At 58.6% G+C, this 137289-nt stretch overlaps 5 protein-coding genes across 9 annotated transcripts; 1 reads left to right on the forward strand and 4 right to left on the reverse strand.

Annotated features, from left to right (window-relative positions):
* Positions 1-1385: 1385 nt before the first annotated feature.
* Positions 1386-96336, reverse strand: DSCAML1 (DS cell adhesion molecule like 1). Its single transcript, XM_032201870.1, has 33 exons — positions 96282-96336; positions 88704-89021; positions 85823-85969; positions 29593-29739; positions 28180-28458; positions 27131-27406; positions 26413-26709; positions 24145-24417; positions 20626-20904; positions 20329-20448; positions 20016-20192; positions 15539-15738; positions 15037-15133; positions 14727-14855; positions 14139-14306; positions 13946-14016; positions 12552-12792; positions 11672-11818; positions 11447-11602; positions 10156-10295; positions 8578-8731; positions 8259-8376; positions 7989-8152; positions 7802-7900; positions 6176-6364; positions 5731-6018; positions 5492-5647; positions 5316-5346; positions 4998-5116; positions 4604-4756; positions 4244-4438; positions 3679-3990; positions 1386-2162 (listed from the first exon to the last, which is right to left on the reverse strand). The coding sequence occupies exons 1-33, from the start codon at positions 96322-96324 to the stop codon at positions 1705-1707; spliced, it is 6141 nt and encodes a 2046-aa protein (XP_032057761.1). The 5' UTR covers positions 96325-96336; the 3' UTR covers positions 1386-1704.
* Positions 96337-102763: 6427 nt separating this feature from the next.
* On the reverse strand, positions 102764-104688 carry FXYD2 (FXYD domain containing ion transport regulator 2). Its single transcript, XM_032201989.1, has 6 exons — positions 104588-104688; positions 103944-103982; positions 103788-103862; positions 103295-103331; positions 103137-103167; positions 102764-102968 (listed from the first exon to the last, which is right to left on the reverse strand). Exons 1-5 carry the CDS (start codon positions 104595-104597, stop codon positions 103143-103145), a joined length of 186 nt encoding a protein of 61 aa, XP_032057880.1. The 5' UTR covers positions 104598-104688; the 3' UTR covers positions 102764-102968; positions 103137-103142.
* Positions 104689-106008: 1320 nt separating this feature from the next.
* On the reverse strand, positions 106009-114267 carry FXYD6 (FXYD domain containing ion transport regulator 6). Of its 5 annotated transcripts, none has more exons than XM_032201985.1 (9): positions 114174-114267; positions 113085-113161; positions 108500-108562; positions 108261-108299; positions 108074-108148; positions 107933-107969; positions 107672-107721; positions 107507-107549; positions 106009-107086 (listed from the first exon to the last, which is right to left on the reverse strand). In XM_032201985.1, exons 3-8 carry the CDS (start codon positions 108555-108557, stop codon positions 107521-107523), a joined length of 288 nt encoding a protein of 95 aa, XP_032057876.1. In that variant the 5' UTR covers positions 108558-108562; positions 113085-113161; positions 114174-114267; the 3' UTR covers positions 106009-107086; positions 107507-107520. The 5 variants fall into 5 exon arrangements, with proteins under 5 accessions (XP_032057876.1, XP_032057874.1, XP_032057877.1 ...); XM_032201983.1 differs by lacking the exon at positions 114174-114267 and adding an exon at positions 113579-113748; XM_032201986.1 differs by lacking the exon at positions 114174-114267 and adding an exon at positions 113579-113747 and having other exon boundaries at positions 108500-108559.
* Positions 114268-120685: 6418 nt separating this feature from the next.
* TMPRSS13 (transmembrane serine protease 13) lies at positions 120686-123611 on the reverse strand. The gene is made up of 11 exons (XM_032201742.1): positions 123518-123611; positions 122862-122984; positions 122636-122765; positions 122447-122539; positions 122316-122359; positions 121915-122074; positions 121647-121819; positions 121312-121410; positions 121022-121164; positions 120785-120937; positions 120686-120700 (listed from the first exon to the last, which is right to left on the reverse strand). Exons 1-11 carry the CDS (start codon positions 123609-123611, stop codon positions 120686-120688), a joined length of 1227 nt encoding a protein of 408 aa, XP_032057633.1.
* An 8991-nt stretch (positions 123612-132602) lies between these two features.
* Positions 132603-136298, forward strand: IL10RA (interleukin 10 receptor subunit alpha). Its single transcript, XM_032201972.1, has 7 exons — positions 132603-132669; positions 133444-133564; positions 133673-133851; positions 134070-134236; positions 134619-134769; positions 134920-135044; positions 135161-136298. The coding sequence occupies exons 1-7, from the start codon at positions 132603-132605 to the stop codon at positions 136145-136147; spliced, it is 1797 nt and encodes a 598-aa protein (XP_032057863.1). The 3' UTR covers positions 136148-136298.
* The last annotated feature ends 991 nt before the right edge of the window (positions 136299-137289 follow it).

Below are 137289 nucleotides of genomic sequence, written 5' to 3' on the forward strand. Positions count from 1 at the left end.
CCTTGCATGCTAACTTGGAAAATTGCCTTTTTTTTTTTTTCTGTCTCCAAAAACCTGTTAAAATTGAATGAATAAGAATGTGCAGAAGTAAATCCTATTCACAACAGATCTTGGGATTAATATTAAAAAATAAAAGAGGTTCTGCAGAAGGCTCCTACCCCCATTTTGTGCAGGGAGTGTTACCGGAATAAGCACCAAAACTGCTGGGAATGGGCACAAGAACTGGTCCTAACAGCTCATTTTCTGGGCCCCCCATGAGGAAGCAGCTGCCCAGTTACTGCCAAGTTTCAGCTTCCCTGGGTTTAAGGAGTTGTTTGACTCTGACAACCAAGGGGCACGGCAGGGGCTGCTGAGCGGTGCAGCGACACCAGCAGGGGCTGGGACTGCCAGCTGGGAGCTGAGATGGAAGCTCATGGCACCAGCAAGGCCGGTCACACAGCACAGGTCTGCGCTCACTTAAAATCAAAGTCGAGTGGAGGTACAAAGTTAAATCTGTAGCACTTGAAAGAAGCGGTGTTTACCAGTTATAATCAAGTGGTTTTGTGCTTTTTTTTTTTTTTTTTAAAGGTAGGGTGAAAGAGAAAAAGGTGAGTTAAGGTGGAAGCAGGTTCCTCTGTTCGCTGTAAGGAAGAAATGAGAAATGGGACCAGAGCGGAACAAGCATGGAGAAGCGCACAGTTGGTTAAAGTACTGCCTGAGAAATCAGAGGCACCGAGGAAACAAAGGCAGGGAGCCGATTAGCCTTAGAATAGTAGAACCTCCCCAGGATGGCGAGGTTCTGGTTTGGGGAAGCCTGTTGATCAGCCTGCTGCTGTTTTTGCCCTCTCGGGCAGCAGGGCGGGCAGGGGGAGGCTGCCAGCCCGGCGGGCGGTGGTGCTGATGTGCTCCTTGCCTCGGCTCCGGCTGCTCTCATCCTTGCAGGTGCTGGGGCAGGGTGCTGTGCTGTGCTGTGCTTGGCCGCTCCGAGCTGGTGCAGCCGGGCTGTGGGGCACTGTGATCCACGTCCCCACGAGCTGTGGCCTCGAGGGAGCCGGGCAGGATCGTGCTGGGTTGTGCTGCCACGCGCCCCGACCTGGCGCAGCGCTGCGCTCTGCTGCACGTCGATGCTGCACGAGGGGCTCTTGGCTTTGCTTCTTGCCTCGCTGTGCTGCGATGGGCTCACCACGGTGTGCTGCATCCACGTGTGTGCTGTGGTGGGCTGCTCGCTGTCCCCTTCCCTCCCGCGCTGTCCTGTCCCTAGCCCTGTGCCACCAAGCGCTCCTCCGGCCACTTAAGAAACACCCAGATATAAACATAACCTTTATTGCACACAGCGCTGGTTTTTTTTTCATAGAAAAAGGTATTAACACATAAGCATTTGCAAATTGAAGCAACTCCTGCTGTTTTCAGAACAGTAAAATAGCATGCAATGTCTTTGAGACGTTCCTTTGTCAAAACCACCGACGAGATCAGGGAAAAAAAGTCGCTGAGTCTTTCCTTGTGCCCCTTTCAAAATGATGTGAAATATATATATATGTTTACATATATATTATATTTTTTTTCTTAATCTGTAACATCAAATTCTTTGTGCCCTGGTTTCTTTTTCTGTTTGGAGAAGAAGAAAATAGTTTCATTTATACAAAAGAGTTCCTTATGTACAAGTCCGTGACTTAAATAGAAATAGCGCCGGGGAGGAGCTGAGTCCGTGGCGGTGCCCGCGCGGCCCTACACCAGCGTGTAGGACTTGGAGTAGGCGCCAGCCCCCTGTTTCTGAGACCTGCCCACGCCCGACGTGCTCATTTCTAGCAGCGAGTCCCGCGAGCCCCCCACTTTGGAGTGCGTGGGTGCGCGCGGCTCGGCGGGGGCGGCGGCGGCGGCCGCGGGGGGCTCGGCGGCGGTGGCGGCGGTGGGCGCGGCGGCGGCGGTGGGCGCAGCGGTGGCCCCGGCCGAGGTGGGCATGGGGAGAGTCCTCTGAGGTAAGGTGGTGGCGGAGGTGGGGGGCGGCAGCCCCGGGGGCTTGGTGCCGGGCTCCAGCGTCAGGTGCCGGGCGGGCGGGTGGTAGCCCCGGGCCAGGTTGCGGATGGAGGCTTCGCGGGGAGGCACCACCGGGCACGGCTCGTGGGCGTCGGGCTTGCGGAAGAAGGCCTCCGACTTGACGTAGAGCGGGAGGTTGCAGTAGTCGCCTGCAAGAGGAAAGGGGGGTGAGGGCGAGGTCCTGAGCAGGGACACAACTAAGGCTGCTGAAGGGCTGGGACCGTGCCGTGGTGACAGCACGGTGCGCGCTGTGCTACGGCTGGGGCGCTGCGCCTGTCGGGTTTCACTACGGGCATGGTAGTGATAAAAAAGGGACTGAACAGTAATAATTATCACAGTGTAATAGTGCATTTTGCAATGCCATGTATTGGAAGGTCCCTTCCAGCCCCTAACGTTCTGCAATGTTTCTGTGGTGATACCGTATCAAATGTGCTCAGTGCTCCGTAATGCGTCCTGGCCGGTGCCTTGTGCCAGACAAGGACTCGTGCCACCACCTCTGTGCCACCACCTCGGACGCCTGGCAGGTGCTGAGCTCATCCAACAGAAAAATGCCAGATTTGGTGGTTTAAGCCATGGGACAAGCATCTGTGGCTCAGCCCCCTGTGTCACCGCCTGGCTGTGTTTCTTCAGTGTGTATGGTCAGCTGGGAAACATCTGGCTGCAGCTGTGCAGCATCTGGAAACATCTGGACACATCTGCTGGCGGCACAGCTGCCAGAAACATCTGGCTACCGCTCTACATGGATTTGCCCATGCAGCGGTTGTACGGCTTGCAAACATCTGGCCACATCTGGAACCAAAGCCCAGTGGTGGCAAACACCTGGTCACCTCTGTCCCACCCGGCCACGTTTCACCAGGGCTGTTAGAAGCTGGCAGAATCTGTCCCGATCTCATAGATTTGGAACGATCGTGACAGATTCTGCTAGATTTAACATAGGAGGAAATATTTGCCATCATGCATCAGATCTGGCGGATTCCACTACGCTCTGTTAATGTCTCAGATCATCTGCTGCAAGCTTTGAAAAATCCCCGTTAGAATCTCCTGGAATCGGGCAGAGGGAGCATGCAGCAGACTTAGTCAGAACCTATTACTCCGTTAGGTTGCAAGAGGTTCGGACACGGTCTGTCAGAATCTAATCTATTTGTTTCATAATCTGACAGAGCCACTTAAAAGCTCGTAGGATCTGTCAGGATCTATTAAAACCTATTAGACTGCAAGAGATTCTGACAGATTCTAAAGGATTTCTATAGATCCAAGGGTCCGACAGATTGTAATAAAACAGTTTTGCAGAGTTGATTAAAATACAGGAGGGTTTAAGAACTCCTGATATCCCATCGGGTCCTGTCTCAAGCTCCGAATGTTCTGCTGGGTTCTACCAGAATCTCTTACACCCTCCTGGCATGCACCAGAAGCTGACAGGGCGTATTAATGTCAATTACAGGCTGACACAACCCAACAGAGTCTGACGTGAGCGTGCTACAATATACGGAGAATTTGGATTTTTGTATAAATAAACACGCAGAAACCACGACAGTAAAACCTGGTTACTGCGCAGGGAGGGAAAAAAGGATCCAAAAAAAGGGTTCCTTCCCCATCTCCTCTCCCTGTCCCTTTGCAGGAACCACCTGGTGGTAGCTTTGTGCTTGTGCCCGATGTGCTACGTACTCTTGCTGGCGCGGTGTGGGATGGGCACGGCCACGCTCTTGCCCCGCTCGCTGTCCTGGGGCTTGGGCGGGGAGGCGGTGAAGCGGCAGATGCCGGGCTCCGAGGGGGTGCTCATGGAGGTCATGCTGTCGGCGTTGTCGGTGGTGCCCGTGGTCATCTGGTCGGAGGAGCTGTCGGAGATGAAGCACTCGGTGATCTCGAACTTGGCGTGCTGCAGCTGCTCCTCCAGCTTGGCGTGCTCGTAGGCGCGCGCCAGCTCCTCGTAGGTAGACGAGGCGCTCTCCGTCGACACCATGCTGTTCCGGCCCTTGTCTGCGGAGGGAGGACGCATCAGGCACCTGCCTGCTCCGGGGCTGATGCTGCCTGCCCTGCTCTGCTTTGGGGGACGCGTCCCAGCTGTGGCGCATGCAGCCAGCCCTCCCCAGCACCCCCTCGGGGCTCAGGAGCCACCGGCGAGGACAGAGAGATGGCAGCAGGGCCCTGCCTCCCCCGGGCTGGGCACAGCCCCACTGCAGGGCATATTAGTTCCCCTAATATTGCATCCTGACCCTGCAGCGCCTCGTACCCGTGTCCTGGGAGAGGCTGGCGCTGTAGCTGTCGCTCTCGGTGACGGTGATGCCGTGCTGCGAGCCCACCGTCCGCCAGTCCGAGGTGAGGGTGCGCGCCGGTGTGGACGCCTGGCACTTGGTGAGGGTCCACTGGCTGGAGTAGCGGTTGCGGGTGCTGTGCGCGGACTTGACGCTCTTCCTGGACACGGGGTCTAGAAAATGATGGTGGGGGCACGTTGGCTCGGTCAGAGCCACCTCGCTGCAGCGCTCCCTGCTCCCTCTGCATCGCCTGCGGCTGCTTTTGGCCACGGCAGCACCCGGGGGGTGCCCAGCTCTGTCTCCCCCAGTGCCCCCAGTGCCCCCAGCCCAGCACTTACTGGTGCCCGGGCGTATGTCCGACATGTCGATGAGTGGCCCCGTGTTCTGGATCAGGGCAGGGTGGTGCAGGGACACGCCTGTGCAGAAGCTCTGCGGGTTTACGGCTTGGCTGAACTCGGTGTCTGTCACCGGGATCGTGGCTTTGTCGTCTCCTGCGGGAAGCAGCAGCGGCTCAGAGCTCTTTCCGTAGCGAGGTGTTTGTCGTAGCTCCCTGCCAGCCCCTTCCCAGCTCACACAAGGCATTCCCCAGCTGCTGAGGGGCATCTTTTGGGCCCCAGAGCCTCCCCAGATCTGCCCCACGGGGCCGTGCCAAGGGGACAGTGCAGGGATGGGGCAGGCTGTGCCCACCCCCAGCTCTCGTCCCTCTGCAGCCAGGGAGGGCAGGGAGCTTACCCAGCTGCTTGATGCCCTCCTTGTCCTCGATGAGCAGCTGCACGCGGGGGATGTCGATGTGCAGGCGGGGGCCCTGCGGGGGGCCCTTCACCGGCGTGTCGAAGCTGCGGTTGTTCTTGCTGCGAGGTAAGAGGGGACGCAGACCCGGCGATTACTGGGGAGAGCCCCTGTGGCTCGAGCCTGGCACGGGCTCAGCGGCTCTTCCCCAGCCCCTGCACCCCTCCGGCCCCCCCCAGCGCCCTGCGAGCAGCCAGCTGGGCTCCCAGCGGGGCTTTACGCACAGCCCAGGGCTGCCAACAGGCTGTGAACGGGACCCACCTGATCAGCATTTCTGCCAGGCTCTTGGCATCTGTGGGGAAGGGAAAAAAAAAAAAAAGGGAGGGTTGGGAAAAAAGGGAGCTTTTTGAGACCTCAGCCGTAACACGTTGGTATAGATGTACACAGGTCTGGGGCCCCGTCCTGCGGGCAGTGCCCCCGGGCTCAGTGCCCCTCACCTCGTAGCCGCTTCAGCCGCTTCTCCTTCCTCTTCTTGCGGATGATGAAGAGCAGGGCCACCCCCAGCGTGGCCAGGATGACGGGGCAGGCGATGGTGAAGAGCTTCTTCACATCATCCCCCTCTCCTTGGGCCGACTTGATGGGCGGGATGGTGCCTGGAACGGAGGCGGGTGGGCAGCCAGCACTCCTGGCGTGTCCCCCCGGGGCAGCACGGCCCCCGGCCCGGCCCCCCACTCACTGCCATCGTAATCCAGCGTGGCGAACTGCGTGCTCTCGTTGCCGCAGCCGGCGCTGTTGCAGGCCTTCATGCGCAGCTCGTACCAGGTGGCCTCGCGCAGCTCGGTCAGGAAGAGCTCCCCGGAGCTGTTGGTGCGCAGGCTCTGCCAGCCCCAGTTGCCCTTGGGCCGGTACTCCAGGACGATGGCGGTGATGGGGCAGCCCCCGCTGCTCCAGCCCTGCAGGTTCAGCCTGGCGTGCGTGGAGTTGATGTGGGTGAAGAGGTGCTGGTCCTTGCTGAAGGAGGGCTCTGCGGGAGAGGAGCCGTCAGCGTGCCGACGAGGAGACGAGGGGGCGGCATCCCCCTTCTGCCAGCACCCCCGTCCCCTGCTTTTTACACCAGGACAAAAATATAAAGCCAAAAACTGCAGAGGAAGAAGCAGAGCAGAAGCAGAAGCAGAGCTCACCCCTGCCATGGGTCTTGGCCTCGATGATCTCGCTGATGCGGCCAGCCCCCACGCTGTTCTTGGCCGCCAGCTTCACCTTGTACCAGGTGCCGCACTTGAGGCTCTCCAGCTTGAAGGAGCGCTCCGAGGAGCTGATGAAGACGTCCTTCCACTCCTCGCTGTTGTCCACCGAGTACTGGAGCACGAAGCCTGGGGGGGAACAATGGGGATGGTGCCTGCAGCCACGGCTTGGGGACAGCACCGAGCTCCTGCAGTGCCTGCACCCTCCCGGAGAGCCCCGTCCCCATCCCTGTCCCCATCCCCGTCCCCAGGTTGGGGGCAGCTCCTCTGCCCGGTGCGAGGGGCTGCAGGGAGCAGCTCGTGCTCTGTGCCCGTACCCAGCACCGCCAGCACGGCACCAATTACTTGTTTGTGCACGGGCGCACGGGGAGTGCGAACCGTGATTGATTGGTGCGAGGCTATAAAGGGAAAGGCAGAATTAACTAGCTCCCTTGGGAAGCTGCTAGGAAGTTGCTTCTGTCATCGAACGCCGCCTCCCTCCACATGATTAAGAGTATTAGGAAGCACACCCTGGCCTAGATGAACAAACCTGTTACGCTGCCGGCAACAAGATGCCTGGTAGCGGCTCTCCGGGCTTTCCCAGGGAGAGGCAGACGTGTGTGCAGGGCAGCTGGGACACGGTGCCGCAGTGCCCAGCACGCCAGCACAGCACAGACGTGCTCACCCGGCGCTGGATGCGTGCCTGGCACCAGCATTGGGCATGGGGACACCCGCGGAGCCAGGACGCGGATGCCCTGCAGCAGGCACATACTGGGCCCAATCCTGTTGCTGTGGGAACCACGGCTTCGACTGCTCTGACCTTTTTGGCTATGCAAAAAATCCCCAAATTCCATGCTGCATCACCGAATTTGGCCATTTTTGCGTTTTTTTTTTTTTTTTTCTTTGCCAGTTCTCCAGCAAAAATAGCAGGCAGCAGCGGGCTTTGTGCCGCTGTGTGTGTGTCAGGAGCCAAACCCAGTGTTGAGCACTGCTCCGGGGCCTCTCTGCACCTGCCTGAGCTCAGGCACCCCCTGAGCACAGGACGGGTGTACCTGGGGCTGCCCCAAGGGCTCCGTGCCCCCACTCACATTTTCCCAGCCCCGCGGACGCCCACCCAGGCACCCCGCAGCACCCGGCACCCCCGGTGCCTGCCACCTGGTATTTATTTGTTTAGTAGATGCAGCATGTTTTTAATATTTCTAATCCAATTATAACCAAATTTATCAACAGAGTCCGTTGGAGTGAAAGGCTGCTGGCTGGGGAGATTTGCTTGTAATTACTTTCATGCTTTTAATTAATTGTAAGCGAGGTCTCCTTCCCCTCTCCCTGCTCCCCCCTCGGTGTGCAGCTGTTTCAAAGTATAATTCATTAGATGAATCAGAGCAGAAAGGAGGCTCTGCAAAGCAGGGATGGTCCTGGAGCCCTCCTGAAGCCCCCAGCCTCCCAGGGACGGCAGACACGGGGCACAAATCCTGCTCTGGAGGGTTCGGATCCACCCCAGCGCTGGGAGCCACGGAGCCACCGCTGGGGCTGGCCCTGGCCACCAGCACCTGAGTAATTAGTGATGTGCCCTTTGTTATTACCTACCTCGGATGGAGCTGCCCCCGTTGTCCCCAGGGATCCAGGCCAGCGTGATGGACGAGGCCGAGGTCTTGGACACGGTCAGGCGCGGCTGGTCCGGGGGCACTGGGGACAGCGCAAGCACCCGTGAGCACCTGCCCCAAATCTTCTCCCCCCACTGCAGCTGGCACCGTGCCCCGCCGGCACCCCTCACCTTGCACCAGCAGGTTGATGATGATGGTGTCGAAGCCCCAGGTGTTGGTGGCGGTGCAGGTGTAGTAGCCGGAGTCCTCGGCCTTCACCGAGCGCAGCACCAGCGTGCCGTTCGCCTGGATCAGCCGGTGGCCGTCCACCGTCACGGGGATGGCGGAGTCCTCGCTGCCGGGAGGGGACAGCGCGTGTCACCCCGGCACGGGACGGGCACGGGGCACCCGGCACCGCTCCCTGTCCCGCGCCGTGCCGGGGGCTGCCCGGCACTCGGTACCTGTCCTTGGTCCACTTGATGGCGGGGACGGGCTCCCCCACCGAATTGCAGGGCAGCCTCACGTCCTTCATCCAGGGGGTGGTGACCGTGCCTCCGAACGAGATGATTTTGGCCGGGGCTGGGGGGCAAGGAGGAGCTCAGCCTGGCGGACCCCGGGCTTGTACCGAGAGCTCAGCCCCAAAGCACTGCCGGGGCAGGGGACACCCGGGGACAAGCCTCTGCGTGGGGCCAGGACGCTCGTCCCCACAGCGAGCCGGTGACCCCAGCGTGTCCCCTTTGCCAGGCACAGCCTCTTGTAGGGTCCCCGTCCCCCCCGTACCTTTCCCGGCAGGCTCGATGGTGACCTTCTCGCTGATGTTGCCGCGGCCGGCGGAGGTGACGGCGGCCACCCAGAGCATGTACTGCTGCCCGCGGTTCAGGTGGGCGATGCGGTAGAAGAGCTGGTCGGGGCTGGTCTCGTACTCGCTGGGGGCCTGCGAGGGGGGCAGGAGGGGGCACAGCCGCTGTTAGAGCCTCGGCTGCATCGCCCTCAGCACAGCCAGCCCGGGGAAAACTGCCTGAGCAGCTCCCGGGCTGTCAGCAGGGAAAAGCTGTTTGTGGGCCGGCTGCCGGCACCCCCAGCATCCCCACGGCACTGGTACCAGCACAGCCCCACCGCCAGCAGGCTGAGCCCTCGCTCCCATCGCCTTGCAGAGGGCAAAGGGGGTCCCTGGCACCCCCCCTCCCACCCGGCTCTCCTGGAGGTGCTGGGCTTTGCTCCCCAGGAGCCGTTCGGCCCCGCTCGGCGTTCCTCAATGCCCGTGCGAGCCGGCTGGTGTCGTCATTTCTCCAGGGAGCCCAGGCCGGAGCGCGAGGAGCAGATGGCTGCGACGCCGTGGTTTGTTCCAGGGACATGAGGCTGCCCCGGGCTGCAGCGGGGCACGGGGCAGGCCCCGGCCGGGCAGACAAACCCCTCTGCAGGGGGGACAGCGGTGAGGTGGTCCCCAAAATCCCCCAGGGGGTTGTCTCAGCATCACCCGCAGCCAACACAGTGACTGTCCCGGCCCCGTGGGGGTTCTCCTCGCACAGGCTGGCTCCCAGCCCCATGACGAGGTGGTGCATAAACCCTGCCGGTTTGCATTGCATCGGGGCCACATCTCCCTGCCCAAACCACGCCACGGGGGGAAGAAGCACCCCGAGAGCCCCGTCCTGCTGTCCCGGGCCTGTTGGCATGAGGCAGGGGGACAGGGGCTGGACCCCAAAGGAGCTGCTGCTCGGGGTGTGTGGATGCGTTCCCTCTGTGTGCAAACACGGCCGCACGCAGGCAGCCGCGCACCCTTGTGGGGCCCGCGGATGTAAACGTACCCCACAAGCAGACACCTATATGAATATTGTATAGTATACATAATTTTTTTTAGCCAAATGACAGTTTTGACAAGATGCCAAGAAAACAATATCGGATCCCAGCGGTTTTACCAGTTGCTTTGATGAAAAGATTATGTTGCCCTGGAAACCAGAGGCTCAGATAGTGAAATGAGTTTGAGAAGGAGCTTTTGATAAGCACCAGTCTGCAGACCTCCCATCAACCTCTCCCTCGCGAAGGAGGGATGGGACCAGGTTTAATTTCTATTTTATTTTTGGTCAGCTGCTTGCACGTTTCCCCTTCTGGAGTGAGTGAGGAGTGGGAGAAATGCTGGCAGGAGGTGAGAGAGAGTTGATGGGACTAACAGAGCACCCGCGGGGGCCTTTCCCCAGACTCCCCTGAGCTGCCACAGGCTGGAGGCACAGCCCCACCTGCACCATCCCCCTTGCAGCAGCTGGGGCAGGTCCCTGCAATCCTATTCCTGCCTCCTGCCAGGAGCCCCACGTTTGCCCAGGACACCAGAGCACGACCCCATCCCCATCCCCGTGCCCTCACCGGCTGCCCCGAGCCGGGGCTGGAGCAGAAGATGGTGTACTTGCGGATGATGCCGTTGGGTTTGGCCGGGGGCAGCCAGGAGACCACCACGCTGCTGGCTGAGGATGGCACGGCCTTGATGCCAGCCGGGGGACCTGGAACTGAAGGAGCAAAGCTGGGGCCACAGGAGGGACCCGGGGGCCCCTTGCAACCCCCCTGCCTGCAGGACGACGCGGCCGGTCCTGGGTCAGGGCCACCTCTCCACGGGTGGCTCTGGCCCCCTGCCCACGTGAAGGCCGTTGGGTTAATTGCAGCCCGGGTTTAGAAGCAGTGATTGGCTTCTGGTGTCTGGCTCCTTAATCCGCTAAGTGCCCGGCCTCAGCCTTCCCCTGCCCAGCTGCGCTGCCCCAGCAGCTGCTGCTTCCCCGGGCGGCTCCTGGGCAGGGGCTGCTCTGCTATGGAGATAATGGCATTAAAGTAGGGCAGGCAGGGGTGTAAATATTTAAATATCTGCACTTAAGGAAAAGAAAAAAATAAAATAAAAAGGGAAACATCGTGCCGTGGCTGTACACCACGGTTTCCCTGCACACCCACAGCCGTTCCTGCGCCCCCCTCGCCAGCACCCACCCGCGGGCGCACCCAGCCCTCCGCAGGCTCACTGGCCCTTTGGCGCCTTGTGCCTGGATTACAGCGAGCCTATCGGCCTAATCAGCCCCACAGCATATGTCTGCCCACAGAACCTCTGGCAGATTGCAGCCTGCGGTGGTCAAAAGACAGAGCAAGGGCCCTGGCAGCGCGTCCGAGCCATAAACCCACTGCCCGCTGAGCGGGGCGTGCACGCACCAGCCCTGGAGGCAGCACCCACGGTGCTGGGGGCTGGGGCTGGGGGGGCTGCAAGGGGCAGCGGTGGGTGCAGGAGCTGCCGGGGGACACCTTGGGCTGGGGGCAGTGGCAGCAGCTCTGCCAAGCATGGGATGAGCCTTGGGGTCAGGCCTTTTGCACAGCCAGCAGGAGGAAAAGGATGGAGGAGCCTGGCTCCAGGGGCTGCAGAGCTCTTCTCTTTATTCCTAGCCAGTGGCTCCTACAGCTTGATATTCTCCCATCTAATTAACACATAAAGCTCTGGTTCATCAGGCAGGGAACAGAGGGGTGCACGTGCACACCCGCCTGCCCCGGGCACAGCAGCTGTGCCACCTCCCTGCGTGCCAGGGGTTTTTGGGGAGCCGTGCAGCCCCGGATCCCACTGCAGCTCCCCAGCTGTGATCCCATTCCCGGGATCCCAGGGGAAAGCCCCAGGGGCAGTGCCACTCACTGTCCTCCTTGGTCTGGATGTAGAGCACGCTGCTGCGGACGCCGTCGCCGGCCTGGGTGTACGCCAGCACCTGCACGCTGTAGTTGGTGAACTTCTCCATGCCCCGCAGCTCCACTCGCTCCCGCGTGGTCGTGATGTTCTGCATCTCGCCCCACTCTGCGGGGACAGCGCCCGTCAGCCCCGCACCGCCACCCCCCGCGTGCCCCATGCCCCGGGGGCACTCACCTCCGTCCATGTAGAGGGACCAGAAGATGACCCGGTAGCCCTTGAGCACGCCGTTGAGGGTGCTGCGCGGGGGCTCCGACCAGGAGATGACGGCCACGTCCGACGTGATGGAGATGGCCCGCACGTTCTCGGGGGGCTGGCTGGGGACTGAGGAGGGGGCGGTCAGCAGGAGGATGATGCCAGCACCTCTCCCTTGTGCTCACCTCCAGGAGCTTTGCCCCATGTCCGAGCCGCCCTGTATACACCCACCAGGCTCCCCAGCACCGTGGCTCTCCATGGGACCCCTGGCCCCAGCCCTATTGCCCTTCTCCCCAAGCCCCTAGCACGGATCCTGCCTCCAACAGGCACCTTGCTCCTTCCAGACCCGTGCAGCCACTGGGACCCCAGGGACTGGGGCTACTGGGACACGCTGCACTTCCCAGCGAGGGGCGAGCGGGAGAGCTGGCTGGATGCGAGGTAATTAGCTCCCATTGCCCCATAAGAGGTAACTCTAATTTTTATGAGCATTTAAATGATAATGCATCACCGTAACGATCCTCTTTGAAAATGATTATTGTTTCATATTACTTAGGTGTAAAAATATAAGCACCATGTAATTAGGGACCGAGTATAATAAACTAATACAGATAGTCCGTTTGAACAAAATGAAGGTAATATAATTACGGAAAAGACACTATTGCTAAAACAGGGGCCCTTGAATACCCCAGGAGGAGTGCTAATGTAGCCAGGAAATGAACATGGTTTGACAGGCTAACGAGAGCCTTAATTAAGTATGAAAAACTGCTGAGCAAACGCGCTGCAAAACTTTTTCCTCTTGTTTTGAAGACGCCTGAGGCTGCCCACGACCCCGCCGGGTGGAAACCATCCCCGGCAGCCTTACCATCCTCCAGCGTGGTGGCGTTGATCTCGCTGGACGACGGCCCCGTCCCCGCACGGTTGAAGGCCTGCACCACCACCCCGTACTGGGCGAACTTCTTCAGGTTGTCCAGCGTGTAGACCTCGCTGTCCCCCGTGGCCTTCATCTCCACGATGCTGTACTGCCCGTTGCTGCCCGGGCTGTTCTCCCGGTACCCGATCTGGTAGCCGCGGATCACCCCGTTCTGCAGCTCCTTTTTGGGGGCCTGACGGATTGGGGATACGAGACGGGGTGGTGTCACGGCCACGGCTCTGCAGGAGGGGAGGTGCAGGCGAGGCAAGTCCTGCTCCTGCTCATACAGAGGATGGAGGACGAGGTCTCCTTGTCATCGGCACAGCTCAGGGCACACAGAGGATGGCCTCGGAGAGCCCTGGGCTGCTCGGGCACGTAGGAACAGTCACAAAAGTGCCACCAGCTCCTTTAGGGCCACCTAAGGGTTCCCAGCAGGAGGTGATGGGCTGAGCGGGACCCAAGTTCCTCCCTCCCCATCCACCTAAGCTCCCCAGCAGGAGGGCACGGCCCCGAGCTGCCTTAGGAAAGCACGAGGCCAGGTTTAAATCAATCTTAACAATATTCCTCTGAAGCATTAAGAAATCAATAGGGTTGATTGCAAATTTATGTTACAAAGCCAGCGCCATCCATCTCTCTGAAATACTCCTAAAATGAACTGACTTATCTTTCAAGTGAATCTTATTTTTCATTAATCTGTTTTTCAGGACCCGAGAGGAGGGGGGAGAAGCTGGAACCCTAAATTTATTGACTTACCAGTTCATTCTGAAGTCCTAACTTTATAATCAATTTTATTTTTCATTATGCACCTTCTGAAAAATAAATCTGATTCTGAACTTTATTGATCTTTGCTTGAACAGTTTGCAACTAAACGTCTCAGTTTTTCCATATTTATCCTCTCTTTCCCCGTGGCCCCCCGTGGATATCCTATGAGATAATTAGCTTGTTATCAAACATGATTAATACGGACCCTGCATGATGCAGCCGAGCGCACGCCCAGCCTTCAAATTTTCATGATGTCTCAGAAATTGTCCCGGCCCATGTACCTCCAAGGAAATGTGCTGGTCCTGAGCAGCCTGCCCCATAGGGCTTGGGATGGGGTTTGCACCAGGAGCCCTGTTTGCTCCGTGTGCCCAGCACCAGGGCTGCATTTGGCACAGCACCGATTGCGCTGCCCCATGGGCACGTGGCTGCCATGGCTCCATCCCAGGATGAGGGAAGCAGCAAGGCAATGTGCCCAACATGGGGAAGGAGAGCTGTTTTTTCTCCCTCCGTGCCCTCGTGCGTCTTTGTGCTGTGTAAAACTGAGTGGCCAAGGGAAGCCCCAGCAGTGCCCCAGCCCCACACACCTTCCAGGTGACCTGGATGCTCTGGGACGTCATCGGCTGCAAGGTGACATCCATCGGAGGCCCGTCAGGAGCTAGGGACAAACAGACCCAACAGAGGGTGTTGAGAAGGGAAAGAAGCCCCTCGTCACAGAAACACTCATCTGAAAGAGAGCTCGGCTGCAGCCAGCTTTATGTCAAGGACACGCAGCCGCACCTGCTTCCTCCGTGCTGATGGTGAGCTCCTTGCTGGGCTCGCTGCGGCCGATCTTGTTGAAGGAGTACATGCGGATGCTGTACACCGAGGCGGGGTGGAGGTCCACGATGTTCGCCTGGTTGATGGTCGGGGAGATGTTGCGTGTAGACTGCTTAAAATCCCAGGGATCTAGAAAAACAGGAAAATAAGAAAGGGGATTCAGCACCTGAACGCCATCCCCTGGGCTGTGGCACCAGGAGGGACGTGTCCCATCCCGGCCATGCCGGGCAGGTGGTGCTGAAGTCCCCAGAGGCTTTCACAGTGGGGTCCCCCACTAGAGACACTGCGTCCCCCTCCTTGCTGTTGTGTGGCTCGCGGTTTGGCTCTTTGCAAACATTGTCTCTTTAAATATTCCCTTTCAAATGCTCCCATCTAACATAAATTACCATATTTCACGAATGCCGGTCTCTCCTTTCTTCATCAAAGGAGCCGGGGTGCAGAACATTCCCTTTACGGGGGTGATGGGGGGGCCAGCTCTGCACCTGCCAGCACAGCCCGGCCCCAGGGAGCAGCTGAGCCCTGGCCACGGGGGGGTCCACCAGCACCTACCGGACTTGTTCTTGTACTCGATGTCGAAGCCGGTGATGATGCTGTTCCCATCGAACCGCTGTGTCCATCGCAAGTTCATGCTCCGGGCTTTCACCTCGCGGATCTCCAGCTCCGGAGGGTCAGGGGGCTCTTGGGGAGACACGGGGGGGTCAGGAGCCAAAGCGCGGGGTGACAGGGAGAGAAAAACCCCAGGAACAGCGGGACCCCGTGAAGCTTTGCCACATCCCACACCCTGTGTGCGAGTTCCCATTCCATCAGCAGCCTGCAGCCCTCCTGGCTTTAGTGATGGGCAGTGCACAGGGGCGCGTACCTTGGACGGTGAGCTGGATCAGGCCTCTGTCTTCACCATACGAGTTGATCGCGTGACAGGAGAAGAAGACGGAGTCCCCGCGGTCAGCTGGTTTCAGCTAGGAATATTTTGGGGAGAAGAAAGGAGCCAGCTCAGCCTCAACTGCCCCGAGCCCCCATCTTCCTGCAGGGACCCCAGCCCGCTCCTGCCCCGGGGGAGCTGTGCCTGTGGGCGCAGGTTGCCCCAGAGCCCTACCCTCTGCTCAGGTGTGCACAGAGCTTTTATTCTTTGAGGTGTTCCTGGTGCTGCCCAACACCTTTAGAACCAGATCCCATTGCACAGGAAGGTGAAATTTAATGCAAGGCCAACGTAACCCACTGGATTTCATTTTCAGGGCCATCCCAGCACGAGAACAGAGGCTGGTTTTAGCTCTTCGCAGGCACCGCAAGCAGCTTTTCCGCCTTAACTGCCCCTGTGCCAGACGTGAAAGGATGCTCGGGACCCCCGCAGCCCAGCCCCTCACCTTGAGGGTGGAGATGACCTCGTCGCCGTTGTCCTTGGTGGTGATGGCGTAGCGCATGTTGCGGTCGGGGTCGATGACGGTGTCGCCCTTCTCCCAGCGGATGATGATGGGCCGCTCGCCCCGCGCCGTGCAGTTCAGCTCCTTGCTCTGCCCCTTGATGGCGATGGTGGTGTTGGGGTGGGACGTGATCATGGCAGGGACTGCGGGAGGGAGACGGGGGTCAGCACCCCCTCGGCTCACCCGGCGGGCATGGCCGCAGCCCCCGGACCCCCGCGGGGAGGCGGTGGGTGCGGGGCTCACCGAGAGGCCGTGCAGCCCGAAGTGGAATCGTTTCGCTGCATTATACGGCTCAGGATCATAAAATAATGAAGCAGATAAATTTTATAATGCATAGCATTACACTGGGGTAGACAATAAAACGTGAAAGACAAATAACCAAGCGCACACTATAATGAAGAGAAAGCCTCCAGTCTGAGACGTGCGGGTATGAATTATTGACTAAGGTTTTACACTCCCGAGGATGAGAGGAAGAATGTTTTCCATCACAGATTTGCATAATTCACTCGTATAAACCTGGGCAGAATATAGAGCGCGATTCCACATCAGCAAGGCAGCTTTTGCATTGCAGATGCTGGAGAAATTTCCCCCCCCACCCCCTCGAAGATTCACCCGAAGATGCAAAGCAGGGGAGGGGAGCCCCCAGCCGTGCCCGCCGCCCACCCGGGCGCAGCACCCTGCGGGGTGCCATCGCCACCAGGAGGACTGGGGCTTTGGGTGGGCGAGCGGGGCTGGATGCTGGCAGCGTGGGGCGGCACCACCACGGCTCCTCGGAGCAGGAAAACAGGCTGGGGGCGGGGGCAGCCTGGGTAAGCCGAAAAAAATGTAATGCATAAACAAACAGCGCTGCCGAGTCCCGCAGTAATATATGATAATGACAATCCGCAAAGGCAACACACACTGTTATAATGGGACACAAGAGGCTCTAATGAGCTACGACTTCTCGGCTTTCTGTGGCAATGTAATTCAATTAGCAGCTGAGGAAACCTTTTCTCCCGAGCTGCCGGCATTTTCAGGGTGCGGGGCGTGCGCCCACGTGGCTGGCACGAGGCACGAGCCCGGCCGCGGGGACTCCTCCGCCTCGTGACAGCTCTTCAGGAGCCCATGGAAATCCTGCCCGCGGCCAGCCCCGAGGACCCTGAGCTGGCACGGAGGGGCAGGAGCAGGGAGAAAATAGCAGAGCCCGAACTGCTCAGCATGCAGAGGAGCACGAAGGCCGGGACCCTTGGTCAGAGGATGGACCCGACTCTCCCCAGGGCTCTGCGGAGGAGCCAGCCCTTTCCCTGCACGTGGTGGCCCCGGGAGAGGAGCTCTGTTTCAGGCTCTGCTTCGCTGAAATGCACTTATTGATGTTTGATTAAAAGCATCTCCTTGGATGTAAACATATCAACTTCCCTCAATTGCCGGGGTCCCAGGAGAGCGGCACATAGCCCAGAGCGGAGGAAGCAGCAAAACAAACCCGAAGAAAACCCCAACCAGCCGTGCACACAGCATGGACCGGGGCTTGGAGGCAGCAGCCCCCTGCACACCATCCCCGGTGCTGCCCTGTGCCACCAGCACACCCCCACACCCCGTGCTGGTGCTGCCCCATGCCCACGGTGACCCACGGGGTGCTCTGAGCCCTGTGAGCATCCTGCTGGGACCAGCTGCAGGGAGGAGGAACAAGGGAGGAGGATGCTCACAGCTGTACCTCAAGCAGCCTCCTTCAGCCTCCTCACATGAGCAGGATCCTGCACACCAGAGCCCGGGTGCTGGGCGTGCGTGGGATCGGTGCTGAGCACCCCAAACCCAGCCTGTGCATCCTGCCCCAGCACAGAATGACTTCCCTCGAGTTCAGCTTCCCTCCTGCACAGTCTGACATCCCGTCCCCTGCTCCCAGCCTGCTCGGCTGCCCCGGCACTGCCCCGCTGCTCCCTCCGAGCCCATGGGCCATGTTAACACAGCCCCAACAACAGGCTGGTCCTGTCTGCTGGGCAGAGATAAGAGAGATGAGCCTGGCCACCGAGGGAATTGTCAGCACCCCACAAGCTCTGCTGTCCTTACCCGGGCTGGGGCAGGAGCAGCTTCCCAGCCCGGTGGTGACAACTCAATGAGAACGGTGACACCGGTGACAAGGGCTGCTCCTGCCTCCCTCACCCCCCTCTCTCTTGTTTAGAGCCAGCTCTGTGATGTTAATTTGATTGCACCCGTTTCAGCTTCCTTTCTACACTGATTAGCTGAGTTTCACCTGAAGCATGAGATTAATTCAAATTGCATGGAAGCAATCAGTTATGCTCCTGCAGGAGGACACCAAATGCCCTCGCACCTCGGTCCTGCCCGGTGCCTGGCGAGCCCCCCCAAGGCTGGAGGAGCCCCCCCAGCCTGCCCTGCCCTCAGGGACCCGACCCGCTCCATCCCTGGCTCTCTGCTCCCGACGCAGCCATGTGCTAAATGGCATTTATCACGCGCTGTGATCTCCTCACCTGCGCCCAGGCCAGCAAGCCGCCCCCCGGGTGGCTGCGCGCTCCCGTGCCCTGCTCCCAGCCTCCAGCTCCCCACAGCTCCTGCTCTGCAGCGCACCCGACCTGCTGCTAACAAGTTGCCTTCAACAGCACGGATGAACGCGCCAGCCCTGCACGGCAGCAAGGTGTTGCTGCTCCCAGACAAGCGCCCGTGCTCAGAGCAACTTCGTGGCACGGTCCCGGGGCCAGCGCACCCCCCGAGCGCTGTGCGCCCTGCACGGGATGGCACCCCAGGAAAAGGCTGGCCCAGCCGGGGCCCCGAGGGTTAAATCTGCACGCAGAGCCCTGCGGTTTCCTCCTCGGCACCTGACGAGCAGCAGCTAACTGCTCCTGGCACTGGTGGGGCTGTGCACGCTCCTCTGATTTATTGCCTGCCTGCCTTGGTTAGCCCCGCGGAGCCGGCACGGCAGCACCCGGGACGTGCCGTGCGGCCGGGGGCTGCACCTCCTGCCCCGCGTGGTGTGGGCTCCCCTCTCCCCGGCTGACCGCGGGTTTGGGCTCTGATTAACATTCATTTAACACTGTCTGCAGTGGCCTGGCTTTAGACGAAAGCCGGTGCTGATCTCGCTTTAATTGGCCTGACATTTCACTAAACAAACAAAAATCAAAAAAATGAAACAAAACAAAGAGCCCCATATAATGCTTAATTGGCTGTGGCGCTTCGTCTACCTATTCATTCAAACCTTTTCAAAGGCTGCTGAGGTCTCCGGGAAATGTAAAAGCACATGCATAATAAGGTTATGTGCTATTCAAGTCAGCAAGCAACCTGTCCTGGGATGCAATTATACCAGATAGCAGGGACAAGGCAACAGTTCAGGCTCCAAGACTTCTGCACACTCACTCGGGATTAATCGCCTTGACTTTGTACCTGCGCCTTATTGAAGTATGTTGTTTGAAGTCGCTCGTTTCAATTCATCAATCAGCGGGATAAATTAAACAGCTGACAGGGAGAGGAAAAGGCTCCCCTCAACCCTCCCCGCAAGAAACACAGGAAAGTAGACGCTGGCTGGGGAGGGGAGACGCCGGAGCGAGAGGGAGCGAGAGGATGCTGCAGCCGGGCGGTGGGCTTTGGGCTGGGGGGAGCTGCAGGGGGGAGGCTGCGGGGGGGAGGCTGTAGCCCTGGCCACTCGCAGGGTTTCTCTTCGCAGCCAGCGCCGGGTGCGAGACCTGGCCGTGATGCAGCATTGTGCACGTGCCCAGGGTTTTTGGGCATTCAAGGGAGCGCCTGCTGCCAGCTCCAGCTCCCTCCTGCCTCTTCGGCACCATCCCTCCCCTCTTTGTTAGGGAAACGACGATTTTAAGATGAATCTAACATGGGGAGCCAGCAAGAAAGCAAGAGCCTGATGCTCTCGAGGGGTGCGTGGAGCCAACAGAAGCCAAATCCAGGTGTAAGGACAGCCGGGAGGGGAGCTGAGCGCACCGCTCTGGCACCCTGAGGATGCTGCCGCAGGCACCAGCAGGACCAGGCTGTCCTCCCCTCCAGCCCCTCTTCCTGGAGGTTTGAACTCTTACGGCAGCGGCAATCAAAATAAATAAAGAGGAGCTGGCGATTATGTATTCTGCTGATAGCAACGGGAGAGGAATCCAATAATAAGCACGGTTCAAACACGGTGTCTAACAACACTTCCCAGCCCATCCCTGTCAAATTAGCGAAGCTATTTCCTTCCCTCCCGTATGATGTAGATTGATTGCCTGGTTTTATTTAGGACTAAGTGTTTGTAATCGCATAAGGGAAGCCAGTCCCTGCAGGAGGGCAATCGATGCCCCCCGTGCCCCGCATCGATCAGGGGCTGCGCGGTGCCGGGGCAGTGCCGGGCCGGTCCCTGTGTGTGCAGCGGGCTGTGCTCTGGGAGGGGGCACCCCCTGCAGCCCCCCCTGCAGCCGTGCCATGCCCCAGCCCCCCCAGCACAGCTACTTACTCTTCACGGTGAGAAACATGGACTTGCTGATGTCCGTGCCCACCCCGTTGCTGGCCTGGCACAGGTAGTAGCCGATGTCCTCCTCCAGCACGTGGCGGATGAGCAGGGAGCTGTTGGGGAGGATCTGGATGCGGCCCGTCAGCGGGATGGGGTGATACTGCTGCGGGTTCCCACTTCCTAGGAGGGGGCACAGACACGCAGCCATCAGAGCTCAGCCAAAAAAGGGGGGTTCGTGGGGCTCGATGCTGGGCTGGCCAGGCCGAAACGGAGAGATCAGAGATCCCCAAACGCTGCCGTGTTGCTTCTCACGTACCTTTTGCGTGCTTCCACATGACTTTCGGAGGCGGGTACCCATCGACGGAGCAGTTCAGCACCCCAGCTTTACCGTAAATGCCATCCTGGTTGTTGGGCTGGACCACAAATCGAGGAGGCACTGGGTAACGAGAGCGCAGAGATGGCTGTGAGAGCCCAAACCCCAGCAGCTTCTTGCAGGTCGCTCCCACCTGTATGCACGTGGCCGCCCTGGCTCCCCTGCCTGCTTTCACCCCTGCTACGTCCATCGGTGCCCCCCCACCCCAGCCCGACGTGGGGGCAGCCCCGGGGTGCTCACCCCGCACGATGAGCTGCCGCTCGCGGCTGACGGTGGCGGCGGCGTTGCTGGCGATGCAGGTGTAGTTGCCGTTGTGCTTGAGGGAGACGCTGGAGATCTGCAGGGAGCTCATGAACTCCTTGCTCTCGATGGTGACGCCCGAGCCGGACAGGATGACGTGCCCGTCCTTCCGCCAGGTGATGTGGATGGGCATGTCCCCCGAGGACACCACGCAGGGGATGTAGAGGAGCTGCCCGATGGAGGCTGGGGGGAACTCGAAGGGCTGGATCAGAGGAGGGACTGTGGAGGGGAGAGGCAGAGCACGCTGTACATCACAGCCCGTGCCTGAGGGGACAGGCTGGTGGCAGGGGGATGGAGGAAAAGCAGCTGGTCCTGGCTCCTGGCCCTCACAGCAGGTCAGTGCCCACTGGCCCCATCTCACCACAGGGCACAGCCTGGCGGAGGAGCGAGCCTGCTTGCCATCACCACAACATCTCACAAACCCATTGCTCTGTCACCCAAAGCATTTGCTGCCCAGAAACTGAGGCGGGCTTCTGTTCCAGTCAGCAACGCTTCCAGGAGGGGGTGGCAGCAGGATGTGACCCACCGGGGAGAGCCACCGCGCTCAGCCCAGCCACCCCGACCCCCTCTGCGCACACCAGCTGAAATTCCACCTCAGCATTTATCTGCTTGCAGAAAAGCAGTTATTAGATGGATGCTTTTCTTAAAGGCACTGGATTCAGAACCAGCCATTATCTTTCTGATAACTTAATTAGGCAACCGCAGCATCTCTGGCAATGTGGGAGGGGGAAGAAAGCATAGAGAGGGAGACAATTAGCTTAACAAGGCTCAGCACCTGGTAGACGAGATCCTCTTTCCGCAGCCTCCATAATTAAATTAGCAGGCTGCCAATTGTCCCCTCGGCAGAAATAAGATGCCCTCTTGTACAGACGCGGGAGCCCCAGCAGGGAAGGGCTCACCGCGCCGCCGCGCACGCCCCCGCACTCCTGCACGCCGTCCCCCATCTCCACCCACACCTCGACCAGTGCTCTCCAGTGCTCCCAGTGCTCAGAACAGGCTGCTGGGGGCTCCAGGGCCGAGTCAGAACGGGGCTGGCCTCGATGGGGTGGCCCGAAGCCTGGCCAGGAAGCCCTACAGAGCAGAAGGTGCTGGGGGCTGCTCGCTGCCCCCTCGGGGTGCTGCCCGTGGGCGCAGGGGTCCGGCCCGGCCGCCTGCCCCGCTGCCAGATGCAGTGACGTGGCTTGAGCTGCCGGAGCCATGGAGCCAGCAGTGCCCGTTTTCCATAATTAATGAATAATTAATTGGGAATGCGCTGCAGTCTATTGCAGAGTGGGGCCGGGCTTGTGCATCTCCAAACGCCCCACGGGCCACTTCCAGCACACGCAGCCTCTCGGTAGAAGAGCTCTCCTGGTTCCAGCTCCCCTTAACCAGGACTTAACACAAGTCTTCCCTTCCAAATTGATTCCCTGCTACATATTCTCCTTTTTTCAGCACTTCCCAGGCTCTCCTGCACCTCAGTGCACCCCAGCTGCGCCGCAGAGCCCCACATCCCTCACGCTGTGCCCGACTGCAGAGCGGCTGAGCTGGCATCCCCACTGCTGTCACCTGGGCAGGGCTGTGCGACAGCCCCAGGACAGCACCAAGGCCACACGTGATCAATTAAAACCTTCAAAGATGTCTGTGGGAATAACGAGCTGTCAGGGCACCTCGGCTGGGTGCTGGGATCATGCTCCCAGGGGACACATGGAAAAGGGACCCAGGAGCACCCCCAGGCAGCCTGGGAAGCCCTGGGGAGCAGGGATGCTCCGAGCTGGGACACGGGGACCTGGCAGCTGGGGAGGAGGCTCAGGGACTTCCCAACGGGGGCAGAAACAGAGATCAAACTGAACGGCGTGATCGGGCCAGGCAGTGACATGAGGGGGCCGTAAAGCTTTTACTACAGCTTGCTTGGGAAGACCTGCGGTGTAACTCACTTGTGGCACGCAGCGCGCTCGCCAGGCACTTGTGGCACTAAAAGCTTTACGGCGCCCGTACCAGCTCTGCGTACTTCTATTTCTTTATTCTGCTCCTTGGAGCAGCCTCCGAATGTAGTCGAGGGCATTCTCAGTTTTCCTCCCCGGGCTTTTATCCGGTGGCCATAAAAACACCCAGGCAGGCAGGGCCGGGTGTAAATCTCCAGCCTGCGTGCTGCAGCTGGGATGAAGATATCCGACACAGCCAGAGCCGTGAGCTTCCCAAATAGCACCGCATGGCACCGTGCTCGCCCTGCTCAGGCTGTCACCTGCCCCTCGCCCAGGCAGTAAATCCAGGCTCAGGGGGCTTGCACGGCGGCCGCTTCCCAAAATATATGGATAAACTTCAGCATCCAGCGTCCGCCTTCCAGCAACTGGCAAAAGAGCAGCACGTAATTCAACTTTGCTTGCACACATCCCTGTAGGTACTCCCTCCGCGAGGATTTTGGTTTAAGGTGAGGAGAACAAAGGCTGGCCGTGCCCTGCACTGGGGGTGTGAGGGGAGTGGGGTCCCCTCGGCGCTGCCCTAAGGTTAGCTGCAGCCCATGCTTCCGCCTGCAAAGCCTTGGAGAAGAGCATTAGCTAATCAAGGGGTAGCATCTCTAATCAGCTTGATGCTCTCTCTTGCTAACCTGATTCCTAATAAGAAAATGGTGGATGGAAGGGGAGGGAGGGGGATCAGCATAAAATCCAGTCCATAAATACCCGGCTCGGTGAGACGGAGGCAAAGACAATTGGCCAGCTCCGTCCCCAGCGTGGCTGTGTTTGTCTGAATGATTTACTGCAAACACTGAGCTGGCGACAGGCAGAGCCGACCTGACAACTCTGAGGACGGGAGATACGATAGCTCCGCGCGCTCATAACACAATCTCAGCAAGTCACTGGGAGGGAATGCATCCGACTCAATTCATTAGGACTGATAGCTCCCTCAATGGGGCTGAATAATTGATGGCCTGGAGAAGCTTTTAAGATGTTCTGTGCGCTTGGAAGACTGAGAGTATTATTTTTTTAAAGGCTAACACACAGAGAAAAACATCAGTGAAGGTGATCCGAGCAAAGGTTAGATGTTTTAATACGCTGTGTTTACACCGCAAATCCTTGCTCGCTGCGTGTAACAAGAAATGGATCTGGTGCGGCTCGGGGCAGCAGCAGGCACGCAGGTGGGTGCAAGGTGGCTGGGCTGAGCCAGCTCTGCCTCTCCTTGGTGCCTAGGGATCACGGCCAGTGTCTGGACGCAGAGCACCTTGCACGGTGCTGCCCTGCCTCTGCCCACAGGAACAGCCCCAACACTCCCCAAAGCACGATCGGAACGGCCCCAACGCAACCCGAAGGAGGTGCCCTAGGAGCACGCTTGTGCCTTGCCCCGTTCTGGGTGGGAAGGTGGTGGGAAAGGGGCTCACAGCTCCTGCCTACAACGTGCCAGAGCTGACCAAGCTTCTGCAGGAAGCACAGGGCTCCCTGGGCTGGGGAGGGAACTGCAGGACCCAGGCACTCCCCACCCGCTCACCTTTCACCGTGACGTGCACGCTCTGGCTGATGGAGAGCTGGGGCTGGATCAGCACGCTGCACAGATACTCCCCTTCGTCCATGCCTTTCTGGACGTCCATCAGCTTGAGGGTGCCGTTCTCAAAGACCACTTGGCGGTGGTTATCAGGCAGCAGCAAAGAGTCCTTGTACCACTTGATGGAGTAATAGGGGTACCCGATCACCCTGCAGTTGATGAAAGTGTCCCTACCCGCTACCGCCGTTATGTTCTTCATCGCTCGGATGCTCGGGGGACCTACATAGTGGGGAGGAAGGAAGAGGCAGGCTAGGTTAATTCCGAAGGGCGGCTTGTTTGCACACAGATCTGCTAGTGCAGAGCGAGCTGCGCAGGTGAGCAAGGTGACGGCAGAGCCAGGACCCAGCCTGCCCAGCAGCAGCCTCCAGCGACAGCCCCTCGCGCACACCTACAAAAGAAGAGCTGCAAAAGTGGGGGCTGCGACCCTTGGCTGCAGCCAAACTTCAGCAAACTCCCCCCGGTCTTGCAGGCACCATGCTTAGGCTTGAATTTACAGGGTTCATTGCTGGGGAAGCCCAGCCTGAGAGTGCTGCTGCCCCTCAGAGGGACGTCAAACGCTGCCTGGGAGCACACCCAGCCGGGGCTCCCAAGGGAGCTTCAGGAGACCTCTGGGGAGCACCCCCCGGCTGTCCGGCTGCTCTGCCCCTCTCAGGAGGAAGCTGTGTGTGCTTTGCCATCTCCTTGGCAGAGAGCTCCATCCAGGAGCCCAAATCCCATTTGGCAATGTGTTTGATCTCCACTAAAAGGCACTGTTCGGAGCTTCCCGTGGGCACCCCGAGCAGTGCCAAAAAGCCAGGCAAGGCAGCTCACGGCTCCTGGCTGGCTCTCATGCTGCCTGAAGGACTGGAAGTGTTGCAGGTGAGTATTGCAAGGAGAGGTTTCACGCTTCAACAATTACATTGTTCTCGTGGCCATTGTGTAAAGCAGCAAACTAATCTCAAGATTAACCCTATCTCGACTCCTCGCCCCAAGCGCGTGGCAGGATAACAGCTGAGCAGATGCTCAGGGTAAGATCCCCGTTGTGAAAGCACGCTCCCTCCTGAGATCCTACAGCGCCCAGGGTCCCGGGAATAAGGGGACTCGAGGGGGCCAAGAGCAGGGAAAGAGAAATTAGCAGCCTGCTCTCGGGCCTGTCACAGGGACCTGCTCAATTATTCCAGGGAAAAAAAAAAAAAAAAGAAAAAGCCTGAATCTTATCTAGTGACAGGCAGTCAGGAACTGGAAGAGGGGGAAGAAAAGAAGACAATGAAACGTCCTCATTCAGAACGCTGCTCCTGCTTCTCGTGCCTGGGAGATGAACTTGCTCCAAATTTAGCGGTAAGTGGCAGCAAAATTCAGACTCTCCTGGGATTCCAGCCAAAAAGCCACTAGATCCATTTCAAACCTGAGACACAGACAAACACAGCCCTTCAAGCTTCTTCCTCGGTAGATAATTTAATGTTACCTTGACTCTGGCTCCCACCTATAAGACTAGAAGCTTTAACTGGTGGTTATGAATGGGCAGAGGCTTACACCGTGCCCCATGCCTTGGAGAACGCCCTGGAACGCACAGAACAACACGCTCCAGCCATAACCACGCGGTGATTAACACGGCCATGGCTTTTAGCAGACAAAGAAAACACAGACATGACAAATCCGAGCTCATTTTCCACGATTTCCCGTGCTGCCTCATCGTTGCTTGCATTGAGGATCCCTGCGCCCACGGGCACCTTCCTGCCAGGGAGCGGGGCTGGGACTGGGGTGGTGTGGGGGGCTTGGGGGCAGTGTGGGGGGTCTGGGGATGGTTTGGGGGACACATTGCAGGCAGGTAAAAAGGAGCAGGTGGCTCTTGGCCAGTGCAGGTCACTTCTGCACCACCCCAACCTCCTCCCCAGGGTCCTTCACGGGAGGCACTTGCTGCACAGTCCCAAAGGCTGGAAGGGGAGACAGCAGACCCCAGCGGGGAGGCATTGCCACTCTGGAGGCCTTGTTCTGGCTCTCCAAGGTTCAGAGGATAGCCGTGCACTCCGTTCAGCTCCCTGCTCTGAGCCACAGGGCAGCTGGATGCCACGGGCAGGGCTGGGGGCGAGCGGGGCAGGAGAGGGCTGCAGAGACCTGCACAGCTGGGAAACAGGGGGGGACGGGGGACGGGGAGAGAAACGATCTGGCGGGGAACAGAACACAACCAAAAGCCCAGTCAAAGTCCTATTCTGATATTTAAAAGTAGACAGGCACCTCTTACGTTTATTCGCGCTTGGTATTCGGCGCTGCCCACCGAGTTCCGCGCGGTGCACCGGTACACGCCGCCGTCCTTGATCTGCGGGCTGGTGACGTTCATGTGGCTCACCGTGGTGCCGTCCGACATGGTGTACTGGTTGGTGCGGTGCCCGTTGTCCCGCGGGATGGGCTCGTCGTCCAGGGCCCAGGTGACGGTCGGGGGGGGCGCGCCCTTGGCGGCACACATCAGGGAGAACTGCTCCCCGGGGTTCACCACCTTCTCGCTGAAGGAGGAGACGATGCGGGGGGTCCCATCTGGGGGGACCCAGAGGGAGGGGGGTTAGGGCACGGCAGCCACCGGCAGCAGTCACCCACACCCCCCGCACCTGGTTGATAAGAGATTTTGGCTCGAGAGGATGCCAGGCTCAGCAGTGCCCATCCCTGGTCCAAATACGCAGAGCCCTGCAACCCCGCCTGCTCGTGGAAGGCAGCTCCTCAGCACAGGGCAGGGGATGGACAGGTCAGTGCACGACCCTGATTTTGGCCCTTGCCCCTGCATCCCCGAGCTGCTTGCAGACAGTTTGCACAGCCCAGGGGCTGGGTGCAGCCTGCCCCAGTGGTGCTTGCTTTCCTCCATCCATGCACAAAGCACCCTGGTGAGCACCGCGGATGCGGCAGCTTGGAGAGGGGCAGAGAAACACCCCAGCTGGCCCCCACCCCCAGGAAGCCAGCTCACCCTCCAGCGTGATGATGGAGAAGTCCTGTGCCGTCTGGGATTTGCGGGTGGCAAAGCACTGGTAGGCTCCGGAGTGGCTCTTCTGGGCGGCCGTGATGAGGAGGGTCTCGTTGCTGATGCCCCGGATGGAGATGTAGTCATCCACCACCACCAGCTCCGTGTTGCGGTACCAGCGGATGACGTACTCGGGGGACCCGCTGAGGGCACAAGAGAGGATGACGGTGCTGCCAATGCCCGTTTTGAGCTTCTTTGGTGTGAGGGTCACACGCAGAGGGTCTGTGCAAGAGAGGACGAGAGCAGGAGAGGCGTTGGCTGCGTGGTGGTGGCGGGCTGTGGGGGCAGGCAGCCGCAGGCCAGCACGCACCACGTGGCTCTCATCCTTCGTGTACTTTTCCACCTTTCCTTCCCTGGATGTGCCAGCCTGACTACATGCAAAATGTCACCGTAGAACAAGGCAGGTGGCCTCCTTGCCCTTCCTTGTGCTGCCAGCCCAGCCTTTAATGTTCGTCCTGGTGTAGGGGCAGGGTGGCTGGAAGCAGCTGTTGCAGTGGGAATGTGGCCGGTGCGATGGGGCAGTGCCGAGCCAGGGACGTGCCAGGGCGGCTCCAGGGCTGCTGGTGACAGCAGGAACCCCCAGGAGCAGAGCAGGCAGTAAATATTTGGCCTGCCCAGATGGTATTTACTGTTTGGCTGGAGCTTATTTTATGTAAATCAGCAAAACAAAGCGCAGAGGCACCTAACAGGATATCACCATCCAGCAATTTACATCCCCTGCTATCGCTCTGCCTTTTCCAGAGGTCCCTCTCTCGGCCCAGATTAAAGCGGTAAATCAGGGGCTGTCTGCACGTCCTCGGCTGCAGCATTATAAACTTCCCCCAAACGCTCCGAGCACCGCATCAGACACGCTGCGTAGCGCGACGGCGGGCTCCAACATGCGCCACGCCACGCTGAAACATAAAGCTTGTAATTTACACAGCTTTAGAAAGGCCTCGAGGCTGGAGATTTACACAGCTCGGCAGGACGCAGCTCTCCCCGCCGCCGGCACTCACCTATGACCGTGAGGGTCCCGGTGACCTCTGCAGACCCGAAGGTGTTGGTGACCTCGCAGATGTAGGTCCCGCTGTCCTCCACGCGCAGGTCGCTGATGCTCAGCCCCGTGATGCGCTTGGCCCAGCGGCCGTCGGCGGGCAGCGGGCGCCCGTCCTTGAGCCAGCGGATGGCGGGGTTGGGGTACCCCGAGGCGATGCAGGGCAGCTCCACCAGCCGGCCCGCCTTCACCTCCCGGGACTGGAAGCTGTCTAGCATCGTGGGGATGGACTCCGCCGGGTCTGGGGTGGGAGAGGGAATAAACTCACCCGGAGAAGGAGGGGAGATGGGCTCCTGCCCTGCAGCCAGCAGGCTGAGCTGGTTTTAACAGGGAGGAGCCAACGGCTGTCTGAGCTGCCTGGGGATGCCGGGGGAGCCTGTGCATGGTGACACGGGGACCGGCGGTGACACAGGGACCGCTGGGCCACCTCGGCGTCAGCTGGCACTGAGCGGCTCTGCCCCTCCCCAGGGAAACGCAGCCGAGGAGCTGGTGGGACGGATAAACACGGCACCGGAGGAATTACTCAAGGTGACACGTAATTGGTGCAAAATACACAAATTCGGTGGCACATTTCAAAATTTACAAGCAAAGGGGCCCATCAGGCAGCTGGGAAAGGAGAAAATTAATCACCAAGTCTCAGGCGTGAAATTAAATTCCAGGGGAAAGAAACCTCTTTCATTACTCCCAAGCAGAAGTAAAACGCCGTGACGTGTAAATAATGACAGCGACCAGGAGGGGACCGAGGCACCGCGAGTGTGCACGGGGAGGGGACGATGCAATCCACGGCCACACTAAGGAGTGGTTTGGATGGGAGTGGGACCGAGCAGGTCCAGCAAGCCCGGCTGTCCCCGACCCTCTGCGGGGTTAATTCGAGGAGCTAGAGCAGGAGAGGAGCCCTGGGAAAGCCATATGGCGGGGAGCAGGGAGCTGCAGCTGAGTGGCAGGAGAGGCGATGCGGCGGCGAGTCGGGCGAGTTCCCTCCCTCCCGAGCAGAGTAATTTGGGCAGTCAGCGGAGCCGGGAGCGCCCCGAGACAGGCGGCACTACGGACTGCGCTACGCTCTGCTGCAGTATCGCTTGCACGTTCGTCGCATCGCGTCAGGCTGCTCACATCACGGGCTGTCACATCGCATCGCCTCGCGCCCCGTCGCCTCTCGCTCAGCTCGGGGTGCCGCGCGGCACGGCGAGGGGCGGCACGGACCCCCTGCACAAACCCCCGGCACCCTCCTGCTGCCAGGATGGGAGGTGGGGGTGCTGCAACATCCCCTGCACCCCCAGGAGATGATGGGGAGATGGGGAGATGGGGAGCGGGGTGCAGATGAGGCTGGAAGCTGTCTCCAGGTGCCTCGGCAGCACTGCTGGCACTGCGTGCTCACCTGACACGGAGAGCCGGGCTCCGTTGCTCTGGCGCGTCTCCCCGCTGTACTTGTGCTTGGTGATACACCTGTAGGTGGACAAGGCATCTTCCTTCTGCACGTCCGATATGTACAAACCTCCGTAAGAAGTAATAAAAAACCTATTTTCTGCAGAGACAAAGAGGAAAGGGAGGGGAAGGGTGAGCAAGGTGGCCCTGGTGTCACACATCCCCTCCCAGGCACCCAGCACCTGAGGCAGGCAGAGCCCCCGTGCTCGGGGCCAGGAGCACAACACGGTCCTTCCCCACCGGGACCGTCTCTGCCATCACATTTGGGGGCCAGCTGGCAACTTCAGGCCAAAATGGGCGAGCAGCAGTGCCTGCAAGAGGAGCCCACGCGTGTGCAATATCAGCACGTGGGTGTGCAACAGCAGCCCGCGAGTGTGCAGTATCAGCCCGCCGGGCTGCAACAGCATCCCACGCATGTGCAACATCACCATGGGGGTGTGCACAACTGAGCACGTGTGTGCAATATCAGCACGGGGGTGTGACAGCAGCCTGCGCATCCCTGGGCACTGCCTGGGCGGCGGCACTCATCCTGCAGCACACGCAGCTGCCCAGGCACCAAGGCAGGGGCAGGGTGTCCTTGTCCCCACCCGAAGGCCACATCCGAGCCCCACCAGGGCCCCGCAGCAGCACGAGGAGGGCAGCGGGCACGGCCCTGGGCTGGCCGTGGGCTCGCAGCGATTCCGCGGCTGCGGATGGAGAGGGGAGCACACACCACGAAACCCATCTCCGTGTGCTGCATAGCAACGCTGCAATTAAAAGTGAATCCGTCCTGCTGAGTTAATAATTAGCTTAACTTACTTAGAAGTGTGTGAAAACAAATAAGGGCTTGAGTTGATATTTGAGCACCAGGGGGAGATTGCCGAGGCCACCAGGTAGTGCAGCACGGACCCCGCAGTGCTGGCCAGCAGCTTTCGGGCTGGTGTGCACAGGGGGAAAGGAGTTGTTCACTCTCCTATGAAGCCAGCCTCCCTGTCAGGCCTGACCTCTATAATTCATCATGAATATCAACAGTAATTAACATTAATAGAAAGGCCTGCACCGTGGCGCAATTGAGCAGCAAGGAGGGAAGCAGGGCAAGCGGAGGTACAGGGGAGAAGCTCTGGGTGTCCGCGCTCCCCTTCCCACCTGGAAGACACCTTTCATCCTGCTCTCCTACCAGCGCCAGCCGTGAGAGCGAGCCTTTGATCCCAGTTTCTGTGGGACCTCTGGGATCCTTTCAGCTGGCAGAAGCTCAGCTGGGATGGGGTGGTACATCTGTTCGGCTGCACCACGTTGCCAGCCAAGCCACCCCCTGCTGAAACACAGCGAGTGCAGATAAGCAGAATGTAATTAGCAGAGCCAAATGTTTGGAGTCGAAACCTCTAAACCTAGATTGTAAGTCAGCAATGGCTGCAAACGGCTCCTTCAAATCCTGCACCACGATGGGTGACAACAAACAGCTGCTTTTTCTTCCAGCACCTTTTTGAAGTACTTGGTTATTCTTGATTTAGGTGGTAGGCAGTGCCATGGTCAAGCCCCTAACAGCAGGAAAAATGAAAGCGGAATACGGGGATGAAAGGAAAACCCTCGTGGAGCCGCCTGGCAGGATGGCAGAAGCCTCTCCCTGCCCGCTGCAGCAGCACTTCAGGCTACAGATCAACACAAAACAGGGCTCTTCACCGCGGAACTGGAGCACATCCACCGCAAAAGCCAAGCTGATGGCAGCCCTGAGCCCTGCTGGCACTACCCCACTCCAGCTGCAGCTTAGCTAGATGTATGTATTTGACTCTAATTGTTTGATATGAGAGCATTAGGGACTCTAAACAGAGAAGAAATAGCAGCCTTAATAAGATACGAGCCTAGCCATAGCTAACAGAAGGCAGAGGCTGGAAAGCCCGTGCAGATTGCCCCTGGATGGAAAGGGAGCAGCCCCGCGATGCTCCCCACACCACCAGCAGCATCCTGCGAGCTTGGGACAAGGCTTGGAGGGGTCAGGGCTCTGCAGCCACCACCTGCAGACACAGATCTCCCTCCTCACAATGCCAGCAACGTGCACACTGCACCACGGTGCAACGGGACACAAGCACACGGTGGTGCCAGCCTCGTGCCCTGCGCCCTCGACCGGCGGCAGCAAGGTTTTAATGCGAACCTCGGTAGAAGGGGAGGGGGAGCAGTCCTGCAAGGACTGAACCCACATGCAAATCAGGCATTAATTTTTCATCTCCCATCAAACCAGTAAGCAAAGAGCATTGGCTGCACTGGAATTTGAGAAGGGGGGGGGGGGACCAGTTTCTATGGAAACAGCTGCTGCATTTTGCAAAGTGCTGCGCAGCCCCAGCTGGCCTCCCCCCAGCGCAGACACTTCTGTGCATGCCCAACTGCAGCCCCGCTCCCGGGCACGCTCGTGCTCCGGAAACAAAGGCGTGCAGGAGCGGCGTGCAACGAGGCCGAGGGGCAGCAGGGCCCTCAGGCAGCTTCCTAGGCAGAGATGTGCAAGAAGACGAACACGAGGACGAGAGAATTGCTGACCACGAATATAAAACCAGCCCTGTCTGATCCCACCTAGGGCACCACACCAGGATCCTGGCACTCGCTGGCTTCCACAGACCCTGTGCCCAAAGTCAGGCCTCTGAGCCAGAATGTGAGCATAGTCTTGGAGCCCAGAAGAGCCGCAGGAAGGCAGCTGGCACACCAGCCCCCACCCTGATACCTCTCTGCATGGGGCAAGGCACTGCCTGGGCTCCTCTCCTGCGCAGCCTCCGTGTGCTGAAAGCTTCCAGACGGGCAGAAAAGCTGCAGGTTTTAGTGCCGGCCTTGCTGCCACACAGTGACAGGAGGCATCTGCCCCTGTGCAAGCCATGCCATGGCATTCAGCGTAAGGTCTACACAACCTGACAGCACAGCTTCTATTTTCTTATTTTTTTTCTTTTTTTTTTTTTTTTTTTCCAACAAGGGACAAATAACTTGGCCGAGGAGCGCTGCACTGGTTCAAGGGAAAGACGCGGGGCAATAATTGATGTGAACGGCTCTGACGGAGACCTCACCGAAGTGACTTATGGCTCAGTTAGCTTGCGAGATTAACGTCGAAGGTCGCGGCATAAAATCAGATCTTTCTGCCTGCCAGGAGGAGGAGAAGCTTTACGGGATGCAGAGGATTAAGTACGTCCACAGCCAGGCTGGAGTGATGTGCCTCTAATAACTCTTGCAGGGAGACTTTGCTGCTGCCGAGGCAATGCCTCTCCAAGCCTCCCACTTCCCTCTCCCCCCAGTTTTGGGGTGCCAAAATTGGGGAGCTGGGACTCAGAGAGGAGCAGGGCAGCTGGGAGCCCCCAGGAGCCAAACCTTGCCCCCACAAAGGGAGAAACAAGGGGGAAAGCACAGAGAAGGCATGGAGAACATGAGGAGGGTCTCCTGCTGTAGGTGCTCACATGTACACACGTGCTCTCTGCTCGGGAAACCTCTTCCACATCCAGCTGCCTGTAGTGGCCATGAAACCTCAGTGTCAGTCCCAAGGGCCTTCCAATTTCAAGAGAAAAATTACAGTCGATGCAGGTTACCAGTTACTGCTCCATCCAATATAGATTTATAAAAACAATGGGGTCAGGGCTTCAGGAGAGAGCACATTTTATAGTTCATAAGACTAATGAGATAACTTCCCCTCAGTACTCTGGGGCCAATATTTCCTTACGCAGTCTATTTTAACTGCGGGAGAATCAATAGGTGCCAGCGTTTATGAATTAGCCATACTTGGAGCATATGCAACCCAAGGCATCCCGGACAAATTCAATAAATGTTTGGTGCTATTTCTGGCCACGTTTAAAGTGACAAATGCCTCCCTGGGGGACAGCCACGGAGAGGGAAGCCCCAAAGTACAAAGCCTGTGGTTTTCCCCGGCTGCTGTGGCCGCTCTCCCCGTGCGCCGTTTGCCCAGCACGGGACTCGAGTGGGGAGAAGCAGCCTGGGCTCACCAAACCCAGCCAGGAGGGACCCCCGGTCTTATGGCAAGGGGCTGCTCCAGCAGCCAAACTGATGGCTCTGGGAGGCAGCGGGGCCATGGCCACGCACCATGGGCCCCTTTCATCCCGGCTGCCTGAACCCAGGTTCGGCGCCACAGCAAATGCCTGGAGCAGAGAGCGCCTGGATTAGGCGCGAAGATTAAAGATGCATCCATCCATCCCAGAGATGTTAAATAGGAGCTGCGACTCAAGCCCAATGCAAATTTAATAAGAGCTGCACGATATCTGACAGATTTATTTACATGTTTCCCTGCACACGGGATCCCAGGGGACGTGTAAGGCAGTCACAGGCTCCCCAGCCCTTTCAAAGGAAACACATTTCTCCTACACAGCCATGCAAAGCTGAGCGGCGCAGAGCAGCCGAGCACCCAGCAGAACATTTCCACCTTGAAGTTCCGTGGGCATCTGTAAAATAACCGACTCCAGCTGAGTAAGTGGGTCATGCTTTGTACCAAAGGGCTCCCTGGCTTCTTTCTCCTCCTCCTCGATCCAGGAGGAACGGGGCTTCGCTGCAACAAGAAAACCCTGCCCTAGAAACACCGCCGTCTCGGGGAAGCTGCGGTACCTGCGCCTGCAGCACCTTGGCCATGCCATGTCCTGGGGCCGGCAGCAGGGTGGTGGCACTTTTTGGGAAAGGTTTCCTGATGGAAAAGTCCAGCCCTGTGGCAGGGGCCGTGTGCCCTGCCCATCCTGCTGGCTGGTGCCGGGTAGCAGCGTGGTGCTCAGCGCAGCACCGAGGTGCCAGCGGGCTGCGGGCACGCAGGAGCCGGAGCGCATCGTGGCACCAAGCACCAGCCTCCTTCACGAAGCTCCCAAAAATAAAAACCCAGCGGGCTGGATTGCATCACTGCCTCATCCAGATGCGGTGCGTGCGGTGGAGGCTTTGGCAGGACCCTCCCCCTGCAGACCTAAATATCACCCGTCCCTTCCCACGCCCGCTCCCAGGCTCCATCCCCCTGGTGCCAGAGCAGCGGCGGTGGCAGAAGCGCTGAATCACGGCAGTGGCTGTGGGGCACGGCAGGGAACTACACCCCAAAACCATCCCCCCCCCCTTTCACCGGGGCTGCTGAGCCGGAGAGGGGAGATCCACAAAGGAGGGATGAAAGTTGGGGAGTCATGACAGGCTTTCCGCCTACCCTCCTTAATCTCCTTTATAAGCACGGCTCTATCTCCTCCCGTTACAGGATTAACACCCATCTCTCATTCTCCTCTTGCAACAAGATTTTATTTCTAATTACGCTGTAATAAAACTGGGCGCGCTCCCAGGGTTTCTTCCAAATGACTTGTAGACACTCGGCGAGATTGGATCCTACTTGGGCCCATTGTCAGCGCGTCTGCCTGACATTCATTAGACATGCATGAGGGAGATGTTTTAAGAATGGAATTGCATTTAAATGGGTTTCCTGAGAGGAAGAGATGAAACAAAAAAAAAAAAAAAAAAAAAGCACGGAGGGAGAGAGAGAGAGAGAGAGAGAGAGAGAGAGAGGGAGAGAAGAAAAAAGCAGGAGCAGTTGAGAAGCGGATGTAATTGTCACCTCCCTGTCACGCAGCTGCCAGGCAGCCCCAGCGCCGCGTCCCTGTGCCCACGCACCCCAGGGCGCAGGCGGGGGTGAGCCCAGTGCCCGCGCACCCGGGGCCAAGATACGGGGCCGGGGCTGCCCTCTGGGGGCTAAATCCCCTGAGAAATCCCACCCCGTGCACTCCAGAGCTGAAGTTCAGCGGCAGATAATTTTCTGGTGCATTAACTCTTAATGCTTTACAGAATTACCTGCAGAAGCCCAGCCTGCAGGGGACAGGGGAATAAACCCAGAAGGGAACGCCGTGCTTTCCCCCAGCTTCATGCCAGGCTCTGACCTCCGGATTTATGGCCGGGGCAGAGCCGGGCGAGCGGCGGTGCGTGAACACCCTCTGCAAACACCAGCTGGAAAGAGGAGGCACGCACAGCCTCCAGCTGGCAGAAGACATTTATCACCTCCTGCACGGGTACCCCACAGTGCCTGCGCCCTCGTCCTGCAGCAGCGGCACCGTGGGCACCCTCTGCCGGCACCTCAGAGCACCCAGCCCCTCCACTCCCTGCCTACCAAGGTTCGGGGAAGAGTTTTGGGACACCCCAAACGTGGGGTGTGGGAGGCAGCCGGCAGCAGCTCCCCCAGCCTGGTGGCAGCAGGCACCACGGGAACTGCACGCCTGGAGCTGGCACCGCTGCCCCAGCCCACCGCGGCCAGCACTAATGACGGCCACCAGCTGCTCGGATGCAATCTGCACAAATTAATCACCTGCAGCATGGCGAATCATCTCAGGCGAGGCAGAGGAAGTTAATCTGTGCGTGGACACCCGGATCGGGGGGAGCAGAAGCCGGTGAATAAATTACTCAGGTCACGAGGAAGCTGCCAGGTGAGAATCACTTTGTTAGAGCTCCCCCACACAGTGACCCTGGTCTCCCTGCCACAAATCACCTATTATTTCCCGAAATCCTACAGGCCAAACAGCAATCAGCACCTACGTCACTTTATTAGTGCAGTGGGTTTGCTTCCTGTGCTCCTCTCTCTTTGGGCAACGACGGCACACGGAGAAGTTTCGGTTTTGTGCACGGGGAGCCTTTTAAAATGGCAAAGCTGCAAACACGACCCTGGAAGATGCTTAAGGAAATCGTCTGCAGAAACGTTAATTTCATTTAACACGAGGCAATGAAAAATGGTGCTGTCACTTTAATGTTTCATGCATATATTACTTCCAGTGCTCAGTTGCCTCAGACATTTTCCTGCTCCAGTTTATCTGCTGGCAGTGTGCGGCCGTCGTGGATCTAACGAGCTGCTATCTGGATGCAACTTCCCAGATACGGGCTTAGCAGTCAGCAAACTTGGGAAAACAGATGTTAAGAAAGATCTCTTTCTATTAACTCCCTTGGAAGCAGCGTATCCTGCAGGGCTGGTAGGAGTTATTAAATCAAGAGTAATTATTTACCAAAGGGCCAGTCTTGGAACTCGTTTTCGTAGGAGTCAATCCAGAATTATACTGCCTACAAAAGGGGATCCACGGGGGTGTAAAGGAGGGCAGAACTCGCCCCCACGGGTTTTAGGATGCTGATGAGTTTGTTGTGGAAGTGCGGCTGCTAAAATAGGAGCTGGATATGGGCAGTGAAACCAAGAGCATTTGAAGCTGGTCGTAGTGGTTGTGGAAGTTATTTCGGAAAGGAAACAGCCGCGCTAAACCGAAGGAACAGAGAGAAATCCCCGGGAGGGCACAGGGGGCTCAGGCACAGCAGCCGGCGCTGTCGAGGAACGAGGAGGAATCCAGCTCCCGAGGTGGTCCGGAGACGCCTAATGCCGGCAGAAAATTACCCAACGGGATGAAGAGCATTACAAAATGAATAGGAGGGGACTCGAGATTTCCATGGCTAATCCTGTTAACGAGACAATTTCTTATCAAACTCATTATGTGGCAGAAAGCGGAGGGGAAGGGCGGCCGGGGAGCAGGGGGCCGGGGAAGAAAAGCAGCGCTGAGCCAAAGGGCAACCCCTGGGGGGGCACCGGGGGCACAGGGAGGCGAGCGGCCCCCCCAGCCCCGCACGCCACGGCTCCGCGGCACCGGCGTCACTTCAGCAAAAATTGTATTTTCATTTCCAAGGACAGCTAAATATTACTAGAATGACATTTACCGCAAAATAGTGCCGTCTGCTTTCAGATATATTACGAGTCCTCTCCCAGCGCTCAGCTGCAGCGGGTAGAGATTATGGCAGGCATAAAAAAAAATAAAAATCCATAGAGATAACACTCATTGCAAAAAATGATTTTTCTAGTGTAATTTTTTTTAACCTCCTATTACGAGGAGCCTCGTTCTCCGGGAGGAAGAGAAATGAAAGGCTTCAGCCCACAACGTGCACCCGTGTCGGCACTGGCAGGGGGAGGCAGCGGGGGCTCCTGCGTGGCCGGGGGCTCCCCGGAGGGGCTGGGGAGCTCGGTCCCCCCTGCCCACTGCTCCGCCGACAGCTTCCTCCCCTTCAGCTGTGCGAGAGCAGAGCAGAGCAGCCTGCCATGGCAAACTGCCACCGCCGACCGGGCTCCCCTGTTCCCCAAACCTCGCAGCCCCCCCGGGCATGTTCCCCACCAGCCCCCCCGTTTTTGCCCCCGAGAGTCACCGGGGCTTTGCTGGAACTTTGTGCGCAGCGTCGATTTCTTCTTCTTCTTCTTCCTTTTTTTTTTTTTTTTTTTTAATTTGCTATTTAAAAAATCATGGAACTAGTCAAATTTCATGCTAATGAGAAGAGAATCTGGATCGAGGACTGTGCAAAAATTTGCATCTCAAAGAGGAAAACAGGAAGTCGCTAAGAAAGGAAAATCCACCGCCGAGGTATCGTTTATGGCCATAATTAGGCTAATGCTGCCTCTGCCTCTGTCAGCTCATTTTCATCAGCCCCAGGGTGACGGGGGACAACGGAGAGCCCTTTGCAGAGGGGACTTCAGCCCCTGCCCACCTGGAGCCCTCTCCATCACCACTGGCCCGGCACGTGCTGGGCTGCCTCCCTCTGTGTGCACCAGCGTGTTCCCAGGCTCTTAAATAAATAAAGGAGGAAAATATTGCAAAAACCGGTGCCAGGTCAGTGCTGACCCCATCAAATCACACAGAGGAGGTTGCTGAGGTGCCCTGGAGCTGCTCCGTGCAGGGCTGGGCACCCTCTGTGAAGGACACGTGTGACCCTGGGAGCTCCTGCACGGCCCCCAGTCCCCCCAGCACAAGGTGCCTTGGCACAAAGGGATAAAAACCACAGCCCTGGCCACCCCCGGGCAGAGCCCGTCTGCCACCAGCCCACCCCGCCTGCCATCAGCTGCCAACAGAAAGCTGCAGCACAGAGCCAGCGGTGATTTTCCCCCAATTTGTAGGTTTTTTTTTTTCATCAAATTTGCCCTGATTTTTTAATTGGGTTTTGTTGCTGTTGTAGACGTTGCTATACAAACAGTTTTGAATAGCTCTAACCAAGGTATTTGCGCACAAAAATCCATCATGATTGCAGAGAATGACAGAAATGTAAAACGCCTAATGAAAACAATGGGCAAAACAACAGGTACCTCGGTCCTTTCCAATCCATCGACAGCCTCGGGTTATTAAAAATAAAGGAGGGAAAAAATCCTAACATTTGCAATCAAATTGGGAGAAATCTTAAAAAGACAAATACCTGCATAGGAGGAAATTTGTTCCCCCCACTGAAGTCTGCAGGAGTTTCGCCATGATTATAATACGAGTCAGGCTGCTGGATAACACCGGAATTATTTTCCCCACTTACATTGTCAAATGATCATTTTGCCCTGCAGTGAAATCTCAATAATTATAACGCCGAACCATGAAAGAACAAAGAAATAAAAAAGCTGCATGTTTTTTTTTTCTTTTTTTTCTTTTTTTGTTTTCTGAGGATGGGGGGGTATAACTGCAATCACGGGGCCGAGTGCAATCTTCCTCTCATTATCTTACTTAGGGCCGTGCAGCAGCGGCGAGATGTCCGCTTCGGCTGAGCGAGGAGCAGCAGAGCCCGGAGCACCCCGAGAGCGAGGCCAGATGGAGGGGCTGTGCTGCAGGACGTGCCCACCGTGCTGGGATCCCTCCCCATAAATCCCGTGGGTTTAGGGCCGCTCGGGAGCAGCGGGGTCCCAGCACGGCTCAGCCCCGGCCCCTTCCCAGTGGGAGCCCCGCCGGGACATCCCGCAAACCCGCAGCACCCCGCGCACCCAGCTGCACTGCCAGCTCCTAGCGGAGGAAAACCAAGGGGAAATAAAAGAGAAAAAAGGGAACAGAAAAGGGGGGGCGGGGGGGATAAGGAACGGGAACAAGAAAAACAAGACGACAGAACGCTTGCTCCACAGCCCTCGGCTAAATTACAAACCGGTTTACTGAGGTGGAAAGCTGCAGTGAGCTGAGGAGGAATATGTGGAAACCATCTGCAGATTTAAAAATAATCTATTTTACGATCACCCTCGAACATATTCTATTGCAGAAACCAAATAGGATTTGTTGTTGTTGTTTTTGTGCAAACTGTTAGGGAAAAATTACTAGAAACATGCAGGGGGTTTTGCCTTCTTGAGTACTGAGAGTCTAAATATGCCCTTCCTTATGTTGAGAATAGTAACAGTCATCTTAAAATTAACTTGGTCTGCATCAGAGCTTAAAACAGTTGCAATTCAGAGCCTGCAAAAAGCAGGACAAACCTGCGCTGGGATATCTCACGCTTCGAGCTGACAGATGTCTTCCTACATACAGTAAATATAGGTCGGCTTTTCCTACCCGGAGAACTGTGTATCTTAATTAACCAGGCCACTAGCAGCATATGTAATGATTTTTTGCAGCTTGCTAAGTAAACCTTGCCTTGGTGAGAGGCAGGAAACACAAAACGCGCGTGTGAACGGAGCCGTCTCCCCCTGACCTCACCTCCAGCCCCAGCCCCAGCGGCTCCAGCGAGCCTGGCGGTGCAGCTCCAGCTGTTATTGCACGCTACAAAATCTGCCTAACAAGACAAAACGGGCGCAGAGGCACGCGTCCTGCTCCGAGCGGAGCGCAGCCCATGGTCTCGCCAGCCGTCAGCCCCGACCCCGAGTTGCCAGCCACCCCCAGAGCTCGGCTTTCCGAACGGCAGCCAGAGGGGGTCATTAAGCTTTGCAGACTACAACCTCACTCCGCGTTGTAAACCACTTCTGGATTAAATTATCTCCAGGCTCGGAGAGCCAGAAACAAATGAGCTAATGAAATTCATGCTGCATTATGATGAGGGCTTGCCAAAGCAGCTGCAGGCGGGCGCTGAAGTCAGGGCGGTGGGCGCAAGGACGGCGAGCGGTGCACCCCCAACCAGTGCAAGCCCTGCTGTCTGCAGGCACTGGGCGTCCCACGAGGGCACCAGCGAAGGCAGATGCCTTGCCACGGCCTCCTCCAGCAGGTCTCTGTGGATGCAGACCAGGCCATCCACCTCGGTCCTGTGCCACCTCCAAGCACCATCGGGGCCGTGCGGTGATGGCACCGTCCCCCCGCCTCGGAGGCGCCTGCATTTGGGTCGTGACAAAGGTCACCGCTGAAACCTCACGTGTGCTCGTCCCGATTCAAAGCACGCCAGCATCCCTTGGGATGAAAGGTGCCACAAAGCATGAGGGTGAGGAGCAGACGAGCGTGCCAGGGAAGGTGAATGCAGCGCTCGGTTGCCTCTCGCTAGCACAAGTCTGTCGTCATCTCGGGCATCTGCAGCAGCATCCTCCCACTCTGTTTACGTGCATAAGCAGGGCTCTCATTCGGAGATGCTCGCCATGCTTCTCACAGGGACAGACAGAACCTGAGAGGGGGAGCAGGGGAGGAAGTTTTGCAGCAAAACTCAGCCCTCCCCTTCAGGAGCAGCCAGGAGGAGAGCCATGTGCATGAGATGCAGCAAGAGGGAGGAAAATGGGACCGACCTATGGAGCCCAAGGGGAGCAGCTGCTTGGCAAAGCCCAAAATGTTTATGCTGGGGATGCTCTGACTTCACAGAAAATGGAGTGAGAAGTTTCCTAGGACTTGCACAGGGAAGCGTGGAGGCCAGGGAGCTCTCACTACAAAATGGAAATGTGCAAGAGCCCTGCAAATTGCTGCATTGTACCGGGCTGAAATGAAGCCTGCTAAAGCCAAGACCACCTTTTGATCTGACGAGGAATGCCAAAAGCCTCTAACGTGCGGGATTAAAGTCGAATGACCCTGTGCTGCTGCTGTGCCACTGTCCCGTGTGTCCAGGCACAGACACAGGCCAGCGTGGCGCATCCCCCTCCATCCCTCCCTACTGCTCAACAGGGGGAAAAAACAAGCAAAGTCAACTCGAACAAAGCGCAGAACTTCCTCCCTGCTCATTAGCACTGGAAAAGCAGCAGAAAAAAAATCCCCAGGACATAACATCCTCTTTGCCTGTGAAGTCTGAATGGCTCGGAGAGCAGTTACATTTATTCTTTGCATTCCCCCTTGCACAAAGAGTCGGTGCGCATATTTTTTATTAAGAAAGCACGGATGCAAGCCCATACCAATGAGCATGCTCCCAAAACACAGCCTGAGTGCTGGATCTGCAAAATCCAGTGCTTGGGCAGGCAGATGTCTGCAGATCATTGCCCTCCCCCAGGCACCAGCACGGGCAGACCCCATCTTCCCATGCCACAGGCGGCACACAGTCACCCTGCCCGGCTTGTGTCATGCTCCAGATCCTTTTTGCTCTGTCCCCACCTCTGGAAGCGGTGTGTCCGAGGCAGCTCCCCCCGTCCTGCCTTTCCCACCTGCCTGAGGCCATGGGTGCTCGTGGCAGGGCGAGGAGAGGCATCGGCTGTGTGTGCCTCCCCTCTGCTCCCCGAGCATCGTGTCTCGCTGCTGGTAATGAGCCTGCGGATCGAAGTGCCTGGCACGGGTGAATTGAGCCATCTCTTTTGAAGGGGAAGAGAAGGGAGAAATGTCTTCACGGCCACAAAACCGCCTGTGGTTTGCCACGAGCCCTCCTCTGTTCACCCACGTTTTAGGGTTGGAAAGGTTCAGAGAGCGGCCAGGGAGCTGTGAGCGTTCAGCAGGGGAAGCAACACGCTGGCTGCACCCGTGCTGCTCCCTGCCGCAGAGGTAAGGCACAAATTAAATAAAGAAGCAGCGGTTCCCTACGCGGGGACTCCAGCGAGAGCAGTGTGGCTGGGAGGAGGAGCCCTGCTCCTGCACGGCGCACGATCAGCCACATCTTATCAATAATTATTAAGACAAGGCAAATGTGTGTTGACCTAGTTACAAGTCCGAGAGCAAAAGCAGCGGCGGGGGCCCTCTTAAATCCCCTGCAGCTCGCCCAGCTGGCCGGCCCGCCCAGCCAAACAACGCCCGGGTGCATCTGGCAGAGCTCGTGCAGGGCTTTGGCACCTGGACCATAAATTACAGCCACGCTGAGAGCACCAGCCTGACCCAAGGTGCTCACTCCGTGGCACTGAGCAGGAGCAGAGGGGCTGGGCACACAAGCCAGGGCGGCACGAGTAAGTCCCACCCGAGCCGTAATCCCGCTGAAGAGATCTCTTTCCCGGTGAACAAGGCTGAGAGCGCAGTACCAAGGCCAGCTGATTACTGTCATTGTCAGCATATTTAGCGCTTGTCACAAGGCAGCAGCTTCCACGGAGAAGCACACTCAGCGCTGCCCTGCCTCCTTCAGCAGGGAGACAAGCACCGCGGCGCTCGAGGGCCGCTTACCCCTCTCGGCACGTGGGGACCCTCTTCTCCGAGCACCGCCAGCATCGCCCGCTGGGGACGGCTCCTGCCCAGGCCCCAGGAGGAGGGGGACTGAGAAATGGGGAGCAGCAGGGTGCCAGGGCTCACTGTGCGCCTGGATTTTGCCTCCCCAGGACTCAGCCTGTGTTGGTAAGTGGCCAAATGCCTGCCTGGTCTCAGCCCAGGGCTGCTGCACCAAGCACCTGGAGATCCAACCCTCGGAAATCCTCGCTGGCAAATTTTGCCAGGTAGCAGACTTGCAGCAAGCAGTGATGGGGGCAGGACAGCTGCAGGTGAGGTAACAGTTTGTGCTTCCAGGATGTTGGGGAAACACCGCAGACAGCTCCAAGCGGGATCACAGGAATGACTCAGGGCTGGAGGCGTTACTCAGATCCCGGGGGATGCAGCACGGTCGCCTGAGTCCATCTGCGAAGGGTGACTTGGTCACCGCACGGGCCCGGGACACCAAGAGATGTCCAGCACCTTCCCTCCAGCCTCACGGCTGCACCCTGGGCCTGAAGCTGAAGTTAGGCAAATCCAACCTTGAAATAAGATGCAATTTCCTAGCAACAAGTAATGAAATGCTGGGGCAGCTTACCGGGAGGGCTAGCGGACTCTGCACGGAGTCTTTAAATGAGCTGGGGTTTTTAGATGCTCTGCTTCCATCTGCCTTCTGAGCACCCCAGGCAGGAGGGCAGGGCGGCCAGCACCTCCACGAGATGTAGGAATCCGGCTGTGGGACTCTGCTCCCTCACTCAGGATGCCACCAGCCCTTTGGGGCAGATCAGAAGGGTGCCGGGGTGATGCTCACCCCCCAGCCGTGCCAGCTCAGAGCATCCCTCGGGGTGAGGGATGGGAGGACAGCGCAGCTGCTGTCACCGCTGGCCCAGGGGGACACCTCCTCGGCCGCTGGCCTCCTGCCCGAGGCTCCCTCCTGCTCTGCATGGTTCAGCGCTGCCTCTACAGCATTTCCCGTGCCAGAAGAGCCCGAGGCCTCAGCACTGACCTCAGCAGCTGTGGCTGCCCTTGCCTGTGCCGGCTGCCACGGGAAAGGGGGCACCAAAGCCAGGGAGCCACCGCAGCCGCAATGACCCAGGAGCACAGAGATGCCAAGGGACCTCGTGTCCTGCTCCACAGGCCACAGACAGCGGGACACACAGCCCTAAAGGCCTCGGTGAGAGGCCACCCCCAAAAAAGACCCCTGCTGCCCACCTCGCTTCCCCCAGCCCCTGCCCAGGTCCTGCTGCCCCTGCGGCGCTGCAGCCAGACGCAGCATCCAAAAAGCCTGTCAGAAGTGTTGGCATACAAATTATTCATCCCTTTCAGCTGCTATTCAAGCCTAGCTGGCCACCGTCCCCAGCAGCTGCTGCCTCGTATACGTGCCTCCAAAGCCCTTCTGCGGGGATGGGCAAAGGGCAGCGCTTCCATTTGGGGAGCACAGGGGAGGAAGTGCAGCGGCGCTGTAAAGCCGTGCACAGAGGCTCCTAATCCAAAAGCAGCAAGGGTTTTGATGTGAGCAGGGTTTGCACAGCCAGCAGAGCAGAGAGCTGTGCCTGTACCGGGCAGGGCGAGCAGGGTTTTGCTGCACAAAGCTGCGCTCGCTGCTCCGAGCTCTCCCAGAAGGGCGCGGGTTGGCGATGCTCCTCCCCGCCACGCTGTAACGGCTGCACGAGCGGAGCCAATACCCAGCCGATTCACAAACATTTTATTCATAAAAACACTGCAAAGTTCATGCGCATTCACTAATTACTCAACCTGCTGCTCCGCCAGGTGAATAATGAGGGGAAAAATAATCAGCGACGTGCTCAGAACCAAACCAAGAGATGCGCCGGCTGCGTTACTGCAGCGCTCTGCTTTGCACACAGCCTCTCGGAGCAGACGTGTCCCCGACAGCCGTGCTGCTGGTGTGTCCAAAAGCACCATGCACCACAGAGCAGCCCGTATTCAGCTGGTGCCCAGTGCTGAAGCCCCAACCTGCAGCCCGTGGGGCGAGAGCTGTTAGCAGCGGGGTGCTGCCCACAGCACGGTGTGGTGGCCCCTGTTGGACATGGGTGGCTGGCACAGGATGGGTCACAGCAGAGGAAGGTGCCCTGCTGCCTGCTCAAGCCTGCACCCTGAGCATCCCTGTCCCAGCCTCATGGCACAGGCACAGGGCAGCTCCACAGAAAGCAGCGAGGAGCCCTCGCCTCCTCAGTGAGCCCAGCCAGTCCTTGCTCTCCACAGCACTGCTGATTACCACGGCGTTTCCAGAGGGTGAGAATAATTAAAGCACCTAGCCTCTCCCCTTGGCGGGCTGTGTGGGGAAAGGGAACCAGGAGGGTGATGTCCCGACTTCCCCAACCTCTTCGCACCCCTGAGGAACCAGCCCCAAACCCCATCGGGTGTCACCTCCTCGGCCCCTGGTGGTCCCCACGTGTGTCCCGGCACCCAGGAGGGGTCTGCGCCTCCAGCAGAGCTGGAACCAAGCAGCGGTGCCTCCGTGGAGGGGAACGGGAGCACTCGTCTGGAGCGCCACCTCCCCTGCACGCAGCATAATCACATATAGGTGAGGTGAGGAAGGAAACAAAAGCCAGCAATAAATCACTACCCTGCTGCTACCCGAGGAGATATAATTAAGTTTATGCCTAGAGTGGCTTTGCTGACGGCAGTCCTGGAATGAGATAAACATAACGCATGAGGTTAGGCTGTAATAATACAAGTGCAGATTGGCAGGTGATACGTTTGCTTAGCCGTGGCCCTCAATTAGTTAGCTGCAATTTTCACACGTGAGCAACAGGGGAGAGAGCCAGCAGGTTTCCAGAGAGCCGCGCGCCCACGGAGGCAGAGCCGGGACACGTCCACGAGGGGCTCTGCCCGCTCCTGGCAGGGGTGGCCGGCCACCCACCGCCACCCACGGGCACCGGGCTGCCCCTGCTTCAGCCCGGGCTTAGCTGTAAGCACATGAGATGTCCACTGAGCCCCAGGGGGGTATTTGCAGGCTCAGCTCCTTGCTCTGCAGGCCTGGAGCGGGGATGCTGAGCATCCCTCGGTGCTTTGGGAGAAAATTTCCCAGTGCTTTCTAAATGTTCTTCTTCCTTCTCTTACAAGAAAAAAAAACAAACCACCAAGTATTACTTTTCAGTTAGTTATATAAAAGGGCTATTTTTTTTTCTTTTTCCTTTTTTTTTTTTTTTTTTTTTTAGCATGCAATAATTGAAGATGATCCCAAAACAAGAATGAATTTTCAAAGTGGCCAAGCCTCAAAATATTTTTTAGTTCTCCTAATTTTTTATCTGAGACAGCCTCCTTCCACCTTCCCTGTGCTGCTTGGAAGTTTGCAGGCTGCGCTTTGACGAAGGCACTTCTGCAGAGTTACACAACTCGGTGGGGGCAAGAATTCCACCAAAAAACCATCCCTGGCCCTGCCTGCACCCAGATTCCATTTCTGGCCATTGGAGATGTGTGGCCACGCCAGGAGGTGCTGGGCACAGCCCAGACCCAGTGGGACTAGAAGGGGACGGTGCCCAGGGACGGATCCTGATGCACGAGGGCTGTGCCATGGTCCATGTCCAGCCCCAGCCCTGCTCCTGCCCCTCTGGATGCGTGCGGCCCCGCTGGGATGCGAGCGCCCAGCTGCCATCTGGGCAGATAACCGGATTTTTTACATGCGTGCACGAGAGAGGGGGTGGGGGAAAGGCTGGGGAGAAAGCAGGCTGCAAAATGAATTCAGCATCAATTATTCTAAAATATGCGTGTTAATATGGGAAGGGCTCCACGGCTGCATCCATCTCCACTTCTGTTAATTTCGAGCATCAAAATGTGACCTGGGAGGATGACAGCATCTCACGTCTCAGTTACACAAACACGAGCCTGGGAAAGGGGGTATATTAAAAAGGGAGACAATGCTGCATATTAAAATGCCACAGATGGAGCTTTCCGCAGCCCTTGCAGTCTGCCTCAGAGATTATTGCTGGGCCATATTGTATTAAAAATGGGGGGTGGGTGTGTTATTTATTTAATTTTTAAACAAATTCCATCTCCTACTCACGCCGGATGGATAAAGTGAGCTCTTGAGCTCCAGCCAGCTTTTCCAGCAAACCCACATGAAAAATGCATTTTCATTAATACAAACTGTTTGCAGTAGGTAAATTAATTCTGGAAATGGTTTTCATACATGGCAAATTATACGTTCAGTGGAAACACTAGACGACACTCTACAGTCATAATAAAAGCCCTGCGTCTCCTTTAATGAATCAGGATTGCCAGGTAAAAGGAGCCCGCTCCAACAATTAAACAAACAAACAAGTAAATAGCAGGGCAGAAACCCGCCTGTGCCAGCAGTGCCGGGGCTGCCGGGCTCCTGCAGGCACCACGAGCACCAGCCCCGTGGGCACAGGCAGGGAAAGGCGCTGGGGAAGCCGGGATGGAGCTGGGCTGGGTTTGGCATGGCCAGAGGAGCAGGATGCGACCCCGAGGTCTCGGGGAGCAGGAGGGGAAGGAGGAGCCGTGCCCTGTCCCGGTGCCAGCACCACGCAATGGGAAGGGACGTTCGGGACAGGGTGAGGAGCACGGCACAGCCTGCAGGGACAGGACCGAGCCTGGACCTGGGGCTTTCTGCCCCAAGTTCCCGTTTTGTTCCCCGATCTGCTCATGTCTCCTTTAACAGCCCCGCTTCCGAGTGCCTGCTAACGGCAAGGGAAGCGATATATAATTGATGAAATCACGATGTGCTCCAGCCCCAGCCCCTGCTCCAAGACATCTGTTCCGCACGTAGCCTCGCTCAGGTGCTGTCACAGTGCATTTACCGCAGCCGGGCAGCGACCGGCCACGTCTGCTGGCGCCCGCATGCCCACGATGCTGCACCTCTCGGAAGGCATCGCCGGGATCTGTGCACCTCTCTGCCTCCCCTGCCTGGAATTTCACACTTATTTCCTTAAGGCACCCCCAGCTGCCCATCCCGTGGTGCCAAAGCCTGCACTCAGTGATAAATTTTGGGGTGAAGGCACCGCTCAGCTCCCCTTGCTGCTCCCTTCCAGCACCCCACCAAGTGTCCACCTTCTCCCAGGCACTGCAGACACCAGGGCCAAGCCTTGGAGGAACTGGGAGAGCGGAGCAAGCATCGATCCCCTCGCTTGCCACGGGGAACTTTGGGAGCCACTGAAGGAGGGGGCAGCGTTTCCTAACAGCCTGCCGCATCAGCAAACAAAGCCTGGTAAAGGATCTTTTAGTCACCTCTTAATTACATATTCCGGGTACATTACGGAAGGAGAAATGCATCTCAGGTCACCGCCTGTCACCATGACAAAGGCCTGTGATGAGTTCTGTATTCAAAATATTTGCACTAATTATCAGCACAGCTCCCCTTTGAAAGCGCTGGGAGGGAGGTGGCGTCTCACCCTGGGGAATCAGCTCGGAGGCTGCACGGGTTTTGCTGCACCACAGATAAATATACTCGTGCGCCTGTGTATTTTTACCAACGTGCCCGCGTATGTATCCATGGAGAAAAACCTATAAATGCCTAACACACGGCTTGTGGGGCTGGGGAGCGGGAGCGGCAGGAGGGGGGCTGCTTCCCACCAGCGGCAGGCAGCGGTGGCAGGGTGCTGGGTTTCCACAGAGGGCTGCAGATGCCCCAAACCCCGCAGTGGCTGCTGCAGCCAGGGGAAGCGAGCGCCTGGGCACGCAGCAGCCTGGGGCTGGACATGAAAATGCTGCATGCAAACTCAGACTGACCTTTAATTAGTGCGTAAGTAGGCAAAAGGAAAAAACAAAGCCAAAGCAACCCAAACCATCAAACCACTTCCCTGGGCACCCTTTTCTTAGGCCCAGCAGGAGTCCTGGTGTCCTCAGGCCAGTGATGCTCGGCCAGGACCCAGGGGTGCCACCGCTGCCCCAGCCCTGCCACTGACTCCGGTGGCACTGCCCCAGAACCCCAGAGCTCCCTGCAGGACCCACAAGCTCCACGTTCCTCCTGGTCACAGGCCACAATCGGAGGAGCAGAGCAAAGTGACACCTCGGGGACACCTTGGGGACACCGGTCCTCATCCAGGTTGCACCTTGGTGCCAGCCCCGGGGGACTCCGAATGCACCCAAGGCAAGCAGGGCGCACGCCGTGAGCTGCCCCTTTTCTCAGCGAGCATTTAATCTGACTGGACAGGAGCAAAACCATGTAGATATAAATGGGGCAAGGAGAAAATAGCATGCTTCAGGTTCCTCGGGAACGCATATGGGAACGGGAGACTTATTAATAAATTCTTCTTTGTTCTGCATTGTCTGTGATAAATAGCCACACTCAGCATCAATAACGGCAAACATCCTTGGGAAAGAGAGACACGCAGAAACCCATCACACCGCTGAAAGCAGAGAATGGATTCAATTTCAGGTTTGAAGGCAAATTTCACAGTCCTAAACAAAATTATCTGAGGGGGCTGCTGCGGCCACATGCGTAATAAATGTAAGGTTATGGCTGCTAAACCAGGAGAACGTCTCCCAAGAGTTGCAATACCTTAAGCCGAAGGACAAGGAAGAATAGCCCCATTCAGGATGATGCTCTTGGAAAAATAACATTTATGTTTCCAAATAAAAAATGTTTTTATTAAGGGAACACAACACTTCTGGAATTTTACGGCCCCAGAGATTACTCAAACTCCCACCCCTTCGCTGGCATCCAGAAGTAAATTTCCATGAGATTTAAACACTGCTGAGGCCTCAGTAATTTGGGGGTAGGAGGGAAGAGAGAGCAGCAGCAAGAGACGCTCCTAATGGTGCAGACATGAAAAATGCGTCTTTATTTTTTGATGATTGCATTAGATTTTTTATCGCCGCGATGAAAAACGAGCAGCTCCCTCCGCCTCGCTCACTGCCTGGGGACCGGAGCCCTCTCCGCGGGCAGCCCGCGGGGTCTTGGAGGAGCCCCCGCTGCGGGACAGCAGCGAGCTGGGTACGTGCCCGTGCTCAGGGCGTGCAGCAAAGGGTGCTTGCAGGTGGGCTGCTGGCAAGGCAATAAAATAATGGGGAGGAAGGGCCGGGGTGCCGGGATGGTTTTCTGCAGATACCACCCGGATAGGAGCAGAAGGGGAAAGCTTTCCTCCTGCCTCGTGGCTGTGGGGCACGCACACTGGGGGCTGGGGGCCACGTGGAACAAATCAGCTCCTCCCCACACCATTAAAAGCTCGGCGCTGCTGCTAACTCCCCGTGGGCGACTCGAGGTCTCAAGACCTCTGGTGCAGAGGCGGACGGGTCCTGCTGGAGTTTAACCTGCCTGAAAGGCACGAGTGTTACAGGAAGCAATCCACACGACAGCCTTGCATCAGGGCATCCCCTCTTTTCTTCCTTGTTAATCCTCTGCTCTGCAACCACTTTTTCTCATGCTTTACCTTGGAGCGCCGTAAGTTTGAAAGGATAAAGTGCATTAAGAGTTTTAACGCCGAGGAAGATATCAGCCTGACACTTTAATAACACTAATGCTCTGGAATTTGCAGAATTATCACTGTAATGCATATCTCAACAACAGTCCCTGCAGCGTGATTAGTACGAGCTTGAACACCTCCTGAACACCGTGGGCTCTGCTGGTGCTCAGGGTGAAGAGCTCAGCCCCTTACAAGGTGCCCCAGACAGGCACCGATTTTCCAGAGCCACGCGCAGAGCCCCCCCGGGGATGTCCCCTTCCCCATCTCTGCACACTGCCAGGCACTTCTGAGCTCCACTTCTCAGTTCTGCATCCTGCAGAATCCTTCCCAAGTCACTGCTGACACATCCCACAGCTCAATTTAATGTTCCTCAAGTGACTTGGTCCTTTGCTTGTGTCAAGCCTGAAATCCATCCCAGGTCAGGGCACGTCAGTCAGCAAAGACCAGATGCAAACGTCTCCTGGTGTCTCTGCCCCCAGACACCAGCGAAGCTCCATCACCAAAAGCCTGCTGAAGCCCCTGGTCCTGCTTCCTCAGAGGAATTGTTAAGGCTCTGCATTTTCTGCCCCCCCCTTTTCTTATGCCTGAGTGAAATAAAACCCTAAAGGCACTAAACGCATCAATCAAATTCAATGCAAAAATGTAGATTTGCTCAAAAATTATACACCCACAAATCTATAAAAATATAGCCAAAATCCAGCGAAAGCCAAGGCTTTTTGGAAAGTTAAGACAGTGATGGAAGGGAAGAAATTGCTTCTTTTCTGCCTGTGAAACACGCACAGGCTGCTTGGGAAGGCTGATGGCGATGGGCACCAGGGTGCTCCTCTGGCTTCCAGCCCCTGTGCACGTAACTCACACGCTGGGACCAGGCTTAACGAGCTGCAATTTGAAAGCCAAGTTAAGCCGAGGCTAAAAAGGAGCTTAAGCTTCACATGCAAAGTCAAATGCAAAAGTAAATAAGTGGCAGGAAGCCCGAGGAGCAAATGAGAGCGTTACATCTTGTGTCTAATGAGTGACACCAGGTAACGCTGGCAAATTGCTCACCTAGAGACAGCGGCACCGAATTGCTGATGGATGAACAAGCTCTTTTTTTTTCCCCCTTCATCAGCACACATCACAGGCAATGATAGAGCATGTTTCTCTGATGGTGCTGGAGATTGTCACAATCGTTTTCTAAATCCAGTTCAGCTAGTAATATTTTCATGGAAAAAAAAAAAAAAAAAAAAAAAAAAAAGCAAGAACAAGCAGCACTAAGTCAAATCCTCCACCGGTGTAAGCTGGAAAAGCTCCCCAGGGGCCAGCTAAAATCAGCTGTGTGCCTCTCACCCTGGGCTGCTCGGAAACACGATCCTACCGAAAATAATCAACGAGCGCGAGGCAGGGGGAACGCGTGCTTGATGCGGTGCCAGTGGGCGATATGAAAAGCACCGAAGTAGCTTAGGGAGAAAGACACCTTAATGCACCAGAACAAGCCCGTCGTGGCGGATCTTTAAGCCAGCGTTACATAAAAGACCTGCAACACTTCCCCAAAACCCGGGGCCGTGCGCACGAGGCCCCGGCGCTGCCAGCGGTGCCGTGCCCGGCTGCGGCGCGCCGTCACGTGGGGAAGCCTCACGGCTGGGCTGCGATGCGTAAAGGGATTTACAGATGTAAAGCCACATCTCGATAACGCTTGGAACAAATCCCTGACATTCTTCACACAGCTCTGCACTAACAGGTTAGGCTCTACCAGAGTGGAAACGCCGCGGCTCCCCGCTATCTCGGCGCTTCCACTCCCGTTAACCCTTTGGAGACTTCTCCGCTCCGAGGCGAGGTGCGGTGGGGTCTCAGCACCGGGACTCTCCCCGCCAACAATTAAGCTCGGGTCGGGACTAGCCATTTGCATGCAGTTCATTTGTGATGCAGAAAAGCTTGAACCTGTCATTACTGCTTGGCATCAGTACGGCGCTGTGAAAAGGCACCGCTCGGAACATGCGCACAGCGCTGCACCCTATTTTCTTTAATCTAGGCTAAAATGACAATGAGAGAAAGCAAGAGAGAAGACGAGGGGAAGGGGAAGAGCGTCTTTTCCACAAACAAGAGTTTGGGTCTCTAACAAGCCAGGCGCAAGTGTTCTGCTCAGCTCTCTGAAGGTTTGTACATGGACGACCAGGGCCCTTTGCTGGCGATCCCTCCCAGCACACAGACACCCCGGCATTTTGCTGATGATACCGCTGGATGTCTGCATTTTGGAAGCACAGGACTGCTGCCTGCACCCAGCCTCTCCAGCATCCAGCACCCGACACAAGGAGCAGAGCTCCAGGAATCCCAGCATGGACAGATGTGGGCTAGCTCGAACACCCAAAGATCAGCTGAAGCCCTGCAGCAGGAGGTTTAACAGCTCTGTCAAAATGCGTGCCGTTACCAACCCTCACTCTGCAGCATCTCCCTAGCATGGCAGCATCCAATTGCCTCATGCTAATAATTTGACCCCTGTGACTGCCTGGGGCAAGGCACGAAGAGGTCTCCCCTGGGCCAGCTGGGAGCTGGAAGCCCCTGGGCCACATAGAGCGCGGTGCTGGCAGCACAGCCCTGGCTGTCACCGTGCCTGTGAGCAGTGGCCCCCAGCCCAGCCCAGCCCAGCCCAGCCCAGCCCAGGGATGCTCAGGTGATTTAGGAGCCCGGCTCCACCACGATTCGTAGCCGGCAGGGAACCAAACTCCCTTGTTACCTTTCAAATGAGTGGAGCTACACATGAATATTAAACACCACCTCGTTTCAGTCCCAGGAAAAAAAAAAAAAAAAGAAAAAGAAAAAAAAAACAGTCTTTGAGAATCCCTCATTAAGATGCGCTGGGCGAGTTGCACAGGGAGCCCAAGAGCCAATTAAGCGGGGCTGTAACAATCCTAAAATGAAGCTGCATGCGTAGATCAGATCCAAGATGCTTGCAGAGCTGGAACGGGCATGCTCCCCATAGTGCCTGAGCCGCTGCCCTGCTCCAGACCCTTGCCCTTTCCATCCTGGATGGGCTGCAGCAAGAAGCAGCCACCCAGGAGCTGCTCAGCCCCCCCGGCACAGGAGGGACCCCAAAACCAAACCCCAAACCCCTCCAGCCCCTCTCCTCCCCGCTCTGCCACCAGGGAGAGGCGCGAGGATCAGCTGCCTGCAGTGGGAGAGGGTGCAGAGCTTCGGCAAAGTTTATTTGCTGACTTTCAAATGCCATTATTTCCACGCTGGATCGCAGGTAATGCGATCAGACAAGCCCGACGTTTCTCATGACTTTGGGAGGACTCTATTTTCATTCTGCAGCTCAGCCTCGTCCCACTGGCCTCTGATCCGCCCCCTCCCCGCCGACGCAAGCTGCCCCCGCTTCCAAATCAATTTCTATATTTCAGATACAAAGGTTGTTTTCCTTGAAAAATGAAGCTGCCCTTCACAGACATAATAAATAGATCAATACCAGTTACATCAAGTTTCCCAGTCAGATCAGGGAGCTGGTTGTGCTCCCAGCACCGCCGTGCACCAGCGTGGCCGTGCCGGCACCCCGCATCCCGGAGGGTGCTGAGCTGGGAGCCCCGGTGCTGAGGGACCTCAGGGAGCTGCCATGCGCAGTACTCTCCCTCTGCCAGTGATGGGAAACGGGAGAGAAAATTGTGGATATAATTTCTAATGCCTCATTAATTTGACAAATGCCGCTGTGTGCGTGCTCTCCATCAGCCCGTCACTGTCCCAGAAGCCGCTCTATCATCGGTCACTTCAGGTGGAAAATCCACCTGCGGAGCCCTGCTGGGTAAATCCACGATGGATTCACTGCCACCTGCTCCCCAGGGTGCTGCTCCCACTGTGCCAGCCCTGCCCCGTGTGCTGGGGGGCAGCACGGAGCCCCCAGGGCCCCCTGGTGGGCCGGAGAGCTCTGGGTACAGCTTCCCGGGGTGGGATGTGGGTAGAGAAGGAGCAGGCAAACATCACAAATAGCTCTCAGAAAAAGCATTTGACCAAAGCTTTTGTGTAAAATCAATCCCACGGGAAATGCTTCTTCACCAAAATGGAGCTTTTGTGGAAATTTCTCATTTTGGTCACGAACTGAATTCAATTTTGTCTTCGCTTGAGAGAAAGTTTCCTTCTCCCCATCTCCTCCTTCCTACAAACCCCTCACTTTCCTGCTGGGAAAGCATTACCATGGAGAGGGGGAGCAGCACCCCGAGCGGGCAGACCCTGCCCAGCACACCCCTCTTCTGCCTCTCCTCTCGTTAGCTCTCGCCTGAGTGATGTTTTGGCAGGAGCAGGTGACAAGACCTGGACCACAGAGCTAATAACGTGCGGTGCTGCCTGGTTCCCAAAGGAACAATTTGAGAAAACCTCACAGCCCCCAGGACAGCAGCTCCTGATGGGAAGAGGGAACCCCGCCACCATGGGAGAAGTGAGACGGAGCCCTCCCACCTTCCCCCAGTGCTGCACCAAAAGCAAAAGGTTTTGTGCCCTCTAGCACCCAAGGTTTGGGTCATTAATAGGGCAAAAGCAGCAGGTCGGAGATGTGTGTGTGCAGGGCAGCATTAGGACAACCCTGCTCACTGTGCATTAAATAACTCTTGCAGGGCACAAGTGACACAGCAGCACAGAGCGACCAGGGGACAATAAATAAATCCCTGGTTATAAATCCTGGCACTGGGCTGGACGATGAGGCGGCCCTGGCTGGCTCAGACCGTGCACAGCCCAGGAGAGCAGCTCGTGCTCGGGTCCTGCCCTGCGCCCACAACCTCCCAGCCCTGACCATGGTCCCCAGAGATGTCTGATCACTTTGAGTGCTGCTTCAGGAGCTTCTCCGCGTACCTCTCGGGGCAGCTTTAGTGCCAACAAGGAGCGAGGATCCCCCCAGGGTCCACGGCAAAGCGCCTGGTGCTGCTCCCCAAGGCACAGAGCATCCCTCAGGCACAGCCTCTCTCCCGGACACACAGGGCTGAGGGACAAAACCCAGGGCAGGAACAGTCTCGTGGCTTTGGCCAACAAAACACTTACCCAAAGGATTTTCAGGAGAGGGGAATATTAAGAAGACTGGGATGAATAAAAGGTATCCCTGATTTACCTTGTTACACATCAGCTCTGCCTGCTTGAGCTGTTATTTCCTGCAAATATATTGCACTGTGGGATGCCTGCGATATTTTATAAAGTTAATAACTTTTTTTTAATTGGATGAGTTTATAGAATCGTGTGAGCAATTAACAATAATTACGTTTAAGACACTTAAATTCCAGGATGCACCACAAACACTGGAATATTAAGCTATAAAAACCCTCGATTGTACATTCAAATTACATTAAGGGTCTGTTGGAAGGAATATGCTCTCGGTTTCAAGAGCGCAGCTCTGTTCTGTTTATACAATGAGTTTCCATCAGGGATGTCAGCAGCAGCCCCCGGCCCCCGGAGCGGTTCAGTGCTGGGGCACCACACGGATGCTGAAGCTGCCCGGTGGCCACCAGGACCAGCGAGCCCAGGCACTGGGTGCTGGTGCTGCCTGCAGAACGACACCCAGAGCACCCCCAGGGTGCCCCCATGGCTCTGTTGAGTCACCCAGCGCATCGCCTGCCCTTATCCAAACTTCTGGCACTTCAGGCATCTTTCCCATGCTCCTTAACACAAATGACGGCCAAGAACCCCCACCCTGGTCATTTCGAGAGCTCCCGGTTTGAAGAATGGGGCTGGATCATCTCTTTTTCAGCTCTTTCATTCTGAAAGCACCAAGAGCTTGTTTGGACACCACAATGATGCCGGCAGGCTGCAGCCCCTGCAGCACCGAGGCTGCTCTCTGGGAGAGAACTGGGCCAGAGCTTATTTCATTTTAATCACCAGGTGCCAAACTGAATTATTGATGGAGGGTCTCAGTGACAGGTGAGGCATTTTATCAGTGCGTCTTTAATAATGCAGGAGTCATGATACTCCACGCTAAAATGTCAAGCAATTCTCAGGTTCCCCTCGCCGTGCTGAGGACCTGTCCCCATCCTGCCCCGTGCTGCCGCTGCCCAGCTGCTGCCTGCAGCCCCAGGGGAGCGCCCCCGGCACGCTCACGGTGCCCTCCCCACGGCACCTGCCCAGACCCCCTGTGCAGGAGGGGGCACAGCAAGAGGTACAGCAGCAGCAGCAGTGCTTGAGGAATCAGGGGAGGCCAGAGCTTGGTGGTAGGGGTGAGAACTGCCCCCGAATGCAGTGAGGAGTGAGCAGGGTTGGAGCCAGGCTGCAGCAGCACCCCCCCCGGAGCTGTGTGCCGCGCTCCATTCCCCGTGCAGCACGCTCAAACACACTGCTTACAGACCGGTTTAATACGTCCCAGCCACATAAAAGGACAATTTTAGAACCGTGAAGGCTTCAGGGCAGACGAACAATAGCAGCCTAATGTCTCCATTTTGAGCCGTGCACGCGCAGCTGGCGGGCCTCCGCCAGGGCCTCCGAGCAGCGCCGCCGCTTCTCCATCACGCCGCTGCCGATCTGCAGGGAGCAGCGGTGCCACCCGTGCCGTGAAGGCCACCTCCTGCCCCACGAGGAGCTCCACACCATGCCAGGAGGGTGCCAGGATCCCTGAGGGGTCCCCAGAGCTGCCAGGAGCAGCAGGGCCACCCCGTGCCCGGCTCACCGAGCGCACACGGTGGCCGCCAGCCCCTGGCTGGACCCGGCGCAGGGTGAGCTCCAGCCTTTGTATTCCGGCAGCGCAGCGTGACATTTATAGGGGGAAGTTTTATTCCTGCTGTAAATAACCTCTAATAGTGTAGGTCATTACACTAATTACAGAAGATAATTAATTTTCTAATTCTTGTTAGACCGCTGCATATTCCAAGAAGAGCGCAGTTCATTATTTTCCCATGCAATTATGACCTCCCTTCTCCTTCTCCCTGCCAGCCCCGCCTTCAGGATTTTAGCACTTTGTCAAGTTGTTTATCATGCAGCCATCGAGCTGTTGCGAAGCCGAGGCGGTGCACAGGCTCCTCTCTTCCTCCCACCCCATTTCAATGGGCAGGAAGAAGCGCCAGGGCAGCACCACGCTGCTCACCATGGGGCTTCCCCTGCGCACGGGGACCGGCCACCAGAGCCCCTTTTGCAGCGCAGGCGGTGCTCAGCCCCTGCTCCTGCTCTGCCAGCAGAGCACTGCGCTGCAGGAGCCTGCCCAGCTCCCTCCTGAGCTCACTCCCATGTCCCAGAGCCGTGTGGGGTTTCCTGGTGCTGAGGACGGCACTTTGCCATCACCGGTAACCAAGCTCTCCGCTCAACCGCTCCGAAAACGTCCCCTCCAAGAGCCCGACCTGCTGGTGGCTGTTAACACGCAGCAGATTGATGGTGGCTCTCGTACAAAGCCCAGCCCTCCAGCACCAACATCTGCAGGATTTTATCCCACCACGGGGCTGGGCAGCTCGAACCTCGCATGCAGATGTCAGGATAAAGACAACCTGGCACCAGCAGCTCGCACAACTTCTCTGTGCTCACCCTGTCCAGGACCATAAATCAGCACCATAAAGCACTGCACAGCACGAGATGAAGCACAACTCTCTCTCAGGGGGACCTGAGCACCCGGTCCCTTCGGGCTGGGGACTGCTGGGGGTCCCACACAGGAAGAAATCCCCCCCGTGCCGCAGGGAAAGCTGCCCAGGCTGGGAAGGCTGCGGCTGGGGGAGCGTGCGGGATGCTGGCTGCTCAGGGCTGCAGCCTGCCTTGGCTCTCCAGCCCCGCTGTAAATCTGGGTATCAGACAGGTTTTAGTGGTAATCAATTGTATTAACGAACACGTACCCGTTGACCAGATAAGTGGAATATTATGTTTTAAGGCCAGCTGCAATTAGCAGAGCAGATGGATGTGGGCTGAGGCAGCAGCGAGTGCCTCTTCGCACCCAGCTCCTAACGGAGCCAGCCCCAAAGCCACGCGTTTGGGGGACCCGGCTCACCCAAATCCCCGCTGGGAGGAGTGCTGAAAGCAAGGGGCAAAGGAAGTTTTTGTCCCATGTGCAGGTTGCCTGGGGACTGCTACGGGACGCGCACAGCCCAAGACTTGGGGCGAGCATGGGAAAGGCCCGGCTACGCCAGGTGATGGTGTGCACAGCCACCCTCCTATCGGAAAGAACGAGTTTGTAAAAGGCACGTAACCCCCCGACGCTTCAAGGCATCAGCTGAGCGCTAAGGAGGATTAGGAGGAAATATCTCCTGTGGAAAGCTTATTCCACATGAATTCCACTGAAGGGATCCTTTCATCTCCCCCCGGAGCATCTCTTCCCCCGGCCTGATGTGCCTTGGCACTCGCTGAGCTCCTGTAATATATTTGCAGGCGGCGATCCGCCCGCAGAGGTTGACAGCTGTCTCCGCTGCGATGCCGCCTCCGACTGACGGCGATGTGACAGGCGGCGTGTGACAGCCCCGCCGTGGGACCACGTCCCCGCGACACGCGGGGTGCCCGGCTCCGGGGTGGAAAGTGGGTACTGGGCTGGCAAAGGGCTAGCATGGGCAACCCAGAGGATTTGGGGTTTATCGCGCAGGCAGCACCCTGAGAAAGGGTTAAAGCGAGTGTCATCTCCCCTCTCCTTTCTGTCTGAAAGGAGAGGCTCCGAGTGCATTAAAAACTGGGTTAAAAATGGCTCTGCTCTACCTATCTTATCTTCTTTGTACTAAAAGCCCTCAAAGAGTGGCAGGTTTTCACGCAGAATTTTCCCGTCTAATCCCCTTTTGTTAGCTCTGATACCGGCATTGCAATACAAACCTCGTCCATGCGATTTAGGAGGGATTACACGCCCTCAATCCTACAGCATGCGGGAGAAAAAAAAAATGTTTCCTCAAATCAAATTTTACACAACTCCGTATTTGAAAATAATCAAAGCGCAAATCCCTGCTGCGGGGATTTCTTGGGGGGGAGGGGGGTGGCAGCAGGACCCGGAGCCCCCACCCTGGTGCCACCGCGTCCCCTGGCTCCCTGCCCGCCGTCCCCAGCTGGCCACACGCCCGCTGCTGTGTTCACACCGAGAGCGAAGGGAACCCCAAGCACGCCAAAAGCAACGCGTGCCACGGCCAAAGGCAGCGCTGCTACAGCCATGCAGCAGCCCCACGTTTTACGTGGCCAGGCTCGGGCTCGGCACACGCACAACTGGCTGAGCTTGGCTGACGAGATGCTGCTGGTGCCGCTCCTGCAGTGTGTGTGTCACAGACACAACCTCATTTTATTGATCCCTCATAGCTGCTGGGATGTCCATAGTGGAATTAATACGTCCGCAGCTCCACCGAAAAAATAAAAAAAATAAAAAAATAAAAATAAAAAAAGGTAAAGCCCATCTGACAGTTTCAATTAGGGAAGCGTGAAAAGCGATTTGCGTAAGAGACGCCAGCTCTGGCGGGGAGAGGAGGGCAGCCCGAAGGCAGCGCGCCTGTAAGCTCGCATCTGGGTAAGTGAAGTGATTTCCTACAGGAAGTGATGGAGGCCAGAGCACAGCTCCGGCCCCGCTGCCTGCAGCTGACGAAGCGCTCAGCCTGCCCGCTCCGTGCGCCAGCAGGAGGTGATGAGCCCCCGACCCTGCCCGGGCACCGGGGAGCAGCACGGTGAAGGGAGCGCAGCCAAAGCACCCCTAAAATATGAGAAGAGCACCTCAGAGCCAAGGGGCCAGGACTGGCTGCGACCACCACTAAGGGATCTGCCACCGAGGGAAGCACGAAGGAAGCAACATTTCCTGCAGAGCCCCCCAGGGTCCCAGGGGGACGCAGCTCATCCCTCCCCGGGACCTCGGATAGGGACGGCGAGGAGCTGGAGGCCTTGGGAGCGTGGCACCTGTCAAGCAAAATTATAACCCCATCCATCTGCTGCTGCCAGGCCCGGGGAGAGCTGTGAAATATTCATGCTTCCTGCTGCTCGCACAGGAAGGTCTCCTCTGGGTGCTTCCCGGCCTCCCCCACTGCCTGGAGGCAGGGAGCCCGCGGCTTGTGGGGCAGAACCAGAGGGCAGTGGCTGTCTGGGGGGCTCAGTGCCCTGGGCTGTGCTGGGCACACAAAAAAAATGTGCCCTGCAGAGCCCCTCGCCTTCCTTCGAGCTCTGGAGTGCTCTCCAGGGCCCTGTGCTTTCCTCCTCCTTCCTCTTCGTGAATCCCTCCAGGGCAACGCTGAGCAGAGCACCGCTACTGGGGATCTGCTGGGCTGGCCAACTGCATCCTTACGAGGACTTCTGAGCAGGGCTTTTAGGGACTGCGTGCCATCCAAACCCATCCAAACCCAGATCCTCTGTGCCTAGAGGTGCAGAGACTCTGCCATCTCATTTCTCTCTCCTTCCCCCAGATTTGGGGCAAGGCTCAACTCTGCCACGAAATTAAAAGTCGTGCGCCCAGATAAATCAATTAAGATCTTGTTTGCAACAACACCTACAGCTAAATCCCACCCAATCCGGGGTCTGGCCAGCTGTCCGAACATTTGGCTTCTTCTCAGCAGGACGCACAACAACACGAGTGCTTAAAAGCACTCATTGCCGAGGGAAGTAAAGCCCCTTCCTAATCCACTCCCCCCCGAGCGCGGGGCTGCTCAGCACCCAGTGGAGCCACCAGATCCCCTGGTGCTTGGCCCTGGTGGAGGCACGGAGCTGCTGGGAGCTGCTCTGCCGAACCCAGCTCTTCCAAAGCCCTGTGCCTTGCCCTCACAGCCATCTCCAGCCTGACTCCAGCATCTCTGCCAGGCCAGGAGCTGTTGGATGCATCCCCAAACACCAAACTGGCCAGCCCCAGGTATCAGCGGGCAGGGAAACGAGCCCAGCTCAGCACCTCACAGCCAAACCTGGAGCACGAGGCTCCCAGCATGGGCTGCCCTGTGTTACCTGAGACAGCGCCTCAGCGCTGAGAGACAATGAGAAATAAAGTCCAGGTGAGGCTTGCTGGCTCCCCTGTACATAAATAACAAATAAAATTTCTCCTGGTGTCCCCAGACCTGCAGAAACCCTCACGGTGTTGCCTCGCCGACCGCCCCCCCAGCTCCCCGCAGAAGCCGTTGCGCATTCCCAGCACGCACGCACAGCCCCCTGCGTGCCCACAGCTGGGTTTTCTGGCTCTAACAGCACAGCATTACCAGCCACAATTAAGCAATATTTTTTTCTTGGGGGTAATTACATTTAAGCACGTATATTCCAGTCACATTCTGAGGCCCCACACAACACTGCGCCAGCCGCGTTGGGCATCACCAAAACCTCGTGCACGGCCTCAGCCTGCCCCAAATTCCTCATGTGCCAAGAGGAGACAGGATCACAGAATTGTAGGGGTTGGAAGGGATCTCAAGAGATCCTTGGGTCCGATCCTCTGCCAAAATTCCCTAGAGAAATGGGGAGGTGCTGAGCACCCTGCTCTATGCACACCTTCCTGAGCCCTTCCGCGGGCCACTCTCTTGGGTTCTGTGCCCTATTAACGGCTCGGGATGGTTTCAAGCCATGAGACGAGGTGCAGAGAACGAAGTGGCACCAAGCACGGCCTCACGCCCGCGGCAGCCGGAGCAGCTGAGCCTCCTGCCCACTCCCGGCTCCGCGCGTGGGCACCGCGACAGCCGAGGTCTCGCACGCTGTGGAGGCAGCCGCTGAGCCTTGACTTAGAGGCAACCTGCGGGCTCGGAAGCTCGAGCTGTGTTGCTTCCCCTTCTGCCTGAAACCAAGTGCTGAGCCAAGGGCACACAGCCGCTGCTGCTCACACCTGGGCTGCCCCCAGCCCCCAGAAATCAAGTGCAAACTGGGCTGGGGGGGCTCTTTGTCTCCTTACATGACGCCAACGTTGCATGCAGCAGCCAGAAAAAGCGCTTGCAAAAACCAGAGCACCAAAATCACTTTGGGCAGAGCAGGAACCTGGGTCTCACTCCCTTTGCAACAGACCCGTGTCCTTGCAAGCCTTTCCCTGCCACCAGACAAGCCCCTCCTGCATCCCACCCCCCTGTGCACGCTTTCTCACCCCTCCAAAATCCTCCGAGGGGCACAGGCGTTGCTCCAAGCGAGCAGCATGCCCTGGTGCAGAAAGAAAGGGGCTCCGTGCCCCCAGCAGGACCCGTGCATCTGTGGGGAGGCACGGCTGCTGGCTGCGTGGCACTGCAAAGTACACCGATAAGAATTGATTTACTTCATTTCAACAGTTTAATCTTCTTCCCTCGCAGCAGAGCTGCCTTCCCTCAGGTCCCTGGCGTGAAGCTTTCTGTGTTGGACGCGAGGAAAAAAAAAGGGGGGAAAAAGGTAAAACACAGCAGAGAAAAAACCCATAACACAACAAAACAAAAAACCCCAACAACAAACTACATACCTTCTGGCAAAACCCAGAGCACCACTTACACAACATCTTTACTTGCTCTATTATTTATAGCACAACTGAAACATTTATTCCTACGCCGAGCTACCCGGAGCAGCCGAGTCTCGGTGAGCTGCAGCGAGCGCTGCGCGTCCTCGGCACTGACCCGGGGCTGCTGCTGGGCACCGGGTGGCACCCACCCAGCCTGTGGCACCCAAGGGTCTCCCCCAGGGCTGTATCCTGCTCCACGTGGGGCAGCTGAGAGACCCACGGCCTCTTTCTAATGAAGGGTCCAAGCTCTGGGGGCATCAGCTTAGACGCTGAGCAGCTCAGGACCCACGGGCCGAACTCCCCTGGCCAACCAGGGCTGCTTTTCAGCACAAACACAGCAAAATAATGGCATGAATGTAACAGTTGAAACCTTCTTGATAGAGCGAACTCCACAACGAATCAATAAGCAGAGCAGCGCAATTGCTATTAATGATGCTGCCAGGACACTTCCCCGCCCGGCGCTGCCTCTTTTGCAATCAAGGAGAAAATCGTCAGCTCCACGGAGCGACTCTGCTGGTGCTGGGCTGCAGCCACAGGGCAGGAGGAGCAGGTTGCTGAAGTTCACATCTAAATCCAGCTGATCCCAGACCCGCAGCACCCCGTGCACACGAGCAGCTTGCAGCAGGAAGGGATCTCATGGCAGGATGCAGGAATTACTGATGGGGTATGGGCAGGCTGCGCCCCGGCCACCTCAAAGCCACATAGAGCTAATCAATATCAGGTAATCAATAGCCCGATCAATCATCGCTGCTGGTAAATACATCTAAAGGAGGTGCAAATCCCATTACACGTATCTGTGGTGTAAATGCCGGCCCTGGGAACACGCAGCAGGATTAGGGCAGTGTGATCTCCTATTCCGAGCACACAGCGCCTGAGCCCGGTGCCAAGGCTCGCAGCTGGGCCTGCCCTGCCCGCGAGGGGGGAGAGGCAAAAATGAAATGAAATTAATATAGGCCGGGAGCCAGCTCGGAGAGGGCTCGGGGAGGATGCTTTGTGGTGGCAGCTCCCTCCCCAAAGGACACGGGGCTGTGTCTGCAGAGGGTCCCAAGCGGCAAGGGGACCCTGGTGTCCCCATCTGCGGTGCCAGCGCCAGCCCTGGCTGGCATCCCACGGCCACGGGCCGCACACGCTGGAGGTCTTCCCTCCCGTAGTGGGATCTGTGGCCTGGCAGTGTGATTCGATCGGGGAAACGAATGGAAACAGGCGCGGATGAGCCCCGTCAGCCCGCAGCGGTGCCTTATTGTTCAGCTCGCTGGCACCAGCTGCGCGGGGGGCGATCGGTGCCTAACGGGCACTCCAGTGCCCTGCCCCCCCCCCAGTGCCACCCCCAACATAGCCCCAGGGAAGGGGCTGCTCCCTTTGCGTGCCTTTGTGGGAACTGGGCTCAGGGGTGCCCAGGAACATCACACAACCAAGGGGGCAGAGTACACAGCGAGGGTTTCCTTAAGCCTTAAGGGAGGTCCCAGGGTTAAAACCAAATGCCACGACTTTGGAGAACAAGCCCTGCGCTGCCACCGCCTGCACCCTTGGGGCCTCCTGGTACTAACAGGGCACCTTTTCCCACATACATTATATGTGACACACTTATAGGGACCATAACCACTCATCCCCTTCGGGCCCTGTCCAGGTGGAGCCGTGCTGACCAGCAAAACCCAGGGAAAGCCTCAGAGCTGCAGTGCATGCACCAGGCTGAGTCGTTTCCTTTCATTCGTCCCCACAAACTGGGGCAGGCAGAGGGTGACAGACAAAGCCACAGCCAGCCCAGATGGCCAGGGAAGGGCACGCAGGACCCCAGTGCCAAAGCAGAGTTCGTGCCGGGGGACGGAGCTGTTTTCAGCAGCACAGCATGGCACTGTGCAGAGGTTTGGGCATGGAAGAAGACAGAAGAGGATGAAAATCCCAGAAAAAAAGCAGGTCATAAAAGCTGTGTGACCGTGGGAGGGACTCACCCTGCTGCTCCCAGGGAGGGGACCTCCCAGGCAATGCAGAGCCCTGGCCCAGGCAGGCAGGGAATGGGGAAGAAGCTGCTGGCGATGGGTAAATACCGGTATCAGCAGGGATTATCTCCTTTTGCCTGCAAATATTTGCTAACCAGAGCGGATACAGCAGATGCAAGCCCAACGTTCAGCCTCGCACACAGCCACACGCACCCTGGCAGCTCCACAGCCCGTGCCGTGGTGGAAGGCACCATGATCTGCTTCGGGCTCAGCCGCCCGGCCTCTGCACCCCCAAACAGGGCTCTGCATCCCCAAAGAGGGCTCTGAACCCAACCGGGGCTCAGTTGTGCTCCCCACCCTCTGCCCCGGTGCCCCAGCCCTCTCCCCACTCGTGAGGTGGAAGCACGGCACTGCACAGGGGGCGCGAGGCTTCGAGTGACTCGGAGAAGCCTCCAAGCAAAAAGTGCTGCCAAAGAACTGTGAAGCTTTAGGAATTACAGCACTAAGCCACCTGGGACGTGTGCATATTGACTTAGACCCAAGCCTTTAATAAGGCAGCTAACAGCATTGCTTTTACATTCATCCCCGCTACAAGCTGAACATGCCCAGGACAAGTTAATGTTCCAGCTACAGCATTCGCTGGGCTCAACGGGGGGATTACCCAGCCTTGTAACTGCAGCACGCTCTCGCCTCTTTCTCTCTTTCTTCCCCTTTTTTGTTCCTTGCTTGGTGTCGGGTCAAAGCAGCTCTTCCCTCTCCGTGTTTTGTTTTGTGCTTGGCTTGCAGATCACACGCGTGTCCCGGGGAGCCTCCTTCACTCCAGGCTGGAGCTGCAGCGAGGTGCAGGCGAGATGCCTCCTGCCCTCGCCCTCTGTAGCTGCTGGGGAAGGGCAGCCCGGGAGCAGGGCACTGGGGCACTGCTTTATTTCAAGTCCTTTTAGAAGCATGGAAATGTCTTCCCCACTGGCAGATGGCTCTGGAAAGCCCCAGGGACAAACCAAGTGGTGTAAAAGGCTCCCAAACACATCAGGAGGAGGAAGCGGAGAGGGGCTGAGCCTTGCCAGGGTTTTGCCAAGCTCGGTGTCCTGGGAGGAGCCCGGCTTCGTCCCCCAGCCAAGTTAAGGAGGGGCAAGAGGGACAAGAGCAGGCAGAGCTGATGCTCGGTGGGCACCGTGCAGCTCGGTGCAAGCGCCCGGCACAGGTTTGGGTCCCCTCTGCGGCACGCGGGGAGCTGAGCGCTGGCAGAAGCAGGGGGAGAGGCAGCAGCGAGCGCTCCCCTGACCCGTGAAGGAGGGGCCCGGGGCTGCCCCCGGCCGCACACATGCTGGCTGTCAGCTCCATGCAGCCCCCGTGCCTGACGCCAGCTTCTCCCCCGGCCCCACGGCTGCGCCGAGAGCCAGCGCCGGGAAGTCCCCTCCTGCTCCCCGCGTAGCGTTTTATCTTAATAACATTTTATCTTGGATGACAAGCCTGGGTAATGTGGTTTAAAAGCCACGGCTGCGCTGACACTGTAACGGGGGAGAGGAAAAAGAAAAAAAAAAAAAAAGCTCTTTTCTCCCGTCTGATACATTTGCTAAGGTCACAACTTTAAAACCTCTTGTTGGGTCTTGCTCGCCAGGCGGGGAGGCTGCTTTGTGGAGCTCGGAGGGAGCAGCAGGCAGCTCAGGCCCTGCTCCTCCCTCCCGTTCAGGGTCTGTGCAATAAAGGCTCCAGCTCTCTCTTCTCCTTCGCACTTCTTGCTAGGGGAAGGCTTTTTTTTTAATCCCTCTGCTCCATGTACCAAGTGCTGGAGCTTTGAAGGGGGAGCTGCGAGGCTCTCCTTCCTCCCAGGCTGGATCCCCGTCCCGATGGTGGGCACACACGTGGAGGGACCCTCACCACAGCCCCACGCCTTGCTCAGCCTGGGCTCCAGCAGTGCAGCAGCACCAGACCCTCAGCACCATGCTCTGGATCCATCCCTCCAGCACCCAGAGCCCAGTGACATCTCCAAGCCCCCTGCGAGGGGTGATGCAGGGCCGGGGTCCCCCCGCCTGCTGCTGAGCCCCGGCACGAATCCACCTTCCCCAGCACCAAAACTTCTCCGGATCTCACGGTGTGCTGTAAGCACCACGGCGATATTGCCCAATCCGTTCTCGTTAGGCAGACGGCTGTTCTGCTCTAATTGCCAGAGTCTCAGGGAAGACGAGGCAGCCTCCGCCTGCTCGGAGCAGAACCGATCTTAACACCTTCACCACAAAGGGTGCGTGGAAAATGGAGCAAAACCAGCTCTTAAAACAGAGAGACACCGGAGCAGAGAGGCGTGGGGACCTGGAGGCAGGAGGCTCTGGCCTAGGGGAGCGCAGGGAGGGTTAAGCTCTAATTTAAGGTCAGGCAAATCCTGCTGTGATTATTTGTCACCTCGGCCAGGCAGAGCAGGGGCTCGGCCCCCACAGCCCGGCAGGACCTGGCGAGCAGTGGGAAGAGCGGGCACCAAGGGAGGATTCAGCCCCACACCACAGGGATGAGGGCAAGAGCCACGGCTGGTGCCCCCGGAGGGACAGAGCCTCCCCCTGCCCCTGCCTGTCACTGTCACCCCTGCTTCGCTGTGACAGACGGACAGGCCCCAGCTCCCTGCACCATCAATTATTTACGTGCACTATTTCTGAATATTGATGTTAAAAGCAAGTTCCCGGCCTGCCCCTCACTGGCGTTTCAAATGAGGTTTTCACGCCACAAGGACTCCACTTCCCGTGGTGCCATTAGGGACCGCCGGTCACCGAGCCCCTGGCCAGGGCGTGCAAAAAGCAAGGCTTATTTCTGGCTCATGGCACCAGGCAGAGCCTCTCCCTCGCGCTGAGGAGCTCTGCTTTTCCCCCTCAGCCCATCCTGGTGCACAGCCACACCGACACCACCACCTCCTGCAGGTTTTGGGGCTCCCCCTTGCCCCCCGTCAGCACCGCGGGGAAGAGAGAGCTCGTCTCCATGAGCCAAAGGGAGCCTGTTCTCCCCCTCTCTTTCCTATAAGAAAATATTTGTAAATAAGCGTTTCCTGCCTCTGTTTATATGACTTTAAAAGACTTTAAATGGAAGCCTGCTCCCCACACTGTATCATTACCCTTCATTATTGCAATTTTCCAGAGTTTAGGTGGCTGGAGACAGAAAGCAGAGGATGATACGCCACTCCGAGAGCAGCGAAAACAAACAGAGGGAGAACAATCCTGAGCCCAACTCGGAGTCCTCTGACCAAAGCATTCCCACAACCAGGGCTGCTGGACCCACGGGCAGGGCACGAGCAGAGCTGACTGCTGCCCAGTTTCTGTGCCCAAAACCAGCCACCTGCCAGGGCTGTACCCACTTTTAGCATGCAGCAGGGATGCAGCACACCACGGGGACAGGCTCGTGTCCCCAGCGGGCTGCCCCATCAGCCTGGGACCCCTGCTCGTGCTGACCCCATGCTGGTGATGCTGGGCATGCAGCGAGCGCTCACTGCACAGCAGCCACGCAGCGATTCGGGGCTGTGCTCCTACACAAACAAGGTAGATGTCAGCACATTTTGAATGCACTCGCCACCTCCTCCTAGGCAAATTAAGCTGTTTGCAGCTCGGTCAAGCTTCGCGAGGAGCCCCCTGGAGCAGGCACAGAATCTCTGCAGGCTGGGGCTCGGCTGCGTGCAGTGGGGTCCCTGCCCCGCCAGGCAGCACCCCCTGAGCTCCTGCAGGAGCACCCAGCCCGGTGCTGCAGCTCAGTCCGTGGGGTGCAGCCCCACTGCAGTGCACAGCCCCGGCTCCCTTCGGGTGCACCAGGAACATGCCCAAGATCCCTGCCAGCACTGCTTTTTCCTTTAGGAGGCGAGGCTGACTCCAAAATGCACGTGGCTGCTGAGAGCAGAGTGCCCCAGCACGGCGCATGCAGCAGGTCAAAAGGCCCCAATTTGCTCCGCAGGGGACGGAGACACAGGTCAGCAGGAAGGGTAAATCAGGCAATAAGGAGCTCGGCAGCGACAGGACCAAAATGAGAACATTTTATCTAGTAACCACGAAAAAGCCTCTGGAGGAACCAGACAAGCTCTGTTGTGTGGAGAAGACAAATTATTGGGCTGGGATTCAGAGAAAGAGAGCAACTCAGACCCCAGACAGCGAGAAAGAAGAGCAAAGTGCTGCAGCCACGTACAACTTGAGGGAGCAGGGAGACAAGTCCAAAACGCCCGGGCTCGCTGCTGCACCTGGACCATGTCCCCAGGCTGGGGCACCCACAGCATCGTGGGCTGGGGACGGGAAGGTGCACCCACAGCACCGCATCCAAACCCAGCCCCGCAGCAGGCAGCCCTGAACAGCTGCCCTGCATTGAGCATCCATCACACACGGACAGTTAAGGTGGTGCTGACTCCGTTTTCATCATCATTGGATGCTGGAGCAAAGAACGCTTTTGCTGTGACCGCTGCAAACCCAACAAATTGTTAAAAAGATGGGTACTGTGCTGCCGAAGAAATCGGTGATGGAGTGATGAGCAGCTGACAAATGCCCAAGCAGGGACAGCTCTTGTTGCAACAGGGAAACGCTCCAAAAAGAAATCTCATTTATAGATCATTGCTTTGATGTCTCAGGCATCTTTTTGTTTTGCATTTCTGTTTTATATAGCCTTGTTTATTGCGCTGATATTTCATCCTGTGGATTCATCTTGGATCATCGTTAAGGTTCCTTCCCTGCTTGCAGATATGCCTCTGCTTATCATAAAAATCTATGTCGAAATTTCAGATTAATTAAAAGCTGTAAATTGTGTAGCCAGATGCTCTAACTCACACCTTCACCCTTCCAAAAAAAAAAAGGGGGGGGGAACAAAAGAAGGAAGATGAGGAGAACATGAAGGCCTCACATGTTTACAGAGTAGGGGGATGTTGCTGTCTTTGGAGAGCACCAGGAGCTGGTGTGTGCCATGATTTATGTCAAAATCCACCTAAAGCATTTTTCTGGCATCACCCTGAGCACTGGAAGGGGACGGACACAACTTGCCCCCAAGGGAACTTGCGAGCAGTGCCCAAGGACATCCAAGTAGCCGGGACCATTGACTGCTCACTGACAAAGCGCTGCCCAGCTCAGATCCCAAGTGATATAAAAGAGGCCGAGGGTCACACATCACACCCTGTGCTCCCCAAATCCCCCCGCAATGGGACGCGAGGTTTTCCCTTCCCTTCTCTCCACGTGGTCAGAGCCCGTTGTGGAGAGCTCTGGCTCCATCCCTCCGGTCCCTGCCTGCCCCCAGCTCCGCTCCCTCCAGCTCTCCCCCAGCCCCAGCACCCGCTGCCCCTCGTGCTTCCTCCCTGCCCTCTTCCCATCACCCAGGGCAGGTTAGCAGAAGAGAGGCAGCACCAGCACTGCTCAGTTCGTGAGCTCCTACCTGCCGCGCCGCTCTTAATGCATTTCTTGGCCAAGGGTTACGAGATTAAACAATCCATAGAAGGCGAGCTGACACAAGCTGACAGACCCGAATCTTCTGCACATGCATAAGTGCCAGTCCTCATCACAAGGATGCTTATTTGCCAGCCTCATACCTATCACTTTGGCTGGGAGTCAATCTAAATAAAGCAAATTCACTCGTTCTGATGGGGAGAGGGAGTCACTGGGCTGTCATAAGCTTGAACTCAGCCTGCATCATTTTAAAGCGGAAGGTGCTGCAGAAACACAAAGTCCTTCAGCCTCCCGGGAGCAGAAGGGAGGAACTTTTGCTTTATTTCAAAGAGACTTGTGTGGGTACCAGGACACAGCAGCCAGCCCCCCGCTGATGCTGCACAGAACCCAGCCCCTAAGGACAGAAAAGATCCCGGGAACTGCACCCAAATCCTGGCTCTGCCTCCAGCAGCAGGGCCCTGGGGTCCAGCCATCCCCTTCCCCTTCCTTGGGGCCACCAGAGGTGAGGAAGGAAGACCCCTGCACACTCATCCTCGTCTGATCCCCTCCAGATCACAGGATCTCGCAGCCCTGCCCTGCTCAGACACAGCCCAGCCTCCTCTCCTTCCTCCCGACAGTTGGCTGCGAGGATTAAGACTCATTTCAAATGAAGTTTTCATTATTTTCCGCTCTCCTTCTTTATTCCCAAACTCATTTGCATTACAAAAAAATTAAACAAAAGCTGCTTTTTGAATCTCCACTCATTACTCCCATTACATTTGTTAACATCATTATCTTCAGCTGAAGATGGCAACTATTATCAAATGTTGCAGAGCTTTTGTAGACCTCTTGCTATATTACTCCAGAAAATTGCTTTAATGCTTATGCTTTTAGTGGTTTTAAAAAACTAGCTATAGCATTAGAAGCCATAAAGAAGATAAAAAAAGTGCATCGTTTGATAATATGTGCATTTTTCCCCTTTACATTGAAATATAAATACACGGTGGTAATGCAGGACACAAAAGCTTTCCCTCTACTACAGAGATCTACCATGGATCCTTCCACTTGACCCTTGGGCTCACCCTCCCATCTCCTCTGCAGCTCCTCCCTTCTCCAAAACACTTTTCTCCGGGAAGAAGTATCGCAATAAAAGCTTGGATTAACAGAAACATCTCCCAAACATGCCACAGTTTGCTTTTTCCAGATTTCAGCAAAACAGATTCGGTTTGCAGGAGGAGATACACGGCTAACGGCTCGAGCCATCGCTGCTGAATCCTTATCTTTAGGAAGGGGAAAAAAAAAAAAAAAAAAAAAAGCCCCAATCAGGAGAACTACTCAGGGAATAGCACAGGCTGCGATTGCTGTGGCAGGGGGAGCGTGGCAATGGGGGGTGTTCAGAGCAACCCCCGAGCCGCAAGGTGCTCTGAGTGTCAGCAGCCCTGCGACAGGAGAGATCGGTGCTGGAGCAAGAGAGTTTTTTGCCTGATTTTAAGCACAGATTAAAGAACTGAAATTCTCATTCTAATTAAATGCAAGCCCCTGTAAGTCAGAGCTCCAGCTGTAACCTCTGGGACGTACCCAGCTCTCCGAACAAGAAATGATGGGTTTCAGTGGGCCCTGTTAAGTGCCAAGGCAAGCAGACAGAGCAAGGCAGTGTTCCCACAAATGAGCCCCTTGCAGAAGCCACAGGCACGCGAACAACCCCATGGTCCTGGCTTTTTGGGTGGAGACGTGTCTGAGGCTGGGGGCATCTCAACACACACATCACAACAGGCCACTCGAATGAAGGCATCCAGTGCCCCAGAAGGAGGGACAGAGCCAGAGAGCATCAGGGAAGAAGAAGGAGAGGGTCGGGAATCTCGAAGGGGGCCAGGAAGGATTTCTCTGCAGCTCCAGGCAGCCGGGGCTGGGTCCGGCCCCTCCGCCAGCAGCTGGAGCTGATTTATGGCGGCCGCGAGAGAGGTCAGAGCTCGAGAGGGTTTCATTGATCAATTAATTAAATTGAAACAAAGCAAACATAATGAACGTAAAAATTTACAGCCTCTGACTCGGGTAGAGATGCACCCTGAGCTGAGACAGCTCCAGCACTGCCCTCTCATCTCTGCCAGCAAGGCCAGGAGGGGCAGGGACCCCCGGCCGGGCAGGACACGGGGCCAGGGGCTGCAGCACCAGCCAGGGACCGGGACGAGATGCACGACCAGGACATGCAGCAGGAGCTAACACCAGAATAACGCAGCCCCAGCTGATCTCATGGCCTGCATCAGGGGAGCAGGACAGGCTTCTTTCTGCCAGACCACCCTATCTGCAGCACTAATGATAGCAGTAACAATAATAACCAATGTCCAAGCCTGAGATGACACAGAGGTGCCAAATCCTGCCAGGAACAAGCCAGGACACAGGCCCAAGCACAGGACGTGACACCGAAATGTCCTGCTTTAACCATGCATGAACACAAACCATGCAAGCCTATGATATAAGTTCATGCTTGGCCACACAGCCCAGGAGACCCACACGAACAGATTTAAATTATCGCTGGGTTTTCCATTGGGCCTTTGGTGTTGATTTATGCTTCCCAAACAAATAATTACGGTCTTATCTCCATCACACAGCAGCATTAGTCGCAATTCATCATTTTTAACTTCTTTGTTTCATGCATTGTCTACATACATACAAATAAAGAAAAAATCCAGCTGTCCCCTTTATGTGGGACGCTGGCAGGGCAAGGAGCTCTTGCCAGCACGGTGGAGGTGGGCGTTTGGTTGAACCTGGTCTCTGCTGCAACAAACGGAACCACAGCACAGCTCTTCCCATAGGGAAAGAGGAACGTGTGTGCCTGTGTGACGGCTTCTAGAAATGAGATTTGGACCTCTCAGGGATTTGGCTCCACGTTGCTCAGGGAACAGAAGTGGTGCTGGAGGTCTCAGAGGCTTAAACACGGCCACACCACCAGTCGGCACGGAGCAGGGCTGCAGGCAGCGCTTCCTCAGCTCGGTGTCCACAGCTCTGGGGCAAGCACTGTGCCTCCTTCCCTTCCCAGCCCGTAACCAGGCGATCCTGCACCGAGTTTCCAGCACACATTATGCAGCTGCAACCTTGAGCCGGTGCCCTCGGCATCAGGAGCGCCGGAGAAGCCCAGCAGCTGCTCCCACGCTCGCCGGATGGCAGGGAGGAATCCTGACACAGCCATCATAAAACCTCGCCTGCAATTGATCTTATCCAGCAAGGCAGGACGGGGGTAACTATAACTCACGTGTAATCACCAGATATGACACGACAGGTTATGCCAGAGCTCTGCCAAGAAAGATCACAGCGACGATTATGAAGTTAATTCCTGACACCACCACGCGTGCACCGTACGTCTACTGCATGCAATAGCCATAGCTCTTGTTTAAACAAGGGGCCGTGCCAGGATGTCTGATCGATTGTACAACAGCAGGGCTCGGGGAGTGCTGCTAAGCACGTGGAAATGGGCCAAGAGGCAGCACAACATCACCTGGGGGAGCTGGTGGGAGCCACGCACCTCCTGCTCCCCAGCGCAGCGGGTAGGGGTCAGGGACAGCTCCAGGGCCAGCTGTGGGGCCGCTGTGGCTGCTTTGGGGCATCCCAAAGGGTCCTGGGGCACCCACACCTCTGCACTTTCATTTCTCAGTGAATGCTCTGAGTTTCTGCCCCCGCCACGCCGGGGGGGAGAAGCTGGTGTGGTTATATCGGGAGGCAAATGGTGAGCTGCGTGGTGGTTTTGTTCAGCCCAAGAAAATCCTGATGGAGCTGTTTGTGGACGCTGGGCTTTGCGGAGGCTTTGTCCCGGGCTGCACAGAGCACGGAGAACAGCCCAGGAGCATTAACTCCTCTGTGAGCTCGGGAGGCATTTTAAGAGACAGCAGCATTAAACAACGCCATGATTGCAGGCACCCATCTAGCGCGTAATGCCATTAGGTTCCTCGCGTAATGCCACAAAGAGAACGCAAGAGATCCAGGGCAAACGGACATTAAATGACACACAACAAGCAATTTCCAGCGGTGTCACCAGCCTCCGCTGCCTGCAGCGCTCTGCTCCTCCGAGATGCAAATGAGAGCTGCTGTGCAAGGGGAAGCAGCTACGAGCAATCAGTCAGGGGCTGGAGCAGGCTCTGGCGATAACCGGCACAGAGCTTCTGGTTTCAGCCACCACCAAAATTCCCCAGCAACGGGGGCAAAAAGCCCTGTGCTTCCCCTTAGTGACACACCAAAGGTCTCAGTGTAGTTGTGCCAGGTCTGTTCGGTTGACTTCTCAGATTCCCCAGGGCCTGGCAGCTGGGTTGTTGTGGAAAGGGTTGAGGCTGGACCCTGAGTTAAGCAGCACGAGGGGGTTTGGCTGAGCTGAGCACCACGCACAGGGCACAGCACCCAGGCAGAGCGAGCGGGGAGCACAGAGGGAACCGGTGGCCCTGACTTGCAAGCAGCAGGAACAGCCTGACCACGCCAGGCTGCAGGCTCAGAGCTGCTCCCAGCACAAAGACCCAGAGCAGGCGATGGGGGCTCAGCAAACGAATATCAAACAGGGCAGAAAGAGAAGGTATTGCTCAGGAGGAAGCATAACAAGGCTGAAGCCCAGCGTGGCCCAGCCTTCAGATGAAATGGAGATGAGCTGGGAACCAATTGCTCCCTCTTGAGGGAATTCCTGGCTTGGGAGGAGCGTGGGGCAAAAACGCCCTCCCAGCACCTGCCCTTGAAGCCCCAACATGAAAAGGGCCACGGCCAGCCCCAGAGGCCAACAGGGGGCCAGGCAGGCACCTCAACAAGGACCAGGCACTGGGCAGGGGCTGAGCTCTCCCAGGAGCACAGCACCCAAGGTGGGGACGAGCCCCTCGCCCCGTACACCCAGCCCCGCGCCACGCAGCCCCTTCACAAGTCGCAGCCCTTGGTGCCACGTGGCGATGCAGGAATCTCAGTTCCCAGTTAAAAATAACACCCGTTTCCAGCCCTCAGAGGTGCAGAGAAATGTGACCTCTAAAAATCCAGAAACTGAAAGGCAAAGCAAATGAGTCCCAAATTTGTCTACGCTATAAACGTCAATTTCTCTTTGAAAGAAATGAATGTTTTTGATGAATGTTTTCTTGAATGCCTGCTTTTGGCAGTGCTGCCATCTGTGAAAAATCTATGCCACGCTTGCTATTAAGATTTCATTCCCGAGAAGAGTTGGGAGCTGTTTTAATAAACGGTTAAAAAACTGCCACGAGTCCAAGGGGCCAGCAGCTTGCTCACCGCCAGTGGCTCCTGCCACCCGGAGCACCTCTGACTGATGAGCTTAGGGCTGCCAGCCCCCAGCCGCCTCCCTCTGCAGCCCTCTAACAAGCAACGTTTTCAGAAGCACTTTAGCCGTGTTGGGCACTTAGGAACCTAATCCCTATCAACTCTGAATGAGATTTATATCCCTGAATGGCCAGCTCACTTGTGAGAGAGGTCCCTGGGTCGTGTAGAGCCTTTCAGAGATTTCACCCGACATCCCCAAGTCATTTATTAGCTTTTTTTTTTTTTTTTTTTTTTCCTCAACAAAAAGCACAAACTCGCCCCAACCAGCCAGCCGAGGGGGTGCAACAGCAGCACCAGGGCTACCAAAAGCCTTGCGGAGGGGCTGAGGCCACATCCAGGGGCTGGAGAGGTGCGGATCCCCCACTCCCGGGCTGGGAAGGAAGCAAATCCCAAATTTTAAGGCTGCCAAAGGCTCGGTGCACAGACCATGGTTTCCTGCACATCCATCACAGCCCAAACTGCAAGGTCGAGCGATCCGAGGAGCCCACCTTCAGCACCCAGCACCGCGGCTCACGAAATGGAGTCCCGAAATGGCTGGTGGCTTTGGAGATCTGGTGCATGACTAAATCGAGAGGAACAATAAGATCTTTTTCCAGATTCGGCAAACATCAGTATAATAAAAAAAATTAATTATATGCTTGAACACATGCACCAGAGCAATGCCCTGTATTTTCTCCTAATTGTTCTCCAAGCCTTGCAGAGCCACATTTAAATAAAAATGAAGCAGTTATTTAAACCACAATTAAAGATGGAGCAATTTATTTTTAAACTAGGAATATCGTCAGCGGAGCAGGAGCAGGCACAAGGGCCACGGCCAGGCCGGCAGGAGCAGACAGGCTGGGCTGGAGAAGCTCTCAGCACCCACACGTGTCCAAATGCAGGTGTAGGAAAGAGAACGGTGGTCGTGAGCCCATGGAAAGGGTTCACCCTGGTTTGGGCAGCTGGGACCAGCTCCTCCTTCCACCTGGAGCCCAGGTCTCCCGAAGCACCCCAGGGCCAGGCACAGGCACAGCACCAGGCTCCATCTCTGCTCCCTTCCTTTCCTCCCCACAGCCCCAGAGCCTCTCCCCATGACAGAAGCTGCCCCCAGCACCCCCAGGAGCAGCAGCCCTCCCTGCCCCGCACCAGGAGGGCGCATCCTTCCCAGGGGGATGCTGCGGCGCTGCTGGAAGGGGGCTGGGGCGGGAGGAAGGGAAGCAACCACAACAAAAACCCACCCTCTCTTTTCATAAGACAGCAGAATTTATCAGCCTGCAGCCCTTCACATCTGTCTCCTCATACAAAATGAAAGAGGCTTTGAAAAACAGAGGAGATGAAATAAAGCCGTCTGTGTGAGGAAGCTGGCATCTCTGCCACTGTCACTGTCACCATGGTAGGAATAATGACCGCGATTGTTTCTGCATCTGCGTACGCGCGCGGGTGCGCATGGAGGGGGGAGGAAAAAGCACACCCACAGCCCCAGCACCGCTGCTCCCCGGGGACACCGACCCTGCTCCCGTACCCACAAGTGGCCGTGGCCTCATCCCCACGTGCGTAAGGCTCCCCGTGGCCAGGCCAGCAGGGATGGAGCGAGGCAGGGCTGAGCTCGCTGCTGTCTTGGCTCCTCTCCATCCCCAGCCCAAGGGCAGGGGCTCAAGCTCCTGAAAATGTGGCTTGAAGAGAAGTTTTGACCCCCAGGGCTTGTACGTCTCTTGGTACTCTGCTGCAGCAATTACTGCCCGGCTGCCACGGTGGGCACAGCTCTCCCTGGGGACCGCGGGGTCACAGGGCTGAGCCAGCACCACCCTCACTCCACTAGGTGGCAATTAAACGGAGGTATAAAGGGAAAAAGACCGAGGCAGAACATGGCAGCAAACAGCTGGAGGAGCAAAACCTCTGCCTCTAAACCATTCTCAGAGCTGGCTTGGGCATTTCAGGGAGGTTTCAGTGGTTCCAACCTAAGTGTTTCCCACAGCTTGATCCTGAGGTGATCCAGCACCTTGCAGAGATCCCAACCCATGGACTGCAGCTCTCCTCCAGCAGCAGTGTCTGCGGCATGCACAGAAGCATTGCCACTCAGAAAATGCCTCCTGAAGGACAGAGGGCTGCAGCCCCTGTGATCCCCAGGGCCCTGTGCCCTGCTGAGCACTGCAGGGGTGAGATGGGCACACCACAGCACCACAGCTCACTCCTGGGACCAAGAGCTCTCCTCAGGGCTGGCTCCCAGCAGAGCAGCACCTCTCAGGGACCAGCAGCACACAGCCCAGGGGTCTCAGGCTCCCCCAGCCCAGCCCAGCTCAGTGCCAGCACCAGAAATTCACCCTGGACACCAGCGCAGGGCTGCTCCAGAGGACAATGCTCCTTGCTCCAGCTTCTTGGCAATTTTCCGCAAAATGACAACTTGAAATTCAGTGCATAACTGGAAGAAAACCTGTACCAGCGTGCAGAGCCACCCTGGGACTCGGCAGAGTCCACGCAGCGTATCCTGCTGTCACCAGCAGCCCGTGCTCCTCCATGCGTCTCCTCCTCCCTCTGTTCCCTCCACTTCAGTGCAATTTCTTTCACATAAATCATCTCGTCCTCGTGCCAGACTCATTGCGGGAAGTTTGTGCCCAGCAGGTATCAGGGCTGCAGCCTCCAGGAAGGTGCCGCACTCAGGTGCTCCTCTGCGAGGCAGCGAGCGAAGCCCCCTGCAGGTGCTCCCCCCACCGCTCCCCGGGGCTGTGCTGGGCACTGGGGGGCTGCGAGGGCTCCTTCAGCATCTCCACACCACGGGGACCCAGCAGGGCCTCCCCCAGCTGGAAACTTGCCCTGACCCTCAGGCCAGCAGCAGCAGCGGAGGCAGAATTGGGGCATCGTGTGCCAATGGCACAGCGGTGAGGTGTCGGGCAGAGATTTGCAGCCCACCTGCCTCGTGCTGCCGCTCCAAGCCCTCAGCCATCCATCCCATCCTGCACGCACCATTTCTCCGTTCCCTCCGGCACCACGGCTCCTCAGGATAGCAGAAGATTTACGCTCACAGGTAGGCAGAGAGATGGCAGCTCCCAGCCCGGACGCCCCTCTGTATTTCACGCCTTGGAGCTTGTCAAGCCGCCTTTGGCTCGTGCTCCGTCATCCCGCAGGCCTTGGAGCAGAGGCAAGGACATCACGTGGGGCTGGGACGCCAGGAGCTAGATCAACTGCACCTTTCCTCCGCAGGCGACCGTCTGCATCCTTTCTTCCCTGCCCTGCACAGAAAGCAGTCAAGGACTCGCTTGCTCTGATCTCAGATGAAGCAGCCCTTGCGCAGCTCCAACAGCACAGCAAAAGCTGCCACCAGCCCTCCTGCAGGATGGCCCCAGCTCAGGCAGTTCTTGGTTGCAACATCAGCGTTTGAGCTCTGCTGCACGCGAGATGAGGTAGCCAAAGCTGCTCTGCCAACTCAGGATTCAGCTGGAGGAAACAGCCCGGGCTGAACCCCACCAGGTGCAGCCCTGCTGCGCTCCCGTCCTGAGCACTTTGCTGCGCAGGACTCCAGGGATCCGAGGGCATCACCTGGCCAAAAGGCTGCGATCCCAAACCTCAGCCACCTCCTGCAGCTGTGCCGTGCAGGGACACAGCAGCAGGGCAGACAGTGGCTGTGGCCACACGGGTGCAGGCAGAGCCCTGCCGAGCCCGGCGCATCTGGAGGCGATGGGGTGCTCGTCCCTCGCTCTCCACATGCATTTTATTTACTTGTTTTAGTCCCTTTTTTCTTTTTTTTTTTCTTTTTTTTTTTTTTTTTTTGGTGCGTGTGTGCATGTGTGTGAGATCGTCTCCAACGTGACTCTGCATTATCAGGGCTATAATGAGTCCTTGTTAAAATGGATTTGATGGAATAATTATATTCCAGAAAAAAACCTGCAGGAAAGCTCTCTCCCCTCTTAAAGGGCAGGATCATCAAACGTTCGCACCACATTATTTGCAGTCACACCTTCTGCTGCATCTGCTCCTTTTAAAATCTCTAACTCCAATCTGATCTGAATATATAAATCTGAATTATCACAGCAAAAGGAGATGTGCTCACACCTTTTTTTATCTGTTGCCATGGCGATTAGATAAAATTCACGCCAAGTCTCTGGGGAAGGATGAAATGATTTCAGACAGAATCTCACCCCACTTGGTGAGAATAACGCCTGGAGCTACTTCCCTCTGTAACAGGTCTGGGCACATGTCACAGCCAGCAAGGGGGCGAGGGGCGGGGGGACACCAGGACACCTCCAGAGATCTCGGGACCGACAGGAGAAAAGGTCCCGCAGCACCCCCAGCCAGAGCAGGGCCGGACACTGCTCCTCGGAATCACATCAGGATGCTCCACGGTGCAGGGAGAAGCTGGGAACTGCAGTTGAAAAGACCAGCTCCTCGCCGGGCCTTTGCCCAGCGGTCCCAGCTCACGTCTCGGTGCTGTCCGTGAGCGCTGCTCCTGCCTGCTGCAGGCTCAGGGCTGGGCCACGAGCGATGGCAAAGCCAAAGAGTGCCCATGTCCTGGATTGCTGGGAGCTGCTCGCTTTGAGCCAGCTGGGCTTATCCTGCACTCAGCAAAGCCAAATAGAAGTGCTGACAGCCGGTACCTGTCCTCAACATCTCCTCCCCTGCCCCAAACAAATACCAACGCACAAACAAGGGCTGCTGTCACCTCGCCGTGTTTACTCGGTCCCAGCTTCCAGCTTTTCTCCAGTGACACGGGATGGATGTCCCCAGCACAAGGCCATTGATGGAAGGACAATGCTCAATTATCCAGGTCCAGGCCGGCCTCCTGGATCAGCTGCTGTGCCCCCAGCACGCAGCACACGTCTGCTGGCGAGGCAGCACCGGCAGCCCCCATCCCAGCTCCAGACCACTGCCCCCGTAAATACAGCGGGGTTTTAATTGCCCGTAGCCTCACGTTGCACCTCTGCACTCATTGTGCTTCGAGACAGATTCAAGTGGAGTTTGTGTTTCTAGTATTTCAGAGAACGGCTGGCAGATGTTGCAAGGTACAGCAGAAAAGAACATCCACCTTTGGGGTAGATGGCTGTATTTAACCACGAGAACACTGTCACACCTCTCCACGTCACCAAACAGCCGCTGGGATGAGCTCAACAATCCCAGTCAGACACTGCCGCAGGCAGCACGGCCAGGTCTCCTTAAACTGAGCTCGTATCTGAGCCACAACCAACAGACCAGCCTCAACAGATACTTTCTGAATTCCTAACAGGCCGTCATTCAGACAAGAACATTCACAAAAACAATTAAAACTTCACAAAACTGTGATTTTTTTTTTTCCCAGTTCCATCCTTCTGGCAAGCTTCGTGTTTCAGCTTTCAGAGAGAGGGCTTTGTGGCTCTCCAAAAACTAAAGCAGCACGTCCAAGTACCCGCAGCCCTCAAGCAGCAGCTATTAAGAAAAGCAGCACCCCAAAGCAGTCTGTACCCTGCGAAGGGTTGCACTGAGACATGTTTCCAGTACAAGGTGTCAAGTACATGACTCCAAAGCATCACAGAGCAGCTCAGCAATGGGTTCATGGGTGCAGTAACACTCACTGCCTCCAATAATCACTTTTCCTGTGCTGCCTTGAGCCCCAGGCCACCAATTCCCCAGGCAAGACGAAGAAAAATGCCATCAGCTTTCATTCATGGCTCTGGGGACGTATCCAGGCTAGAGCCCAGCACCCCCCAGCCATCATCTGTGCCCAGCAGCCTTCTTCAGCACAGCCTGGGCAGACAACACATTTGTGCCAGTAAAGGCAAACCGAGGTGTAAATATATCTCCGACCCCGCTGGGGGATGGTTTGGGTGTAACTGCACACGGGTGCTCCCTGGGTTACAAATGAAGTTTCCAAAAAGCCAGCTACAGCTCCAGTGAGCACACCTCAGGGATAGCAGGGAGCTCATTGCCGGAGGAGAGCTGGCAATTCCTCAGAAATGTGCTCTTTGTAGCACCTCAGATTTCCTACCCTCGTCACCACCTTTGTAAGCCCCCGCTGGATGCACACCCTGGTGGTGCCCACCTCTGTCGGGTCCATGTTAGCATCACCACCACGTGCCCAGCCCTGCAGAGCCCACAGCTGACAAAATCCAGCTAAATTCCTGCAGTAACTGGAGAGAGGACAACTCAGTGCCAGGAATCTCCATTTCTGTGTCACCACAACGAGAGCACGGTGACCCTATGGCACCCTCGCTCAAAAACGCAACACATTTTCAACAAACCAAACCACGCACATGCTCCTGGACTTGGCATCACCCAGCCTGGAGATGTGGCTTTAAAAAAAGCCGTGCACCATGCTGAGTTCCTGCAGAGGCTCGTGGCAGCAGCTTCCCCCTGCCTCCCCACAGAGCAGGAGAGGGACGCGGGCAGCATGCTGCTCAGCGGCATCCTCCCCGGCCTCCTCCCACCCCTCTCCCCCAAGTAGACATCAAGCTTCATCAATAGCAACAGAGTTTGAAATCACAGCCTCGGCGTGAAGTGCAATCTCGTACACAGCCCCCAAATCTGTAAGCGCTGCTGCTTTATTCTGAATAAGCACTAGCCCACGTTAAATGCCAGAATCCTGTGAGTGGTGCTGCACGTGTGCTACCAGGCTGAGAACGAGAGGCAAGATTGATTTGGATGTGAGCACCAGCAAAGCAAATGGGTTTTTGAAAACCCTGTAATTTCTCTGCAACCCTTGACTTCACTAAACACACATTTTTAGACTACGGCACAGTTAGGTAGGCATTAAACAAAAATGAGCTGCACTAATGATGATTTACGTGCAGGATAACCTTCTATAAAGAATTTATCTTTGATTTCAGGGTAAGTTTCAGTGTTGCCAAGTTAACCAAATAACGCGAGTCCCCACCAAAACCCCCCACTGCAGCAGTGCGATACAGACACGAGGCATTTTTCTGCAATTGTTTTAAGATCTCTCCTAAAATAGACCCAGTAGGTGCTCCTGGAAAAAAAATAAAAAATAAAAGACTTGTCAGGAACTTAAATGAAGGGAAGCCAGGCAGAGGCACCCTCCGAAAGCAGAGCACTGCTGCGCCAAGAGCAGCGCTCAGGGAGCAGCACGCAGCCCACACCAGCCCCAGGCAGACCCCAAAAGTTCCCCCACCCATCACCCACGGGGAGGGGGAAGCTTTCAGCCCAGTACCCCCAAGAAACACAGGAAACCCATCACGAAGCTCCTGAAACACGTGGCGAGACGGGGTTGCACCTGCAAGACCAGCAGCACCACAGGAAGCGCGCCCTCCCTTTCACAGGGTTTTTTTTCCCCATTTCTGGGCTATAAAATGTTGTTTCGGTCAGGGAGAGGAATCGGGACACTACAGAGAGCAAGCACCTAGGGTGAAAATAGTCATTGAAAGGAAAGTTTTCTGCCACAGAGTGCTCTGGATGGAGGATTCATTACTGAGCCTGCTAGGACCGTGCATGCCCTGACGCACCAAGGGTTAGCAGGAAGGAGCACAGTCCTCCGCAGAGACTAGAGGAAAGTTTCACAAAAAGCACTGGCTGGCATGCACTGATATTAGGGGAAAAGAAACCCAGTTTGAAGTAAAGCTTGGCTTCACTTCTGAAAGAGCTGCAGTACCTCCACAGACCTTTTGTTTCCGGAGGATGACTGGGGGAGCACTACGCAGTGCTGTCGGAACCACGCGTGGTGTTGGCACACCTCTGGCACGAGGGGGCTGGCAGTGCTCAGCACTCCTCGCCCGGAGCAGCAGGAGCCCCCTCCTTGCCTTACACACCAAGAAGTAGGACAGAATCAAAGGCTCACCGGAGGTCAGGAGGAGAGCATGTTTTTGGTAACAGCAAAGCCAGTTTTAGCTCTAGCGATAGCAAGAAAAAAAAATAAGCTTCAGGCAGATACTATATTTGTAATCCAACAGCAAAACATGTTTGCTTGTGTTGACTCTGCACTGTAACACGATTTATATGTTCTGTCTTTAGGGTAATTATTGCTTTAGAATGTTAAAATTGTTCCACTCTAATTAAATCATCATATTAAAAAATCCACCGCAAAAGCGAACTTGGGAACAAGTCTGGTTAAGATCATGCAAGCGCACGGGTGCCCGGGTGACGAGCGCGCTGCTCTTCAGACGGAGCGCAGACACCACACTGCTCCCACGTGCCAGGAATGCACTGCAGCACCAGGGGCTGCAAGGTGAGAAGAAAATTCAGGGCAGAGCTCTTAGGATGTGGATCCATCCCTGGAGCACGATGCCAGCACGGCACCAGGCTCACCCGGGGCTCTGTCCACAACGAGGGGTCTCGGCTGCGGGGTCCGCACCACCCGCGCCTGCCAGCTGCTTGGGGACAGGGACACGGTGCCAAGCAAAGCCCCGAGTTTTGTGCCTTCTGCTCCTGAAAGCAGAGCTGCAGCACAGCAGAGCCTGCAGAGCTATTACCAGCGCTCAGCCCAGGCGGCGGTTCGAGCAGATGACGTGCTGCAAGGTGTCTGCGCGCTCCAGCCCCTGGAACCACCACTCGTCCTTCCGAGAGGTGCTGGAGGAGACAAGGGCTGAGCAGCCCTGGCCAAGCACTACTTGTTTTGTTACAAAAGCAGCGTAAGAACCCACCAGAAGCTACAAACACCTGGCATGCAAACGGCCCACCCAGCTCCACCGCACAGCGCAAGTTCCTCGGGGTGGCCCTTGGAGTCCCTGGGGTTTTCAGCACCCTCAGGAGCGCCCAAAGCAGCAGGGCAGTGCCAGAAACCTCCAAGCAAGCCCTGCCAGAGCCAGTAGGGCACTGAAACCCCACCTCACACCCCGTGTTAGGGCAAAAGCAGCTGTTCCCCAGGGCTGTGCTGAGGCTGTGGCCGAGCCTGCGCCCTGCCAGCGCCTCCCATGCCTCTTCTGCGCAGCGGCCGGCCTCAGGGCAACCCCCCCCAAAAAGGCTTGTAAACGGGCCTCAGAGACCACCCAGGGGTTTCTCACCTAGTAAAATGAAGCGGGCATTTCTGTGATACCACAAAACACCCTGAAATGCCAGAAAGGTTTGTATTCAGGAAGGCTGTTTGCTAAACCAGAATCTCCCTTCCCGGGCCAAAGGCTGTTGCAGGCACGGAGCAGCTGCCCGTCAACGCACGAGCATCCTTCCCAACTCCTGCCTGGGGAAGACCGTGCTCCAGAGGCGAGGAGTCTCATGCAATATTTCATCCCAAGACTGTCAGAAGTGGGTCAGTGCTGGGGAGGAGGGGCACCATAAACCCAGCTCCTGACCACGGCAAGGGAGCTGGCTCAGCGCCCCGGCTCTGCTGCCCGGCACAGGCTCGGTGCCAGCACCAGGACGGGCACAGCGGGTGTCAGAGAGGTGTCCTTGCTGCCCTGGCCGCCAGCTCAGCACCGCTCTAAGGTGTCACCGTGCAGCCGGTGCTGCACAGACCCCACAGAGCCCCACAGCAGGAGGAGAGGGCAGCGCTGAGCCAGCAGGTCAGCTGCACCCTGAGGGATGCCAGCAGCGAGAGCCACCACAGCCCCCAGGAAGCTCGTCCCCCTCCAGGTGAAGCACTTTGCTCCTTAAGCTCCTTAGGAAACATCCCTGCAAGGCGGATTAAAGCAAATCCCCTCCCCTGCATGGTCAGCGGCTGGCACCAGGCTGTCCCCCCAGCTGCCACCCCCCTTGTGCCCCCCATGCCAGCCCCTGGGCGCGTCCCCGCCGCGTGGCCAGCGTGGTGATGCCCAGCCCCAGAGGAGCATCGGGACTTACTGACCTATGAGCAAATATCAAGCACCGAGCACTCACTCTGGGCAAAATCCTTTAATTCTTTCTGGATCCCCTGGGGCAAGCAGCATCGATTGCTTTGCTATAGCTTACACGCGCTGCGCAGGGCAGCCAGCGCTGCCATCAATACAGCCAGGGAGGGAGCCAAGAGGTCACCCCGGTACATGGGGACACTGATGGCTCCACGCAGTGCCCAGCACCTGCCCGTGGCCCCGTGCTGCTCCCCAGCCTGTGACAAGCCCGGCAGGACCCAGCGAACCAGCAGAGGTGCAGCACACCCATGTCCCCTGCTCCTTTCCCCTCCTGCTTGGCCACACCAAGGCACCAGCTTGTGTCCAACCCAGGGGATCTGCTGGGTCCAGACTCTGCTCTTAGAGGTTCTCTGCTCTCACCGGGACTCAGGGTGTGCAGTGCCTGCCAAAAATCTCAGGGAACTACCCAAGGGTGGCAGCTCCCTGCACAGACACAGGCGCTGCTGTCCCCACCATGGCCCCAACCCAAAACCACAACAGCAGCGTTGGTGCTGGGTGGGACACATCCAGCCTGGGTGGCCAAGGTGCTTCCCGTGCCAGCACAGAGGCACTCAATGCCTTTAGCAGAGTGCCTCTTCCCATGGCTGAAGCTGGTGTGAAAACACACGAGGAAGGCTGGAGTATTGACTTGTGTGCCACTGATGGCTGCGGGTCAGCACAGGGACAGCACGGGCAGGAGCTGATGCCCCAGCCCCAGGTGCCACACAGCCACGGGGGGGACACCAGGACAGGACACACGCTGCCACGCTTACACCAGGCACCTGCGAGCACGGCGATGCTCAGAGCACAGCCTCAGCACCGGGGACCCCGAAGGCAGCACCACCAGGCTTCTCCAGTTCGAAGCCCCAACACGTCCATCAACAAAACCTTGGCTTTGGCAGCACAGATGACAAACCACAAAAATATTCTCCACGACGCTCAGCCCGGCACGGCAGAGCAGGTCCGATTCTCCGAGAGCACCGGGTGTTTTCCCAGCAGCGCCTCTCTTACCTGGGATGATAGAAACGGTGTCTTTCTCCCAGGACACAACACTAACGTATTCCTGCACTGAAGAGGGGATGAGGCACTTGAAAACAGCCACGTTTCCACGCATCGACCTTTGGTCCTCCACCCGGACGGTGTACGGCTCCCTGAAAACTGCGGAGAAGAGCAGATGGTTGGTGGCGTGGCGGCGCTGGAAGCGAGCACGCTGCCTTTCGCTTTAATCCCACAGCTCCCAAACAAACAAACCCACCCAGCCATAAACTGCTCCCATCCACAACACTTGGCCCACACAGAAGCAGGGGCAGAGGCAGCTCGAGGTAACTCTGCTGCTCACTTCCCCATCCCCAAGGGGTGCTCTGAGCCTTGTCCTTGTCACAGGGTGCCCGTGAGCTGCCCCCAGAGCTGCCCCGTCCCTCGGGGTGATGCACGCCCCAGTAGCAGGGTGCTCCCTGGTGCCAAGCCCTCCTGCAGCTCTCATTAGGGCAGCTGGGTCTGCCACAGCCTTATCAGCACATACGAGACACCGCTGTGCCCAGGAACCATCACCGAGCCCAGAAAAAACAGGCACCAGGAACTCCAAGGATGCAAATGCAGGAGTGCAGGTGCCTCCACCTGGGGACAGTAACTGTGCCCTGTAGGACACCTGGACATTGCCACCATGAGGGGACAGCCATTTCCTTCATTTAATGACACCCAGAACAAAAGCAGCAGACAAATCTCTTCATAAAAAAAAACTCCAAAGGTCACAAAAATAAGCTGTTTACCCCAAGTGGAAAGCACCCCTTGGCGATGCACCCTACTCCAACAGGCAGGCAGTGAGGGGTGCTGGCATTTCCACCCCCGTCTCCCTGGGGTGCTGGGTGACTCCTCCTGCTGGTGCCACATGCCAGGTGACAGCCATAAAGCAATCAATGGCCAGCTGCAGGGGGTGCCCCACGTGTGCCACCCCCCAGCTCCCCGCTATGCACTGGGTGCCCCTGGCAGAGGGGAGGCAGCGAGCTGGGGCTGCAGGGGAGAAGCCCCCACCAAGGGACACCAGCACCGAAGCAGATTAGGTAGCAAAAGCCTCCTTAATCACATGGAGCCGAGGCTTATTCACGGGCTTTAAAGGCCAGCAGGGAGCACGAGGACCATCCAGCCCGGCTGCTGCCCCGTGCGCCCAGCCCCTCGGCTGCCCCCAGCAGCCCCAAGCCCAGCTCTGTGCGGAGCCAGCCCCAGTTTCCCCTGCTGCTGCCGAGCCTCCTGCTCCCAAAGGGTGAATTAAAGCCCCCACTGGCACACTGAAAGCTTCCCACTGGCTAGAGAGATTTACTCCACACACTCACTACCAGGTTTCCCAAAGCTTTGAGACTTCTCCAATTCCCCGTGTTTTTAATTGGGGTTTATTTGCTTTCTTTATACAGCTTTAATTGGCTTTACTTGCACGGCCATCACAAAGCAGGGGAGAGCAACGGGGACACGAGCCTGGGTGGATGCAGAAGCAGGGGGACGTTTCGCAGCCATTTCCAACCAGGATAAAGCCAAAGCACCAGGAACCACCACAGCCAGGAACCATCCTGGTGGCCCCAGCGCCCCACACGTGGCCCCGCTGGGAAGTGCCTGCTAATTGCACCTGCTAATTGCACCTGCTAATGGGGCACAGACAGCCAGGCTGCCAGCCGAAGGCCTGCTCACAGGGGGGCATTAAGGCAGGGCTCAGCCCTGCCACCACCCTGCTGTGATCCCAAAAAACCCTCAGCATGTGGAAGGGCAGCGGAGGCTGAGCGCAGGGGGGCAGGCGAGGAGCAGGGGCAAAATGTGTCCCCTGCAGCACCCCCAGAGCATCCCCTCGTGTGAGCCCTGCACAACCACACCCTCCCTTTCACTCCCTGCCAGGCACGTTTGCCAAAACTCCCCGCTTTTAGCAAATCTGAGCCCAGGCTCACCAGCCCCAGGACTTCGGAAGCACAAGCTGCAGCCAGGCCGTGCTCACCCCGCACCATGCTTCACCCCACGCTGCCAGCCCCAGGGTGGTTGCCCCACGAGACACCCCCCCCCCATGGTCCCCAGGGATCGAGGGACCCCCACAAAGCCCCGGCACGATTTGGGCAGCAGCTCCCTGCTGCACGTCCCCATTTATTGCACCCTCCCCGTTTGCTGTCCCTCCTCCGCTCCGCGGTGGTTTATAGGTAACCTGGTAATGTTGGTAAATAATTCACCCCGGGGAGGGGGGTTAATACCAATTTACTCGGCAGTACAAGGTATTAAAATAAAAAACCCTGTAGTCACTTCTGTCATGTTCCCTCTGCTAGCCCCACTTTTAATAGGTTACATAATGAAGCCATTCCTGGGCTATTAGCCCTCCTCAGCCTGGTCAATAATTTACTATAATGGCTTCTGGAAGCAGCTCTTTGCCATATTCCTCCTTTTTTCTTTGCTTAATAGGCCTTGGCATGCTCGGGCTGGATGCTGCAGTGGGAGCAGGCAGGTCTGAGAGGGGCAGGGGGGGCTCCGTGCTCCAAGCAGAGGTGGCCCGGGTCCTCCCCTCGTGCACACCCCGTGTGTGGCTGCAGTGTGCCAGAGCTGATTCACGGGGGGGTGACCTCTCCTGCAGCAAGGATGCAGCAGCACCACTGCCCCAGGCGCTTGCTGGAGGCACCCAAACCCTGCACCGTGGCCCTGCTCCTTGCTCCACAGCCGACAGAGGCAGAATTTGCCCTTAGGTGGGCAGGATGCCGTTTGGCACACACATCTCAGGCTGCCTCTGTCCCACACACAGCCCCTTCTGCTCCCATCCGCACAGCACCGATCACTCCCTTTGCAGCAGCAAGCACAGCCCTGGCTCAGCACTGCTCCAGGAGATAAGCCAGCACCTCATCAACCCCCCCCCAACCCCCCCAGCTCCTACCTGCTTTAACACGGATGTTTGGGCTCCTGATTTTGCCAGCCGAGTTCTCCGCGGTGCAGAAGTAGTCGTTGTCGTGGATGAAGCTGTTGAAGGCTGATGGCGAGAAGGGGTAGAGCTGCAAAGTCCCATTGGCATGGACGTGCCGGATGTGGGGCACATCGTAGATGTCGTCGCCTGTGGCCAGGTACCACCGAAGGACGGCGCTGGGTGACCCCGCGGCCGGGCAGGGGATCACCACCCCCACTGTGCTGGAGAAGGTGACCTGCTGGATGGAGTCGTTCACAAAGTAGAGGCTGGTTCCAACATCTTCAGCGAGAGCTGCGGGGGAAGCAGAGGCCGTGGGTTATTACAGATAACTCCCCCCACCGGGGCAGCTGCCCCGAGCCCAGCCCCGACGCGCGGCAGAGCAGGAGGAGGCAGCGCAGGGACATCGGTGCACGAGCTGGAAGCATAAAGGCCACCTTCACAGGCCAGCGCTCTTGCTGGCAGCACGGATCATGGACCATGAGTGCCTAACTGGGACGGCTAGGGGCTGTGCACACATGGGGGGGTGCCAGGATCCCCCAACTCGGTGGGGAGAAGGCACAGCGTGAGGAATCTCCACGCATGGGTGCCCCCAGATGTGCGGCCCCAGCTGGGGCTGTGCACGCACCGCTGGCCCTGAACACACTTTCACATCGTGCCTCGGCACCCACAGGGCTGGGGACACCCAGGGGCACCTGCATCCTGCAGGCAGCTCTGCAAGGAAGCCACCGGGATGTTGGTGAGCCCCAGCTGAACCTCTCCCAAGCAGGGCAGGAAGATTTGCTGCCAGCCCACTGCTCCAAGAGAGGAGCAGGAAAACTGCCTTCGGCCTTGCTGTCCTCTCCTGGGGTCAGAGCAGGGACCCCAACCCAAGCCTGAGCTTTCAGCCCTGCCATCCGAGGGGAGCTCACGGCCCCCCAGAAGCTTCCCAGAGCACTTGGCTGGCTGCAGGGAAGCAGGGAGGAGACCTCTGCACCCAGCTCCTCCTGCCTCCCCTTCCCACTCCAGGACCACGAGCACAGCCAGCGAAGCCTCCTATAAATACGGATGAGGCAGCCCCCAGTCACTTTGCTCGTTTTTTTTTTCTTTTTTTAGCCACACTTTTCCGCGTGGGCGGCAGGACACGGATATAGAAAGCGGCCCTCGGCGGGTGTATTAATAGCTCTGGCTGAGAGCACCGCTCGTGGTGCCGCAGAGCCAACACGCAAATAACACCACGCTGCTGGCTCCCAACGAGCCACCGGGGACCCTCCCTGACCTCGATTCCTCAACTTGGGGAGGAGGGAACAGTTTCCAGGAGGAGGGGGGAGAAGGGAAGAGTCTCCTTGCGTGAACATCCTCCAGGCAGCACCTCCGGGGCAGCGCAGCTGCAGGACAAGGAAAGGCTCCGGAGGTGCCGTTGGCCACAGCACCAAGCTGCCCACATCCACGGAAAAGAGTTTTCTTTTCCTCAGGTGGGATCTGAGAGCACAGCCCTCTCCTGTCATGTCCCCTGCGTGCTCAGGACCATTCTCCACCAGGTTACGGGCACCACAGCCCCTCGGCCCTTCCTGCGCAGAGCCCCCATCCTGCCACCAGCAGGATGTCCGCGTGCCTTTCAGCACCACTAAACCAGAGGTGAGAGCCTCCGTGTCTTGCTCTCCGTGTACTCAGCACCAACTACCACCCAAAGTGACCGATTTTCCTCCTTTTCCTGCTCAGAGCCCAGTGGTCCCACCCCAAGGACCCTGCAGCCCCGTGACCCATGGGTGTAAGGGACCAGCGAGAGGCGAGGCGCAGCACCAGCACCGCACACCAAACACCACATTTATGGGCTGCCCAGGGCACTGCCCACCTCCCGAGCTCAGCACAGGGCTCCCAGCACACGGAGTGTGCTGTGCACCCATCCTGCACCCCACAGCTCCAGCTGGGTCCTGGGGTCCGTCCTGGAGCAGTGATGGGAGAGCAGCCACCCCCCGACGGGGAAATCTCCTCTTTCCAGCCCCCCCGGGGGGCTTGGTGGTAGGAGGGGGAAAAGAGTGGAAAAATACCTCCTAAACAGAAATTCAGCTTAGCCATGAAGCTTTTTCAGGTCAAAGGGGGAAAGGGATTTTTAATAGAAAATGGAAGTTATGGGATTGGCAATAGTTATGTGACAGACGCATAGAGTTAAATCCAGATAATCTCCTTTACCATTTAGCATTGAGCACCATCCTAATTCCATGTTTCATAAAACTGTCTCCAAATCACCGAGAGATTAAATATTTAGAAATAGCTCCGCAATATTTTTAAACCAGAAATCACTGCTCACATCTGGTCAGATGTGCTGACCCTAACCTAAATATCGAGGGCATTAATTCACACGAGCCCGAGCAGAGGCGGCGACGGAGGAAGGGCTCCACATGCGCTGGTTTCTGCTGGGGGAGCTGCAGGCACACGGCACCGAACACCCCAGCCCAGGCTGCTGTGGAGGCAGACCTGCACAAAGCCCACCACGTGGCCGGACACTGCCTGGCTTGCTCTGAACGGCAGGTATTTGAAGTTATCAAAGTGCAATCTTCTTAAATTGTACTAAATTGCAACCTAGAGGTATTGAAATATTAATATCTCTTTCTGAGCTGGGAGAAGCAAGTCATTTTGCTATCATCCCTTAGGAATATTTACTAGCCTTGATGGCTGGACTTGCCAAACTCCAGAACCCGCAGAAGCACGGCGGCTCGCCGCTCTGCAGAGCCGTGCGCTGCACCGAAGGCACTCATTTACTCTAACGAGTGGCTAAGGCAGAGCGGCCATAAATTGACCCCGGGGTTTGTCAGCAAGTCACGTACCTCGGAAGAGGCAGCTGAGATGTAGGTGTGAGCCCTGCGTGAGAGGCAGCACGGGCTGCAGCAGCACAGAAATGCCACCCCAGATAAAAGCCCAGCCATGCAACCCTTCCTCACCCCCAAACCTCCCAGCAGAGCTGGTCCTTTTGTCACTAAGTGGATTTAGGACTCCTCAGACAACAACTGGCTGCACATGAGGGCAATTAGAGATGTTTCTCCTGGAGTAGGAGGCTTCTTCTCCTGCCCTCGATGCACACACATCACCTGTGTTAGCATTCAGGACCCCTCAGCTGTCCCCAAACCCAAGAGGCTGTGAAGAACTGCAGGCTAATCACCACCTCGCCACTCGTTTATTATCCTCATTAAGGGTGGTTGACACCTGCCAAGCTCAAGGGGAAGGTGAACTGAAGCCTGGCACACACAGCAGGGTGGGAATTGGAGGTAGGTGGCAAGTCGTAGCCTTTCCTCCCAGCTGGAGGAAATTGGGCAGCAATTCCATCCCGCGCTGCCTGCACACCTGTAGTGCTGGGGCAGCCTTTGGCCTTCCCTGGAACGAGCTGCCACCAAGCCCTCATCTCCAGGAGGCTTTGATAACCTTTCTGCTAACGAAGGGAGTGACCTTGGATCTGACAGAGCAAGAAGTGACACCTTGGGGCACCGCGGAAGGGCCAGGGAGAGGAGCAGCGGGGCGAGGGGACGGGCACACGGCTGGTGCCCTTCAAGCTCTCCAACACCCCGCAGAGCCCAGGCACACCCCCAGCAGCACCACAGCTCTCCCACATGGGTGTCACCCCATGCCAGCACCTTTCCAGCCCCGAGGGATGAAGCCAGGACCCCAGCCGTGCCGGCTCCCCAGGGACCCCTGCTGGGGGTGGGAGCGGTGCCCCCAAAATGCCCAGCACAGCCTGGGGGGCTCAGCAGGAGCCCAGCACCCCACAGGCAGTGACCCAAGCACCTTCCCCAGCCCTGGCACTCCAGCCCCTGAGCAAATCCCACCCGGGGACAGCCTTGGAGCTTGCAGCCACCTCCTGTGTGGGGGGAGATGGAGCGAGGAGAGCCTCTGGTCCTCCGCAGGGAAGGGCTCGGAGTGCTGCCGCCTGCTCCTTAATGCATCTGCATGGAAATGAAGGCCTGAACCACCTCCAGCTATTACAGCAACACCCAGGCAGAGGCTGTAACCCTTGCGTGGAAAAGCAGCACTCCCCACTGATTTGCTTGGCCCCAGGAACGTGGTGCTGGGGTCACCTCCTGCTTCAGCTGCCCGCAAGCACCGGTGCCACCACCCCATCCCCGCAGGGCCGGACGCGTCCCCAGCTCTGCACCAGCTCCCTTCAGCTTCCCTCAGCTCCTCCAGGAGGTGGGGAACAACCAGGGACCGCAAGCAGCAGCCTCATCCGTGCTGAATACAGAGTCCAGGTCCCGAGGGGAAAGCAGGGACGTGGCCCAGGTGGGTGACAACACGGTGCCAGCAGGAGGCCGGGCAGGCACACCAGGCAGGACGTGCTCCTCCAGAGCCACCAGCCCAGGGCTCCAGCAAAACACAGCTTGCACACTCGCCCTAAACAGCACAGACAAGGATTTTTGCCCCGTGGGCGACAGGACAGGGAGAGATGTGGGAAACGGGTCAGTAAAACCAAGCGGTGAAAGGGAGCTCGCACGCCTCATCCCTTCCCCTTTAAGTTGTACTTGCTCCCTTCTCTCCCACGGAAACGAAACCCAACAGCCTTTCCAAGAGGCAGCTGCTGCTAGCAAAAGTCAGGAAATGGATTTCCAAAATATTTGGTACAGCTCTGCTAGCAGGTGATGATGGCAATATGCAGATCGTATGCCTTCAGGTTTATTCCTAAAGAATCCCTGAGCAGGGGAAGGGTAACTCAGAGAATTATAACACAGAAATACGTAGCTGGCTATAATTTAGATTTCAAAGACAAGAAACATTCTGGACCCGAACCAGCCACTGCAAACGCTTCCCATTAAAGCACGCTTTGTAGCTGCTGCGACATCCAAACACCTTCCTCCCTCATGCCCTCCTAGGAAGTCGCACTCATTAGCAGTCTGCTTATTTGGGTGTGAGATGACTTCATATCATCCACGGCACAGCTCAAAACTCACATGCTGCCATGTCAGAAGGATTCCTGCCACAGAGACACGCTTCCACTTTTATTCTTGCTCTCGCTTCGTCAGCTGCTTCAAACGAGGACAGCGCGCTCCTCATCCCTCCACCTCGGACCATATGGGCAGGACCGCGGGCGCTGCAGCACAACGCGCCCCGCGCCGTCGCTGCCCAGCCCTAAGCCTGCAGCTCCCAGCCAGCCTCCGTCTCCGGCAAGGGCTGCTCGGTAGCACGTCCCTGGCACTCGCAACCCGAGCGAGGCAGTCTCTATTCCTCCGGAGAGCAAAGGCACCAAGAAATATAGGGTTGCCTATTTCGGTTTTCTCATCCAAAAGCGGGAGCAGCCCTAAACCTACGCCGGGTGCAGGTAAGGGCTCCGGGCAAGTTGCCATCGTGGCTCCTTGTGCTGGGAAATGTTGGCTATCCGCGGGCTAAACGCACGCCGGGCATGGCGAGGAGCTCAGTGCTGCAGCCTTCTCCTCCGTGCATTTAATGAGGTTTCCATGTTTCATTTCAGAGAAACGAGCGCTGTGCCACGCTGGGGGGCCGAGATGGGGAGAGATTAAAAAATGCAAGCTGCATAGTTCACTGCACCCAATACAGGAACATAATGTAAATATCATGCCAATATAAATCAGCAGGCAGAGAGACCCAGCAAGAACACGCAGGGAGATGCTTTCCCAGCTCAAAGCCTCTCAGTTTTGACCACTGTGCTCTTCATCACACTGCTCGCCACTCGCATCCCCTCCTCCTCGGTGCGGCTGCTCACACTCACGCCACCAGACCTTCTTTCTGCTCAACTCCCTGCTCGTTTGCTTGCCAAGCACCTTTTTTTTTTTTTTTTCTTTTATGAGCAAGGGAGAAATAAGCAGATAGAGCTCATTCAGAGATTTCTAAACTTCAGTGGTCCCCTGGATCAAATGTTTATTTGCTTTTAGTTTCTACTCGAGCTCTTGTTCTACAGCAGGAACATATTAAAAGGTTGTGCTTCGATGCCCAGAAATATTAAGTATCTGAAAGGTTTATCGTGCATTAAGCAATTCATTTTTTTCATCCTATTATTATAATGAAACTTCCATTGTATTGCTGTCCTCTCTTTGGAACCATTTCACTTTAACACTTTCCATCACCAAGACGGCTCGATAGTGAAGATACGTTTTATTTCTCAAAAAAAAAAAAAAAAAAAAAAAAAAAGAGAAAATGAGGCCACAAGGACTTGTGCTAATGGAGGCTTTTAATTTGCTCTTCTCAGAAGAGATAGCTCTGTGGGAAGAGAGCCTTTTTCCAAAGAAGCTGGGGCTCAAAACATGCAAAAGCAATAAACCTGGTGCAGCTCGTTATTATTTTGACTACTGGGGGTGGAGGTAGGGGAACTGTGGTGTCCTCGATGGCTATTTGTTTCCGGTTTTGATGCTGGTTGGTTTTTTTTTTTTCCTTTTAGCACAGTAAAAATGCAAATGTAAGCAAAGCAGACGCTGGCACGTTCAGCTCAGCAGATCCTAAACAAAAGCGATTTTGGTTAAAGCTCCCAAATGCAGTTTTAGTCCAGCTCTAATAAAGCAGCTATTCCATAATTAATAATTGATGGAATAATTGATCATCACCATGCCACTGGACAGGATGCCCTATTAAACCTTGGTAAATATTTTTCATTGGATTAGCATTAAGATAGATGTGTAATTCAATAGACAGCAAGAGAAGTCTCATCTAAGGAGCCAGCTCGGTTCCCTTTTATTTCTCTTTCCTCATTGCCTAAAATTCCCCCTTTGCTGTTCTCAAATGTCAAAAAAGATAATTAGGGCAAATGTCATCTTACATCCTCTGAGCACACAATTTTCCAAAAGGTGGGCACTTTCATCGCTACGTCTGCGGATCGGGTGATGCACAAAGAGGTAATTTATTATAGGGACATAATTAAAAATTCCCACGGAATTGGAAATGGGCAATTCCTTTATGTAACATCGATTGATTGTTGTAACAAACGCCCTGTGATTTAACTATGCATGTTACGTGCAGCTCCTTGGCTTTCTTTTTTAATTGCATCCATAGCAGAGACTTGGTTTAGAGTATTACCTCCATAGATTCGGGTAGCATTCACTCAATCTCCAACTTTAATTTAATCCCTAATCTTTAAGTGTGCATCTCCTCGTCACACTTGTTTCATGATTTTATTTTTTTTTTTCCCACCCGATCTGATTTATACCAAACCACCGGGCTGCACTTCACACAGCCCTCCTGGAGGAAAGGATGGGGTTTTTAAAGCATCGCTGGGTTTAGCCTGTCTTATGGGATTAGGATATCGCTCTAAGTAGTCCCGGAAAAGCGGGGACACCAGAACAAAGCTCTCCAAAGTACCGCCGCCAGCCCCGGCAGGTCCCGTCGGGGCAGCGGGCAGCCCGCACCCCGGGGGGCTCCGGCACCGCTGGGGGCTCGGGCTCGGCTCCCAGAGCCCCTGGGACCCCCGGGGGGCGGGCGGCACCCCGAGCCCCCCGCCGGGACCCCCGGAGCGCTCCGCGGGGGGCGCCGCGCCCGTGGCCCCGGAGCCCCGTGGGGGCGCACGGAGGGGGTGCTGGGCACCGGGGGGGTGCAGGGCACCGGGGGGAGCCCGCCGCGTCCCCGCTGCCGGGCGCCACGTACCTTTCGGCAAAGAGTAGAGCAGGAAAAAAGTTACCAGCCACATGCCATAAAGAGCACCTATGGCCCCGGGGTGCGGCGCAATTGCGGACGGTGCGGTGCCCCCGGCGTGCCGCGCTCCCTGCCGCCGCGCTGCCAGCCAGGTTGAGATGCCCAGAGCCGAGCTCGCAGCCGCTCCTCCTCCTCCTCCTCCTCCTCCTCTCCTCCTCCTCCTCCTCCTCCTCCTCCCCCCCCCTCTCCCGACGAGTGGCGTCGGGCGGGTGGGCCGGGCTGCGCGCACTGCCCGCCCCCGCGCCCCGCGCCCCGCCGCTCGCCCCCGGGCCCTCGTGCACGGGGGGTGCCCGCTCGCAGCCTTCCTCAGCCCCCCCCGGCTGCCGGCAGGGGCCGGGGGCGCGCACGGGGGTCGAGAGGAGGCGGCTGGGGCCGGGCACACTCCGGGAAGCCGAACCTGGAGCGCGCCAGGTACGCTCGCCATCCTCTGCAAACACGGACCTCACCCGTGCCAAGGAGGCTGCTCCCTCGGGGGAGCTGTGCCCCAGCCCCAGAGCTGCTCCTGCCGGCTGTGTGCGCAGTGCCGTGCCCAGGACAGCCGAGCTGTGCAGCACCACTCCACCCGGGGCCTCCTGGAAACTTCTTCGCAGCCCCAGGACAGAAATGAGGTGACACCAGCCCTGCCTCGCTGCTCCTGCAGGGCCCAGCAGACCTCCTGGCACAAGCATCGCTCCACCCAGCGGGTAGCAAACACCAGTCGATGCTTTACCTTAGGGTATGTTTGTCTAAGGCTTAATTCGAGCCTAGGATCTTACTCCTCAAGTCTTGGTCACACCAAAACCAATTTGTCTGAACCATTAGAGGAGCTCAGAATGCTTTTTCTTGAACTGATTATAGTGGTTTTGCTTTGCTTTCCAAAGCAACCTTTTCAACCATAATTTGTTGGAAAATAGAAAGAAAGACTGAAGCATTCTGATTTCAAATAGAAGAATGAGAGAAAAAACACTTTCTAAAAAAGTTTAAATTTAGTTGAAAACGTGACATCATCTCTCAGCAAAAACAGCTAGGAAAAAAGGTGACTCCTTGGCCATTTCCAACCTGCACCAGTTCACTGGAGTCCTTCCTACCTGGGAGTCATTTGGAAGAGCCTCACCATGCCACCAAGGTGCCCTTTGCACTGCAGTGCCCCTTGCCCTGCCATTTTGCACAGGAGGGACACAGGAGCCAGGAGGGCAGAGGCTCCCGCACACCCACCCCACAGCCCCCTTCCCCTCCCCAAAGCCAGACTCTCCCCATCCTTGTTTTATTGATGGGCAGGATAAAGCCCACCCAGACCTCAGTGCCAAGAAGTCAACAGCAGAGGTGGCAGAGAACACCGTGCAGGGCTGGCCTGATGCCACAGCTCTTCCTCCTCCTCCTCCTCCCCCCCCGAGGCAGTGCTTCACCTTCCTGGGTGCTGTGAGCTCCGTCACCACCCCCTACACAGCCGTTCTGGGCTGCCTCAGCATCTCTGTCACCGTGCGTGGGTGTCCCCGCGCGCAGCCCTCCCACCCGTGCACGTGCACCCCCCCTGCCAGCTCATCCCCAGCTGGGGCCGTGCCACCAGCGTCCCCAGACGTGACGAAGCACCGGGTGCTGCCCACCCTGCGCCCACGCACCCCTCCAGGAAGCGAGGTGTCAACAGCCAGCTCCATCCGTGCGCAGATGTTAGCTGACACCTCGCAAGGAAATTGGTATTCAGGCCCGTTCCCAAGGCCACGAGCAAGTCCCAGGCTCTGGGGAGTGCCAGCCACATGCCAAGCATCTGCCCCTTCCCTCCCCAGCAGCTGCTGCGGGATGGCAGCACAGCCGAGCCTGCTAATGGGAATCTTCCAGCTACAAAAACTGCCAGAGCCTCCTGCTGCCCGCACACCGTGGCCAGGTGCTGAGCACCAAACGAAGCAGGGGTGCAGGGCTGGCAGGATGCTCGCTGGTGCAGCACCCATGGGACCGCACAGATCTCCCTCAGAGGCACACATGCAGGGGGAATGAATGCGCTCAGTGCTTTCTTATCAGCTCCCCTGGCTGTTCAGTACCCCCCAGGGGGTTTCCATCACTCCTAGCCCCCACCGAGAGCACTGACCTCACCCTGCCTACAGCCCCTTCCTCCCGGGGAGGGCAGCACCTGCCTGCAGGACCAGAGGGAGCTCGGGAGGAGATGAGGAGAGCCCAGCGGGGCAGACCACCAGCCCTGGGTCACACTCGGGGAGCCACGGCGAGCCCTTGAGCTGCCCGTGCTGTTCATTCCTGCCCTTGTGCTCCTCCATCGATTGCGCAGCCGAGGCCATTTGTCAGCTTCCCGCGCCAGACGCGCTCTGCACCAGCCCCGCGGGTCTGGCAGCAGGGCAGGCAGCCAGGCCCTCCTGGAGCTGGCTCCTATGAGCCCACACCTGGGACTCCAGCTCCATGCACAGCAGCCACCATTTAGGGACGTTGGACTTCCCACAGCTCCCACGTTTCAGTGCTCACAGGAAGCTTTTGTGCATCTCCTTTGCATGAGTGCTCAGCCCGGAGAGCCGCTATCCTGCTAGCAAGCTGGCTGGGAGTGTCATGGGCTTTGTGCAGCTGGGATCAGGAAGGGATAAAATTCACTGCAGGAATTGTTTGGGCTGCTCCGACCTGCACCAACACACCGGGACACGTGTGTCAGGCTCCCCTCAGCTGCTAACATAGAGTGAGCAGCCTGCCACAGCCAGCAGGACGCGCCGCTGCACAGCTAAAGGTGATGCTCACACCATAAAAACACTTCCCTGGCCCAAACTCCACAAAACCCACGGGAAATTACAGCAGCACACGTCCAGGTCCCTGGTGGATTTCCTCCCTTCAGGAGAAGGGACTGTCCCCACTCAGCCCGGAGCACAGCAGGGGCTCTCCCACACACTCCTGCCTCTGCCCCAGCACACGGAGCAATGCTGCCACAGCAGCTCTAGCCCAAGCAGCTTTTTCTGGCTCTAACTTTTTTACTCTGGGTCTGGATCACATTTACACTCAGCTCCCAAATCCCCTGTGCCCCAGAACCCCGGGGATTGCAAGATGCCCTGAGCTCAGCACCCTCTTAGCTCACCGGCTGCGTTCCTTGGCACGTTTCTTCCCCCGGGAACAAAAAGCTGCTGGCACACAGAGGAGCGGTGGGGAAAGCGGCCCAAAGGAGGGTGCTCCCAGCCCACCCAAATCGCCCACATCCAGCTGCAGCCCCCATCTTCAGCCCCGTCCCAGGGGCAGGGGCGCAGCAGCAGGCACCGGGCACCGCCGCGCCGCGACTCCCGGCCCCCGGAGCTCGGCCCCGCGCCCGGCCCCGGCCCGGCCCGGCTCCTGCCCGCAGCTCCCTTGGCTTCTGCTTCCCCCTAGCGTCGCAGAGCGGAGAGGCTCGTCCCGGCCGAGCCGAGCACGGAGCTGGAGGGCCCGGACCCGTGGGGATGCTCCCGGGCTCTCCAGCCCCGCTCCCCGTGCGCCCACCCCGGGGTGCCCGGAGCGCACAGGGCGCCCCCGGTGACTCCTCGTAACCGCTGCTCCGGGGCGTGTGCAACAGGGAAACGGGGGCCGAAATGTTATTTACTTCACTTGGGAGGATAATTTAAGACCGCGGAGCGCTGCTGCTTTGGCAGCTCCGTTGCTATTGATGGATGCGCTGCCTGTTCCGAGAGCCGAACAAAGGGAGAAGGAGGCATGTGGCTGGCTCCCCGCCAGCCCGGCCCCAGCTCCCCACGTCGTCAAGTGCTCCTCTTTGGCTCCATTAGTCACCATTTGCTGCTCTCCTGTTTTAACTAACGAGGAGACATTTTGCTGCACGTTTCCTCCCAGGCCAAACGCGTCCCTGGCATGGCGGAGATGGCAGAGCTGCGCTGGCAGGCTCCTGGCAGGGCGAGATGAGCAGCCAGCATCTCCGGCTGCTGCTCCTCGTCCTGTCCTTGTGCCTCTCCTCCTCGAATTTACAGTGGATGGAGCACAAAAGGAGCTGGTCGGAGGCCCTTTCCCTCGTACCTGTCCATCCAGAGGCTGGGAACAGTCGGTGCCCAGGGGCAGCCCTTCTCACCTGGGCGCCTTCCCTGAGGAAAAGGGCACTCCGGCTGCCCATGGTATTATTACTCGATCCCTTTTGTGTCACAGAAAAGATTTCCCCTGAGAAGATTAATGGCTCAAGGGAGTGTGAGAGAAATCCTCCAAGATTGCCTGGTTCAGGGCAGAAGCTGAATGCCTCCTTGCCAAGGCCAGCAGCTCCCAGCTGAGCCCCAGGGCTGGGGCTGGTCCCGTGGGCACCCCGTGATGGGGGCGGTGGCTCCCCTGCCCCAGCCCCGGGGAGAGCAGGAGCCTTTTGCTGGGGCAGCAATGGGAGAAAAGCAGCTGAGCAGGGACGTGGTGGCCTTCCCCTGTGACCTCGCCACTCTTCTAGCTCCTGGCACCAATGCCCAAAGTGAAGGACCTCAGAGGTGCTTGCCAGGGAGTGGACACCCCGGCCTGGGGGCTGTGCACGTCCGTGTGCCCACCCCACGGGCAGGGGCTGCTAGCAGGACACCTGCCCCGGGATGGGGATGTCACCTTCCCTGCTGCTGGTCCTGGTTCCCAGCAGCTCCCCGGGGACCCCTCTCCGTGTCCGCTGGCACAGCCCCCAGCTGGGTGTGCAAAGGGCTGTGCAAGCGTGCGTGCACGCGCGGCGCTGAGCCGTGCAGAATAATGCTATTAATGCCATCTGGTGCCGAGACGGAGATCCCCCTGCGCAGGAAGCCAGACACGGCTTTTCTATCCCATTAATCTGCCCCCCCAGCTGCAGGAGCTGGATGTATGGGGCTTTCTGGGGGGCTGGTGCCAGGGGACACGCATCCTGAAGGGCACGCGTGTCCCTGAGCCCCCCCACGGCCACAGATGGGGGAAAATGGGGAGCCCTGAAGGACACGAGGACCCCTGCTGAGGATGGGGTCCATCTCCCATGCCATCTGCCCTCCTGGCTTCTGCGCCCTTGGCTCCTTCTTTTGGGGGGGGCGCAGCCACAGAGCAGGGGGCGGGCAGGGCCAGCCCTTGGCTTGTGCCCCATCCGTGCCATAAAAAGGGGGCTGCTCCCCTCCTGAGCGAGGCTGCCACAGGTCTTTATTAGTGGGTCAGTGTCAAATCAAAATTACATTTCGAAATAATCTCCTTACCGTGTTAAATAAGCACCTCAGATTATACAAATTGCACGGATTTTGTCTAATAACCTCCCCCCGGCTAATCCTATTTTGCTGCCAGCGTCTGACCTCGATGGGAGCCCAACCGAACCAGGTGAGCCAGGTTGCCCCCCCCGGCAGCGTGGGGGTGCCTGGTGTGCCAAAAGCCTCGGGGGCCCTGCTCCCACCAGGGGCTGCATTTAAAAATAAAATAAAATAAAACAAAGGGAAATAAAGTAAATTAAAAACAAAATAGCAAGATAAAGCACAATACATAAAATAAATGATAAAATAAATAAGAAAATAAATACGGTGAAATAAATAAAATAATATAAAATAATGGAATGGAATGAAATAATGAAATTAAATGAAATAAAATTATTTTATTTCATTCTATAATAAATTATTTATTAATTTATAATAATAAATGATGATAAATAGTATATAATTATTTATCTTATCGATGAATAAAAATTTGTTTATTGATTCATTAATTTATTTATTTTATTTAATAAGTTGAAATGAAAATTATTTTATTAAATACAATTTTTTATTTTATTTTGTCATTTATATTTTTACATATTATAAATACATTAATAATGTATTTATTTATTCTGTTTTTATATATTATAAATGTATGATGTATTTCTGTCTTAATTGTTTTATTCATTTATTTATGAAAATTGTATTTGATAAATAAGATAAATTTAAAATAGAATTATAAAATAAAATAAAATAAAATAAAATAAAATAAAATAAAATAAAATAAAATAAAATAAAATAAAATAGGGGAAGTGCTGGGGACCTCCCAGACAAAGCCCCAGCCCAGTGATGGGCGGCACCCTCCCCATCCCCGCAGGAGGGCAGCACACCCCCTTGGCCGCCCAGCACCTCTGGGTGCTGCCGGCTGCGCTCTGTGCCCGGCTCTCCCCAGCACCCAGATTCCCCCCTCAGCACCCAGCCGCAGGCTTTGCTTGCTTTTGGGCTGCGGAGGCAGAAATGCCCCCCCTGCCCGTGCCCTGCCCATGCACACCGAGAGGAACGAGCACCCCTGAGCCCCTCACAGCCTCGTGCCCACAGCCTGCGCGGCACGGGGCGGGCACCCCATGAGAAGGGCAGGATTGGGGCACCCACCGCCCACCCCCACACAACGGGGACACTTCTTCCAAGCCCCCCCGGTGGCCCAACACGAACCACGGAGGCCCAGAGGCTGCTGCTCCGTGCCACGGGGCCGCACCGCGGTGGAGGTGCCCGCGGGGCAGGAGGCCTTGGTGCAGGGCCAGGAGAGCGGGCGACTGAAACGCCGGGGGCACAAAGTTTAACCTCTCTCGGCTGGAACTTTATTAGCCACCAAACACCCGCTGGGTCGGAGGGAGGGGGAAGCACGAGGGCAGTTTGCATCCGGGGGGAGCAGGGGAGCGGTGGAGGGAGGCACTGGAGCGGGGCGAGGGGTGGTCTTTGGCAAGGACAGCTCCGAGCTCTGCCTCGGACCAAGCTCGCCTTCCACGGCATCGTGGCAGCGCTGAAACCAGAGGGATGAGGAGGTCACAGCGTGTCCTGGCTCCTCTCTTCCCAAGCCAGACGCCCACGAGAGCATTTCCCTGAAGCCCCGTGGGGCTCCCAGCATCGCCCCGGCCCTCACAGCCGTGGGGAGCCCGGCCGCCAGCCCGCAGCACCTCCTGCCACCTACCCGCAGCTACAGGTCCTCCTCGTTTCCCTGTCTGCGGAGCAAAAAGCAAGGGAAGAGGCGTTACGGGGGCAACACGGCCGGGATGCAGGGAGGGCGAGCCAAGCCCCCCGCCTGTGCTGCCAGCAGGAGAGATGAGGCTGCCCCCAGACCAGACCCACCTCCTCTTCTTCTTCCCTCCGCAGTGGAACCGCTGGCCTGGGGGCAAGAGGAGCAGCTGAGGCCTCTCGTGGCTGCAGCCCCTGCCCCAGCTCCCCCTCCCCAAATCCCCACCACATGGTGCTGCTCCTGGGCCATCCCTGTGGGGACCCCCGGCTGTGCCCCCTGCGGGCAGCCCCTCTGCCTCCCGCAGCACCCACACGCCTGGCACCATCCCCCAGGGAGCTGCGGGCTCTGGGAAAGCTGCTGTCTCTCCCTGGGAATGTCAGAGTTTTCTCAGCTATTTTTAATTCCTGACCTTCCCCCCCAAAAGCCGCGACGCTGGCAGAGAAACTCTAAATATTTTCGTGGTCTCCTTCCCAACTCGCTTGCTGTTGGGAACCTGCCCCGATGGAAACTTGCCAGGCGTTTCGGGCTGCGGAGGGACCCCGGCCCTGGCGTGGAGGGGGGTGAGGGAGGGTCCCCTGCAGGGGAGCAGCACCAGGAGGCACTTACTGAGGATGATGAGGAGCCCGATGACAAACGCCACCACGGCGAAGATCAGCCCCCCGTTGCGGATGGTCTCATAGTCTGGGGGGGAGGAGAGCAGCGGGGTCAGCCCAGGGAGGGGGGAGAGGGGCTGCAGCCCCCGGCTGCCCGGCTCGCACTTACCATAGCTGAACCTGTCCAGGCCCTGCTCGGGCGCTTGCTCTGGAAGAGAGGAGAGAGCCCAGTGGGAGCCAGAGCCTGGGCACCGGGACGGGGAGGTGAGGTGGGAAGGACGGGGAGCAAGGGCTGCGAGGAAGAGCTCTGATTTCCTCCAGGTCCAGCCGAGCCAGCCAAGGATTCCCAAATTCCTGGTGTCACCCCAAGAGGACTCGAAGCTCACCGTGTGTTCGCAGGACGCATTTGCTGGGCGCACGAGTCCCGAGCTCCGGGTGAGCTGCGCTCAGGGTCCCGGCTTGACGGTGAGAGGCACCTCTCCGGAGCACAGAGCAGCCCCTGGGGCTACCACCTTCTCTGGCAGCCTTCCTCCTCGCCAGCCTCATCCTCCTGAAGGCTGCGTGTCACCACGCAGGGCGCCTTACCTGATGGCACATCTCTGCGAGGAGCGCTTTGGCCAGAGAAATCCCCCTGGGAAGCCGATCCTGCGGGACTCCGGGGCTCCCACCCCACATCTCCCCCAGTTTTCAGCCAGAGCCCCCCCAGCCCTGAAACCAGGAGTGCCCAGCCCCTCTCCTCGCACAGTGAGGTGCCCGATCCCACCGGGTGGCCGGGCTGGGTGCTGCCCCCCCCGCGGCCCCCAGCACCCTTACCGTCACCCATCGCGTCGGCGTGCCCTCTCGCTCTGGGAGCGGGCACCCAGGGGGAAGCGCGTTAATTGGGAGACAAAGCTCATTAAACATTAACGGCCTCGGTGTAATGGTTATCGCAGTCACGCGGGGAGGCACGGGGCTCCCGCCCACCCTGGGGAGGGAGGCCCAGGAGGGGAGGGGGGCAGGCAGGGGGTGCGCCCACGGTGCCGGCCCAGGACCGGGGTGTCCCTGTGCCAGCCGGGAGGGGAGCAGCGTTGCCCTGCCCCATTTTCCAAGCGTCAGGCCAGCAGGATGCCCTCCTGCTGCGGAGGTGAGAGCCAGCACGGGGCAGAGGGAAGGGCTGGGTGGGACTGAGCTTTGCTGGGGAGGAGCGGGCAGCGTGCCCGGCGGGCCAGGTCCCTGCAGCAGCCGGGTCAGCGCTCCCCAGCCAGCACCGAGCCATCCTGGGCAGCCTGGCTGCACCACGGCCATGCCCGTGCCAGGATGCTGAGCCCCTCTCCAGCTGGGCCAGCCCTGACCCTCAGCAGGCAGCTGGATCCAGTTTGCCCTCCTCCCAAAATCAGCGTGCAGGAGTCACGCGCCCGGGCTGCTTGGCGAGGAGCGCCCCAGCCCCAGCCCATCCGCACACCTTGGGGAGAAGCCAGGCCCCAGGAGGGTGCACGTGGGGCCGTGCGAGCATCCCTGGTGCCACGAAGCCGAGGCACTGCTGGGCTCAGAGCCCCACCCGGGGGGAAGTGCCCAGCAGGCAGGACAAGGGCGCTCTGTGCCCGCATCCCTCGGGGCTGGCTCGCTGCTCACGCGCTGCCTTCGCCCGGCCTCTGGCCATTGTTCCAAGTGCTGCAGGCTGCAGAAAAGAGCACGGCACCGAGGGGGCCGGGACAGCCCCGAGCACAAAGCCCCGTCTGTGCTGCCCGGGGGGGGTTGGTGCCACTGCCCCCACCCCGGAGCCAGGCTGGCGGCACCGGGGGACAGCGTGGGAAGGGACCCAGCTCTCCATGCCCCATGGGGTCGGGCAGAGCTGCTCCCTGCCCTTCTCCCCATGCTGCCCGTGTAGCTGCTGGCCCAAACCCACAGGAAACCCAAGCGCCACCCCCCTGCACCCCATTTCCCAGCCCCTCGCACCCCAGGGCTGCCCCCTTTCCCCCCTGCAGACCACGCAGCCAGGCACGGGTAGAAACCAAGTTTTATTCCTCGCCCCCCCGACTGACGGCAGCCAACACGCCCGTCCCTTCCCACAGCAGCAGGCGCTCCCCCCCGCTCAGGGGGCAGGAGGGGAGCTGGGGTTATCTCACAGCAGCCGGGGTAGGGCCGTTTGCACACACCACGGGGGTTGCTTTGTTTCGTGTTCACACTGACGGCACGCCACGGACACCACGGGCACTCCAACACCGACACCGGGACACGCACACAGCGACACTGGGGGCTGGGGGCACGGGGGGGCTGCGGCTGGGGGGCAGCACGGAGACGGGGGGGAGCTGAGGCTGTTGGTGGGGTGGAAGGGACAAGGTACACAGGACACGGTCCCTCTGCCTTGCACGGATGGAGCCTGCTCCCCGGTGCCACCAGGGGATGTGACAGCACGGAGGGACAGAGCCCACCCGCAGCCCTGCAGAATCCTGCCCCAGCTGCGTGGTCCTGGCCAGGGACAGGGGGTGCTGAGCAGATGGGACAGGGCTGCACCAGGCTCCCCCCACACCTCACGCCCAGCACCGAGGCGTCCCAGCAGAGCCGAGCCCCTGGGTGCCTGCGGGATTATTGCTGAGCCTCAACACGGGGCAGCAGCACCGTGCGGGGCTGGCTGCTCCCTGCTGCTCCCAACGTAGCCCACAGACAGCTGGAAAAGCCCCCAAAACTCTGCTGGGCTGCTCCACCAGGGGGATGGTGCCCAGCGCTGGCACCACCACGCACCAGCGCTCGGCAGCCCCCCTGGGCTGGGCAGGGGGACGGGGGGCTCGGTCCCCGCGCTGCTCCGGGCTCCAGGCACAGCCCCGGGGCTCTCCGTGCCCTGCAGCTCCCGTGCCCGGGCTCGGGAGGGAGCAGGGGAATTTCTGCAGCACCACAGAGGTGCTCCACAAACCCCAGGAGCCTGCTTGGCCCCTCGGTGGTCCCTGGGCAGGTGGCCAGGGGCAGGGCAGGGGGGAGCAGCCCAGCTCCCAGAGGCAAACCGGGGGGAACACGGGCTGGGGGACAGCTCCTGCCCATCCCCAGCCCCATCACACTCACAGCACGAGAAAGGTGAGGAGAAATCACTACCACAACACCGGCAACGACGAGCCCTAGAGGCAACGAGCACCTTACGGGAAGGTCACACAGCACTGGAGGCACGGGACGGGGGGAGCTCGGCCAGGCTGGGGGGCACAGAGCTGCTGGGCAGGTGTTGGGGGGGAACACGGGCACAGCAGCGCCGCGGCTCCCCGGGGGGACCCGGTGCCGTGGGGTCAGGCTCCTGGCAGGCAGTTGGTGGCTGCAGTCCGAGTGCCTGTCCTGGGGTCGCTGGGTCTGCGTGGGGAGGACAGCAGGGAGTGAGGGCACGGCAGCACCGCAGCCACCAGCGACCCACAGCCTGCTGCCACCACCAGCTCCCCGCTCGCCCCCTCTCCAAAAGCAGCCCCCAGCCCAGGAGCTCGGAGGAACTCAGACCGCGGGGTCCTGGGGCAGGCAGGAGGCGAAATGCCCTCGGGGGGTTGCTCCCAGCTCTCTGCGAGCCCTACAAATAAAACCGCTGGGCAGGGGGGGAGCACAATGGAAGGAAACGTGCTGCTAGGGAAAATCCGGGCAGGTGCTTCCTTTTCCTGCCCCAGCTCCAGCCCCGTGCTGGGGGTGCAGAGCTGCACCGAGCAGAGGGGGGGGCCCTGCAGCCGTCCCCACACACAGCCAGGCTGTGACAGCCCCGGTGCCCCCACCTAGGCCGGGACTCACCGCATGGCTCCGCTTCAGTTCTCTGCTTTCTGTGCTCCCGTTGCTGCAAAGGGAAGAGCAGAGGGGCTGCGGAGCCTGGCCGAGGACAAATCCCCCCTGCCCAGGGCTGGGTGCCCGGCCAGCAGCAGGCAGGCAGCAGCGCAGCGCAGGGAGCGGGAGCCTTACCGTTGGAGGCAATCAAGTTCTCAGCCTGAGCCTCTTCATCCCCCGGGGCTCTGCAAGGACAGGAGCACAGTGAGGGTGGCTGGGACCAGCAGCCTGTCCCCTGGGGCATGAGGAAGGTGCCCGGGAGCACAAAGTGCTGCTTTCCCACCCGGGGAGCCTGTGCTGGGCACCAGGCACCCGGAGCGATGCTCGCAGGGGGCACCCATCCCACCTGGGACGTGGGGCAGAGCCTCTCCGAGGGGGGACGCTGCCCTCACTCACCTGGGCTTCTGGTTGAAACTGCACCTGCACCTCCTGCCTGCGAGAGGAGAGACACCCCATCAGCACAGCCAGGTGGGACTGGGCCATGGTTTTTCCCCACGGCTGCCCCAGCCCTCCCCCGAGCCCCGCTCCCCAGCTCACTGAGGATAAGCAGGATGCCCACGGTGAACAGCACCACGGCAAACACCAGCCCGCCGATCCTCAGGCTTTGGTAATCTGCGGGAGGAGACAGAGAGACCCGTTTCTGCCAGGTTCGGGGGGTGGGGACAGCATCTTCTGCTCCCCATGGCACACACACGCACATCCCTGCTGGCGTGGCAATGCTCACCGTAGTTAAAGGGGTCTTCCTCCTTCTCCTGGGTCCCCACTGGAAATAAAAACACACAAAGGGTGTAAGGCGAGCGCACTGCGGGGGGAGCAATCCTCCCGGCTCAGCCCCTACACCCATCCCAGCCTCCCTGCTCATGGCAGGGCTCTGTGCTGCCCCAAACCACCCCCCTCTGCCCCAGCATTTGCCCCAGCAGGTTTCTGCTGCGTTTTCTGGCACCCAGAGGCACCGGTACCCACCGTCTGCCACGGCCACCGGCACCAGCAGGGAGCAGAGGACGATCAGCGCCGCGTCCATGGCTGCTGCGAGAGAGGGGAGAGTGGGATGAGCACCTGCAGGAGATGGGGCACCAGGGCGCACGGGGGGACTGCAGGCAACTCGTGCCCAACTGCAAGGGAGAAGCCTTGGGCTGAGCCCCCCCTGCCACCAGGGGAGAAGGGCAAACACGCAGCAGCCCCAAATCCTGGTGCCACGGCTCTGCCCCGGCCACCCCAGGGCACGGAGGCTCATGGGGGGGTGAAGGATGTGCCGTGAAGGGCTGCAGCAGGCAGGCAGCCCATCATTTTCCGTGGATCTGTGCTGTATTTTGCGCAACCACCGTGCTGCCGGGGCAGAGCAGGACCCCCCGAGGTGCTCGTGGCACAGCTGTCAGCACCAGCTCGAGGTGTGCTGCACGCAACGGGGCGAGCACGGGGGCTGCGATCTCCCCATCAAGGTCACCACCGCGTCCTTCACTCGGAGTGTGTTTTAATTTACCCCAATTAGCATAGCAATTACCTTCCTACAACGAGGCCGGTGACCCTTGACAGCTCGCTCGTGGCTGCACTCGCCCCCCAGCTCCCCGCGTTCAGCTGGGGCAGCACGGAGGGACCAAAAATGACCCGGGTCCTGCCGGATGGCACAGCCTGTCCCCGTCCCTTCACCAGCACCAACTCGCTGTGCCTTGTGCGGGGCCAGGAGGTGCTGAGCACGGCCCCCAGACCCCTGGGGGACACTGGGGATCCACAACCATGCAGGGGCTCAGAAAACAGAGCTGCCAAGACAGCACCCTGCCCCCCTGGGTGCTGCCACGGCCTCAGCTCCATGGATGTGGCTCCTCCGAGGGACTGAGAGGTCGAGGCAGGTCTCACCCTGCCTCCCTGCAGCCGCTCACCCGTGCTCTTGTCTGCGTTTTGTGGCTGCCAGGCTGTCACCAAGCCCCCAGCATTGCGCCCTCACTGCGCTCTTCCTTCCCATCGAGAAGCTGGGGGGTGTCAGGGGGGCACCCACGGGTGCCAAGCGGAGAGAGGCCACCAGGCTGTGTGCTGGGGGCACGGAGCTGGGGCCAGCAATGGGGTGGGCCCGGTGCCAGCTCCGTGCGCAAGGAGCTGGGCACGGTGGCCATACATGGTGCGGGGCACGGGCAGACACGTGGAGGGCTCACTGCAGGACGGGGTTATCGGGGTGCTGCACGGCTCCGATAGCACCGCACGCTGCTGAGCTGCTGTGCTGGATGAGCTGCGATAAGGAAGGGGCCCTCCGCAGCAGGAATTCAGGGAGCTGGCGGGTGCGGATCCCTTCAGCCCCTCCACGGAGCTCATGCTCCATGGGCACCAGGGTCCCCCGGACCCTCTGTGGTCCCCATCTCCCTGTTTGAGGACCCCCAGGAGCCCTGCAGGACCCCCAGCAGCCCTGCCCGCCTTGGGAGCAGCCCCTGGCCCCGCCGAGGCGGGGAGCACGTTTCCACAACCCCATTTTTATTCGCCGTACCGAGTCGCTTGCCATGATAATCCACGTCCTCCCCTCCCTGTTCTGTTGTCCTGTCATTTTGAGGCAAATGTGCTTTATCTGAATGCTGGAGGCTTTCATTTCCCCTGCCTGCAGCTGCTGCTACCATTGTGCAGGGCTGTGCTGCTGCCGGAGCGTGCCGCTGGCTGCCTCTGCCCAGACAATCCCCCTCGCGCACTGAGGCTCGTAATGCTGGATAATTACCAGGTTTTAGAAACGCCTACAAAGAGCCCAACAGCTGGCGATACAGTAACTCCTGCTTGCACATTTGCCTACGGCCCTTATCACACATCCTTTAACCATTTTCTGCCCGGGTGGCCCGTGCCAAGCAGCCTGGCACCGAGGTGCCGTGCTGAGCCGGGGGCCAGGCGCAGGCGCTGTTGTGAGCCCTCTGCTCACTTTTTGGCTTCTCGAGCTCCACGCAGCCGAGCTGCACTTCTCGCCAAGCCAAGCGCACAGCACACATATGCTCTTTGTTTTGCTGCCTCGCTTGGTGCAGCTCGCACACTTCTGCGCGCTCACACCGAGCTCCGCGCGAGCTTACCGGCGGGCCTGGCGGTGTCCTCGCCAGGAAAACAAACACGGCGCTCCGGAGTGCAGATGAGCCCGCTTCCCCTCCAAGGCAGCATATGCTTTGTGAAACGTCACAGCTTTTTGGGGTTGTTTCAAGCTGGCCCACCCACTTTTTTTTTTTTTTTGGTGAAGCTGAAGTGAAGAGAGAAAAGCAAACACCATGCAGGGTTTGCCTTCAGCCCGAAGCGCTCGGGGCACGGAGCTGCTGCTGGTGGCCAAACCCCGCTGTGCCCCAGCAGAGAGGCAACAGGGGCTGCACAAGGGGCGGCTGCACGGCCCCGCTCCCCAGCACGTGGCACTGGATCCCCCCCTGACCTGACCCCAAGTTTGCAGCAGCCAAACAAAGCAGCAAGGCGCCCGCGCAAACCACCGCGACCGGGGAGCGCGGCGCTCGGCACGTGACTTGAATCAAAACATGTTTTTTTCCCCTTAAAACGGCGATCGGCTGCAAGGCGGGGAGGCAGAGCGGCACAGGAAGCAGGGCAGCGGTGCCCAGGGCTCTCCTGCCCTCCCGCCTTGGCCCAGTTGGCAGTTGTAACGGGGAAGACAAAATATTGCCCCCCCCTCCGATCCCTCATCCCCACCCCTATGGGGCCAGCAGTGCTCCGGGGGCTCGCTGGGGCTCTGCAGGCTGAGGCATCCGCAGCTTTTGGCAGTAACGAGGCTCTGCTTGGGGCTGGGGAGAGCCTGGTGGTGTACGAGGATGCAGATGGGGCAGGAAGAGGACTCAGGACTGGGGAGAGGCTCCCAGGGCTGGGAGCAGCTCACAGGCACCGGGGCTGGCCAGAGGCTTCCCCACCCTGCTGCCTCCTCGCCAAGCCAGCCACCAGCCTGCCTCGCTCCATGCAGGGCACAGCCACTGCCCACAGCCTCCTGCTTCTGGAGAGCCCCCCTCACCACCCTGCACATCGTCTGGGCACTGCCCGTGTGTGGGTTGTGTGTGTCAGGGGGAGAAAAGGGGGGAAATCCAGGCAGAGGGACCTGGTCCCCCCTGATGAGCTCTCTGGAGCACTGCAGATCGTGCCAGAGCAAGGCAGGTGAATTTATAAGGGTTTTGTATCTTGAAGCCCCCTCTCCCTCTCCATTGTTTAGCACAGATCAGCCCTGTCAAGTCTCAGCGATCACAGCCTCACGCTGGGCAGCCTCCTTCCGTCAGGAGCCCCGAGGGCACCTCCCGGAGATCAGACCTAGTTAAAATCTCCCGTTTCTGTGCAAAGCCCCCAAGAGCGTGGCAGCAGCGCTCGGTTGCCCGGAGCGCTGAGGAGCGTGCATGTGTGAATGGACACGGCCAGCTCCGCGTCGCACTGCTCCTCTGCCATTTCACGTCAGCATCAATCTGGCTATTAACGTGCCTGTTGTCGTGCCTCGCTCCCAAATGAGAGGGAAGGAGGATTTTCTGCCCCCACCATTCCAACACGGACGGCACTTCCCGAATTTGCTGCTGATTCCAAGGCTGGCCAGGTAGAAGACACGACTGAGCCGACTAACATCAGGTTATCCCTGGTGCATCTGGGGCACCGCCCCATGGCAGAGGATGTTCAAAGAAAACCCTCTCCAGGAGCCCCAGGAACCCAAACCTCAGCCCTGCTCTGGCTGAAGGAGCCTCATGCAGACCCCCAGGGACCCGCGATGACCTGCTGGGTGCTCACAAAATCCCGGGGAATTACTGAACACGGCAAACCAAGGCTCTGCCCGCACCCCGTGCTCCATCACCCACACCTCGGTGCCCAACTTGCCCCCTGGGGGGTTTCTTCCAGCCCTGGGCGGTTCGCCCCAAAGAATCAGGGACTGCTGGACAAACCCACGTGCCTGTTAGGGGCTCGCTCACAGCCCCCAGGACGCCGAGGTGTTCCCCCAGCAGGATCTGCTCGCCCTGCGTTTGAGAGCAGCCTCCAGGCAGTGCGTGAGGCTGCTAATGGCTGCCGGCAGCACCAGGGCAAGCCCTCAGCCCCAGCTGAGCAACAGCCGCCTCCTCCCACCTGCTGGCTCCTCGTTTGCTTAGATCAGCAGTGCCATAAACCTCGTTTGCAAATGTCCCTGCCCGGTGCCGTGGCACACCCGGCTGGAGCCCAGGCTCCGCTCACGAAGCCGGGGAGTCGAGGCAGAGGTGACCTGGTGGCTCCTGGTGGCTGAGAGAAGTCCAGGTTGCCACCAAGCACCGCAACAACAACCCAAGAGAAGTATTCCAAGCTCCCATGTGTCCACAATGCTCCCACCATCAGCAGAGCATCGAATAAGGGGTGTTTTCTCCGGGGTGACCTGCTCCGGGATGCTCTTCCCACCAGGAACCGCCACCGCCGAGCACCGTGAGGGGCAGCCGGGGCGCGGCCCCCCCACAGGACATCCCCATGCACCCTGGTGCCCTCCCCATGCTCGGGTACACAACAGCTGCAGGGCCTGGAGGCTCCTTTACAGCCTGGAAACACACAAACAGCCTGAAAGGCAAACACAGAGGGACGGCCACGCACACAGCTCCCCGCTTACCGTGCCACGAGCTGTCCTCACCACCAAGTCTCGCCTCCCGACAGAAGCACGACTCCTCGCAAGCCTCAGGAAAGGAGCTAGAACCAAAGCAGGGCCGTGAAAGACAGGCCTCACGAGAGGAAGACGTGGGCAGCGCCACGTCCCGCGGGCACGGGACGTTTGCTGGCCGCCCGGCGAGCAGGCTGCAACAGGTGGCCTGGCGCTGCCGCGGCCACGCTCGGCGCTGGCAGCTTTCCCTCGCACTCTCCCATCTCTCCACCCCGTGCTGCCTCTGAACGCAGCACCCTGCTGGCACTCTGGAGCCACCTCTATCTCCATTTGGAGCGAAAGCACCCCTGGGACTGGAAATCCCAGCGGGAACCAGCGGCACCTCCGAGCACCGCAGGCTGGCAGAAATGGGTGCCGGGGATGGCTCCAGGTCCTCATCCACGCTCGGCTTTCCCAGGGGGCCGCCCTGCCACGCTGCACGGCTCACTCACGGCCCCACAAACCACCTGCCACTTTCCCTCCCACAGCGATATCCCTGCCAGATCCGAGTTCCACCGCACGGCCTCCGACGTCTGTTCCTTCACCAGGCACTACTTCCACCACGCTCTGCCTCTCCCCTACGCCTTCCCGGGATAAAACACTCGGCTGTTTACCACCACCACGGCGTTACTAAAATATTTAAAAACACAACCCAAACGCTGCCAGCGGGGGGGAGCCCCCTCCCCTGTCCCCACCATCCCCACGGAGCCCGGCAAGCACCGGCGGAGGCGACGCACGCTCGGGGCGCGCCCGCGGTGCTCTCCGGTGGGCACGGCCGTGCCCGAGCATCCTCCCCGCGGGGGGGTCGGGATCCAGGCGACGAGGGGACGAGGGGACCTCGGTGCCACCGTTACCATGGCAGCCGCCGGGCCGGGGATGCTGGGGGCCCGAGGCGCACGGCGATGCCCCGGGCACCGACGGCTCCCCCGTGGCGCACAGCGATCCCCGGGGGCACGGCCCCGGCCCCCCTCGGCTGCCCCCCCGAGGCGGTGCCGGGCAGCCGAAAGGCGCTGGGGGGATGCTGGGGGGCGTGAGGATGTGCCCCCCATCCCTCGGACCCACCTGAGTTCGCCGGGGGTGGGGGGGAGAGGGGCTGGGGCCGGCGCCCCCCGCTGCTCCGGGCCGGGCGGCGACGGGCGGCGAGCGGCGGCTGCACAAAGGCGAGCGGGGAGGGGGGGCCGGGAGGGGCCGGGAGGGGAGGGGAGGGAAAGGGAAGGGAAAGGGAGGGGAGGGGGCGGCGCCTGCCGCAGGGTGGGGGGCGGCGGCGGCACCGGGAGGGGGGCTGCGGGCTCGGGGGTGGGGCTGGGGGCTTGGGGATGGGGTGGGAGCAAGGGGATGGGGGCTCAGGAATGGGGGCTCGGGGATGGGGGCTTGGGGATGGGGATGGGGACTTGGGGATGGGGCTCGAGGTTGGGGATGGGGGCTCGGGAATGGGGGTTGGGGCTCGGCGACTGGGGCTCAGGGCTAAGGGTTGGGGGCTCGGGGATGGGCACAGCTCGCCCCCAGCACCCGCTCTGCCCCCAGGTGCCCAGCAGCAGGGGCTTCGCCTTGCCCACCACCCCCAAGAACCATTGGGCAGCCAAAGGGGATCACGCTGCCAGGTGGTCCAGCGTGCAGGGCTCGGGCAGCTCTTGGGGGCCACTTCCAGCCCGCCAGCACCCGCTTTACCCCAAGGTGTGCTCGGGACCTGCTCCCTGAGCTGACTCTCCCCAGGCCCACCAGCTGCAGAAGGAAAGCAGCAGCCGACAGCTGAACCTCCAGGCTTAACTGGAGCTGGGGTGAGGTGTGGGCACCACCGGGCTCCGCTCCCCACCAGGCCAGCCCGGCACACCCGTGCCTGCTCGGCCCCAGAGCTGCCCAGGAGAGCCATTTCTTCACGGAAAAACACTTGGGCAGTGCCATCAGCGCCGAGATGGTTCCTCCCCTAATAACTCAAATGCATCTGAGATAGAAATCAGCCTCACAGACAATAATGGCACATATTGTGCCGCGTGCTCGTTTCCCAGTTTCCAGTAAAATCTAAAAAGCAGATAAACCAGCCCTGGCATTTCAAGGCAATTATGCAGAAGGGTCAGGAGACACAGACCAACACAGAGGAGCTGGACAACATCACGTCTTTGTAATGCACTGGGATAACATGATAAGGCTGTCAGTCACCCTGCAGTGAGGGAGGCAGGGATGGAGCAGTTATAATCAAGTTTGGGGCTTCTCTGACCTTCCCCAGCCCTCAGCTGTTATTATCCACTGCACGCAACAAAATGTTTCGGTGCCGTGATCGTGCCTGGGGACAGCAGCAAGGGCGGTGGGTGTTTGTGAATTGGCCATGGCCAGGGGATGCTGGCTGGCTACAGCTCCTGCAGCGCTGGATATTTGATGCTTTCTCCTTTTTTTCTAGTACCTTTATTCCCTTTATTCACAAATTTTCCAGGCGCCGCCCAAGGCAAGCAGAATCGTAAAAAGCTGTCACCGTGGGCTTTTTTTCTGTACAAACTCAGGTGGATCAGAGGGCAGGTTGTGAGCACAGCAAGCCGAGGGGCCGCCAGGCTGCTCCCATGGAGGGAAGCTGCTCCAGCAGCCAGCACTCGCGCGGCAGCGCCGTCACCGCTGGAGGGAACCTGGAGGAGCTGGGGCTCATTTTCTGTCGAAGCGGGGCCAAAGCTTTTTGTTGGTGTTTGCAGGCGACTCTGATTTATGCTAGCGAAGGGGCTGGGGTGACCGCCTCGTGCTATTCGAGTCGGTGGGAACGTTGCCAGGAGCTTTAACGAGGACATGATTTCATCTCGCTGTGGGTTGTCTTACGCTGGAGCAAAAGGGAGCAGCGCGGGGCGGGCGCCTTCCCGGGGAGAAGGGAGGGAGAGGAGCTGCTTGCTCTCCAGAACTTTCCCCTCCGATTGTAAGACCTTTCTGGGGGGGTTTGGCCATTTCTCCAACTCACAGATGGCCATGAGAGTGGGTCAGGAGACCGAGAGACAGGAGAGAGCTGCAGGAAGGGGCAGGGAGCAGCAGGAGCCCTTCTTGATTTAGCAGGGCCTCAGCGCCACACGTCCTCCACTCAGATTTTTCTTGCCTAAAAATACCAAAAACATTGCCTTATAAAATAAATACCAAAAATATTCCCCTAAGATACCAAAAATATATAAAACATGACCTCCAATACATTGTCCCTGCCTGCCACCTCCCCCTGCAATGCACCCTGCCTGTCCTGGGGCCCCTCCAGCCAGCCGGAGCCCTGCGCGCTGGGCGTTCCTTCAGCACAGCCTGCACTAATTTTAGCCGTGATGAGATGTTTGGGTTGGGAGCAGGAAAGCCCATCCCAGAGGCCGTGGGATAAAGCAGCGCCGCAGTACAGTAACATTAAACCAGGGCCCAGAGCTGGAGCCCCGCGGGGATGCTGGAAGGGGACAAATTCTGTCCCCACCTCGCCCAGGAACGCCTGGACCAGCGCTCAGCGCCAGGCTGTGCAGAGCCACACGGCTGCTTTTAACCCAATGGCATCTTCCTGCATTAGGCCTAAGCCATTCCTTGTGGTCTGAGTGATCCTGGGAGGAAACAGCAAAGCAGCAGGCGATATTAAAGCTTCTCAAGTTCGCGCTCTCCAGCAGCTCTCAGCCAGCCTGGGGATTGCACAAGCTGAAGTTCAGCGACTCCGTGCCAAGCGGTGATGTTCCCCAGCACAGGAGGGAACCAATCTGAAGATTCTTCTCCACAAAACATTTTCGGAGAGAAACGTCATCTCTGAAACCCTATAAACAAACCAGCTTCCACACGACCGAAGGGAGAGCTATAAAAGGAGAGTTTGGGAAAAACACCACTAATGGGCGGTGATTCACATGGTGCCGGTCAGACTGCATTTCTGTAATTTCTGTTCCTTGGGGATGCTGGCCTGCGATTTTCAGAGCACAGAGCAACGTGGAGGCAGCCCGGCCAGATGTGGATGAGCAGATGCAGAGCAGCAAGCAGGGCCCAGCCCTCCTGGAGGTGTTTGCCCACCGTGAGCTGCCCTGCACAGACAGGGCTTGCTGAGAGCAACACTGAAGCCCAGGTGACCACCAGCAAAATGCACTGGATTATCCCAAACCCCACTGAGATCTCTGCCCTCAGCTCCTGACAAGCTGGATACACGGAAAAAATGGTTTGGTGCAAGAGATGAGCCACAGCAGAGAGCAAATCCTCTCTGGAGGCAGTGGTGAGAGGAGCACCAGGCAGGGAGAGGGGGAAATGTTTCACCCAGCGGGTCCTGGCCCGGCTCCTGCCCTGCCTGTGCTGTGCTGGACGATGGAAGCAGGAGCTGTTTGCTCAGGTGCTCTAGGAGCAGAGACAAAGATGTGCCCGAGGCATCTGCTGCATCTGCACCGTGTTTTCTTTGGGAACAGCAGAGCACAAAACCCCCGGCCAGGCAGCTGCACGAGAAACTAATCGCTTCTAATCTGGTTAGAAAACTTCAGCCCCTGGGGAAACACAGCACAGCTTTCCGTGAGCCTGGCAGGAGAGCCCACTGGATGTCAGGTTTAGAAGAAATAAATTAAATTTGTATTAGGGTCTGCAATCACTTCTCTGCTTGGAGAGGCTATTTCGGAGAGCGGAGGAGTAATAACCCGCGAGGAGGTGAAATCCTCAGCAGAGGTGCGGGTCCTCCGTGCACCGAAATGGCCCCATTACCAGGAACATAGTTCCAGCAAGATCAGCTCTTATTGGGCTCCAATTTTTGCTTTATTCTCTTTCAGAAGATCTGTTTCTCCAACATGCCATCTCAGACAGCAATAAAACATTATGAGCTGCTGCTCTGTGCTGCACACTGCGACTTTTACGAGCAGCAACGCAGAGATCCCAGAGAGCCTTTGTACAAATGTGAGCTGGCGCTGTAACTCAAATCCCAGGGAACTCACGATTTAATCAGACCGACATAAAACAGGGGAGCCGTGCAGGGGCCCTGCTCCTATCCCAGCCCAGCTGCCTTCTTTTTCATAAAAATCATTGCCTTCCCTAGCCCGCACGCGGAGCGGCTGGCCAAAACCATCAGCAAAGGGGATGCTCCATGCAGGGGAGCCAGAGCCCTGCTGCCCCGGGGCACCTCCTGCCCCCAGGGACACAGCAGGAGGCAGGGAGCAGCGCTGTCAGCGCACCCAGCCCAGCACCGTGAGCCTGCCAGCTCTGCCCTGCACAGCCCAGCGCCCCGTGGCTGCTGGGGCACGTTGGCCCTTGGCTCTTCTTCACGTTCCCATTTTTAGCCGTGGTTTCCAGCACTGTTCTACCAGCGGCAGCTGTCACAGCAAGGCTGCTGCTCTGGCTCCACGTCCCCAGGAACGAATCCCTCCCTGCCCTGAGCTGCAGCAGGTCCCCTCCCCGCACTGGCGGAGCTGCTGGGCCACTGTAAAGTGAGCCAAAAACCTTCTCTTGGCCTCCCCGCCTTCAAAGCAGCCTCAGAGCACGTCGTGGGAGGTTTCTGCGTTGCTTCTTTGAAAAGCTGTTTGAGGTCAGGCTGACTCAGGGCTTCCCAAAAGGCAACAACTCGCATTGTCTGGGCGCAGGGCGAGAGCCACCAAGCGCCGCCCGGCCTGCTGGGGCCAGCACCGGGGCCGGGGGGAGGAAGGTGCTTTCTGCACACGCAGAGCCAGACTTTGATCAGTTATCCCAAAATTCAACTGCAAACCACAGCCCTCAGCGTGCCAGCAGCCTTGTCCCCGGTGGGCGGGCGTTCTGGGAACCTGCGTGTGCTCCCTGGAAGCGAGGAGGGGACAGGGACGCGCCTGTGGCTGCCCACGCACCACAGCAGCTTCTCGGCTTTGCTTGGCAGGTATTGCCTGCATCTCCCACGGCCCTGCAAGGCTGGAGGAGGCCGGCTGTGGTGTGCAAGGAGCCCCCCACACAGCACCAAGGGTCAGCCAGACACCCCTCCGGGCTAGCTGGGGGGGAAATGGGTCAGAAAGCAGCTGCCCAGCCCTGGGAAGTCCTGCGCTCACAGCACCGGGGAGCTGATTTCTGCACCTCCTCCACAGGATGTGCTGCGTGCTGCGGTGCTGAGCCCTCGGCCACGGGGTCAGCTCCCCCCTGCCCTGCCACCATCCCCCCCAGGGAAGGAAGCAGCAGCTCCAGGGGGCAGAGGCAGGGACGGATGGGAGGCAGCTCCAGGCTGTTCCCAAAACAGTGCCACTGATCCCCATCTGATAAAGAACTGCAGCCCCACAGCTGGGGATGCAGCAAAGAGAGATGTTTGCCCGAGCCCTGACCCACCTGCTGCTCCATCACCTGCACCCCCATGAAATAAAATCCAGGAGCCAATGTGCAGTGGATGCTGAGCACTGTGCACTGCGGGGCAGCATGGAGCTCTGGCCCCATCCTTGCTCCATCCTCACTGCACCCCCTGCAGCACACGTGGCCTTGCTGCTGGAGCCCAGCGAGCCAGGAGGTGAGGGCAGTCCTGGAGCCCCACTGCACAGCCCCAGCCTGGGTCTGGGCCCAGCAGCTTCCCCCAGCAGGTCCCAAAGAGCTGTCTGCATGGAGCACTACCGAAACGTTTATTGAGAGTGTGGAGCAGCCGGGCACACTGGGGACCTCCACAGCCGACCACACACTGGGGGGGCTTCCATCCATCCATCCATCCATGCATCCATCCAGAGGTGCATGCCTCAAAACATCTGCTCCGGGGCACAGGCTGAGCGTGGATGTTTCCTTCGGTGACACCGTGCAGCATGGCCCTGGGACAGGCAGGCTCTGGGTGCTCAGCAGGTGAGATGAAGAAATCCAGCACCGGTTACTGAGCCAGCAGCTGGGAGATGCCACAACTGGAAGGGGGGCTGCTCTCCTTCATGCTCCTCCTCGGGATTCGGCTCCTGTCGCTGCAGCTCCCTGGGACCACAGGCCTGCCCCTCGCTGCTGCCAAAATCCTTTTGGGGCAGCAGGGACCTGAGAGCGGCTGCACGCAGTTCCAGGAGCGAGTGCTTGCACACACCACTTCCACAGCATAGAAAAATAAATAAATGGGCTTTTATCTCACAGGGAGGAACTTCATTTAAAAGGTGCTTCCTAGGCCTTTCTGCAGATGGGGGAGCAACCCCTGCTCCCCCCAGCAGATGCTGTAGCTGCGCCTGGGGGCTCCCTGCTGCGCTGTCCCCGCAGCGTGCAGGGGAAGGGGCTCCCTCGCCACGGGCACCCCGCAGCTTTCCTGCTCCTGCTTTCCATCTGCATCTGCCTCCGTGGGTGGGCAGCAGCCCCTCGCCCACCAGCCATGCCCCTGTCCTGCAGGTCAGCATTTACTTGGCACCACAGTCTGGACACTTCTATTTTTACAGGACAGGAGCCGCAGGTGCGAGGCGAGGTGGCTCGGAGCTGGTGCATCCGTCGCTGGGAGCACCGGGCAGAGCCATTGCCGGCCACCTCCAGCCACCTCCCTCGCCCCAGCCAGGGCAGGGGCACTTTGAAGGTGCCACATTTTCAGTCTGGGCAGTGGCAGGTCCCCAGCAGCAAGGGCAGATGGAGATGTGGGGGCACACAGCTGCTGGCACGTCTCGCCCTGGCAGCAGCACAGTGAGGGGGTCGGTGCCGGCCGGCGCAGCCGTGTGGGTTCCAGCCCGGCCTTAGTCGTTCTCGCTCTGCAAGGGAGAGAGCACGGGGTCAGGTGCTGAGCCCAGGCTGGATGCATCCCCTCTCCATACACACAGCCCCGCCAGCCTCACCTCCATTTTGCTGTATATCCAACTGAGGAGCTTTGTCACACGCGTGTAGACCCCCGGCTTGTTCTTCTGGCCACATCCCGTGCCCCAGCTCGTCACCCCGGCCACGTACCAGCGGCCGTTGTCCTCACAGACCAGGGGCCCTCCGCTGTCACCCTGGCAGAGGGGGGCAGAAAGGTGAGGAGAAGCAGGCAGCTCTGCCCCGTGTCCCCTGACACGGACCCTGTGCCCCCGGCTCACCTGGCACGCATCCTTCCCCCCCTGCAGGTACCCAGCGCACATCATGCGCGGGGTCAGGTAGCCCTCGTACACCTTGTCGCTGTTGCAGATCTTGTAGTCAATGAGCTTCACCTCGGCCTCCCGCAGCTTTGGGGAGGTGTTTTCTGCAAGGCAGAGGAGCAATGGGGCAGGGTGAGCCTCGTCCCCTCATTGCCCCCAGGCCCCTCCGACCACAGCAGAACTGTGCTCGCTCCTTGCAGGTGCTGGGGCGCACAGGACCACTCTGTGGCACAGCCAGCATCCTCCCTCACCTTCGTTCTCCCTGGTCTTCCCGAAGCCGGTGATGAAGCAGGACCTGCCCGTCTGGAATCGCTGGCCATGCATGGGGAGGCAGGCCGGGCGCACCTGAGCTGGAGGGAGGCGTGATGAAAACCAGGCGAGGAGAGAGAGGTGAGTCAGCCGGGAGCAAAATAACAGCCGTAGTCACCAGCCCTGCAGCTAGGGAGGAGCGTGGGGTGCAGGAAATGCTCCCCTCCACACCGACCCCGGCCGTGCAGCCCACACAGGGCACCACGAGTGGCACGGCAGAGCCCCACAGACCCCCAGATCCCTCTGCCCCCAGCCCAGAGCCATCGGAGAGCCTCACCTGAGAGCGTCAGCGGCCGAGAGAGCTTCATGAGAGCGATGTCGTAGTCGTCGTGGTCATCACTGTAGTTGGAGTTGATGATGACCTGGGAGACGGGGATGCCCTCCGTGTGCTGCTTCAGGTCCGAGACCCCCCCGTACACCTTCCAGTCGTCCAGGATCTTCATGCTGTTCCTGGGGGATGGGGAAATCAGCAGGGGGTGAGACGTGGGGGGCACGGGGCTGTGCCCAGCCCAGCAGCAGGGCTGCGGGCACCCAGCAGCACTCACATGAAGAAGCAGTGCGCGGCGGTGAGCACCCACTGCGCGCCGATGATGGTGCCGCCGCAGATGTGGACGGGCCCGTACTGCACGCTGACCTGCCAGGGCCACTTGCTCACCGAGGTTTCCTTCCCTCCGATGATCCGCCCCAAAATCCGCTGCCCGCAGGCTGGGGGGGAGAGCAAAGGGCTCAGAGAGGGGGCGAGCCCCGGGGGATGCACGCCACAGATCCCCCCCCCATGGTGCTTGGTGGCCCAGCAGACACCGTGCGACTGCAATCCTCCTCCCTTTTTTTTGGAAACTGCCCCGTTTGCCCAACCCATTGCAAAAACAGCAGGATGAGGCTCCCCCAAGCGTTTATTCGGCCTTGCCTGCCCTTGTCCTTGCGCCCGGCCGGCCAGCCCGCTTACTTGTGCATCGCAGGGAGACGTACTTCCCCGTGAGACACTGGGAGCTGCGGGACAGAAGAGGGGGAATCGGATTCAGCCCCAGCCCCAGCGCAGCCCTGAGGCACTGGGGCAGGGCAGGGGCTGCCCGCTACCTGTTGAGGCTCTGCTGGATGGTGTCGCGCTCGTTCGTCACCGTGAGGCTCTTGCCGGCGACGTGCAGGGGGACGTATTCTGTCTGCGATGCACTGGGAGGAGAGAGGAGACAGGCGGTGAGACCACAGCGCTGGACAAAGCCCTCCTGGGTGAAACGAGGCTGGGGCGAAGAGGGTGGGAGGAATTACTTCTGAAAGCCCAGCTGCCGGCAGGTCTTTCTGGAGAAGGACTCGTTCCAGGCACTGCTGCACACCGGCAGCCACTGGCTCTCGGTGCTGGAGTAGACGTGGAGCAGGGACTGGTCGGCCCCGAACCGCACTGCGGGGACGGAGCAGGGGGGTCAGAGATACCCAGCACCAAGGGGCTGCCCCTTCCCGTGCCAGGGAACCCCACCTCCCCGTCCCGCTGCCTCACCGCAGCCCAGCTCGTCGCTCCTCTGCGAGCAGTCGACGATGCCGTTGCAGCGCACGGGGCTGTCCTTGCAGCTCTCGGCGGGCTCCTTGTACACGATGCCCGTCTGCGACCGCCAGAACATAACTGCAGGCAGGGACAGGGGCGTGAGGCTGGGACCCACCGCGGGCAAGGCGCGGTGAGCCCACCCAGATGGGGTCAGGAACACGCACCAGGCCTCCCAGCAGCATGGGTGCAGGGCTGCTGCTCGAGCCAGGCTGCGTTCTCCAGGGCCGAGGAAGGGCCCCGAGCACCCCCCAGAGCCCACCCAGCAGTAATTTGGCTGCACGCCTCTCGCCCCACTTCTCCTTGGCTCCCCCGGGGAGGCTGCGCTCAGCTTGCAGTGAGCAGAACGCAAAAAGCAGCAGGGCTGCGTGGGGACAGCCACTTCCCTGGAAAGCTGCGCTCCCTCCTGTCCGCCAGATGTCAGGAAAACTCAGAAAATGGGCAGCGTGCGTCTCCCTGCTCGCCTGCCAGCCCTCCCAGCCTGCCCTCCAGCGGGATGCACACCGGGCACAGCCCCGAGCGCGTTGGCTGGGTGCTGCAGGAGAGATCCCTGCCTGACGGTGCTGCCCAGAGCCCCCTCTCCGAGCTCTTTCAGCCCCCAGGAGCTCACTCACACAGCAGGATGAGGGCGACGAGCAGCACGATGAGGACGGAGACGCAGAAGATGAGCGCAAGCCGCCGCTGGCTCATGCAGGGAGCTCTGAACATCGAGGATCCTAGCGGCAGGATAGAGGCTGGGTCAGGGGGAGCCACAGCCTCCCTGGAGCACCCAGACCGTGCTGTCCCCCCAGCTCCCCTGACACCCCCCCAGCATCACCAGCCGGTGCCAGCGGTGGGCACAGGGATGCATTTTCTGCCTCCCTCCCTCCCTGGGGGGACCGGGCAAGGGGCAGCCCCAGGCCAGAGAGGCCAGGGGTGACCCTCGGCACCGTCGTCTTACGTGTGCTCTCACAGGTCGTGCAGGGGGCCGGGGCCGGGCCGGACTCTGGGCTGTAGGGCTTGAAGCTAATGCCAAGGACGTTCTCTCGAGGCTGCGGAGGTCGGATGCTGAAGATGCTGCTGGCTGCAGAGGCATGGAGGCTGGGAGGGATGCTGCTGGGCGATGCCGTGGTCTGCGAGCAGAGGACACTGCTGTGGCAGCGACTGGCACCTGCTGGGGTGTCCCCAGGGCTGCCACCCGCTGCCCAAACCAAAACCAAAGTCCATTCAGAGCCGAGCTGCCCAGCACCGCCAACCTTCGCCACGGGTGGATATTCACCCACGGCACCGTGGGGAGCACGGGGAGGGACTGTGGAGGGGCCTCTTCCTGCACCCCATCTGGGAAGGCTGAAAAACTCCCTGCCACAGAGCTCAGCCCCCTGGGGAGGCTGCTGGCCAAATTTTCCCAGCTGATAGCTTCAATCAGAGCAATCAAGTGGGTGTTTGGCACTGGGGCAGTCACACCGTGGCCCAGTTCCACGGGGCTAGTGCCCCAATTTATGCATCTATCTTTAATTAGCCATTTGAAAAATACACTGCAATTTCCAACTGTCATTTAGTAATAGTTAATAATCGGTGTTTTCCAAGCCCTGAAACGTCCTGCACCCTGGAATGCTGTTCTGCCATTGTGTCACTCCTGATCTGTGAATTCACAAAAGAAAATGTATTTGTTTCCTCTCCGCCACATATTCTCCTCCGGGAGCTCCCCCAGTTTTGATCAGCTCCGTGAGCAGGAGCCTCTCGTTTCCCTCTAGAGTCCTGCTGTGTGCACAGCCCACCACAAGCACCGTTTCCTCTGCCGTCGTCCTCTCATTTATAAAATCCCGGGTACATTTTTGGTGACAAGCCGTGGCCGTGTGCCTTACGGACGTGCAGAGGACAGGGTCAAACAGAGCAGGGCAGTGACGGGCTGGCCGGTGCACAGCTCCCTGCAGGCTGCTGCGTGCCTCCTCCCCGCCTCACCGAGCCGTGACCACTGCTGGCACTGTGCTGGTTGAGGGAGGCCAGCCGTAAACAAGAACCAGATAGAATTTAGACCACGTTGTCCCACAGAAGAGGGGGACAAAGCAGATCCAGAGCCTGCATTTGTTGGCAGCAGAGCGCAGCCAGCTCAGGGACCCAAGCCCCCAGCCTAGGGTGCCGCTGTGCCCGTCAGGAGGTGGGATAAACACACCCCTCCGAGTCTCCCTCTGCTTTCTGGCCCCGCAGATGCAGGAGATCACCTTTCCCTCTGAGCAGAAAACAACCCCAGCAAGAAGCACCTGGGAGAGGGACAGCGCGGTGGTGGCGGAGCTCCAGGTGCCACCGTCACTGCCACCCTGTCCCCCTTTCCAGCTGGGTTTTCCCTGCCCTCCCGTTTCCTGCTGGGAGCCCAGGGCCCTAATGAGCACGTCGGGAGCCTGCTCAGGCTCGTGCTTTGTAAATACGGCTGTGCCCTTCCTTGCAATGCGGCGCTGTCACTTCCTGGGCATTATCCCCTGAGTCACGCACCCGGCGTGGCCACACGCTGCCCGCACGGGGTCTGCCACGGCTGCCCCGCGCTGAAAACCGTGGTGGTGGAGGGGGAAACCCTGAACAGCACTTTCGTGCCTGCTCTGAGCTGTGGCACAGCACCCAGGGCAGCCCAGCAGGAGCACCCAGCCCTGCCGGCACAGACCGGGGCCGCGGCACCGCACCGCTAACGCCTCCTGGCCACCCAGAGCCACCTCCCTGCTCAGCATCACCCACCCCTCGGCCACAGCACGCCGGGAGGTGCTCAGCCTGCAGCCAAAATCCGCTGCTCCCCGTGGCAGAATTTCACAGCAGCTCCGGGTGCAAGGCAGGGACACCAGCACTGCACTGCCAGGTTCTCCGGGTGAGCCCTGGGCTGGTTTTCCTGAGCAGCCCTGCTGGTGGGATGCAGAAAGTTTTGCACCATGAAAAATTCCCGGGCAGCCTTGCACCTGCTGTCAGAAAGCATGGCCAACTCAGCAGGCAAGGCTGAGCTGCAGCAGGTCCTGCACTGCACAAATAAAACGAACAGCAAGTGCCAGAAACCCTTCCCAGAAAAAGCTTTTCCCACGCATCAGTGGGGTTTTTGTAAAAACCCACAGTACCTCTTCCAGCTACCGCCACATATCTGGTATTTTGCACGTCTCCTCCTGCCGCAGGTGTAACGTTGCAGTTATCAGATGAGCAGGATCACAGTGCTGGGAAGGACAGAGCTCGCCATCGCACCAAAAACAACCCCAATTCACCAGGGGCCAGCTCTGCTGGGTGCTAAAGCACCTCCAGCTCGGGGTGAGAAGCATTCCAGCTCAGCACCGACACCCACTGCAGCTCCAACTGCTCCTGTTGCTGCTGAGCAGGCAGCGCGTGCCCTTTCTTACACTTGGGTGAACGATCAGCTACCGATTTCCTCAACAGTCTAAAGTCCAATTATTCTTATTTCTTTTTTGAGCTCTATCAGAGGAGCTAACAAAAGTTTTATCAGGGCTCCCAGCAACCAGCACAACTGGTTACTGCTGGGTGGCCACCAGCACAGAGAGCAAACAGCAGCGGCTTTACAGGGATGATTTTTCTGCCAAGGAGCGTGTGCTGCCCCGACAAGCGAGCTGTAGCTGCTGCCCACAAAGCCTTTACTCATCCTTTGCTGCCTTTTGAATAAAAGTCAGACTCGGAGCAGCACCCCTCTCACACGTGCGGCTGTGGTTTGAGCCATTTTTTTTTTTTTTCTGACGTCCTCGCTGCAAATGTTCCACCGGCTGCGAGAGCTTTTCGCGCTGTTGTGGCTTTTAGCCTAAAAGTCAGGCAGACGAAGGAGAGCCGGTGATTTCCGTGCTGGGGTGCAAGCAGAGGTGGGGGCCCGGGAGTGCCCCAGCAGGGACCCAGCTCTGCCCCTTGCACGGCGAGAGGGAATCGTGCCTGGCCGCACACAGCCCACGGGGCAGCCTGCACACACACACAGCACCTCCTTCCTTCTCCACTCAGCTCTGAGCACAGCTGTGGAAAGCACCCCAGCCTCAGGCATGAGCCCTGGGGCCATCCACCCCTTCTGGGGGAGCCCAGACCCTGCTCGCCGGGGGATGGGGCCACCAAACTCACGCCAGGCTGCAGATCCCCGGGGAAAGGCGGGCAGGAGGCTCGGCACCCAGGTGCGATGGGGAAGGAAGGGAGGGAAGCGAGAGCAATCAGCTGCAGTTTCGGAGTGGGAGGGAGAGTGAAGCACCGGCGGTGTTGCAACAGGAGCCGAGGCCCAGCAGCATCCTGGAGGAGCATCAGGGTTGAGCAGCCACGCAGAAAAACAAAGCATCAACCCAAGCAGCAAGAGGCCCGGCTTAAATAAGCTGCAGGGAGCTGCCTGAATGGGCGATCATCTTTCCTAGCTGAGCCCTCCTGCCACTTCTCACAACCCCTCCCTGCTGCCCAGACCCTGCTGCCTGCAGGGAATCGCCTTCCACCTGTCAGGGGGGTGCTGATTTTCTGTGCCAGCTCAGCTCGGCGAGGGAACAACGGCGACATTGTCCCTGTGCACCTGGGAGCAGCCCTCCCGAGCCTGCAGGTGCCTCTGGTCCCCTTGCAGCACCGTGCTCCTGCACAGGGCTCTGTGTTTCCAGCCTGGGAAAACCCAAATCCGAGCTGTGTCCCCCCCCAGCTCACTGCTCACCCCCCAGCTGTGGGATCCAGGTGCCGCAGAGGGGCCACGCAGGGGGGAATGAAATCTGGAAGCATGCAGGGGGCATTTTGCAAGTGTGGATGACAAGCTGTGCCGACTGAGTCAGCCCAATTGGGCCAGGGACAGGTCACCTTGTGCCAGAAAGCGCAGCCCTTCAGGCAGAGATCAGAAAATGTTGCAGGGGGTGAGTAATTGCTGCTCACCCCATTCCACAGGTGGGCAAACTGAGGCACGGGCAGCTGAAGTGCCTCTCCTGCAGTTACGGAGCCGAGGGTGCTACCCAGGGCTCCCGATGGCCCGTTTAATCCACGCCACTGATCCCAGGCGGCCCAGGGATGCCCAGAACTGGGCAAATTTCCCCACATGCAGGCATCCACATCCCAGCCTCACCAAGAAACCATGCGGCTGCCTGCTCTTGGTGCCGCTGTCAGACAGAACCGTGCAGCGAAACGGTGCTGGAGGCGGGCAAGCCTGAGCTCGGGGCCTCGGCAAAAGGACAGGGCTGCAGGCTGCCCGGCACGAGAACGAGCTCAGGATGCGGCCGCGGCCTCTCCCCATGCTCCAGGCTGCCTCTGAGGCACCCGGTGCCGGGGGGCAGGAGCAGGGTGACCTCTCCTGCGGGTGCTGCCTCCCCTCCAGCCCCGTCCCTGAGGCTCTGCACGCTCGGGCTGGCGCTGGCGCAGCCGCAGCGCTCGGTGCACTAATTACCCAGCACCGCGCCTGGGCGGGCTGAGCCCCGTGCCGGCCGGGGATGTTTTCCCCATGACGGGATGCTCGTTGCACCCCGGCGAGACCCAGCAGCCGAAACCGAGCCGACCCTGAGCGACCCGACCTGTAAAGAGTGAGGGGAAAACTGCCGGGAGAGCGGCTCAGGGAGGGCAGCCGGGGCCACCCGAGCGCTGCCACCAAAACGCTGAGGGCTCAGGAAAGTGTGGCCCCTGCAGGTGTCATTCCAGCCCACCAAGCTGCCACCAGCCGGTCCCCGTCCTCCACAAGGCACCCGAGGCACAGACCCCTCCTGGCTGGACTAGCAGCGGGGCTGAGGGTCCCTGACACCCCCTCCGACAGCACAGGGCTTGCGCCGGGGATGCTGGTGGCTGCCATCCTCCTCCTCCTCCTCCCTCAACGCACCCGAGCCCCCGAGGGCAGCTCTTCGCACTCCTTCCCCCCCAGTGCCCGTGCCTTACCGGCGAGGTTTTCCCTTCCATGGGCCGCTGCGGGGCTGGGCTGGGGTCAGAGCTGCGGCACAGCCATCCTTCGGCGCGCAGCGCGGCGCCAAGTCAGGTGCGCGGGGACGGGGCAGGAGCTGTTTGGCGAGCGGGCTCGTACGTCAGTGCCAGCGCCAGGAGGGAAACCAGTCGGACCTGCCCGGCTCCACCGCTGCCTCTTTCCCAACTGCTGCAGGCACGGCGTGCAAAACACCTGCCTCTGCTCCCCGGGGAGGAACCGGCCTCGGCCACAGGCCAGGGTGCTGCTGAGGGCTGGCCCCGGGGGACTGCGGATGCCCACCGGGCACCCCAGGCATCGGGACTGCCACCAGCTCCTCGCTGCTCTCCCGGCTGCTGCCTGCCCCATCCTCCGTCCCCGTGCGTCCTCTCCTGCCCCTGCTGAGCGCTGGGAGCACCGGCTGGGGACAGGAGGGGGTGCAAGGCCCTGCCAAAAACCCACTCCTGTGTCCCAGTGACCAGGCAGTCAGAACACCGTGTTGCAAGGGCCGTGGGATGCCACCTCGTTTCTCTCGAGGCTTTTTCACTCATCTGCTGGTGGAGCGATGCTCTCAACTTGTGCATGGAAAAAGCAACGGTCTTTGGTTTCCTCTGTGGGTGCAGGCTTGGAGATGCTTTGCTTTACCCAGAACGCACATTTGGGGTAAACAGGAACACAAAATCTGGATGGAAGGGAAGAAGACCCAGCTCAGCTGGGTGCTCCCTGACATCCAGGGGGGGCCGGGCTGAGGGAGCAGCACCAAGGCCAGCTGCACATTGGCCTCGGTGCGGGATGCAGGAGCCCAGGGGCCAGCCCCTCATCCCTCAGTGCCATGTCCCCAGCTCCAGCTGCCCCAGCACTGGGCACAGAGGGGATCAAGAAGGCCGTGGGGAGCCTGTACCTGGATCCCTGATGCTCAGAGCTGCTCCATGGTCTCTGCTCCCCACCACACAGCAGGGAGGAACGATGCTGCAGGTCCCAAAGGTGCTTTACGTGCCCCACACTGCTCCCAGCCCCGGCCGGGGTGCGCAGCCTTGGCTGGAAGAGGTCAGTGTGAGAAAAACCAGCGCTGTCTTTTCCAGGCACATTTCTCCCAGCATTATTCATAGCATAAATCCCTTATTCATCTGGCTCCCCACCCACACGTGCTCTTAGGAAGTGTGGCAAACAACCAGGGCCACCCAAGCTTGGAGGATGCTAAGCTACAAAGCCCCCTTGATTCCACAGCCCTCGAGGTGGGGTTGGGACCCGACTCCCTGCTTGATCTCCCCCTGACCGTGCAGGACTGGCAGCATTTTGCCTGCTTTTTGCAGCCCCCCAGTGCCTTCCAGTGCTCTGCCCTGCTGTGTGAAGGCAGGAGAGGTGCTTCCCTGTGGGAGCTGAGCTGGCCCCAGTGCCCTCGCACCAGGCACCTCCTCTTCTGAACAGCAGCTCCGAAATGAGCTCTGTGGCAGCTCCAGGAATGATGCCTTGCTGTTTTTACTACAAAGTCACCTACAGAAAGCAAGTTACAGAGAAGTGTGCACCTGGGCTTGACCCCGGCAACCTTGTGTTAAATGCCACGCTCACAGCCAGCACCCTGCTGCCGAAATCCCCGCACCTTCTTGCTGCTGGGAGCCCTGCTGCAGCCTCCCTGCCCCAGCCAACACTTTTTATACTGTTAATAATGCACGGGGAGAGCCCGAGGCTGCTCTGCTCCCTGCTCTGACCTCGAAGCCTGAGGGAACTGGGGAAGTAAGGGGGAAATGCTGCTCTCCCCATGGCAGTGCTGTGCCGGCACAGGACCAGTCCTGCAGAGGTGGGCTCGGTGCTCACAGCCCCTGTGGAGCGGTGCTGAGGGTGCGAGCAGTGGAGCTGGGCAGGAGCAGGGCACCTGCAGCTCCCAGTCCCTGCCAGGAACCTCGCTGCCTCTCCCGGCAGGTTCTGGAGAAAGCCCTGCAGTGCGGCTCTGACTCAGGTGATTTCCAGGTTATTAAAAACACTGCTAATTCTACGCAAAGCTTAGTCAATTATTTTGAAGATAAAAAGGAAACTCGGCAGCGTTCTCGGGCGCTGGTTAGACCCACAAACTCAAAACCTCTCCGCCCCTCACTGAAAATGGGGGCTGCTCTTTTCTGTTCGCGCTCTGGTTTCATCGCAGCTCCGGTGGTCAGCAGCCCCCGGGGCGAGCGCAGAGCTCAGCTGTGGTTTTCTCAAGGTGCCTTGAGCCGGGGAGGGGCTGAGCAGCCCCAGCACAGCGTGCTGCTGCAGGACAGGATGCCTGGGATGTCACAGAGCATTCGGCAGGGGAGAGGAAAGCAGCAGCAGGATGAGCATCCCCAGCAGCATCCCCCTGCGTCCTGCTGTGGCTCCTGGCAGCGCTGAGCACCGGGGCTGTGCTGCTCACCGTGTCAGAGCGAGCCTCCAGCAGGGCTGTCACTTCTCCTCAGCCTGTTTCATTTTCCCCTAAACCATCAACCATTTCTCCTCTCAGCACCGGCCCCACTGCCTCTTTTCCACCAGGCTCCCTCCTTCCTCATTTTTTGGTCCCGCTGCTTTTGTTTTTCATTCCTTCGCATGAAACATAAGCTGTGGCTTGCGTGGGCCGGGCCGCACTTCATCTCGGGACTTCGAAATTCTGTCTCAGCCAGATTTGACTCAGGAGCGGGTTGTGGGGTCACAGGGCATCAGCTGCTCTCCAGAACAGAACAAAGCCGAGCTGGGTGAAGAGAGAGAGAACAGAGCAGCGCCTGGCCGGGCTGTGTGCTCCTTGAAGCCCTTGGGCTTCGCAGGAAGGATGAGTCAGTGCCAGGCTGTGCTCAGAGGCAGGGCAGAAAGCAGAGGGCTCCTGCTCAGGAGTTTCAGACGGCTCCGAGGAGCCAGCCCCCTGTGCCTGCAGGGGAGCCACAGCTCTGCACCTTGCCGTGGTGGCCGCGGTGCTCTCAGTTTCTCTTGCTCTGTTTCTCTCTGTCCTTTCCACTTATCCCCCAGCGGGAAATTCCTCTCCACAAGGCAGAGCACTCCCGGCACATGAGGGCCCCTGGGTTCACGCAGGCCCCAGGACAGCCCTCAGGCTCCTGTACTGCCTGCCAGGAGGCAAAGCAGAGGGCTTGTGGCCAAGCAGCCGGCTCAGCTCCTGACCCCCGAGGGTCACCAGCCGGCAGGACACGGCCTCGGGGCCCTGCAGTGTCACGGGTGGATAGGGCCGTGGCTGACAGCTGATGGGGCCCCGGGGACAGTTCAAGGGCCTCAAAGCTGGCCGTGCCCTGGCCACCACACGTAGGCGTTTCCAGGACACACAGCGGCCACGGGGCTGTCCCCCAGCCTCAGAAGTGGGCAAAACGAAGCAGGAGGGCAGGGGCTGAGCCCAGGGGAAGGGAAAGTGAGGGCCATCTCCTGGGGACAGCAGCTCTGAGCTGGGACCTGGCTGGCTTCGGCTGCTGTGGGGCCAGGACTTGGAACAGGGGACCCCACAGGGCTGCTACTGCGCTTGGTAAGGTCCCTGGGCACGATGCCTGCCCTCTGGGTTCTGCTTTGCAGCTCTAATTTAGTACCAAGGAGGCAGAGGCAGACACATGATGCACTCCTGTTCTCCCTTTCTTGGTGCTGTGCTGCTTTCTTCGGAAAAGCCCTGCGAGCCCTGCTCCTCGGGGCTGGGGGCAGGAAATGCCCAGCCTGGGCTGCAGGCTCGCGGTGCCTGAGTGGGTGGACAGTGAAGAAAAGTGGAAGTCGTTGCACTCTGACTTTCCTCCCACTGCGCTAACGCCTCCGAGACGTCACTGAGCCAGCCTCCGGGGGAAAAACAAGCGCTCGCAGCCTGCCAGAGCAGAGCTCAGCACCCCGCTCACCAGCACAGCACCCGCAGAGGATGCGGAGCCGGCATGGCCCCCTGCGCCACCGCAGCACTGGCCCTGTGCGTGGCCCTGCTCCTCGCCTGGCCGACACACGGTGAGTTCCCAAAAAACCCCGAGCCCCACGCTCCCGGGGGCCGCTCCGTGCCCCCCGCCCCGAGCCCGTGGCAATGGGGACTGAGACGTGGCAAGGCACGGGGGTGGGTGGCGGGGGGAGATGCTGCGATAGGGACCTGCAGAGTGGGTGTGATTTCGGGAGGTCAGCGCCCACAGCCTCCTTCCACCCAGGGACCCTGCTTGGCCCTCGCCTTTTCTTTTCCTGATTTATGAGCCTGAAGCCTTCATTAGTGCTCCAGCAGCAGCCTCACTGATTACTGCCACCCGTTCAGCCGCAGGGCTGTTAACGTGCGCTCTGCGGGCGCCTGGCTGTTTGCTGGTAGACGGCGGCTGCTGAGGAAGCGAGCAGAGAGAGGGTGACAGATGTTATCGAGCGGTGTTTTGCTGCCAGGTGACAATACTGAAATTCAGGCAGGAGGTGTGAAAAAGTCTATTTTTCTTTCCAGGCAGTAGATGAGCAAAACAGGAAGGCTGAATCCAAACAGAGAGCGTGCTGGCAGGCAGCGGTCAGGGGGCTCCTCTCTGGGGCGAGGAAAGCCCCGAGGTGCTCTCGGCTGCAGGAGGGGAAGAGAAAGAGGGGGGATGAGCAAATGCTGAAGTGTGGGACAGAAATGGGCAAACCCCTGCCTGGGCCTGAGCCTGCAGCATTTCGGGGGGTGGGTGGACACCCAGGGTCGAGGTCCAGGTGAACCACAGAGGTGGCCCCAGCTGGGAGCCCTCAGGGCAGCCTCACCTGATGCCATCGGTCCCGCAGGTGAGATGCTGTCGAAACCCACGGCCGTACGCTATGACACGGAGGTGGCATATCACCTGCTGCGGTGGGAGCCGGGACACGACGCCCCCAGCAATGTCAGCTACGAAGTGGAGCACAAAGTGTGAGTACGGTGACCTGGGACATAGGGGTTGTCTGCCCGGGATCAGTACCGGCGGCAGTAGCCAGCACCACACAGCACCACGCTCACCCCAGGCACTTCTCCCGGCAGCTACGGCACCAATTTCTCCTGGATGGCCATCCCAAACTGCATGAGGATCCAGGAGCTCAGCTGTGACCTCACGTACTACACCCTGGACCCCGAGCGGCGCTATTTCTCACGGGTGCGAGCCGTGTCCGGGAACCGCACGTCCCTGTGGCAGAGGAGCAGCTCTTTCTCCCCAAGGGAAGGTAGGTGGAGGGCACGGGGCCAGCCCGCTTTGGGAGAGATGAGAGCATGGGGGCAATGTCCTTGTGGCTTCCTGCAGGGCAGCTGGTCCGTGGGGTGGGTTGGGATGGGGCAAAGCTCAGGATGGGTGGCAGCACAGCAGCACCAGGCTGTGCAGGAGCTCCGAGAGCAGCAGACAGGAGACAACCCTGACCCGCTCTTTAAAATCCCTCATCTCCAGCCAGCCTGCGTCTGTCAGGCCAGAGCCTCTCCGTGCTGGGCAACAGCATCCACATGCAGCTGCAGATGTTGTTCAGGGTGGGGAACCACACCGTTCGCTATGAGGACATACAGAAGCACGCGAGGCGCTACAAGGTGTACGTCAGGAGGACGCAGGACAACCTCACGGTGAGATGAGTTGCTGCTCCCCTGGGGTCCTCAGCCTGCAGGCGAGCGTGGGGACCCTCCCTCCCATGCGGTGCAGCTCAAGTTGGAAGACTTTTAAAAGTTTGATTTATTTTGTAAAGTAGAGTACTCCATAAATTTCAATATTGAGCCAGAAATTATAGCCACGTTTTACCATAGATATATGTAAACGTGTATAGATGTGTTTTACCTCGGAATGTTTTACCGTAGTGGGTGCTCCGGCTCTCGTGGGGGTTTGGGGTCTAGCTGCTATCAGCAGCTTTGCTGAGGGACCTTGCCCAGGGGATGGAGGAGGAGGGAGGAGAGCCCCAGCCCCAGCCCTGCCATGGGAGCTCTCGGGTACCAGCCCTCTCTCTCGTTGCAGTACGAATTTCTGGAGACCACCTCGGAGTTCCACATCCCCGACCTCGTCTGGGACACCGAGTACTGCGTCAGCGTGGAGCCCGATGTGGCCAGCCGGGCCATCCGCGCCGTGCGCACCCCCGAGCAGTGCGTCACCATCGGCAAGAGACAAAGTACGTGGGGGAGCAGGGGACGGGGTGCCTCGCGGGACACTGAGCCCCCTCAGCCCCCAGCCCCGGGGAAGGGGTCTGTGCCCACCGCAGGGCGATGTGAGCCGCAGACGCCGTGGTTCCCACCTCACCGAGGCACGGCTTCTCTTGCAGGGCGCGCAGAGCTCGTTTTGAACATCCTCAGCACCATCCTGATCATCCTCTTCCTTTCGTGCTTCCTGGGGGCTGTGCTGGCCTGCATGTACATAAGGAAATCTGTGAGGCCGCCGTCCGTCCTGGTAAGGCAGCCGGGCACGCAGGCACCCTTTGTGGCTGGAGCAGGGGTGCTGGCTTGGGCAGTGGTTGGGCGCGGGGACAAAGTGAGGCTCACTCCCCTCTTTTCTCTCCCTCGCAGAAGAATTTCATAAAGCAGAGCTCGCTCTGGGTGGAGCAGGAGTCCTTGTCCTTGGGGATCACGGACGCAGACCCCGTCCAGCAGCTGTTCCTGTGCCACAAGGAGCCCCAGCAGCCCGGCACCCCCAGCAGCACCGGCACAGCCCAGCCACCCCTGGACACGGGCAGCGAGCTGCTGGCATGGCCCGAGGGCTGGACACAGCTCCTGGGGCTGGCGGGGAGCAGGGACTGCAGCTGCACCAGCACTGACAGCGGCATCTGCCTGCACACCTCCTCGTCCTCCTCGTCCTCTTCTTCCTCCTCCTCCTCCTCCTCTTCCTCCTCCAAGCTGAGCCACCCCGAGGGCTGGGGCTACAAGCAGCAGCTGCCCGTGGGCAATGACAGCGGCGTGGGCCTGGAGAGCAGCCTCCAACACCCCGCCAGCAGCCTCGTGGATGCTGGGCACGGAGGCGAGCCCAGCTTTGGCCCCGCTGCGGGGCAGGACAGCCCACAAGAGGTGGAGTTTCGTGGGTACCTGCAGCAGTCCAAGGGCACGGTGGAGCCAAGGCAGGAGCAGAGCGATGGGGTGCCCCCCTCAGGATGTGCAGGATCCCCGTGGGGCCCGGCTGGCACCGACGTTGTGCTGGACGTGGACTGCTCCGAGCTGGCTGTGGCCAAAGGGTACTTGAAGCAGTCCTCTCCGCAGCCTCCCCGCAGCCACGCACTGGACCTCGCTGCCCCGGGGACATCTCAGGAGCCCCCTGCCTGGGACTGCTGCAGCCAGCTGGGGCCCCAAGCCCCCTCTCTGCTGAGCTATGGGGCTCCAGTTATTTCCCCGGCCTCCAAAGCCAGCCCTGAACTCCTGAAGATCCCCTTCGACCCGAGCATCTTCAACACTGACCTCCTGGGGACGCTGGTCACTTCCAGCCTTGGCACCAACGACTGGCTCACGCTGCAGATCGACCCCCTGAGCGTGCTCGACGGGGGCAGCAAGGACAGCCGCCTGTGAGCCGTGCCACCAGCCCCGGCCCATCTACCTCCTCCACCACTGCCCCTCGGGAGCAGCCACTCCGATAAGCTACCGCTGACCCCTGAATGTCGACGCCCCGGCACGGACTCCCCCGGGACCGCCACTTCTGCTCCTTCTGGGGCTGCTTCCCAGCAAGGAGCAGCCCCCGTGCGCCCTCCCAGCCAGCCCCAGGTGACACTAAGGGGACACGGGGACAGGCTGTGCTGCAAGGGCTCCGTCCGCCCCTCCGGCAGCTGCAGGACGCGTGCTGCTGTCACCTGAGCCCAGCCAGGGCGGCCCCGCGCAGCTCTGTGCTCACTGTCCGGCCACTTCTCGTACAGATGTTATTTATTCTATTTAAGTTGTAAATAGAGAAGGGAAGAAGTGTTGGTTATTTGCTCCATTCGTCGTTTGTCCCCTTCTAAGGCTTTCTGCCTTCAGGTGGCATCCTCCCCCAGCGGACAAGGGCAGCGTGTTTCGCCTTGCACAGGGAAGTGTTTGCACACCAGAACTAGGCAAAGGCGAGCAAAGCCAGCCCAGCTGGAGCTTCACACCCCTCTGAGGACCAGGGCAGCTTTCCCAAAGGAGTGGAAGCTGCAGCAAAACAGGGCCCTGAGCACCTTGTGGTGCTTTTACAGGGGGCGTGGTGCAGGGGAGAGGCAGGAGAAGGCAGGACCACCTCCAAGGTAGGGCAGAGCAAGCCTAGAATTTGGGTGTGTGTGTGGGAACAGCTTCTCTGTGAGAGTGGAAACAAGTGCGAAATGGGGGGACTTACCCCAGGCTACCTTCACCTACTGCCGGGTCACCGGAAAGTTTTTCCAAAGACACCTCGTTTCCCAGAAAGCTCACTGCGGGATAGTCCCTCGTGGCGATGTAAACCCAGCTCGGAGTACTTTTTCCAGGTGAAAACCTGACTCACCGCAGTTCGAACATTGCTGATGCCCTGCTGCTTCCTTCTGTGCCTGGTGCTCATCGCCCCTGCCTGAGATGCGCCCCTGCTGCCCGGGCAGCTCTGCCACCCGCTGCAGGGGACCAGATGCTGCCACCCCCCCTGCCCCCTCATCCACTCCTCCTCCCATTTCCACGTTATTTTCCTTGAGGTATTTTTGGGGTTGGGGTTTTTGCTTTTTTTCTTTCCTTTC

This window comes from Aythya fuligula, chromosome 22, assembly GCF_009819795.1.
Source record: "Aythya fuligula isolate bAytFul2 chromosome 22, bAytFul2.pri, whole genome shotgun sequence".
In the NCBI taxonomy this organism is placed as follows: Eukaryota; Metazoa; Chordata; class Aves; order Anseriformes; family Anatidae; genus Aythya; species Aythya fuligula.

Excerpts from the sequence above, each read along its gene's own strand:
- DSCAML1 (XM_032201870.1), bottom strand. The coding sequence starts at position 96,324 with ATGTGGCTGGTAACTTTTTTCCTGCTCTACTCTTTGCCGAAAG. Across the intron at positions 26,710-27,130 it reads CTCCATCATCACGCTGGAGG|ATGGGACCCCCCGCATCGTC; the intron begins GTGAGCTGGCTT and ends GGGTCCCCCCAG. Across the intron at positions 4,439-4,603 it reads GGACATACGCCCGGGCACCA|ACCCCGTGTCCAGGAAGAGC; the intron begins GTAAGTGCTGGG and ends ATCATTTTCTAG.
- FXYD2 (XM_032201989.1), bottom strand. Across the intron at positions 103,332-103,787 it reads CGGGCTCCTCATCATCCTCA|GCCAGCGGTTCCACTGCGGA; the intron begins GTAAGTGCCTCC and ends TCTTGCCCCCAG. Across the intron at positions 103,168-103,294 it reads GGAGGGAAGAAGAAGAGGAG|ACAGGGAAACGAGGAGGACC; the intron begins GTGGGTCTGGTC and ends TTTGCTCCGCAG.
- FXYD6 (XM_032201988.1), bottom strand. The coding sequence starts at position 108,557 with ATGGACGCGGCGCTGATCGTCCTCTGCTCCCTGCTGGTGCCGGTGGCC. Across the intron at positions 108,300-108,499 it reads GCCGGTGGCCGTGGCAGACG|TGGGGACCCAGGAGAAGGAG; the intron begins GTGGGTACCGGT and ends TTTTATTTCCAG. Across the intron at positions 108,149-108,260 it reads GGAAGACCCCTTTAACTACG|ATTACCAAAGCCTGAGGATC; the intron begins GTGAGCATTGCC and ends CTCCTCCCGCAG.
- TMPRSS13 (XM_032201742.1), bottom strand. The coding sequence starts at position 123,611 with ATGTTCAGAGCTCCCTGCATGAGCCAGCGGCGGCTTGCGCTCATCTTC. Across the intron at positions 122,985-123,517 it reads CGTCGCCCTCATCCTGCTGT|TTATGTTCTGGCGGTCGCAG; the intron begins GTGAGTGAGCTC and ends CCCTGCCTGCAG. Across the intron at positions 122,360-122,446 it reads ATCCAGCAGAGCCTCAACAG|CTCCCAGTGTCTCACGGGGA; the intron begins GTAGCGGGCAGC and ends TCTGTCCCGCAG.
- IL10RA (XM_032201972.1), top strand. The coding sequence starts at position 132,603 with ATGGCCCCCTGCGCCACCGCAGCACTGGCCCTGTGCGTGGCCCTGCTC. Across the intron at positions 132,670-133,443 it reads CCTCGCCTGGCCGACACACG|GTGAGATGCTGTCGAAACCC; the intron begins GTGAGTTCCCAA and ends TCGGTCCCGCAG. Across the intron at positions 134,770-134,919 it reads CACCATCGGCAAGAGACAAA|GGCGCGCAGAGCTCGTTTTG; the intron begins GTACGTGGGGGA and ends CTTCTCTTGCAG.